We start from the raw sequence: 115000 nt of genomic DNA on the forward strand, positions 1-115000 counted from the left end.
AGCAGCAGCAGCAGCAGCGGCAGCAGCAGCAGCAGCGGCAGCAGCAGCAGCAGCAGCAGCAGCGGCAGCAGCAGCAGCAGCGGCAGCAGCAGCGGCAGCAGCAGCTTTGACTCAAAGTGCTGCATCCGTTTCCCTTTTCTCTCTTTATCTCCTTCTGAATCAGGTTATTTGTCCCGGTCCGCGCTGACCGGCCTTCAAGGTAGCACAAAACAAACTCATCGCTTGGCTGCAGATGATATTAAATCCCATTAAAAGATAAAAGAGAGGGCCATAAACACCCTTATGGAAGGAATTTGCATTGTGCAAATGATTGCGGCGTGTGCATTTTGCCAAAGACAAAGACGAGTTTGTGTATGAAAGCAAAAAGAAAGCAGAAAAACTTTCCTTCAAAGGGAGTCTGAGCCCAGACTCAGACTCAATGTAAATGAGCAGCGTTATCACTTCTCCTTTACTGTGCAGCCACCCCATTATTCCCCTCTCCTCCATTTATTTGACATTGTACCTCATTTTTCCATTTGCAAATTGGACGGGAACACAAAGTGAGGTGCAATATGAGGCTCTTTTTCTACTCCATGCAAAAAAAAAAAAAAAAAGAGGTAACGGGCCATTTCGCTCATCTGATTGTGCACAGTGTCATCTCGCCAACAAACGCAGTCAAAGCGAACCTATAATTCCCTGATATTCGACCAGCAACTCCCACGAGATGAGAGGTATAGATTGCAGATTTCACAGAGTAATTGCATGATATAACTGGATTGCTGTATCGCCAAATAAACAGAGCCGTAGCCTGAAACGACGCTATTGTCCTCAAGCAGAGGAGCGGTGGAGGAAGTGAGCGGCAGAGTGTCTTTGTTTGGCAGAGACCTCCTCGTTGTGCCATCTCCTGACATCCGGCCTGGAGAAAAAGCCCACGTGCACACAACCGAGGCACGTAATACTGATGCCTCAGCACCCTGAGCTGATTGGACAGCAGCTAAACACTCAGAACAAACTCGGTTTTTCAAACGACTGTCTTCAATGTGCAACCTCGACAAGTTCCTGCTCTCAGCCATCTGTTGCCGGCGGTGCCGCCTGATCCATCATCATCATCATCGTCATCGTCATCGCGGCCCCTCTAACAACACAACAATCCATCATCAAACACAAGCTTCCACGCACACTGGCAGCGTAATTATACACTGAGCTGGATTATAATACCAAAGAGTGGCTTCAAACAACAGGTCGAGCTCAATCACGACGTATCCAGACAAGACAGGTGCTGCGTTACGAGAGCCCATCAACATCAAACAGGGAAACACAAACATACCGGAGATGAGATTTCATATCGACATTGAAGCAGTGCGTCCGTCCGGTGCAAACACATTAGAGAGGAGAAGAAAGACGCCGTCATCCTGGATCCCACCACCGTCAAAGTCACCGCTTAGAACAACAACAACAACAACATTTCACCCTCCGCTCGCACTCACACTCCAGAACTCTCCCCACGGCTCCAGCGACCAGTGAGAGACTGGACATGGTCGGATTGAGGGGAGGGGCTTTGTGATCACAAAGTCAAAGGTTTCCTTCAGCTGCACTTCCATTTCCATGCCGAGCTGAAACACTCCAAACAAACCCACAACAAATCCATTTCATTTTCTATTTAAAAACCTTTCACAAAGTCAGTTGTTGCCCAAACACGTGTGGACACTAGGCCCCGCCCAGGCCCGTGACTGGCCACACACACACACACACACACACACACACACACACAGCTGCACGTCGTGAGCGTGGTGGTGGATCTACAGGAAGACGGAGAAGCTCCTGAGAGGGCTGCAATCAGCCGGGAGACCCTCTCAAGCTCAGTCACAAGAAGCAGTCGGCAATCAGAGCCCTACAGCGCCGATGTGACAATTAGCATTGAGAAGACACTCCAGCCGCACACTTGAGACGTTCCTCCTCTCACCCTGGAGCCCCTCGGCATCCTGTTCATTTTGTTTTCTCATGAGATAAATAAAAACTTCAGCCGTCTCGCACACACACACACACACAGAAACAGACACACACACACACACACACACTTGTAAGGAGCAGATGTGGAAATTGAGACTTGTTTCACTGATAAGCAGAGGCGGACTCGACTCTGAGTGTGTATTACGGCCGCTGATGTGGTTCCATTACTACAGCAGTGCACTCAAGAAGAGATTTGCCTTTAAAAACCAAACACTGGCCGCCAGGCTGAAGAGCTCATTCCACCCGTAATGTGTCAGCACCGCGGACAGCGGCGGCGAAGAAGAAGAAAATGCCCCCATTTTCTCAAAGTCAGGTGGCGGGACTCTAACGACCATAACTTTACATCCATCCATTGAGATATACTAAACAACCTCTCGTAGGCTTAATGTCATAGCAACACGGAAACTATTGCAAAGCAAATACATGTGCGTTAGATGATCTCTACTACAATCAATCGATCCAATCAGAGTGAGTCGCAGGCTGAGCATCAAAAACACCATAATATAGATGTAGGTATACTGTATATACACACATTATATATGTGTATATATATATATATACATATATATATATACAGAGAGAGAGAGAGAGAGAGAGAGAGAGATGTAGATGTCTATAAATAAGTGTTATTGTGTAGCTATACCTTGAATTATTCTAATTTAAATAGACCTAGATGTGGAGTAGTGGGCTGCTGCTGCTGCACCTGCTGCTCCTGCTACACCTGCTGCTGCTGCTGTCAACACACAACCGCAAGTACCTTTAAAAGTCTGACTTCTCTTCCTGCAGCGTTTCCAGTACCGACGTTTCCAACAGAGTTCAGAAATCTCCATTAGTGGCTGATGAAAAGGCTTCAAGACGACGTCTGTATGAAAAAGCTAGGAGGAAGTGGATGTGGGACAAAAGAAGAAGAAAAAGCAAAGGCTCCAGGACGATTGGCTCACGATGAATGTGGGTCGGCGGCTCTGACAGGAGGCGTCCTAATTAACGGCCAGCGTGGAATGGGAAGTGGAAGAGAAGACGGCACAGCGCTTGGACTGAACCTCTAGTTCCAGTGTGCTGAAGAACATCTCCTCCTCTTCTCTGCATGTCACCGTCAATCAGCCACACAACTGCCCACCACTTCCTCTTCCCACTATTAAGTATTAATCACAAGATAGGCAAAGACCTTCCTCAACAGGTGCTACATAAATGCAAGTCATTATTATTATTATTATTATTACTAATAATAATAAAGTTTTCTCACAGCATCTCACCACAACTCATCCATCAGGGTGCTTGTAGAAAAACCAGACATGTCGGAGGTTCTACAGCAAACTCTACGAACACACGTACGTTTATTCAACTGGTGAAACGTGCCTGGATTCTTGAGTGGCCTCCAGCTGAGGTGACATGAAGTGATTATTGTCAGGAAGACACAATGAAGATGTTCTGTGTCCCTGAAAAGCCACCACCGCATCGGTTCACCTCCCGTCAGTTTCATTTGGATACGTAAAGAGGATATTAAGGCACAAATGCAGAATGTTTGGCAAGATGGAGAAAGGAAATGATTTATGAAACTTAGTCGTTTTGTTTTTTTTAAAGAAAGCTGTATTAAATGGAAAAAGACTGTTGCAGAAATAATGCTGCTAGAATCATGAATGACTCAAAAATCTGATTTTCTCAGCCACAACCTTGAGTCGGTCAAAGACATCAAGTTTTTAAACTCTCATGCTTTCAGCTTTGTGAGAGCTTTTTTTTTTTGCCCGTTCGCGTGTCAAAGCTTCAGGTTGTGTGAGGAAAAAAGAGCTCATTTTCTTTTCACATTTTTGTTTCTGATTGACAAGCCGGCTGGGGAGAAGTTCCCCCGTGAGATCCTCCACCGAGGGCGCTGGAGCAGCTCTCACCCCTCTCTCTCTCTCTCTCTCTCACCCCTCTCTCTCTCACTCTCTCTCTCTCTCTCTCTCTCTCACCCCTCTCTCTCTCTCTCTCTCTCTCTCTCCTGCACCACCAGGAAATTAAATGCAAGATAAAACCGAGCTGCCGCGCAGGCCGGGGGCTCCATGAAAATGAGTGATAGGCTTTCATCAGCAGGAGAAACTCCCTCCTCCACTTGAAATGCTCAGTAAACCCTGAACCTTTTCCTTTTTTTGCCGTGCGAATGTGACACAGGGCGAAAGCGATCTGACGGCCGGCCTATCGGGAGAGAGCGAGCGATGGCTGGGGAGTCGGGGGGGGCGGGGGGGAGGGGCTCGCGGCGTCAAGATGGGATCATTATTATGGCGCCAGCCTGCGGCTACTCTGATGAATAAATCAGCGAGCGGCGCCGCGGCCCAGTGGGACTAATTAGTCCCCTGTTAACCCGGTTTAAAGTGGACTGGCACACTGGCGGGCCGCGCTCGACTCTGCCGCTTCACTGCGTCACAGGGAGATTTCCTCCCCACGCCAATCAGAGAGGGGACGGGAAATAAAGCCAGAACCTGCAAGGAGACGTCGCTCAGCACTGAGAACACGAAGGAAGAGAGACATGATGACACAGTGATGGTGGACTCACTGGGTGTGATGGTCTTTAGAGTCACTTCCTAGCCAGCTGACTGACTGACTGACTGACTGACTGACGGCCCGGATGAAACCATTGGCGAATTTGTACCTCAAGTAATTTACCACATGGTGGACAGTAGGAGACGGGGATGCTCAGGGTAAGAGTTGAAAAACAACTAATCAGCAGGCTCTCTGTAGCCTCGACTCAAAGCTAATTATGGGCTGTGATGGGATGTGTCAGTGGCAAGCACCACTGCATGGCCTCCACAGAGAGGAGTGGACCAGTGGAGGAGAGCCACTAGACCTCACCTCAAACCCACACATCCACCTGATGGCTGCTCTTCTGCTGGAGAGAACGGCTCTGGAGGTGGAGTGTCAGTGTCGCAGTGGACGGCCGCCGCCTGCAGGTGGCGCTCCTCAAGGTGAGACAGGGGCGGGAAGGGAAACAGCGGCTTGGCTCAAACAAAAGCGCCGCTGGAGAGATGGAGAAACGACGTGGGCTGGGAAAAAACACGACGGTTGGATTTGGAAATGATCCTGATTTTGAGAATTTCAACCCCCCCCCCCCCCTCGCCTGAACCGTGAGATAGACACGGGGATATAATATTTATTTCAAAAAACAAGTGTTGTTTATTCATAATACTGTGAAATTATGAGGCAAACATTGAATTAATGGAGGCAGATTGGGGGGGGGGGCTCCATGTTGGAGTGTTCCAGACCCTCTCGCTTAATGACCAAAAAGCCAACATTTTCTCAGGGTTTGTAATATCGCAGTTAACCGTGAACTCGGAAAATCTGCCTCTCCATCCGCCGATGGAACGTGGGCCGTGTCTTCGCGGGCTCTAGCAGAACCAGAGCCAGCAACACTTTGGCAGCAGGAAGATGAGGCTGAATGTTTGAGCGCAGCCTCTCCTCGGCGTCTCTTCCCGGTGACTTTGCAGCACTCTGCTCCTCCTAAAAGTTGCCGGCTCGCGCCGAGCTCCGGGACCGCCGGCTATAAATTGTCTCCTCATCACTTAACTTTCCATTAGTGCCATCCTTGACTCAGACAGGGCATAATTTATGACCCGGGGGACGAGTTACAACAGGTTCGCCCACGTCCATTAGTTCTCTTTCCAAAGATGGAAAATTGTCTATACATTATAATCAGGCGCATGCATCCGGCTCGCCGGGGGACGACTTAGACATTTTGTTTTTTTCCCAACGGCTTCTTTGAAGTTATATTAACATCTTAAGGGCGTTCTTTGTCCAAGCAGTGCGGCGATTACAAAAGGCGTTTTATTCGACCGGTTAATCAATTATTCCGGATCACCGCCGAGATTCTTCTTCTTCTTCTTTTTTGAATTGTCACTCTGCATCTGGTTGAGAAGCTCAGCGGCAATGAGCCGAGGGCGGTTGCCAGGTTTCAGTCCGCTACTCTCTATTGCTACTCTCTATTGTCTCTTGTTTGTGTGGGCTAACTCTACCATTTCAAACCTCCTCACCCCCCCCCCCCCTCCCCCCGCTTCAGCAGTTCTCAGGCCAACCCCTTTACTAAAACAACAACAATAACGCTCATGATAATAAACAGATGGTGTCTGGTTTGGCAATGCACCTGACGGCCAGACAGTCAAGTGCTGCGGGGATCGGCCAGGGTCCCCTCAGGTGCTGTCAGCCAGCGTCTCCGGCTGTGACAAACTCATTAAATAAAGCGGAAAGCGTTCTATGGTTACAGACAGTCTACACTTTGAGAAGTGCAGGGGAGAATCAGAAATGACATTTCCACTGGTGAATCTGCCCGCTGCCTGCTCGTCTCGCTGACCTGAAATAAATTGCCTACCAGAGGAGGGAAAATACATCATTACAGAGTTCGCTTCAAATAATATATGTTGGTTGCATCCAACTAGGGGCTATTTTCTCTGCCCGGGCCACTCTTCATACATCTGTGACTAACTCATTTAGACAAGACGTCTCCTGTCATGCATATTCACTGGGCATCAATCTCCACAATCCTCTCTAATGCTTCCCTCCCCCTTTTGCAGAGAGAGAGAGAGAGAGTGGGAGAGAGAGAGATGGAGAGGGAGAAACAGGGCTTTGTCAATACCGTGGAGATGAAGAAACCCAAAGAAAGTCGCAGTGGGAGGAGGAAAAGCTTCCTGTTTATGCTGCCATCCCCTCTTTGCCCTTTCCCTACCCCCGCCTGCCTTTTCACCCTCAATTGCATTTAACATTTTAAAAATTTGATGCGTCACTCAGGCAAAGTTTGGACTGCAGCAGAGTCCGTGATGAGTGAAAAAAGCTAAAAAAAAAAAAAAAAAAAAAAAAAAGGGCATAAATGCTGGAGCTCACGGTGACGAGTGTGGCTGCTGAGGTCAGTCCCACTGATCCCCCGCTGGATTCACACGCATCTTGTTGAGGGCGTCTGCAATCTGTATTCCAGCAGCGTAAGCACTTTAGCATCTCACAGAGTCTCACAGAGACCTTGGCACGGTGCACATTATTCTACAGCTGCAACAGCATGGTGGAAGCGCAGTGATTGAGTCAAAACAAGACAACAGTTTACCAGTTTTCAACAGTCGGCAGGAGTCTGGAGCTCCAGCTAACAATAAGCAGGGTGTGAGTGAACACGCAGCAGTCTAATGGCAGAGGAATGAACTGTGTGAGTGGATGCAGAGACGCTCTGTCGCTGGGGCACTAAAGCATTAGCATTTCATTCTTTTAAACACTAACGCAGACTTACGTGGACATGAGAGAGTTTAACAGCCAGACATTTTCCCATATGTGCTTTGCATCCACTCAATTGCCCCCATTATCTGCTGCGCGGCTAAACTACCAGAGTAAATGTTGCATTCAGCACTTATTCTGTTGGAAGTTCTCCACAGTTATTTCCTTCTCAGACTCCGCCGGTTCTGATGAACTTGCAAAAACGGATTGGTCCGACCTCTCGGCGGCTCACGCGGCAGTATTACCATATTAGACCAAACAGTCAATAATGGGAGGAAGATTAACCACAAAAAAAATAAGCATCCGGGATCCTGCATGGCCGTATTATACAAGTTCCACTGTTGCCATTGACACAACGACACGGGGAAAGCAGAGGATCCAGCAGCACAAGAGTGGATCCAAAGATGGAAGTCTGGAGGAGGGAAGGAGTCTCCCTGAGAAGGCATGCGGGTCGCTCACAGCCGAGCACCAGGGAACACAGAGTTTCACCACGACAGTCAGACAAACTTCCCCTGCTCTCTCACCACGTTGGCAGTGCAAATCAACGGCCTTACAGCCGAGAAGCTGAACATTCCCTCCCCCTGCTGGACAGTTGTGTTGGTTGTACCCTCTGTAACAGAACCTCCAGATGAAGACGCAGGCTTCCAGCCACCATTTATAGGACAACACGTTGAATGAATAGGAGCATCACTCACTAGACAGCTGAAACTATGTTTCTGTTGAGGCAACTGCACTGAGAATCACTCACTAGGGGGGGAAGAAAAAAAACTGTCAAATAATCCATGAAATGTTTAAATGTGTAAATGCATCAGTTGTATGCGCTCCTTTTGTTGCATACTGAATCACACGCGCTGTTGCGAAATCTGGGCAAACGTGCTGTGATTTTGCTCCCAGTGCAAACTGGGTAATCGCATCCCTTTCATGGCACACGCAAAAAAAGGGCTCCTTTGTCTTTATGTATTCTGAACATGACCTAGAAAAGCTCCAAAAAAAAACCAGGCCTGCGCTCAGCGTCATGACAGTTCCATTCTATCTGCGCTTGACAGACACTGACGACGGAATCTTCCTCTGCTGCCAGGTGAATGTGAAAGCGGTCCTTTGAGGCTCCACTCTCCTCTTACTTTCCTCCCTGCACCCTTCCTTTATTTATTTACTGACTCATTTAAATGAAAATTCCATATTTAATCACATAGCATTGCAAAATATCACATTTCAAAAAGCTTGAAAAGAAAAGAAAAGAAAACGCAACAAAGAAAACACATAAGAATGAGGCTGAGTCAGAAAAAAAGGAAACCAGGCCTGTGAGCCCTGGTAGGCTGCCGTCTGTTTAGAACACAGTACACAGTGCAGTACCAGAGTTGTGTTTAGAACACAGTACACAGTGCAGTACTACAGTACTAGAGTTGTGTTTAGAACACAGTACACAGTGCAGTACCAGAGTTGTGTTTAGAACACAGTGCAGAACTACAGTACTAGAGTTGTGTTTAGAACACAGTACACAGTGCAGTACCAGAGTTGTGTTTAGAACACAGTGCAGAACTACAGTACTAGAGTTGTGTTTAGAACACAGTACACAGTGCAGTACTAGAGTTGTGTTTAGAACACAGTACACAGTGCAGTACCAGAGTTGTGTTTAGAACACAGTGCAGAACTACAGTACCAGAGTTGTGTTTAGAACACAGTACACAGTGCAGTACCAGAGTTGTGTTTAGAACACAGTGCAGTACTACAGTACCAGAGTTGTGTTTAGAACACAGTACACAGTGCAGTACTACAGACATCTGCAACATGTCTCTTTGCTCCTCCTGCACATCACAGCTCCGTGTCTTGGGAGGCCACCCAGAAAAAGACCAAGGGGCTAAATGGGAATACACCTTCTGATGCGATGACTGCACACCAGTGAGTCGTGCCACTGACTGATGCCATCAACATGTTTGAGAAGCAGCAATTAAAAAGGCCACGTGCGGAAATATAAGCAACCCAATGTCATATTTTCACAGTGGATGACCTGGAAACACAGAGGAGGACACCCCCCCTCCCCCCCACCACCACCACCACCACCACAGAGGATAAGAGTGGAGAAGTGTTAATCCACTCATAAGACTGGATTATGTCTTTTTGAGCCGCATTCTAACAACAGCGTGAGTGCATGAAACACAGCGAGCGTGCGGAGCAGAAGGGTGGAGGCCGAGGAGCAGCAGCAGCAGCAGCACCAGCAGGAGCAGGAGCAGGAGGGTGGAGGCCGAGGAGCAGCAGCAGCAGCAGCAGAAGGGTGGAGGCCAAGGAGGAGCAGCAGCAGCAGCAGCAGCAGCAGGAGGGTGGAGGCCGAGGAGCAGCAGCAGCAGCAGCAGCAGCAGCACCAGCACCAGCAGAAGGGTGGAGGCCGAGGAGCAGCAGCAGCAGCAGCAGCAGCAGCACCAGCAGCAGCAGAAGGGTGGAGGCCGAGGAGCAGCAGCAGCAGCAGCAGCAGCAGCACCAGCAGCAGCAGCAGCACCAGCAGAAGGGTGGAGGCCGAGGAGCAGCAGCAGCAGCAGCAGCAGCAGCACCAGCAGCAGCAGCAGCAGGAGGGTGGAGGCCGAGGAGCAGCAGCAGCAGCACCACCAGCAGGAGCAGGAGCAGGAGGGTGGAGGCCGAGGAGCAGCAGCAGCAGCAGCAGAAGGGTGGAGGCCGAGGAGGAGCAGCAGCACCAGCACCAGCAGCAGCAGCAGCAGAAGGGTGGAGGCCGAGGAGCAGCAGCACCAGCACCAGCAGCAGCAGCAGCAGGAGGGTGGAGGCCGAGGAGGAGGAGCCACTGCTGTTGGTGTCAACACTGACTTCATCTCCATGGCACCAAACAGAACAAACACCTCCCACTTTTGTGCAACAGAGATACATGCAGTGTCAATGTGCACACTGGACCAAGCTGCAGACCAAAAATAATTTAAAAAAAAAAAAAAAGAAAAGAAAAATAAACTCCCACAGTTGCTTGACTGATGTTGACCACAACGATTGATTTCATAGAAAAGTGGACCACAGGAGGAGCTGGCAGGCCAGCGCAACGTGTGAATACTGGACAGCACACGGCAGTGGGCGGTCCGTGCCGTGCCGGGACGGGACGGTTCCGAGCCTCCACCTTGGCGAACGCGACTAACAACCTTGTCGGGCAAACTCCACCTGCCAGTGGAGTCTCAGCTCATCAGGCGGAGGCAGACGTACCTGCCGGTGTTCTAACAGCAGGGGGCAATTGTCACGGGACCGCCCCCCCCCCGCCCCCGACCCCCCGACAGCGGAGGCTCCGTGTGAACGACGGAGGAGGAGGTGGAGTAGCGGCCCGATCCCCAGAGACGCAGCACGTCTGCCACAAAGGCACGGAAAAAAGAAAAAAGTGTGCCGCGACGAGCGCTTCTCGCTCGGAAGTGCCGGTTCTTTTTTATGATCCTATCAATATTTAATGATATAAATGCTCTCAAAAGACTGGGCTGTCAGCCCCCAGAGGCTCAGTGGGATGTGCAGCCGTCTGACGCTTTCAAGGCGACGGAGCCAGAACACGGGGAAGCCGCCACCCATTTAGAACAATGTGACATTTAGGAGGGGAGGAGAAAAATAGCAGCGTGTTTTGATGCAGGTCAAATGGTGGCCCTGCCAGGAGAAAGCACACGCACGCACGCACGCGCACACACACACACACACACACACACACACACACACACACACACACACACACACACACACACACACACACACACACACACACACTAACTCAAAGGGGGTGAAATGAAAGCTTTTTTCTTTCACATGCTACATGCTAGCTGTGCTCCTGCTGTAGGTCCGGCTTCACAGCAACAGCTCCTCTCGCTGCCCGTGCTGCATTTCAAGCATCGTGGTGGGGAAGCACTCAGTGTTATCAGGGAGGCAGCAGCAGAGACTTGAGTACAGTCTGGTTTCCCTGGCAGTGCTGGGCACTCACTGGCCACCGAGAGCCCAGGTTTCTCCCAGCAGCCATCTCTGCAGCAGGTATCATGAGGCAGCAACACCCAAAAAGTGCGTGCAAGGAATAAAAAAAGAGATGCAGAACGCCACTCCCCCCCCGCCCCCCCGGCCCAACCTGCGTCTCATGCTTAATAGCTACGGAGGTCTTTGAAGGTTGCAGCTAATAGAAAAGTTTGAATCATTGCATCCTTGAGTCTGAGCGGCTATTAATCTTTCTTTGTCAAAGCTCCGTCCAGGAAGCACTCACAGGTTCACAAACGCACACTCACGTGTTTACCAGCCGGCTTTTCTTTTTTTTTTTTTTTTTTTGGGGGGGGGGTGTTGGGATGACTTTCCATTAAGTTTTATATTAATCCACTCAGCTTGTCTGTCCGCTGAGGCAGGTAGCCAATTTAGCAGTTGGTGCAGCAGAGCCAGCAGAGCAAATGTGCAGTTTTTGCATACGGTGTCTTTTTTTTTTTTTTTAAATGTGAGTGGTCTGAATTGCTTTTTCCGGTTGGAAAGCTCTCCAGACACTTCACTGTGTGTGTAGCAGCAGTTTTAAAAGAAAAAAATGCTTGACGTGGGCAGCTGCTATGGTTTAAAACCAGTCGCTGCACCAGCAGCACAAAGTTGGCAGACAACCGCTTCCAATCTGGCTTCTTCTTCTTCTACTACTTCTTCTTCTTCTACTTCTACTTCTTCTACTTCTTCTACTTCTACTACTTCTACTACTTCTTCTTCTACTACTTCTTCTTCTTCTACTTCTTCTTCTACTTCTTCTTCTACTACTTCTTCTTCTTCTACTTCTACTTCTTCTTCTTCTTCTTCTTCTACTTCTTCTACTTCTTCTACTTCTTCTTCTTCTACTACTTCTACTTCTTCTTCTTCCACTTCTTCTTCTTCTTCTTCCACTTCTTCTTCTACTTCTTCTTCTTCTACTTTCACCGTTGACTGTCTGGCCTGCTTGTGTTTCATTTTGCAAAACTTTTGCAGCTCTGTTTAGGGGAATAAAATCTGTGCCGTTCCCTCAAACACAGGAGTGTGTGTGCGAGTGACTGAGCCGGACAGATTTTATTAGGAGCCGGCCGCCTCTCGGAGACACAGCAGACAGCCCGCTCTAGAGTTTCTGTCCGGAAAGGGTGCGGAGGATAACAATTGGAAGGGGAGTCTGCACATTCCATTTAGCCAAGAAGCCATTGTTACCCCGCGCTCCCTCCGAAGTGGCTGATGTCATGAATGTGGGCGTGTCTCCCAGCGAGGGCGGTTCAAAGCAGGCGGCGGCTTGCAAGTCCTGTACAGTCGCCACACGCTCGTTTCCTCCCAGTCTGGCTTCCCTCATTACACAGTCAATCCACCACCCCACCAACTCCCCCCTAATCCCACACACACACACACACACACACACAGGGAAAAGTTGAGAAAGCATATGGAGTGGAAGTGAGGGAGAGGCAGAAATGCTCGGGCTGCTAATTGGATTGGAGCTGGCGGCCACAATGGGAGAGTCAAGCGGCAAATTCCCTCTGGCTGGGGTTTCACTTATTATTAAGCGTGGACACAGATGCAACTCAGCCACATCAAACACCTTTTTTTTTTTTAGCACTTGTTTAGTTTCCTTCATTGGACCATTGTTCCCCCCCCCCCAAGGGTTTAGCAGCAGCCAGTGAACTCCTGCTGGCTGCCTTCTTCTTCTTCTCCTCCTTCTTCTTGTAGATTGTAGATTTATACTCAGCATTGTAGATAAAGAGTCCCTGGCTTCCGTTGGCAGTGGACATTGCATAGAGCCTCAGAGAGTGGAGTGCAGTTATCCCATGGGGGATGCACAGCTGCTCCACTGACAGCATGTCTGTCACTATTGCTCACTATTTAGCCAGCACAAGCACAGCCAGCTGCAGTATGTTTCTTCCTTCCTTGATGATAATGTTCTAATATCTACATATAGACAGACAGACGGACCGATAGATGGATAGCTAGATAGACAGACAGACAGACATTCACACACAATTTCTGTCAAATGGAGGAAGCAAAGCAAGAAAAATAAGGACTTTCTCCCTCGCAGCTCAGACCCTGACCCTCTGTGCGGAGTTCACTGAGAGGCACAATGGTAAAGTACATTTTTCACAATACCAAGCATTTCCAAGCTCTCTATCTTCAATTTGTGGGCTGTGTGTCTGTAACGAGCCGGATGACTCACCTCTCGCATCAGGAAAGTTTTGCACCAGGACACCGAGAGAAGCCAAAGTGACGCAGGCGGCCGTCGGTCCCGCGGAGCTGCCCTGCAACAGCCAATAAAAAAACATTTATTGACACTTGTGGGAGTGGCCGAGTGGCTTCCTGCCCGCTTGCTGCACGCTTCTCAAAACGCCCCTGCCCTGCCATTACCGGGAAGTGTTTTGATTGTCAGGCACCGTGCCGCGTAATGAGGCGTCGGAGGGCCAGACGATTCATAATGCATCGCCGCAGCCTGCGCTGCGAGCACACCCCCCACTAAATCACAGCTATTAGCATGAATTATCAATAGGAAGGGGGCCGAGGGGACCAAGGGCAGCGAAGGATGTAACATACAGCGGGCTCACCGCCCCTCTGTCACTTAACAATGCGGCCCGGCGCTCTATGAGGAATGGCCTCCCGTTCCTGCGTCAGCCTCCCTTTATCTCCCTCGCAGAGGTTCGTTTGGGGCTGCTTGGAATATTTATGCAAGTTGCTCCCTGGTTGCAGGTCTGCTCCAGGGAATGTGCGGCGCTCCTTTGTACTCTTGTTGGGCCATTATTGTGCCGGAGGATTAGAGCCCAGGTATTAATTCTCGGTGGCATCTGCGCCGGCAAAATGTGATTCAAGTGTGTGTGTGTGTGTGTGTGTGTGTGTGTGTGTGCGGTGTGTGCGCACAGGGTAGCCGCTGAATAGCGAGAAGAAGAAAAAGAAAATAAATGGGAGGGAATAACGAGTTTTGCATGTTTAAAGGAGTAAGCAGAAGCAGAAGCCACCAGGAGAGGAGGAGTCAGGAGGAGAGGAGGCAGGAGGAGAGCAGGCAGGAGGAGAGGAGGCAGGAGAGGAGGCAGGAGGAGGCAGGAGGCAGCTGCAGGGACGCTGTCACACCCTCCAACTTCCTGGATCGGCATCTTTAGCCAAATTCAGCCACTTTTGCCAAGAGGTATTTACCCAAATCCTCTCCCAGTGATAACATTTCCAGGCTGCAGAGCCCTCCTCAGGGGGCCGTCTCAGATGGGACCGTCCCACCGTCCCACATCTTTGTGCCTATTGGCTGCTGGATGTGCGGTGCTGGCTGTGGCGGTCCTGACGGGATGCAAACACCTCGCTGTCAAGACTGCGTGTTTGGACCTGGAGTGTGAACGGTTGTTCAAAGCAGCGCTGGGGAAGCTGGACTTTAACATCCTCGTACGAAGGTGTAAATCAGCACCACGGCCAGTTCCAAACACAGCGCCTCAGTCTGGGAAACATCAGGCCATTGTCAACAAACCTGGTTGCCTCTTCCTCTTCCTCTTCCTCTGAGCTGCTTTGCTATTCTTCTGCTGTCTGTCGGGGCCACTTCTTCCCTTTCAGCTCTGGCTGGCCACTCCCTGCATTTCCGAGCTCCACAGCAGCTCCCGCTCTGCCGCCAACGTTATTTGTGATGCGGCAGCAGAACAACTCTGGGTTTATATGGAGCCAGACTCAGCAGGTGTTGGCTTTATAGTGCCAAGAGTCGACTCCACACTGCCACACTCCAATACATACATGGCTTTATTGTCAAGCTACCACTGTACACTCACGCCTCTGTTGAACTGAAAGAGTGCTCACAGCGGGAAAAAAACAAAAAGAAATGTTCTTTGGTTCTACGAAATTGGTTGCAGCTTTTTCACTGGAATTGCACCGACTGCTGTGTGATTATCATGCTCGTCTTTCTCCCGTCTATCATGTGATGATGAAAACTTTGCCAGCTTGTATTCCTTCGCGGGTCATCGGTTCCCACGCGCGACATCAAGCGAGAGCCGGCGAACCGTGGACGATCCTCCGTGTCGCCTTCAGTGCATTATTCACTGATCCATAAATACTGCATACCCTGCATATCTGCGCTCGGATGTATGATCAAAACACCGTCAGAGACGCTAAATATTAATGGGATCAGAGGCAGCGCTAGTCACACTTACTGCACTGATTTCCTCTCAGGTTCCAGCTCCATGTGAGCAGATCAGTGTTGTGAGGTCGCCGAGCGAGCGGAGCAGAGCGGAGCGGCACCGTGTAATTCTCCTACCTTGAAATGACGCTTGGAGTTTGCTGCTGCTGCTGCTGCGATCCAGAGATGTGCAACGGGTAGAATGTCAGCTGTGCCGGGGGGGGGGGGGGCGCAGCTTGGATGACATCCTCCCCATTACAAGTCAGTGAATCACAGTAATTAGTTTGAAAGTACTTCATCTAAAAAGGTAGAAAAAAAGCCGACTTGTCTGAAAGAACCCCAGCGGCTCCTGTTGCAATCCAGCCGTCAGTACGACAAGACCAGCTCTGTTTTTGGTTTGCTTTCATCTTCTTCTGTTTACTGTATCAAAGTATCTATAATATTGACCGACTGAGGTGCGGAGAAACCTCGGAAGCTGCACAGAAATCAGGATGCCGAAAAGGAAAGTTTCTAAAAGGGCTCCAGGTGAGGAGAGGCCCAGTGAGCGGTGAAGGTGTCTGGCCTGCAGGACGCTTGTTGTGTTTTCTCTGCTGCAAAGATTTGAATAAAGTGCTTGAGAAAGGGGGATGCCCTGCGCACATCCTGCTGCTGACTCACTGGATGGCAAAGCACCAGCAGCCGCAGTTCTACCAGGAGAGAGAGAGAGAAGGCAGAGAGGTGAACACACCAGGACACGCCCACTTTAAACTGGTGAATGATCCCTGGGTTCGGTGCCGCCTGCAGGATCACGCCTGCAAACTGAGCTCCACGTTTAGAGGCACAGCGTCTTTCTTTCCCAGTCTACCGCTGTGCTTCTGGGCCACAAGTTGGGCCAGGTCCAAAACTCTCTCCTTTCCACTCGGTTTGATCTTCTTCAGCGCCGCAAATAAAGAGACCAAGACGCTATGCTCTTAAATCCAATCAAAGCACTGAAGGAAACAAAAAACTAATCAAAATAAATAAATATCTCAACCGCCATTGCAGATATGAAAAATCCCAGTGAGCGTCTTCAAGGGCTGAGACGTCACTTCATGTTCCAGAGATGAATAGACAGAACAAATCACACAGGTGGAACAAACACTGCAGCACAAGCATCAGCTTGGAAAGTTCTGTTTCCAGGCAAACTGCAGAGGTCACTTTGGTGAGTGATTCAAGCCGCGGGCTTCAGATGCAGGACTGCCGTGCCGCTGCGTTGGTGAAACGACGGCGACGGTGGCCGAAGCTGCTGCAGGTTGGCGCCGCGGTCCAGCCGGCCAATCAGCAGTCAGCCGAGGAGCTTCTGGAAGGCCACATCCGACCGACGTCATTAGCGCCACTTCACGCCGCCGCCGCCTGAGCAATTATGTGAGAAATTGCATTTGGCCAACATGAAGTGATGCAGATGACCCATATTTATAATCACCCAGGCTTTTTTTCTCTTGTCTCAGCCCCCAGCACTCAAATCAATCTCTTTTTTTCTTGTTGTTGGAGCGAGCCGCTGACTTGATGGCTGATGAGAGCTCTTCAAAGCCCCCCCCCCCACACCCCCCCATCCCCCACCCCCCATCCCACCCCCAGGGTTCCGCACAGACTGCGAGCTGCCACGCTTCCCCATTAAAAATTATCTGATGGCATTCACAGCATCTGCCACGTTACCTGGGCACTAATCTGCCGGCTGATAAGGTGAAAGGGGGAGTGTCTTACAGGAGCAAAGCATGCTGGTCCACACCAGCGCACTCTCTGTTTAATCGCTCATCCCTTCTATCTCAACCGCCGCTCGCCTCGCCGCCAACACAGATCAGATATGTTTGCATAAACACCTTATCATTTAATTACAGCCCAGAGTTCTCCATGAGATGGAGCCTTTGTACGGAGCTCGGCAGCAGCGCAGCAACAGCGTAGCAGCAGCGTAGAAGCGTAGCAGTGTCGCAGCGTAGCAGCGCAGCAACAGTGTAGCAGCGTAGCAGCGCAGCAACAGTGTAGCAGCGTAGCAGCGTAGAAGCAGCATAGAAGCGTAGCAGTGTAGCAGCGCAGCAGCAGCGTAGCAGTGTAGCAGCGCAGCAGCAGCGTAGCAGTGTAGCAGTGTAGCAGCATAGCAGCGCAGCAGCGTGGCAGCGTGGCAGCAGCGTAGCAGCAGCGTGGTAGCGTAGCAGCGTGGCAGCAGCGTAGCAGCAGCGTGGCAGTGTGGTAGCGTAGCAGCAGCGTGGCAGCAGCGTGGCAGCAGCGTGGCAGCAGCGTGGCAGCGTAGCAACATAGCAGCGTAGCAGCAGCGTGGCAGCGTGGCAGCGTAGCAGCAGCGTGGCAGCGTGGCAGCGTAGCAGCAGCGTAGTAGCAGCGTGGCAGCGTAGCAGCGTCGTGGCAGCGTAGCAGCGTCGTGGCAGCGTAGCAGCGTCGTGGCAGCGTAGCAGCGCAGCGTAGCAGTGTAGCAGCGCAGCAGCGCAGCAACAGCGTAGCAGCAGCGTAGCAGCGTGGTAGCGTAGCAGCAGCTAAAAAGTGCAGCACAGCAAAGAGCAAAAGGGAGACGCACGTCGTGAAGAATTACTGACGGCGGCATAAATATTTACGCGGCGTTGTTTCCTCAACTGGAACTTCATTAATTGTTGCTGCAGACGCTCTCGTATCAACCGCATGACATCGTCCACTGGCGCCCGTCAAGCACGCTAATGGCGCCGCTGCTGCGACTGCGCCGTGCTCTCGGTATTTAGAGCCACTTTGGCCGCTTTGCCGCTGTCCTCTGCTAGTTGCTCATTTCCTCCACAAAACAAACTTCTTTACATCACTGATAAGTGTTGCAGATTACTTTACTAAATAACAGGGAAAGGGAAGAATGCAACAAGTGACAACTAAAAAGTAGCAGTTATAAAAAAAGAATTGTACAGACACTTTTTTCCTACTTCCTTCTGGCAACATTTTCCCTTTCAATCCCAACATGGAAGTCAGAGGGATGGATGGAGGCTTCTGCATAGTTCATGATGAAGATCCAGCTTTACTGAAGAACTAAATAAACATGACATTGGACCACAGCTGGTGGTTTGTGCTTGCAAAAACACCCTGTGAATATTTGATTTTTCTTTTGCGGCATCATTCCCTCCTGGAAGCAATAGAAGAACTGATGAGACAAATGCATCTTTTCAAATAAATATTTGTGTTTCCTCGAGTGGAGTGCGACCTCCTCGGTCACCCACCACTCTGCCCCTCTGTGTGTGTGTGTGTGTGTGTGTGTGTGTGTGCGAGAGGGCGGGGCCTCCAGGGCTGCGGGAGATATTGCCAGTGATTAAAATCTGTGCAGCAATTACATTCCCTTCAAAAAACAGATTTGGCAAAAAGCATTTACAGAGCGTCACTTCAGGAGAGGGGATTCATCTGTGACCCACGGCCAATTCTGGGGCTTGGAATCCATTTTTTTTTTTTTTTTTTATCCACTTGTGCGCGCGAGTACATAATTGCGTCTCAGGCTGCGAGCGCTGCCACAACACTGGAGAGTTCACGTCAGTTCTGGGCCTGAGGAGACTGAGGCCGCCGCTGCTGCTGCTGCCGCTGCTGCTGCTGTTGCTGCTTTTTCACACCAGACCTCGGCATCCTCCACATTCATTCCACACAGTCCACTGCAAACACACAGGAATGCGTCAACACACAGCGACGCTTCTGCATAGCACTGAATAAAAGAGGGGGGGTGAGGAGGGGGGGGGGGGTAGCGATGCTGCTTCAGCCCTTTCATGTCTGCAAGACTGCTCGCACTAATGCAAAAGTCACAATGTGATGAGCTCTATTCTCTGCAGTGCTGACGAGGTGTCTTTGAGCTGCTGCTGCTGCTGCTGCTGCTGCCGCTGCTGCTGCCGCTGCTGCTGCTGCCGCTGCTGCTGCCGCCGCTGCAGGGAAGAACTCATTTGTCACACGCGGGATCCAAAGCGTGAACATGCTCTGGAAATGCTGTGTTTTAATGTGCAGGACTGAAGGAAGAGTGCGGCCCATCGTGCCAGTGGAAGCCACGGCAGTGCTGATGGAAGCGGCTCCAATGGCACCACATCCATAGTGAAGGACACGCTGGGGCTGTGATGAAAGGGGGGGGGGGGGGGACCACTGCAGAATGTTTTTACATTTCCATTCTTCAGCTTTTCAGCCTCTGCACTCATTGTGGCGCCGGATCATGCAAAGCTCACTTTGTATGCGGCTGCAACCGGCTGAGACAAAATCAATTTGATAATGTACGCAAACGCGAGCCCACCGCAAAATGGGGGCCGCTGTCTCACGAGGGCCGAGGATTTCAATGCCGCCGCTCAGATTGAGACGGAGAGGAGAAGCTTGGTCAGCGGCGACACGCTGCTGAGATCTGCAACCTGAAGAGCGGCTCGCTGCTCCCAGACACGGCCTGACTGAAACAGAGTCTGAGCTGAACAACGCTGGGATCACCACTCAAACAAGGAGGACGGTCAAAGAATTATCTATCCAAATCTAAACACTCTCCAAAAGATGGCTGTGATGCAGCCCTCTGTCCCTCTGTCCCGCTGTAAACTACATCTCTCTTTGCTGAGTCTTCAACAGCAGTAGTTTGACGGTGCAGCTGAACAATGCTGAGGCCTGGCTTAGTGTTAGCCACCCCTGGGTTGGGTTAGCAGCTAACGCTGGTTCAGCGGCCACCTTGACAGGCTGACTGGCTTCGGACTGTCTAGAAAACCTGCAGTCTGCTTCTCCTTCATGGTCACACCGTGGCGGGGAACATGTGTTGCACTCATGAAAGGCAAGTGTCCCATATATTAACCGCTGTCGTCACACAACACGTGTCTTGGCGAAAAAGATTTTCTTACCTCAGTGGGACACTCGGCTTGTCTCTGTTTTCCACCGTTGTTTGAAGGTCGACTTGAAGTCTGCAGAGGGAGCAGCGAGTCTGTAATCACACGGTTCCTTCAAGACATCGTGCAAGAAGAAGAAGAAGAAGAAGAAGAAGAAGAAGAAGAAGAAGAAGAAGAAGTTAGGATTCTTCTGGACCTCAACTCATCAACACTTAATTAACATCGATGTTTCTCAATATGATCTATGAACTTTTCTAATTCAATGACAGTCAGCCCCCCTCATGACGTCATGACACTAAATAGGACACGTGACAAGTTATGAGGACTTTGCTTTCGCGCGTTTAGCATTTGTGAGCATTGTGGCAACAACTTGACACGATGCCACTGTGCACTGTGTGCACGAACGCGCACTTTGACGTCGGCGGAGAGTCACCTCGAACATCTTGCCAGGTGTTTGGATCGAACACGAGGCGCCGCTCCCCCGCAACTCCCTCTCCAGCAACGCTCCGGAGACACCTGAGCTCCATCTGCGCTCATCAGCGTCGGCGTGGAGTCGCGCTCGTGGCACCGCCTCCACTTGATGACACGCACCCACCTGCGGCTGTTCTCCGCCCTCTCCTCTCCACCCAGTCCGCCGCCACCCACCGGCAGCGGCGGCAGCTCGCTGACGTTCGCGCGCGCAAACTGCAGAGCGGCGGGCAAATGACGTCACGGCAATGTTTACGGCTGTGCTGCCTTTGGGGAACGTGGGACGTTTCCTCAACGTCGCCTTGTTATTGTTTCATTCACTGATATCATTTATTTCATACCCAAACGCATTTGAATGTATGTTTTTAATGTAGCTGGCGGGGGGGTGGCGGTTAACTGGCAGCCTCCTTCCAGTGACGCACTCAAACACACCCACCCCCACATTCAGGTACACACACACACACATACACACACACACACTTATATAGTCAAGCGCATGTACACTGTTGCATAGCTTATGGCCTTATTTATTCATGAGCATACTATTAATATTATTATTATTATTATTGTTATTACTATTATTATTATTATTACTGTTATTAATGTTGTTATTATTATCATTGCTATTATTGTTATTATCATTGTATGTATGTGCATGTATGTTTGTATACAGGTGTATATGCATATGTATGTATATATGCGTATGTGTATGAACATGTGTATATATATATATATATATATATATATATGTATATATGTAGATATATGTATATGAAGTACATGTATTTTTCTCTCTTTTTTCTTTTTTCTTTTCTTTTAATGCAAGTATTCCTCTTTTTCCTTCCACAGATGAATCAGTTCATTATGGGAACAGGCCCAGTATGCAGATGTACTGTCTGTTTTTGTTTTTTCCTACACAATAGTTGTATATTGTTGCCAGCTGCCTCTCTCTCTCTCTCTATCCCCTCACCTTTTCCCCCCTCACTCATTTCCCCTGTCTACTCCCCCCCCCCCCCCATGGCCAGAATGGCACCTTTTCATAAAAATGTCATAAAAGCACTCAAGAGGAAGCTCCTGGAGCGGCCCGAGTGGCTCACACTCCACACTCTTAACATCCACCTCTGAGAATAAAGTCTGTCGGCCATCATAGACATTGTAATGCAATGCCAATGGCAAGATGGATGGAGGTTTTTTCTTGACTGTAAAGACACATTCACACTCGCTCGCACGCATTGATTCTTTTCTGTGGCCGTGATACGATTGGACTCTTTATTTTTTGAGCGCTTTGGCGACACACAGTAACGTTCAAACACACTCAAGTGATTCAATTAGCGCGCACAGCTGTGTGTCAAGAGATTGTTGGCGCAGTGCGAGTGTGCGGCGCAGTGGTAGAGGACGCCGCGGCGGCCGAATGAAAGCACAGAACAAACAGCAGCAGATGTGAAGGAGAGACGGCGGCCACGCGCTCACTGTGCTGCTCAGACGGACGACCATCACTTTGTTTTGCATTGTTTTGTCTGCTTGTGTTTTTGTTGTGTGTGTGTGTGTGTGTGTGTGTGGGTCGCGCGAACGCAGCGACACCACCGGCGTGTCCGCTGAGGCTGGATATTGTTTCCCAGGCTGACCTTGTGTGACCTCCGCCATGAAATATTCAAGGCTGCGGCGGCGGTGACTGGCGCCTCAGACGCCTGGAGGCCTTGGTTTCCAGTGAGGCTGGAGACTCGTGCTGCGTCTCAATCCAGGGTCTGCACCCTTCAGACCGAGTGTCCTCCGTCTGAAGGAAGCGTCCTCCGAGGACCCGGCCTAGAAGGACCGACTAAACCCCGCCTCCCCGTAACCGCACGGGACGGTCTAGCCTTGGGCGTATTTCCTGGTTGCGTCACCGCCGTTCCCTCCTGCTGGCCAACCCCGGAAGTGACGTTTCTCATAGCATCATGCTAACCATTGGTTGGTTGGATGTTCTATAAATAAAAACCCGATGTTAAAACTTAAATTTACTAAAAATACATGGCGCTAATTTCAGCTGACTTCCCACGGTCCCATGATGCTTTGCAGCAGCACGCAAAGCATCATGGGATACATAAGTACGCGAAGGATAGTAGCGGTGCAGCCTTGGAATGGGCTAAAACGAGGGCGCATTCCCAGGGTGCATTTTGAGCGTCCTAAGCAGCCTTGGGAATTGGGAGGAGCCTTCGCGCAGTGCGATGACGCAACTTCCTTTCAGCGGCTGAGCAGGCGGATGGAGGGATAAAGGGTGGAGGTGTGTCGAACTCTCTCTTACTTCCCTCTCCATCACTTCGGGGGGGAAGCCATCATTTTAAAATGAATGTAAGGCTGACTGAGTTTCCAAAGTTCTTGCACGGATCCTTGTTTTCTACCCTCTGCAGGTGTTTTCATCCACACGCTCTGTGATTAATTACTTTGAAAAAGTCTTTCAGAAGTGCAGCGGGCGAAAATAAAACAGCCTGCCTGAAATCGACCGGACGCGTCACTGACGATCAAACTCCTGAAAAGAATAAAAAAGCAAACACTCCTCCGCTCGTCTGGCAGCCAAACCTTTACACACACACACACACACACACACACACACAGAGAAAGGAATAACAACCAGCGCAGATCAGCATTGAAGGCAGAGCTGCTGCCTCTTCCTTCCTCTTCCTCCCTGCTTCCTCATCTCGCTGCTGCACTCGGACCCTGAGGTCAGGGCAGGAGAGAGGGCGCGTGTCGCTCTAATCCTCCAATTAATTCTTAGTGGTGGAGGACCCCCGAGAGCGTCTTGACACTTCCATGACGAGGCAAAACAACACTGAAAAACAGTGTGAAGGTTAAGCAAGAGAGCTCCCTCCCTTCCTCCCTTTCTTTCTGTCTGTCTGTCTGTCTGTCTCGCGGCCGTTTCCAGCGAGGGCAAAGATTCCTGGCCGAAGCCGTTCAGTTTGCCTTCCTTGCTTCCCTCTCGTGGCGCCGGCTCCGCTTGTGGGGCCGAGAGGAAAGCGCAGTGGGAGCCCGTTTATTGACATTGAAGAAGTAACCGGCGCTGAATAGGCTCTCCGAGCAGGCGCAGGGTTCGCCTCCTCCCCATGGCAACCGCTCGTCAAGCGCTTTCCATTCACTTCCCCACACTTTTCAACTGGAATCACTTCTAATTGTCAAAAACTTTTGTTATTTTCTTTTACTATTGAGTCGCCTGCAGTTTGTGCAGAGGGCAGAGCTGTGTGTGTGTGTGTGTGTGTGTGTGTGTGTGTGTGTGTGCAACTGCCTTGCACCGTCATCCCCTCCCTCCACCCAACACACACACACACACACACACACACACCCACCACTGTGATTGTGTTGTATTTTGCTGCACCCCCCACCTCTCAGTCTCTGTAACTGTGCCACTGCAGTCGTTGCTGCTTCTTGCTCAACCATTCACTTCCTCCCCTCCTCCAGTTGCAACACATTTAATCTACTCATCAGTGGACTCTGCGCAATGAACTGCTGTTTCCTCACACCCAATCTATTCTGTGCACTGTTGAGGCAACGCTGTGCATCACTAATCACCAATCAATCCATCAATTGTGACTTGTGGAAATGTGAAAATGTTGATTTTAAGAGAGTACGACGGAGGTTTTCAGGCTGCGCTTTGGCCACTACACTCTGACATGAATGAGCTGCTCACAGAGTTCACTTTATTAGGCTTGAGGAAATGTTTGGCTTTGTTACAGAACCAGTGGGGTCGTGACCTTTTGTCATCTTGTTTACTGGACAAAATATTCATGCACGGAAACACAGCCCTCGTCCTTCGACCCCTCGAGAGCTTTTGTCACTTTGCCATATTTGTGTGTGTGTGTGTGTGTGTGAGAGAGTACGAACTCTGAAAGACAGCTGTGACAAAGCCACTCCAGTCCAACCAACATGAAGACGGTGTTGTGACTCATAACGACAGAGGGTTTGAAAAAGTGGGAACAGCAAACGCAGCAGCAGACAGAACAGAAAAATTCAAACAAAAACCACAACGTCCAGCAGCACTCGGTGCATTTTGTTTTTCACACGAACATTACTGTTCCATTAGCAGCGGCAGCGGATGAGGAGAAGGGAAATAAGAGCAAATGCACTCAGCAGGACCACGCGAGCATGAATCAGACTGAGTGATTCACTGCTGTGGAGAAGAGAGAACTATATTAAGAGCCTTGTGCTGCTGAGGCCTCAGCGCTAAACGGGTTGCTACAATGTACCAGATGAAGAGATAGACAGTATCTGAGCACTATCGTGTGGTGAATTCTTCAGGTGGCTTCGAGTGATGTAGATGTTGAAGGAGTCTTCGCTGACACCGACTTGGCTGTATAAAAACTGGTTTATTGCAAAGAAGTCAGGAATCAAACAGGCACCATGGAAGCCCGGGGATGTCTCTTGGCCAGATGTGAGCAACTCCAATGATCCTTTGTTCACATCACCTCTTATACCCCCAGCAACCAGGGAGGAAGATCCTAGGAGTGGGGGGAGAATGTATACATTCCCCAGTTGCACCCCCAACGTTCATCTGGTTATGATTTGATGGCAGTGAGCACTAACCAGGCCATATATGGAAACAAAGACTCCCTTAGTGAAGGAGTGCAGCAGGGTCACTGCTGAGTTCAGATGAGTTCATATACAAAGGTTCAGATACTACAATCGCACAAGAGGAAGTGTCGTCATGCCAATTCTGGTTGCACCTACGCCAAAATAAGTTCATTATTCACCCTCGCACCAGCACTGCTGAGTCACTTTCACACGTATGTATCACATGTATCATGTACATCTATCCACCATGACCACCAACTCATCTGATACATCATCTACTCACAGTGATTTCTCTCAGAGGATGAGCAAGTAACGTGACATCAGCATTGTAATTACCACCCAAAGGATATTGAAAATAATATTGGTCCTGTAAAACGTTTTTTTTTTCCACAGTATAAATAATAATTATCTTTATTATTCTGATGACCAGTTTAATAATACCACAGGTCAGAATATTTGAATATAGTGTGTGGTGTGCCACAGGGATCAGTTTTAGGACCGGTGTTATTTAATATATATATATATAAATGATATTTGCAATATATCCAAGCTAGTAAAATGTGTCCTTTTCGCACTAACATACTGGTCACGGGAGAAAATCTAGAGCAACTGCTTTCAATATTAACAAGAGAAACGAGTCAATTAAAAAAAATGGTTTGATAAAAACAAGATTTCAATTCATTTAAATAAAACTAAGTTTATGATATTTGGAAATGATAATAGAAAAGATCATTTTAAAGTACAGATAGAAGGCGTTAACTTAGAGAGAGTAAATGAAATAAAGTTTCTGGGGGTCATAATTGACCACAAACTCAGTCGGAAATCCCATATTAATCATGTTGAGTCTAAATGATCTGGATGCATTGCAGTCCTGTCCAAGGCTAAGTGCTTTTTCAATAATAAATCACTTCTTATTTTATATCACTCTTTATTACTACCACACCTAAACTGTTGCTCTGAAATAAGGGGAAATGCATACAAAGGCATGTTACAAGCGCTGTACATTCTGCAGAAGAGAGCCATCACAATCACCCACAATGCACACTGTCTAGAACACACTCATCCATTATTGATTCGCTCTAAAAGCCTCCGATTTTCTGATTTAGCTGAATATAAAACTGTACAAGTGATGTTTAAAGCAAGAAATAACACACTGCCTGACAATATTCAACAACAGAGATGACAGAGGGGGGTGGGGGGGGGGCAGTAGGCTTAGGGGTCAATTCAACTTAAAAGTCTGCAAAATCCGCACAACCAGAAAAAGTTTCTGCTTATCAATCAATGGAGTCAAATTATGGGATAGATTGGGCTTGGACATCAAAGAAAGCCCAAACTTAGCACTATTGAAGATAAAATAGAATTATTATTATTATTATCATAACTATAATCATTACTATCATTACTAACACTATTATCATTATTATTACTGCTGTTATTATTGTTATTATGATTATTACTATACAAGTATATGTATGTGTAAGTATTGAGACCTGCTGGAGTTGTTTTCTGTTGTTTTCTGTTGTCTATTTTCTGTTTTAAAAACTTGTGTTTATATTTGAGCCTAGGGGTTGGAATATAGAAGTCTTTACTGCTCCCTACCCCCATTCCAACATGAACATGAACGTGTATTTTCACTGGTGTTTGCTTACTTCTTCTTACCTTGCTGTTATATTTATATATATTTTTTTTTTATTATTTATTTTTCATTTTCTTTTGTGTATTTGGTTTTGTATCCTTTTTAATTCTCTTTCCTTTCTTTACATGTTCCAAATAAATCAAATCAAATCAAACCTTCCGGTTGATTTTATTTTTATGCGATCTTAAAAGTCACCGTGATTGCCACTGAAGGCCTGGGCGTACCCCAATGACCCTAAATCGATGACTGCGCCACATTTAAAGGAGACGGAGACGGCCGAGCCGACAAGTTAACTTGAGGCGGATTGTGAAGCGCCCAACAATCCAGAAAAAAAACAACCGCGGTACAGGAATATTACGAGCAACTTCCTCTTTGACGGCAACCGGCAGACGGCTGGAGAAGCGAGCGCTGTTCCCCTACGGGCTGTTGAGGGAGGTCTTGGTGGAGCCGGTGGCCCTGCTCTGGCTGACGGAGATGTGCTTCTTCAACGCCGGGAAGCGCTTGACCAGCATCTGTCGGAAGTAGTTCTGGAACTTCCTGCCCACAAAGGTGTAGAAGAGGGGGCAGATGCAGAAGTAGAGCGAGGCCAGGTTGCGGGTGACGTGGGCGGCGTAGCCCAGGCGCTCCTGCCCCTCGCAGCTGGAGTCGCTGCTATACAGCAGCTCCACCATGTTGTAGGGCATCCAGCAGAGGAAGAAGAGCAGCACGATGACAAAGATCAGCCGCATGGTCTTGAACTTGCTGGCCAACCTGGAAGACATGACGGTGATGCCGATCCGCACGTAGCAGTAGACGATGACCACCAGGGGGAAGAGCAGGAAGAGGAGGATCTGCACGTAGAACGTCACGCGCTGCAGGAGCTCCGGGTTCGGGACGCGATACGCCCGGGGGTTCTCGTCGCAGTAGGTCTTGTTGTCGTAGTGGGTGAAGGTGGAGTGGTTGAGCAGGGGGTTGATGCAGGCCAGGCAGGTGACCACCCACACCACCAGGCAGGAGAGGACGGCGTAGCGCCGGCTCCTCAGCCGCGTGGCGCTGAGCGAGTAGACCACGGCCAGGTGGCGGTCGAAGGTGAGCAGGGTGAGGAAGAGCACGGAGCTGTAGAGGCCCAGGTAGTAGAGGCAGCCGTAGATCATGCACATGGCCTCGCCTAGGACCCACTCGGAGCGCTGCAGGTAGAAGCCCTGCAGGGGGAGGCTGCTCATGAAGAGCAGGCAGGAGACCACCAGGTTGAGCAGCAGGATGTTGGTCACGGTGGTCAGCCTCTCGAACCTGAGGAGGTGAGGGGGGGCGGGGGGGGATTTTTATATTGGTGAAAGCTTCATGGACGCCCGATAAATGCGTGAATAAAAGTGTCCATCGCCATGTTTTCCTAAGGAAGCCTGGTGTGGACAAGCCAGTCCACCTGACACCTTGCCTTTTGGAGAGAGGGTGAATGCTTTCATGAGAAACCACAATGCAACGCTGTCTTACACAATCGAGCACAAAATGGGTGTTTAAAGAAGGAGGAAGTTTGCTCAGTGTGCCGGAGGCCCAAACTGGCACTGACTTTGTACTGAGCACTTCCTGTTTGATCTCTCACCGATAACTAAATATGAATTTATTTCAAGAGAATTTGCGTCACATGATGATCTCAATCCCTGCACTGATGATGTGACTGTCACAGTCATCTATCCTCTTGTGCATAAATCTAATATCAATAGGGTAAAACAATAATGATTCAATTCTTTGATATTTAATGGACTCATTTGTTTATTTCAAATGGCATTTGAATGTAAATGTACCTTCAAAGGTGGCATCGTTTATTGAAGTCTTTGAGGAAAAGGGCAAGTTTGTCTAATTGTTTGATTGATGATTACGTTTGTCCTCTAAGTCCTACGTAAGGAAGCTTGAATCCAACATCGTCCCGTGTTTTGGAATCTAAGGAAGCTTGAATCCAGAATGATAGCCAGTTGTTCTTCCTTTGAACGCTAATCAGGCACTGAGGCACTTTTGACAAAATAACTCAACATAGTTTTTACAGTGTGACAGTAAAGGCCTTTGTCTTTCGTATTCTCAGTCCCACAAACCCGTCGCCATAGCAACAGGTTTCCTTTTTTTTTTTTTTTTTTTTTTAAAAGTTCAATAAACATCATTAAAAGATTATTGTATTGATATCAAAGCTGAAAGATTTTTTTTATTTTTTTTCTAGCGAGAGTATAACCAGAATTCATGACTTTGGACTCATCACTGGATCACAAAATAAATACATGTTCATCAGCGTTACAATGGGCGAGAACTATGAGAGGAATAAGAAGCTGTCAGGGTTCACATTTTGTTCTGTTGGACTTTTCAATTTAGAAAAGGTAAAGTATGATTGTGATCAGAGAAAAAACTGTTTCCATCCGCTCATTTCTCACTTATGAACCATGGCAACAGGTGTTTTCCAAAGCAGACGCTGCCTCCTGATCAGCCAGCCCGCCAGCAGGTTGGCCACGGAAGCTGTTGCTGAGTTAAAAGGAGTCTTTTCAAAGTCCTGAAATCCTCCTCCTCACTCTGCCGTCCACTTAACTATTCCCACCTCAGGGTGTGTTTTGGTCTGGCGTGGCTTACTTGTAGATGATGAGCAGGACCAGCCCGTTGCCCAGAACACTGAAGAGGAACATGAAGTAGAAGAGGACGGCCAGCCGGGCACCAAAGAGGTTGTCATTTTTGGGGTCGCACGGCAGGACCGCTGTATAGTTGTAGTTGTAGTCATAGTTATACATCGTGGTGGTTTCCATTATTGAGGATTCGCAGAGAGGAAGGCAATCTGTCAGGAAACACAGAAAAAAGGAACAATTTCATTCAAATTCATGCAACAAAGTTGATGTGGGAGCCGAAGCTCTTTCCAAACCTGGAGTCTCCTGGAGAGCTTCAAAGTCCAGCTGAATCAGCACCTGACTGGAGGAGAGACTTCTGCCGCTGCTGCTGCTGCTGCTGCTGCTGCTGCTGCTGCTGCTGCTTCACAGGGCGCAGCTGTCTGAGTCACGGCGCTCACTCTGCAGCCAACCAGCCAACCAGCGCACCACAGCAGCGGAGGAGGAGCGGCTTGTAGAGGGGAGCACTGTCACAGCCGCTTCCTGTCCTCTTCTAAGGAAAAACCAAGTCACTCTGGTGCTGCCCACTGATGCAAGCTCACATGGTAACAGACTGTCTCATCTTCTGATGGAGGGGTGGAGCGCAGGTTGACCAGAGTGTTTGTCCAGAAGAGGGAGTGGATGGAGAGCTCAGGCCTTGCAATGGGACCAAGAGCTCCAGGTGACTCGGAGGCAGCGACACGCTTGGAATGCAAACACCAGCGTGCTTGTAGTGTGCAGTGTGTAGTGTGCAGTGTGTAGTGTGCAGTGTGCAGTGTGCAGTGTGTAGTGTGCAGTGTGCAGTGTGTAGTGTGCAGTGTTCTCAGCCAAGGAAATCCTCAGTTTGATGAGCTTGTGGTGATGAAACAGCATCTCCTGGTCATGTCTGTCATTATCATTATTATTATTATTATCATTATTATTATTATTATTATCATTATTATTATTATTATTATTATTATTATTATCATTATTATTATTATTATCATTATTATTATTATTATTATTATTATATTATTATTATTATTATTATAATTATTATTATTATTATTATCATTATTATTATTATTATTATTAGTGATGTTGCTCCCTCCATCTAGGATCCCAGGACACCGTCTTCATTCCTGTCTATAGGCACCACCACAATTGCATGCGTTACGTTTTATTTGCAAATCTGCTGAACACCTGCAACCAGACACAGAGGAGGAACGTGCAGGTCTTTCACTGTCACCTTTACCTGCAAAAATCAATCAATCCATGCATCAATCAAGCCCACAGTCTTTGCTAAGCACCATCAGTCTTGGCTGACTCCTCCTCGCTCCACGCTCTGCCTGCCAGCGCCGGTGTCGGCCTGAGACTCCTGTTGCTGCTCCGCCAGCCTTCAGGCCTCCTCCCAGTCACACTGGCTGAGATCAGTGGAGGCAGAAAGTAGGCAACACTGGGTCTTATATAGTGTAGGTTTATTTTTGTCAGCTAAAATAAAACCCAGTGTTACAATACACAGCATAATACATACACCTTTTCTCCAGCAATTATGAACCTTAAAAATAATAATTGTGTTTCTAAAGAGAGAGAGAGAGAGAGAGAGAGAGAGAGAGAGAGAGAGAGAGAGAGAGAGAGAGAGAGAGATGTTTAGGATTGAATTTTAAATTAGGCATCAAATTCAAAAGCTTTCAAGTCTTTGGAGCTTTGGTGTGATAGAGGCTCAAACCAAGCAGCCACTATGTTGAGTCTCCTTAGTGCTGCTGCTGGTGCTGCTGGCAGAATGGCTTGGTGGAATGTTTACAAGTTGTTTCACAGAAGAACTGGTACAAATGGCGGGTGAATGCATTACCAATCAAAATGTTTCCTGCATGAGCCTGGATACTTTTGCTCCGTTGTGGCGTCACTGGGAGCCATGAATAGAACTTGATTTGTTCCTTCCCCAGAAACTGGGATGGGAGCCATTTCGCCCGAAAGCACTGTGGGAAGAGGAGGGGAAGAGGAGGGGAAGAGGAGTGCAGGAGGGCGGCAGCGGCTAATGCGACGCCCTCTACAGGTGATGGTTTGCCAAACTCCTCCACTTGATAGCTGCTTCCCGCCCAGTGCTCCTCTGTGCGAACCCCTCTTTGCGCGGCGCTTGCGGTGCACTGGAGATTGTGCGGTGTGTTTGCAGCCGGCGCGAGCGCTGCAGTGAGCGCTCATGGGTGGCGCCGGGATTGATTGCTAGGGTACGGCTGCGTTTTGCAGCGTCTCAGACCTCGCTGCTGCTGCTGCTGCTGCTGCTGCTGCTGCTGCTCAGAATGATGTTGGCTCAGTGAAACACAACAAGCAAGCTTGCACGGCAAAGCTGCCTCTGACAACCGTGGGTTTGTGTTGGATTTGTGTTATGTTGTGTCACCGCAATCCGTCCAGTTTGAGAGGACTTTGCGCAATTTCACAAGAAGCGACAGGGTTGACACCCTGTTGCATCATCAGCGTGTGCTGATAAAAATGTGAGAACCGCACCCTTTTTCTCCGCCGTCTCTTTCTTTGACGGCTATTTTGTGAATAAGCCCTAAAATGGTCTTTGCAATTTGTGCTGATCCGCACCTTAGCCCAGTCTGCCGGGTCTGCCGAGTCGGCCTCGCTCCATTATACCGTGCCAAACACAAAACCGTCCATCCTCACATAACAGCCGGCTCAATCTCTCCCATTTACGTGATTTTTTTTTTTTTTTTTTTTTTTTTTGACGCCGCCGAGCACAATCGCTACCAACAGCGGCTCAAAATGAAAGTGGGACACCTCAGCGTGGAGCTGCGGTGTTTTTTATGTCGCCTTTGTGCCGTCAGTCAGAGGAGGAGGAGTGAGAAGCTGACGGCCGAGTCGCCGCTTACAATCCCCCCCCCCCCCCCCCGCCTGCTTTATTGACACCACGGCCACCACGGATGCGGCGCCTGCGTGGAGGCTGCAGGTGAGGTAAATAAAGGCTGGTGATTGGAGATGTTTATGGTAATCCTGAGATCAGCGCCGGATGAATCTGTATCACACTGCCAGACAAGCAAACGAGTGGCAACAGTCAACACGGAGCGCCGCCTGTCGCAGCGGCGGATTAGAGAGGCGACGCCGAGGCGTGAGAGAGAAATAATGTCTTTCAAGACAGGACACTGCGGAAATATACACACACACACACATATATATATATGTATATACGTACACAATATAAATACATATATGTATATATACATATATGTACAGTATACATAATCTGACACCTTGTATTTTTGCTAAATTATTCATACACTTTTGGCTGTTGTGTTTTGCTTCCTCCTTTGTGTGTTAGCCCCCCCCCCCCCCCCCCCCCGTCCCCACACACACACACACACACCAAATCTGTGCTCCATCACCACCAGCAGTATCATTTGAAGATACAATGGTTTGATGGAAATAATCTTCCTGCGTGATGGAAACATCATGTGGTGCAGCCTGGAGAGCACAGCGAGGCTCGTGATTGGTTGCCCGCTCGCTTGTTTCAGTCACTTTTTTTTTTTTTATCACTATCTGCATTGAATGAATCATTTACTGAATAATTTATTTAGAGACACACTGTTTTTTTGTTTTGTTTTTTTGCAGTCACCCACAGGGAGCCTGAAGTCTTGTTTAACTTTCATGAAATGCATGATTTCTTCTTTTTTTTTTTTTTTTATTGGTCAAAATATCTTCCACCATGTTGGAGAAATTTGAAGGTTTTGGCTTTGTTGTGAGCATCACTTTTTATCTCTAAAGCATTCAGTAAACGACCTGCAATGTAAAAAGTGACTTTGATGGAAGGAGGAGGAGATGGGGGAGGAGCAGAAGGAGGAAGAGCAGGAGGAGGAAGAGGAGGAAGAGGAGAAGGAGGAGGAGGAAGAGGAGAAGGAGGAGAAGGAGGAGGAGGAGGTAGCCTGTTTTGTGGAGTGTTTCTTGTGTGTCTTGCCCAGTGAGTCCCAGTGAGTTTCTGTGTGCAGTCAGTGTGCAGCAGGTGTGCTTGCTTGGTGGCTCCTGCACGGTGACCAGGCTCCTTGCAGGTATTCCCAGCTGGGAACTGATCCCACCAGGCCTTCTGTCTTCTGCTTCCTGTGCAGCTGTTTCTTCCAACACCCTTTGTCATGATGAGCAGTCAAAGCCTGCACGCCGCCGCCGCCGCTGCCGCCGCCACCGCGTCCCTCAACACACCTCGGTCACACGCTGGGTCCTTTGCTGTACCGCTCCCTCTGCTGGTACGTCTGGTAGCACATGGAGGCGTCGCAGGTGCCCGCTGGCCCCGGACTACCCCGTTTGCCGTGGTCTCCCGGGGGTCCGGGCTTCCCGGGGATCCCCTGGCTGCCCGGGTGGCCAAGCCCATCGAATCCTCGGGGTCCCTGGATCCCTGCGACGCAGGAAAGGTCACAGGAAAAGGGCGAGAAAAAAAGCAAAAGTAGTTTTGAATCAGGGGGAGAGAGAGAGAGACAGAGAGAGAGAGGGAGAGAGAGAGCTGCAGTTCCTCTAAGTTGCTTGCTGCCTTAAACAAAGCCAGACAAACTCTCCAAGAGTGTGTGTTGTTGTAGTTGTTGCTGCGATTCAGTGTTGTACACACCTGGCAGTCCCGGCGCTCCAGGTGCTCCCTGGGAACCTTCTCCTTTGCTGCCTCTCAGCCCCCTCGGTCCCAGCTCACCTGCGGGTGAAAGGGTTTTTGTGGTGAAATCATTTTTAAGCCTAATTAGGACTCCAGCTGCTCCTCCAGCTCAGCCACAGCTTCCTGTCCCCAACACACCACCACCACCAGCAGGGCGGCGACTCTTCCAGAGGCCGAGTCCTGAGACACGACACCTGAGTGATGGATGTCCCTCCCACGACCCCCTGGTGGCAGCGGTGCCTCTCCTTGGATCCCACCTGGGCTGTTCAGGTGTCTCACCTCCTCCTGAATGTCCGTGCAGGTTCTCAGTCACCCGGCTCATCTTAAAGTGGAAGAGTTGAGTGCAAATCCAGTCGCCCTGACTCAACCCTTCCTCTCCTCCTCAGCTCTCCACCCGCTCTCACCCCTCACTCCCCTTCCCCTCCTTCCTTCCTTCCAGTCCAGCAACTGCCAAGATCGGACGTTTCCTTTGCTATCTTGCACAGCAGGTGGTCGTGTGGGCGGAGTCAGGGTGGGTGGGGGGCGGAGCCCAGCGAAGCCTTGGTTGTGTTCAGCTCGGCGGCCGTCCTCCGCTCTTGTTAAACGGTCTTGTGTGTTTTTTCCAGGGCGACGGCGAACGTCAAGCATCCAATTTGTCAGCCGTTGATTTTAATGGCTGATGAAAGCGGCAGTAAATTTGGCGGCGTCCCTCGTCCTGCCACTCCCCTCTGATTTACTGTCTTGTTTTTGTCGGAGACCCACTGGCTGCACGGCTCTGGCTTCAGCGAAGCGGTGGAGCTCGTCTGAGGCCCGACGGAGTCGAGCGCCTGGAGCGGAGATCAGCAGACGCAGGCGCTCATCACTTTACCTTTGACGCCTTCAGGGCCGCGCATCCCAGGAGGCCCGGGGTAACCCGGCGCTCCGCTCCTGCCGGGGTAGCCTGGAGTTCCCACTGTGCCTTTGGGTCCCGGCGCTCCCGGCTCCCCCGGGGGTCCCTTCACACCTGGACAGGGTTCACACCTGGCAGGGGGCGCGAGCGTCTGAAGCAGCGCCGGGAGTTGATCTGCAGGGGGCGGAGCCAGAGGACGCTGGGTCATCTGATTGGATGGAGGACTGGAGGAGGACCAGAGGAGCTCAGGTACTCACTGCGCAGAACGTCGGTGCAGAGTTTGAGGAGGTGCTGGTCGGAGGGAGACTTGCCCTGCAACACAACATCACGCCTTTCATTTCTTCAGCCGAGTCGGACCGCAAAGAACATTTCACATTTTCTCTCGGCGCTCTTCTTCTCACGGGTTTTCCCGGATATCCCGGCTGTCCCGGTTGTCCCGGCAGCCCGTCCTGTCCCGAGAATCCCCGCGGACCCACGACTCCCACTTGGCCCACGTCTCCTTTCCGCCCGTCAGACCCGCGGGGCCCCATCTCCCCACTCACTCCTTTCTGAAGAAGCAGGAAGCAGCGATGGAAATGGGAGAGTTTTCCAGAGAAGACGGCTTCACGACAGGAAGTGACAGCGAGGTTGAAACAGTGGCCAGACAAACCGAGCGGCGCCGCGAGGTTCGACCGCTGCCGCAGCCTTCAAACTGGGCAAAGGTGACGAGTTCAACGAGTGCGAGTGCAGTCAAACCATAACAAGTTGCAAAAAAATAACAGTAATAAAATAAGTCATTACGTCTAGAATTTTGGCAGCGTCGCGGCGGACCAACTCTCTCTTGTTATCTTCACAGATTGCCATTCTGTCGACGCCACAGACGGCGTGTTGAGCGGAAGTGCACATCTCTCCACAGGAGAGAGGGAGGGCTTTGTGATGTATATTCCAGGCCCGGGGGGGGCAGACTCCCCCAGGCCTGGGGGTATTGGCTCTGCAGCCTCCTATAGAAGCCAGGCAGGGCTTGACGGGCTTCACACGTCGGCGCCGGGCTAAGACAGAATGGATTATATCTAATACTGCAGGGTCTAATTCGACAAACCTCTCCTTTTCTTCCCTGGGGTCCCGCTTCGCCCTGTCGGAAGGGGAGGAGGAGAAGAAGAAAGAGCAAGAGGCAGGAATTACAGGGAGGTGGGGTTGGGGAGGAGAGGGGGGAGGAGGGGAGGAGGGAGGAGAGAGGGGGAGGAGGAGATGGTTAGAAAGTTGTGCTTTTACGAATCAAAGGCTGAGCTGCGTCGGAGGAGCTGCTCCGGCGGCGCCTCCTGTCAGAACCTCGGGCTTACACAACATTTTAGATTGCTTATTGTAATTCCTCCTCCAAAGCCTTTAATTCCCCCCCGCCGTCTCCGCCGCCGCCGAGCTGTAATGCCACCAAAAGCACATCTGTGGATCTCTGTGCGCTTAGAATAAAAACAGGCGCCCAGCGGGAGGTGGCAACGCCATCTACGCTCTTGTTTTTTTTTTTTTTGCCGGCTGTAAAATTAACAACATATATCTGCGGCCGCTGTTTTCTTTTTTCGGCCCGACGCCGCTTCCTCTTTTTCCTCCCGCAGTTCCGTTTTCCTGGAGAGCGGCGGCGGCCGCGGTCACGCTAGCGAGGAGGCGAGGAGAGAAAGTGCTCCCCCAGGAGGACGTCTGAGGAAACAAACACCATCCTGTGACCGCTTTGTTCAAAGAGTTGCAAAGCCAAAAGCAGCCTCGGGGGGGGGGGGGGAAATCACTGCTGCTTCTTTCTGCTGCCAGTTGCGTTGTTTCCCTCTGTGTGTGTGTGTGTGTGTGTGTCCTGCAGAGTGCAGGAGTTGCTGCTCGCTCGCTCGCTCTCTCTCTCTCTGGCATGGCCGCCTGTCAATCTGTTGCCTGTTTACTCGTTTGTCAGTGCAGCATCAAATCTCTGGGGGGGTGGGGGGGGGTCTGCTCTGCCTCCATCCATCCTCTCATCAGCGCTGTGTGTGTGTGTGTGTGTGTGTGTGTGTGTGTGTTCGACCCCCAGTGTTCTCTGCAAAGCAGGATGTTTTCTGTTGCTCGCTCTGACCCTCTAACCCTAACCCAACCTTCTCTCTGCTGTTCTTCAGATGGAAGATTCTTTGCAAAGATTTGCCAGCGCGGCCACAAACTGTGAATAACGCTGAAGAAACTTTATTTCTCTTTGTTTGAATGAAACGTGCTGCCGTTTGAAGGTCACATCTTGACAGCAGACTGCCTAAACAGTGAAGCTGTGAAGCTGATCGACCTTCCCGGCCGGCTGCCTTTGATCAATGATTAAAATGTGGCTTTGAATTTGGCCAATCAGTCTGTTGGTGTCTGTCTCGGTCATGCAGACAGTGCAGGTTATACACACACACACACACACACACACACACACACACAGGCACACACACTGGTCTATAGAGTGTCTCATGGTGCATCCAGTTCCAGTTTTCCTTCTCAGCCATGTGCAGTGCTGTTGGAGTGAGGAGGCTTTTCTTTCCTGCCGTGGAGTCACAAAACAGATCAGCAAGTGCGTCTGAAGACAAGCGTGTCCTCTTCTCGCGAGCAGCGGCGGCGGCACGCTTGTGATTCACCACGGATGAATTTAGCCTTGAGAGTTTGTCACGTCACGTCCACCACGGAGGAGTCGCTCTCGGAATACAGAGCGGCGAGCAGCGCCGAGCAGCGGCGAGCAGCGGCGCACAAAAGCTGTTCTAAACGCTGCTGCGCCAAAGCAACATGACAAGTGTGTTGGTGTGATGGAGCGTAGGCAGGCAGGCAGGCACACACACACACACACACACACACACACACACACACACACACACACACACACACACACACACACACACACCGAGTCATTGTGGAAAGCCGTGAAGGGGAAGCAAAGATCGATGGGTTGGAAAATCGATGCGGGCAGATCGATTCTTAAACGCTCACCATCTGCTTGTTCCATTAAAAAGACTATGAGCCGAGCGTGTGTGTGTGTGTGTGTGTGTGTGTCGTGGCTGGGTGGGGGGAGGGAGGGGGGGGGGACTCTGCTGCAGAACTTGTAGTGTGTTTCTTCATCAGGGAATATCGGCATTAAGATGATCCTGGTGTGTGTGTGTGTGTGTGTGTGTGGGGGGGGGGGGGGGGGGTTGTTGCAAACCAGCGCTGTTGTGTTGTGTAGTTTTTTTTGCAACCTTCTTCCAAGGACGAGTCCTCTCGAGTGCTGACCTGTATCTAAGCCCCACTGCTGAGTTCTTAACGTGGCCCAGCAGCAGCTCCAGGTCCACCTGGCCACAGGTGTGTGTGTGTGTGTGTGTGTCTGTGTGTGTGTGTGTGTGTGCAACAATCCTTGGTTGTGTTTCCCCCTCTAATTTCTGTATTACGGCCTCTGTTATTTTTCTCCCATGGTTCTTGTAGTGCATTCAATGTCCTGCTAAATGCTGCCACTTGAATCCTCCAAGGCTTCTGATGAGAACATAACTCCTTAATAGAGGTGTTTTATTTTGAAAGAAGAAACCAACGACAAGACAGAAAGTCTGTTCATGCTCATTTCTGATCGGAGAAACACCCAGCAACACAAACTTCAGACGGAGGAAAAATACACTTTGAGAATAAATGAGCCTCTAGTATATCAGATATGAGTTGCCCTCCCTCTGCCCCACCCCCACTGCACCCCCAGCACACTGCTACACTGCCACCTAGTGGCGGCAGAGCGGCCCTGCACTCACCGTGGGGCCGGGGGTCCCTGGCTCTCCGTCTCTGCCCTGCTCCCCCTGCAAACACACACACACACACACACACCATCGTTAGCTGGACGCTGTGTTTACATACCTGCTGCCCGCCATTCTTCTGCTGTGTGTGTGTGTGTGCACCGTGCTTTGTGCTGCTGCTGCTGCTGCTGCTGCGTGTGTCTGCTCTGGTGTGTGAGTGAGTCCAGAAAAGGTCATGATCACCACCAGCAACCAATGAGAGAAGCCCAGTGGACCAGGGGATAGGAGCTGGCTGCCCGCTGACCTTTTTAACAAACCTGACTTCCTGTCCCGCCGCTAGTGCAGCAGCAGCAGCAGTAACAGCAGCGGCTCCTGCGGCCCCTCCCCCTCCCTCCCCCTCCTGCACCACTTTCCATTCCAGCGTAATGTAACAGGGAGGCGAGGGATCAGAGCGCTCGTCACGTGCTTTGATGGCTGCGCTGTGTGACTGATGATGCGCTCGCCAAGGCAGTGAAAAGCAACAAAAAGAGAAGCGCTGTCCAGGTGCTTAATGGTGGCGGAGCAGCAGCAGCCATTCAAGGAGCCTCAGCGGGTGCAAGAAGACTCTGATAAGCCTGCTGCTTTCCTCAAGGATCTTTTCTACTGGGACACTCTGTGTGTGTGTGTGTGTGTGTGTGTGTGTGTGTGTGCGTAAGAGAATAAAAGTGTTGCAATTCGTGTCAAAATCAATTGGCTAGATATAGAGCAGGCGTGGACAAACTATGGCCCGGGGGCCATGTGCGGCCCATTAAACTTTTTAATCCGGCCCCTTAATCCAAACTTGAAGAAATGATATCAACAGTCAGTCAGTCAGTCAGTCAGTCAGTCATCTCCTCCATGTTTGCAGTCTTATCAGAGGCATTTCAAGAAAGAGCTAAACACCGTGGTGGTCCAGGGGTGGTTCTGGATGGTTCTGGATGGTTCTAGGTGGTTCTAGGTGGTACTGGATGGTTCTAAGAGCTAAACACCCTGGTGGTTCTGGATGGTTCTGGATGGTTCTGGGTGGTTCTTGGTGGTTCTGGCTGGTTCTAAGAGCTAAACCCCCTGGTGGGGCTACAAAGACACTGATTGGGTTGCAACTTTGCTTGATTTTCCATTGACGTTCCAGCATCATGTTCTTCATATGCCAGGATAGATTGTCTCCTCCCATGAGGTGGCTCACCAGAACACTCCACCCATCTGCTGCTGCTCCGCTACCCCCCTCAGGCACCCTGTAGACCCACTGTGGCCCCCACTGTCTCGACATTGCAGAGGAATAGTGAGGAGCGGTACCATACCTTGGATCCTTTGTGTCCCGTGTCTCCGCTCTCCCCCTGCCGACGGGGGAAAACGGGCCAACATTAGAAACTTTGTCTTGACTTTCAGCCGTGTTTGTTTTGTTGTCGACGCCGCCGCGCCCGGATATCAAAATGCCGTTTTTTGATGCGCGGAACCTGGAAAAACAAAAAGCGCTGCGCGCTGACTAGACGGATCCACATCAGAGGTGCGGCGGCGCTCTGCCAGTGTGAAGGACGACCATTAAAAGTGACGGATAAACATAAATAATACAGCCGGCGGCGAGCGCTGGCGTCGAGCCGCTCCGCCGCGCTCCGCGGAAAAGGAAGCGGCGGGCCGACAGCCGAGGAGGCCGTCAATCATTCATGAGGCCACACAGGATCTTCATGAACAGCCACGCACAGTCAGCCCCTGCGTGTGTGTGTGTGTGTGTGTGTGTGTGTTGGCCCCGCCGCTGACCTTGTGACCTTTGTACCCCGGCAGCCCCATGATGCCCGGCGGTCCTGGGACACCCGGATCTCCTGCGGGACCCTGAGGAAGAGACAAAAGACAACGAGCAGCTTGTGAGAATGAAAGGAGGGGAAAGTGTCGGGGGGGGATCTTCCAAACAGCAGCAACTTCAGCACTTCCAGCTGGAGACGTGTCCCAGGTCCCCGACCCGACCTGAAAAATAATAAGTAAGAAAAAACCCTTTGTGTTCCCAGTTCCCAGCAATTATAAACAGCGCCGGGTACAGGAAGATACTTGAAGGCTGATTGATTCCTTCCTTCATTAAGTGGTGGCGCTCAGCCTCTCTTTCCCTCCTTCTTCTTCAAACCATGCTGTTTGACATTTCTACGGCTAATTGCTGGGAAACAGGGACCCACTTAAAAAAGCAAGTGGGCGTTGAACGAGTGGCTGTCACTCATCCGCCGCAGCCAGACTGCAGGCCAAGGAGCACCTGCCTGATGGGAAGAAGATGATGATGATGATGATGATGATGATGATGATTGCACTTCTAGTTCCTGCACTAATCCCAGTGCAGGTGAATCTTCCTGTGGCCTTGAGTCTGGTCCAGTCTGGCTGCGGGTCGGCAGCTTCTGCACACTGCACCCATGTTGCATTGGAATGATTGGCTGCAGCAGAACAAGCAATGGCTCATTTCATTTGGACAAGCAGGGCTTTTATTATTTCAGGATAGGTGACAGAAGCATGACGAAGGGCTTTGTACAGTTGGAGCCGCTGCTTCCTTCCTCCCTTCCCGCCGGTCCTGCTCCTTCAGCTCTTCTTCCGCAGGCCCGACGAGCGCCTGTGCTGCGTGGCCCTGGGAGCGACAGGAAGAGGGCGCTGTTCCGTCTTCCTCTCCTTGCCGTGAGCTTGGTACTGGTCCAGCAGCTCCGTGTAGCCCCTCTGCAGCTGGCCGTGCTCCAGCACCAGCGTCCAAAGCTGGTCCTGGGAGCGACTCTGGTCCAGCTTGAGGGTCTCCAGCCGCCGGGTCTCCTCGCCGATCCAGCGGTTGGTCTCCCTCAGCTGCTCCACCAGCTCCTGGCACATACTGTCCATCTGGCCGCCCATGGTGCTCTCGCGCTGGCTGCACAGCGTCAGCTGCTCCTGCTTCTGCTCCTCCTCCTGCAGGCGACGGTCCAGGTAGTGGACCTGCTCCTGGAGGATCCTCCTCTCCTGGTCCTCGGCCGTCAGCTCGGCCGTCAGCTTCCTGGCCCTCTGCCGCTGCGAGGCCGCGCTCACCTCCGCCGCCTGCACCTGAGCGCTCAGCGCCGCCACCTGCAGGCGCAGCGCCTCGTTGGCCTTCCTGCGGCGGCCGAAGATCACGTGGGCGGTCCGGTCTAGGGCGGCCAGGCCTGCGCAAGCCGCTGCGAGCATGGTCTCGCTGTCACATCTCGTCGCCAAAGGTTCTCCACCAGCAGCAGCAGCAGCAGCAGCAGCAGCAGCAGCAGCAGCAGACTCAGGAGGAACAGAAACAACAAACCCAAAGAAAGCTCGACAGTAATGGTGCAGGCGGTATCCTCTCTGCTCCAGCAATATTGTGCTCTCCTGGTGTGGAGGCATCGTGACTTATTCATGGCTTTAAAGGATTAAAGACACTTGCTGCTTTGATGACATCAAGGGGGGCGTGACGCCTGGCCACACCCCGTTCCCAGAGTGGACTTTGTGTAGTCTTCATGAGGTCGGTGCGGTACGCCGGCTGAAGCTGCTGCTGTAGCATTCTATTCTTCTGAGGAAGCCCAGAGTGCTTGAGAGTCCTTGGGAACTGGTTTGTGGACTATTGAAGCGGTCTCTGACCCTGGACAGCGACCACATCTTTGATTTGCTGTTCCAAGTCGTCTCTTGACAGGTGAACGTGCACGACGCTTCCCTGGCGTGTTGCGCGCACTCCGCCTTTGGAACTTGAAATATTTTGCCGTCCACTCTGGGTTGAAAGGCAACATTCATCACAGCTGGAAGGTAATTTGGTAGTTTCTATGGTGTGGTGTGAGGTGAAAGTAGGGATTTAAAAATCAAAGCAAGGAGTCAGGAAGAGACGGAGGCTGGTCACTGCTTTTCAGACTGCACTCACCTGTTGGCCTAGTGGCCCGCCAGAACCAGGGATACCCGGGCCTCCACGAACCCCCTACATGAGAACACACACACACACACCAAGCATTATTTGATAGCAGTTCTTGTCTTCAAGCTCAAGCCCAGACCCAGTGAGTAGTGTTGCAGCTCTCAGGTGGACGAGGTGGTTCTTCTAGGAGGGTTGGGGTTCGTTTCCCGACGAGGAAAATAAATGACAGCATTCCAGCCATTAATCATCACCCTCTCAGCCGCTACTCCTCTCTGTCCTGCAGGGGAGTGACAGCGCTGCACGGTGAGGAGGAACGACCTCACAGCGTCACACGGCAGGCACCGTGGCCACGTTGGGGGATTTTTGGAAGAGGAGCAGAGAATTGGTGGGCAAAGCAAAGTCAGGTGGTCCTCAGGTGCTTTCGGTCCTGAGATTGCAGCTATGAGCCCCGCTGATGGACGTCTGCCCTCCACACTCGTCTAAACCTCACCGCAAATTTAAACAAGTGTGCAGAATGTCTTCTAAACTCTCCCAGGGAGATTTCCATCAAGGCTCTATTTTTCCTTTCAACTTAGCAAAGGAGAAAAGCTCTCGCCCGGCAAATATATTTATTCCATGGTAAAAGCCAGCGTGTCTCTGAGTACTTTAGTGCTTTTCTCTGAGCCGCTGTGAAGTAAGAAAATAGATATTGCTTTGGAAGGACTGTTATTTTTTTCATTTGGTGTCATTTAGCTCTGCAGTTTGCAGGTCTGACACACACGCTAGAAGACAAAGTTCCTTTCACACACGTCTGTTCCAAATAAGGCCAAAATACCAGCCTCTCTTGTATGAGTGGGTGGGCGGAGCTGGGGGTGGGGGTGGGGGGCGGGGGGGGGGTGCTTCCAAACTAACTGAGACGAGAACAGGACAGGGGGCAGCGGCGTGAGAGCAGGACCAGAATAGCAGCGCGGCTGAGGAGGGAGCAGCAGCCTATTAGCATCACAGCTAATTAGAACGTTGGACTGCAGACCTTGGGACCATCCCGACCAGGCTCTCCGGGTGGCCCCGCGGGCCCTTGGATTCCCTGGACAGAGAGAGAGAGAGAGAGAGAGAGAGAGAGATGAAAGTGCGCTTTGAGCTGAATGGGACAGAGCGCATGACGGCTTAGTCAGGAGGCACTGAGGGGGAAATGAGATGGCTCTGGTCCACACACACACACACACACACACACACACACACACACACACACACACACACACACACACACACACACACACACACACACACACACTCTGCAGATTTAGCAGCCCCAAACCGACATCCATCCATTTCAGGAAGTAATCAGGTCATTGACTGTGGGGCGGAGGTGCGTGTGCTGATCAGTCTAACGAAGGTAGCGTTAGCCTGACGAGTGAGATGATGAAGATGTAGTTGGCTGGCACGCTCAGGAGGCAGGAGGAGAGCCACCAACGGACTGAGGAAACGTGGCGGTGCGTCTACTGACCCTGGTCCTGTCTCTGGGTTTTGGGACTCTTGTCAGTGAGTTTTGCATTCTTTATGATGCATGTACGGCTCGTTGATTCCAGTGTGAAGAGCAAGGACAGCCTGAAGGCTGTGAACATTGAAAAGTGAAGTCGGGATGCCTTCCAGCGTTTATCCGCTGTGTGGGAAGCTGCTGTTCACAGGTTTGAAATGGTGGAGGATGTAAATGCCTGAACATTTCCAGGTTGTTGTTGTTTTTTTTTTTTTGCAGTTCCTTTCATACCACTGTGTACACAGTGACGAGCACCAGGAGACAAAAAGCTTTTTCCAAGCCAATCAAACAGGCGGCGTTGATTTGGACGAAAGGGCGCTTCAGCGGCCCGCTTTCTTGTGGGTCAAACACACTTGACCTCTGCCTGTGTCTTGTTTGTCACTGTTGCATCGTCTGCAGTTGCGTAGCTAGAATGGCTCGTCCGGCCCCTCTGAGTTCTAGCTGTGTGTTTGTTTGTGTGTGTCAGACGAATCAGAGCGTGTGCAGCAGGAATGGGAAGAGGGGGATTAAGACTATGGGATGGGAGATTGCTGTTGCACAGAGGTGACCTCGGCACGCTCGGATTTCAAACGACAAACACAATCAATCAACTTTGACTCGTGAAGCGCTGGCGACCGCCAGAGGCGTCTCACAGCGCTCTGCAAAATCACACAGCGAGAAATCTGTCATCTGTTTGGTCGTCTCCACTTTCCCTGCAGTACTGCTTTTACATGCAGTACTGCTTTTTGTCCTCCAGAGAGCAGCACAGCTGCACACTCGCCGCCCATTCGTCACGGTGGCAGAGCGGACGCTTGCAAGCGGCCTCTGGGATCTGGTCCTTGGCCTCGGCCGTCTGGGCCTCAGTGGACCGGGTGAACGGCCGGGGCCGAGCGCTGGCGCCGGGCTCGGGGCGTTCATTTGTGGGAAGGTTCTAATGAGAAACAAGTCGTCTGACACCGCTGGAGCTACAACACTGCCTGTCCGGTCCAGAATTTCACATTCAGCCTCCAGGTTCCTTGGGCACCGAGTGTTTATCCTCACCTGTGTTTTGGGGGTCCCAGGTGCTCCAGGTGGTCCAGGCAAACCAGCGTCTCCCTGCAAAATAATGTGAAAGAACTTAAAGAGTTTTACAAAGAAACACAGAGCTGAGTGGAAATGACTGAGTAAAGTCAGGTCACGCTGACGCTACCTTGGCTCCTGCTGGCCCGGCAGCACCAGGAGGTCCCTGCACTCCCTGTGGACGACAGCAGCAAGAGGCTGCGTCAATCATCTGGCCAGGATTGGGAAAGGACTCTGGAACGTGCGAGTCGCCACCCACACGGAGCGGCGGCGCTCACTGATGAGCCAGAGATGAACTGAGCCGCTGATCAAAGAGCAATCCGTCGCCCGCGTTTCCACGTCGGGGAAAACGTCTTTGGGAGAAGCGCTGAGCTCAGCAGCAGGCAGCAGGGCGGCGTTCCATGAAGATTGTAGGACTCGCACTATGCCTCTGCGCTTTCTAGTCGCGCTTCGTATTCCGTGTGTTGATCCGAGTGATTAGAAGGATGAAAAAAAGCCTCCGCTGGAGCGCTGGAGGCTCCCCGGCTCTCGGCAAACACTAATGGATGGTGCCAAGTGATCAAAGTGCTCCAGAAGCACTGAACCTGCACCCATTCCTGCACAGATACCACTCTGTGTGTGTGTGTGTGTGTGTGTGTGATAAAAGTAAACTAAGTGCAATCCTGAGGCTTTAACTAAGTCTGACGGATCCTGGTAGCAGCAGCAGCAGGTGTTCGACACGGTGGCTCGACTTTGATAACAACACTGTAGTTTGGTGTTTTTCTCTCTCTCTCTCTCTCACTCGCTCTCTCTCTCACTCCCTGAGCAAACCTGAAAATAATCCTCAATGTCAGAGTTTTTTTCAATGTCAGAGCGGCAAACAGACAACTCTTGCATCTCAGTTTTGACCATGAAAGCAGAACCAATGGGGTAGCGCGCGTGCATGTTTGTGTGTGTGTGTGTGTGTTTGTGTGTGTGTGTGTGTGTGTGTGTGTGTGTGTGTGTGTGTTTTCAACAGTTAGCACGAGTGCCCAGTGTGTCTTGAGGAGCAGAGGCGGCCGTCTGGAAATTAGCACCGGCGGCGGCTGTGTAATTAGCACCGACTGGAAAAACAAGCTGCCAGCTCTGCTGCTGCTGCTGCTGCTGCTGCTGCTGCTGCTGGGTGTGTATGTACACGTGTATGTGTACAGTTAATGAACAGCTTTTTATGTGCCGCGCTTGCCCCAGCGATGCGCGGGTGTGTGTGCTGGTGGGATGTAGCAGTGATGTGTTGAGCGGCTGGAGGGGATGTAAAAAGCTTAATGTGTGATTTCTGCGGCGCATCAACAGGAAAAATGCGGTAAAATCTTCCGTCTCCTCATCAAGACGCTACTTCATCGTGCCGCCTGCCAGGGGAGGAGCAGCCATCGGATCCGACCTGCTTTTTATCCACCCGACACTGCCAGAACTTCTCCGTTGCTTACCGTGTGCTCGTCAGGAGCAACTCGTCTGCTCTCTCATTGGCTGAACCGGCACAATCGGGGGGCGAGGGGGCTCAATCCCATTGGCCGCCTCTCCGGCCGGTCCTTGGCAGCCACTCACAGGGCGGTGGGGGTTTGGTTGGTGTTGGCGTGACAGCTGTCACCACATGGACACGTGACTGCAGTTCTGCTGTGGTACCGGACACTCAGCCTTGCTTGGTGCTGGTCTTTGACTGCCCTGGTGTGTGTTATTGCGTCGCGTCTTTTGACTTTGCATGCACGATGGTGGTGAGTGGAGCTGCTGCTGCTGCTGCTGCTGCTGCTGCTGCTGCTGCTGCTGCTGCTGCTTCGCTCTCTGTGTGCTGCTACTTTGTATATCTGTGTGTGCTGCTGCTGCTGCTGCTGGAAGTTTTAATTTCCCAGAGGGAGTCACCCCAAGGGGATCAATGAAGTCTATCTATCTGTCTGTCTGTCTGTCTGTCTGTCTATCTTCCCCTTCTGAAACAGTCGCCAGCATTGAGCTGAGCTTGGCTGACTTTACTGCTGTTGTGTGCCTGCAGACGGCAGCAGCGACACGATGGTCACGCTCCCGCTCGCAGTCACAACAGACGCTGTGGAGTTGAACTCACCGCGGCACCCGGAGGTCCAGCAGCACCTGTCGGAGCCGTGTCTCCCTTCTCCCCCTGGAAACCACAACACAAGGCAGCACATCAGCACATGTGTCAAACCATCGGCCAACACAATGTCTCGCATCTTTTATGAATCCCGTCTGAGCGGCCCAGACGCCGGCGCTGTGGTAAAACACACACACACAAAAAAAAAATGTGCAAACAAACACATTTAAAGCCGCAACACAACACGCAAATAAAGTTTTAAGCAGTTTCCACCGAAGGCACCAAGGCAACTCACGACTTTGACTGGCGTAAAACTTTAATGGCGTTTGCTGAAGAGCGCAAAAAGAAGCCGCGTGTGATCCGGTTCCAGCCGGCACGGCTGCGGCAGAGCCACGCTGGCGGCGAGCAGGGCGAGTAAAAAAACAGCAGCAAGTCTGCAGCCAGTGGGACCGGCGTGTGGATCGGGACCGCCGACGTGTTGGCGCGACACACAGCAGGCTTCAGCTAGAGGGCGCCGAGGACGGTAGAGCGGCTTCAAAGATGGAATTCAGGTCAGCAGAGTGTCGCCCCACTGACCCTCCTGGGAGAGATCCAGTCATCTGGGAACCATGGGCATCAGAACCACTGGGCCCGAGTCAACTTTTTCACAATCTTCACATCGTGAAAAAAAACAAACAAACACAGGAGCCAATCTGTCCTGGGGGAGGGGGGGGGGGGGGGCAGAAATGAAAGGTGGGCAGGTTGAAGCCGAGAGGGCGGAGCAGCCGGGAAGATGGTGGTGTTCTGTGGTGCAGTGAGGAGGTTCAGGGTTCCACACTGCAGCTCTGCAGAACCAAGCAGAGCCGGCGGTCCAGTTCAGGGACACCAGTCAATAAGCGACGTGTTTGCTTTTCCTCTGAAGACACACACACACACACACACACACACACACGCACACGCACACACGCGCGCTGGAAAGCAGCAGACCTCATAATTACACAGGCGGGACGCCCACCGCGGCCCAATAAACCACACGATGACAATAATAAATCTCTGGTTGTCTAGCAGAAGAGAAAGAAGACAAACGAGCGGGACGGGCCGAACATCAGCATCAGCAGTAATCCAGCACCACGCAGGGTTAAAGACTTCACAGCCAGACGACGCTCATCCTAAATAAACTGTGGCCAGAGGAAGGGGATGGGGGGATGGAGGGGATGGACGGGATGGAGGGATGGAGGGATGGAGGGGATGGAGGGATGGAGGGATGGAGGGGATGGAGGGATGGAGGGGATGGGGGATGAGGGGATGAGGGGATGGAGGGATGGGGGATGAGGGGATGGAGGGGATGGAGGGATGAGGGGATGGAGGGGATGGAGGGATGGAGGGGATGGGGGATGAGGGGATGGAGGGGATGGAGGGATGGGGGATGAGGGGATGGAGGGGATGGAGGGATGGGGGATGAGGGGATGAGGGGATGGAGGGGATGGAGGGATGGGGGATGAGGGGATGGAGGGGATGGAGGGATGGAGGGATGGAGGGATGGGGGATGAGGGGATGGAGGGGATGGAGGGATGAGGGGATGGAGGGGATGGAGGGATGGAGGGGATGGGGGATGAGGGGATGGAGGGGATGGAGGGATGGGGGATGAGGGGATGGAGGGGATGGAGGGATGGGGGATGAGGGGATGAGGGGATGGAGGGGATGGAGGGATGGGGGATGAGGGGATGGAGGGGATGGAGGGATGGAGGGGATGGAGGGATGGGGGATGAGGGGATGGAGGGGATGGGGGGCAAAGACAGACGAGTGCAGCGGTGTCGTTTGAAAGGCAGATCCTGCACAGCGTCGGAGGGAATAATAGAGCCACAATGCAGAGAGATTGACTCCGTTTGAAGAGGAGCAAGAGAAACACATCTGACACTTGGTGGCAGGAGAGGCTTTTCAGGAAGAGCTTCCACAGGCGGGAGTGCCGCCCCGTCAGACAGAACAGACGCACAGACTGAGGACTTTTCTCTTGGAAAACAGACGACAAACTATTCAGAATGACTGCAAAGAGAATGGCCTGCTTTCGCCAGGCTGCTCCACAGGAGTCTAGGATGGAAAGTGGAGATCTCGCAAACAGGTCGAGCATTTGACCTTTGACCCGATGCTCTCCCTGACGCCGGCTGGGACGGGCCAAGCGACGGGAGTCCAGTGTCGGTGCAGGCCCGTCGGGCTGCTCCCCTGCATGTCATTACGACCAATTGAAGCGGTTCTTGGTGCGTTGACTGGTCTCACTGGTCCCACAGAGATGGTGCAGGCTGCAGCAGGCCTGGGCCGTGGCTCTGCAGGGGCGAGGGTCACTGCGTGAGAACAGACGCGCCTCATTGCCCCCCCCCAGTCAGCAGCTCGGCGAGGAGAAGCGCGGCTCTAATGTGGCAGTGTAATCACTGGCATTAATCACCTCATTAAGTGGCCTAATGTGCGATGTTACGGCTGTTAGAGAGCAGCATTTATTGTTCTGCTCTTTCTGCTCTTTGGCAGCTGCTGCAGGTCCTTTCTCCTCCAGGTGTCTGCGTTTACTCACTGCCCGGACGACGTCTGCAAGACACCGTTCCTACACTTTTCAACACAATCTTCTATTGGTCGAGTTTTCTTTCATAGTTTTACTGTAAACCTGCTTTCCAAACTAACAATACGGAAAGTGCCTGAGTCACTAAAAGACCAATCGCAGTGTGGTTCTGGAAGGAGTCTATAAATCACATTACATTGAAATTGTAATCATGTTTTTGTCAATGACAGAACATTGAAGATGATGCATTCCCCTCCAGTTTCCAACCGTTCCTTTCTGTGCGGCCCACGGTGAAGGCGCCGTTTATTAGTCTGCGTTCCAGATTGGGGGGCTCCACCTCACCCTGCTGGCCACCGGGGGAGTTCTGTGCATCTGCACTCGTGGTGGGCAACTAATGACACGGAGCCGCCGCCGCCGGCAGGATGGAGCGGCGGCGCCGTTCAGCGAGGCCTCTGAACCGGCAGCTAAATTACAAGCACGCAGGGTTAAAAATAAAGCCCCGCCGCTCCCTCCAGTGCCAGCGGGGGAGACAATCCCACCTATGTTTTCTTTAGGCGGCCCCTCTTCAGCACCTTGTTGGGTTTGACGAGCCCCCCCCCCCACCAAGCTCTTCTAATTTGTCAAATCTTTACAGCTTCCAGCTTTGGAAACATAAATCTGTCCAAACAGGTAAAAGTTGCACCACTGCTAATGACAGGGCAGCAGGAGGGGCGCGCAAACCTCACACAGCTGTGACTCCCCCAGCCGGAATTTTTTGGGTGGAGGGAAGCCTGATAATAAGAGAGCCTCCACCTGCGCTGCCCACAAAAGCGGTTGATTTTAATTCCCAACACTTGGGAGCCGGTGGGAAGAAGCGAGAGGAGAAGCGGCCGATTTGTCCTTTAACGTTAAACGTGTACGTGCGTGTAGTGAGTGATGGAAGAGGCTGCCGAGGGGCGGAGCCTGGCACTGGACGGCTGACTGCAGGCCTCATTAACAGCCAATGGGGGGCCGTCACGGATGGACGGACACAAATTGTTTACGGTCGACGGAGGATGTTTGCGACCACACTGGGAGCCCGCTTGTTGCCGCACGCATCACATCTGGCATTCCTTGTGTGTGTGTGTGTGTGTGTGTGTGTGTGTGTGTGTGTGAGAGAGTGTAGTGCAGTCACTGACGCGCCGCAGCGAGGGACGCACCGTCTTCCATCAGACGTGCCGTCGCCACCGTCGACGCAGCTTCAGCCTCTCGTGCGTAAAACGGCCCCGCGACATGAGCGGCGCCGCGGCCCGCAGAATTCAAACACCTCCTCACCTCATTGGCAATCCCCTCCACTTCCCAGGGAAACTATAGGCCGGCGGCGCTGCAGCGGTTCTATACCTCCACCAGCTCGTCGGGGTTGCGAGATGAGAACGGCGCCGTCTTGTCCTGCCTCCAAATGCAGCCTTGAAAAACATCACTTTAACCTTTAATACGAGTTCTCGCCAAACACAAAACTCCACTTTGTATTTTTCCAAATGCACTCGAAGAGAGACGGCACCGGTCTCCTCCAGTCCTCGGGCCGCAGCTGAATGCCAGCCGTGCTTCTGCTCACAATCAGCATATTTATGAGTCTCCAAAACAAATCAACTTGTCAGGCCAGAAAACAAATGCGGCAGGTAAATCTAAAACATCCCGGGGAAATTTAATTCACAGCAAAGCGCAGAATGTTGGCCAGCCAGAATAAAAACCTCGATATCATCTCAGCGTCCCGCCGAGCAAACGGAAACAACAACTTTGTTCAAAACAAGGTTTTTGAAAACAAGCTGGCAGAGAAGGAGCTTTTCTGTCTGTTTGTTTTAAGGAGGTGCTTGACACGCAGCATTACATGTGACAAACAAATTAGCCTGGACAGTCAAAGGTCGGTGTGTGTCGCTGCTTGGAAGGCTTTCCAGTTAGTGGTTAACATGCTCAGTGTTCCCTGAAGTTGCAGGAAGGAATTCCGAGTGTTGGCCTCGGGTGCACACTCGCTGCTCGCAGGAATGTGCGACAAGGTGAAGCCAGATGGGGATTTTTTTTTTTTTTTTTTTTTTTTTCTTCAGTTTGGTTCAGGGATCAGTCAGCAAAACTTGACAGAGTGGAAGTCAGTTCAGCAGCAGATTCAGTCAAGGGATGAAAGTAACGTCTGTTCTGCTGCAAAGTTTGCAAGAGAAAATACTTTTACGTTTGTCATCGCAAGGTGTTTTGTGCCTGCGGGTGTAAACTCTCTCCAGAGCTCTCATCACAAACACACACACACACACACACACACACACAGAGCTACAACAGATGATTGAGTCAGAGGTGCAGCAGCGGCTCTGATATGTTGCACGCTGACACTCCCTGCCTGAGCTCTGAGCTACAGGCTGCAGTCTTCCCTCAGCAACACACACATCCACAACTGCTGCTGCCCATCACAACCCGCCGCCGCCGCCCTCCTCCACCACCACCACCACCACCACCACCGCCCTCCTCCACCACTTTGGCGTGGACGACTTCCAGATTCTGGGCCTGGGAAAGGCATGGTGTTATGATAACAGGAAGGGTCCTAAATGGCTGCGCAGAGCAAAAAAGACTTCAGAAGCGGGGAGTAAAAATAGCCGGTGGGCGTGGCTTTAAATACCTGCAGATGTGAGCACGGTGCTTCAGTCAGCGACCGGCTGGGACCGAGTGAGGGTCCCGACGAGGCCGACAGTGTAAACGCTGGGCAGAGTTTCCGCTCCTGCTCCAGGAAACTGTACTTGCATTGACTTTTGAGTTAAACTAGGAACACTAATGCTCCCAAATTAACCCATTTCAGATCTTGGTGCGTCAGCGTGGGTGATTAATGCCACAGGAAGGTGTGTAGGTCTAAGAAAGCAGAATATTTAGCCCTGTGTTTGCAGTGAAAACACTTTCTTTCAGTTTTAGCCTCCTGTTAGAGGGGCTCTGAGAGGGCGGAGCCACTGTCTGCCTAGGGGTGTATGTGAGAATGGCACCGACCTTCACTCCGATTGGTCCAGCCGGTCCACCGCTGCCTGGTACTCCCGGGTCCCCCTGTCGTGAGAATAAAGCTCTCAGTGAGGCACAGTGAGGCGACAGCAGCCAAACTCAACAGTTTAGTGTGACGGTGTGGTGTTCTGGAGCCGAGGCCTCCGCACCGCAGCTAGCGGTCAGCATCATCATTGGCCTGTGTGCAGTTGGAAGCGCTGGGCTTTGGTGCAGCCGCCAAGGCTTCTGTTTTCCTCCACTGACACTTTGAACTGAAGCTTCTTCTGTTCTGTCACTGCCAGTGAAGCCTGTTTTCTTTCATGTGGATGTCAAAGAGAACTTGATCTTACCATCGGCCCGGCTTCTCCCGGTGACCCTGGCTGACCTTTTTCACCAGGTAGACCCTGCATCAAAGACATTCAGGGCCTTTTAGTGTATGTATATATATATATATTTAAAATGAATAAATGTAATGGTCATCAGGCTCCACTAGATGGAGCCAAATCCTCCGTGTCCAGTGAGGTGAGGGCACCATGTCAACTGTTGATTCCCACTCTGCGGACCCACAACTAACTACACAACATGCTTTCAGTGGGAAGTATTTTTACGTGACAGACGGATTCTTCAGTCACCCCCAAATATTAAAGGTCTATAGTACAGAGAAACACTGATTAGAATGCATTGAAAGGCAAAAATGATACTGGAACAAAGGTTATGAGTCCACCTTCTGTCCTGGTGGCCCTGCTTCACCCGCTGTCCCTGGTTGCCCTCGGTCTCCCTGGTCGTACCAGAGGAACAGTGTTCCATCAGTGACGGCAGAAGATCAGAACTGCTGCACAAACATCTGCAGACACTCACCACCATCCCCTTCTGTCCTGGCTGTCCCCTCACTCCTGCTGGTCCAGGCTCACCCTTGGCAGCAGAGAAAAGACAACAAACAAACTCAGCTCACCATCCATTTTTATAAATGATTCATTTTTGGAAAGATCATTTTCCTCCTGCCTTTCTCCCCGGGGATCCAGCCGGCCCTGGTTCACCCGCTCTGCCGTCTTTACCCTGAGAGAGGGTGAGAGTCCTTTCAGGGTCCCACAGATGAGCACACAAGACAGTCGCTGAAGGTTGAAGAAGAATCTCTGCACTTACAGGCTTCCCATCAGGTCCAGGAGGCCCCGCCCTCCCCTTCTCCCCTCGGAAACCCTGCAGCGCAACAGGCATCACGCATCAGGCCGTGACAAGCTGTGTGTGTGTGTGTGTGTGTCTGTGTGTGTGTGCGTTCGTCACCATTGGTCCTGGCAGTCCGCGCTGGCCCGGTGGTCCCACCACACAGTCGCCAGTGCACTCGTCCTCCGTGGCCACTCGATCTGGGGGACACTGAGGAATCACCGCGCAAACAGAGGAGTAAAACACTGGGAGCAGTTACTCCTCCTGGCCAGCAGGGGTCGCACATGCACCTACCCTTTCATCGTGCTGTGAGGAGACAAGGGGAAGAGAAAAATAATGAATGCATTTTGTCTCTGCAGTGCGTGTGTGTGTGTGTGTGTGCAGTGTGTGTGCAGTGTATGCAGAGTGTGTGTCTCACCACGGAGTAGATCTCACACGCCGTCTCTCTCTCGCTCTGATGAGGGTCGCAGTAGAGACGCAGCTTCTGAAGCTCCACCTGAACGGTTGTTGGAACAACGGGGAAGACAGCCGGGGGGGAGGGGGGGGGACAATACTTAGTGTCAGCAGCCATTGAAGGAGGGATGAAAGGGAGGTCTCTGTGCTCGATGTTCTGCAGCCCACCGCCACGCTGCTGTCGGATCGGACCCTCTTGGCCAGCTGCGTCTTCCCGTTGATGTAAATGGGTTGTGCCGGTTCCAGCGGCACCTGGCGGATCTCCCGATCGTCCAGGAAGCCGGTGACCATCAGCGGCCTCACCAGGAGCTTGAGCTGGTGCCACTTCCCGTCGTACAGCGCCTGACAGAGCGCACAAAGGAGGAAAAAATGTTTTTCTTGAAAGTACGCGTTGGCGTGTCTGCTTCTGCAAGGCCAGAGCCAGGATCTATTAACTTGTTAAGTTGTCCGGTGGTTTTTGGGCACTTTCATGTATGAATGCTGTGTGTTTTTCAACCCATCAAAATTTTGCACATCTTTGCATTTCAAGTCACGCAAAAACGGTCCTGAGCGACGAGCATGAAAGAGCGAGAAACTTTGTTTTCCACTTCGGGTGCTTTTTTTGAGCAGATGTCAAAGCAAACGCGTGGAGAGACAGAGCCGCTATTGTGCCGTCGGGAACGCAGCCAATCGCAGGCGTTTACCTCGTCCCGCAGCAACTAAAATCAAACGGCCGCTAAGGCAAATTGAAGATAATTACTACGGCGCCGTCCAACACTTGGACCCTGAAGTCCTGGAGGTGTGCGATGGCAGGAAGTGGCGGGTGAACAAAACCAAGCATCCAACTGAACGTGCTGCCATGGAAACTGAAGCATGCACTCTGAGTTACTGTGTCTCCACTAGGGGATGCTGTCGAGGTCAATGCTCTCTGAGACTCCAGCAGACGCAGCAGGTCTGGAGAAACATCGACGGCCTTTGGAAGGTGAAAAACAACCAGCAAACACTCGTCTTCCTTCTGCGAGTCAAACAGGAAGCTGGTGCTCAACGCTGCTCTCAGGAAAGCCCCGAACCTGAAAGCCGCTCTTAAAGACGGCGCTCTGCTCCTTTACTGCCACGCCAGTGGCGGCGAAGGCCACAGTCTTGTCCTTCCCGTTGAGGGTCACAGCGGCCTGGATCTTCTTGTCCATGGACAGCACCCTCCACAGGTCAAAGGTCAGCTTACTGGAAGGCCCTTTCAGTCTCAGCGTAGCTACAAACACGTACGAGGGGGGCAGGCCTTCTGGGAAAATGTCCCTGTTAAAGGGAAGATCAACAGTAAGAGTTTTAAAATCAATCAGTACATTGGTCAGAGGTGGTGAGAAAATCCACCCGGCGAGCCTCCACCTGGTGTTCTCGGTGATGTCGGCGGAGGCGGTCAGAGCGTAGGCGGCCTCGGACACCAGAGAACCGGAGATCTTCTTGGCCTTGGTCGGAACCTTCATGCCCACCATCAGCTCGAAGCCCTTCTCATCGCGGGAGGCCACCGGGATGCGTGTGGGACACACAGACTCTGGACAGAGACAGGGTTCCCCTCACTCATCATTTAGTCGCCGCCGCAACGACATGAGAAGAGAAGGAGCAGCGAGAAGGCGGCGGGTGAAACTGGATTCTCGCCGTCTACCTTCACAGAGCTTTTGCTCCATGGAGTCCCGTATGCGGTGGATGGTGGTGTAGTCCTGAGCGTACAGGACGTAGGTGGACGAGGGCCTGTTGGCGATGGACACCAGCTCCGAGGTGGCGATCTCGCTGCCCACGCCCACGGCAAACACCGTGACGCCCTGAGCTCGCGCCTCCACGCTGGCATCCACCTGACGGTGCCGAGGGAGGGGGAGAGGAAACAACAATGCCACCCGGGCTTCCACTCAAACATCTGTCACGCCAACGCGACCTGCAGCGGCTCTCCCGCCACGCGTCCGCTGCAGCTCACCGCTCCACCACTGACATTTACCACATCGTCCTGCGACTTGCCGTCCGTCACCACCACGGCGATGCGGTTCTTGACCCGGCCGCCCCTCTGCGACGAGGGGAAGACGTGGTCCACGGCGAACTTGATGGCCCTGCCCGTCTGCCGAACGGATGACAAGTCGGCAGTCACGAGTCTGCGCGTTGTTCTCTCAAAACAAGACTGCAGGAACTCGCCTGGGTGTTGCCGCCCATGTACTTGACGCTGCGGATGGCCTGCAGGAGCTCCGACACGCTCTGGTGTTTCCCCAGAGGGATCTCCAGCCGGGGGGTGTCGCTGTACTGGACCACGCCCACCTGCAGGAGGAGGAGGAGGGGTTGCAAACACGCTGTGAGGCAGAGTCAGCGGCAGCTTCCACCATCAATATTTGATCATATTTGTAAAAATCCCATGATGCAGTACTTCAGCCCCCCGCCCCCCGGCCTCGCAGGTCACAGGTCGGCCCACGCGTCACTAGTCAGCGAAGGCCGGGGGACAGTTAGAGGCCACACAGGGGGCGCCCCCTGCAGGATGGCGCCCTCCTCTGGTCACCTGTGTGTACTGGGAGCTGATGTCGAACTGGCTGGTGATGTTGATGAGCCACTGCTTGGCCGTGTCGAAGTCGGAGAAGCCCACGCTCCACGAGCCGTCCACGATGTACACCAGGTCGTTGACCGCCGTGCTGCAGCCTGCGCGCACACACACGCACACACACACACACACACACACACACACGGATGGACCTACTTTCTAACCTGAGTGAGACTGGCTGGCTGGCCTCCTCGCTGCCTACCTGCCCGGACGTCCTCCTCTTCCTCCTCGAGCTCCTCCTCCTGCTCCTCCCCTGCGGCCTCCAGCGAGGTCACTAGCAGCAGCAGCAGCAGCGCTGCTCTCCACACGGACCACAGTGTCATGGTGTCACAGTCTGAGGACCAGACCAGGGCCAGTGTCAGTCTGCACTGATCAATCATAAGTTTCAGTAACAACTCTTCCCGTCGGCTCCTCTGGTGATGCAACCTCTTCTTTCTCCCCTCTTATTTCTTTTGCACCTGCATTTTGTCGCCATATTAACAAACATCTCCATCCTCCATCCTCCCGCTCCTCCTCCTCCTCCTCCTCCTCCTCCCGACCAAATTCCACTCGGAGTCTTTGACGACTGGCCGGGCCACATGTACTCTGGTCTTGTCCCTGCATCCCAAGTCTGCAGCTCAAACATGGTTCCTCCCACCGCAAAGGCAGAGCCGCAGAAAATAACAGCGTCAGCCCCTGCCAGGCTGCGATGGGAAAACAGAAATATAAAGAGGGCTTTAAAGACAGAGGGGGAGGATCAGACGGCTGCGAGGGAGAACAGCAGAGACCGCAACTCTGTCCCCTCCCAGCTCCCGTAACTCTCTCTCCTTCCCCCTCCCTCCCTCCCACCCTCCTTCACAGCATGTTCTCGCACTGCCACTGGTCCACTTTGTCACTGGCTTGAGCCCGGTGACGTTGACGGGACTTTCAATTCAAAACATCCACGCCGGGGACCGTCTGTAGGTTGAAGTTGAACTTTTCTTCATGAAATCCCCAAGGGATGCTGCACTGCAATTCCAGATGGAAGCTAATAATGACATGTTGATTAGCGTTATCTCCCCCTCATGTTATAGTCACATTAAAATAAAATATATGTTTCTGTAATTATTAAATGACGGCTCAAGCAATTATTAAAACTATCATTATTTTAAGGCTTCTCCTGAAGTCTTTTCCTTTTTGTAAAAGCTGCATTCTACTGTCACATATATACATATTTATACATATATACATATATACACATAATAGTATACGTGTCCAGGCTGTACAGAGAGATCTCATTCCCGCTGGGGGTCGGGGGGGCGTTCCAAACAGTTGAGCGTTTCTAAAAACTGTACTGCGGCAGTCCTCCACACCTCTTTTCCCGACGGCCTCCCCCCTTTTTCATGACATCAACACGCACTGGTGCGCACGGGTCGGCGGCCGGTGAACCTGAATTCCTCCAGCGCTCCATCTGCATGTGTCCCAGCACAAGTGCAGGGGCAGAGGCCACATCAAGTGGCTCCGCCGGCCTCGGCCTGCATGCCGCCTCATTCCTCGCGCACAGACGTCGGGATTGTTCAGCAGGCCGCTGCCACGTGCAGGCCCGCCGCTGCTATTTTTATTCCCAGCCTGCTCGCACTGACCACCGGTGGCTAATGATATTATTTGGCCAATGGTGTAAGTTTAGAATGCGGGTTTTTGGTTGGATTCTATGAAGTCGATGCGGGATTCGGACTTCAGAGAGTCAGGAGAATTTACACTTTTTCTCTGTGTTATTTTTTTCATTCTTGGCCAAAATTCATGGAGCGTGCACGACTGTTTGTCATAGCTCTCCAGGAAAAAAAAAATCTTATTTAGCCCACTGTTTACAGCCTGCTCCCTCATTTGACTTCCTGGTCAAACTGATGCTTTGCCCTCCACGTGTTCGGATGGACGCAAATAAAAGAACCAACTTGGAAGAGCCGTCGGCGAGACATCCGTGCCAACTGTGACATCAGAAAGGGTCAGACGCTGAACGTCTCCAGAACTCAATCAGTCCAAATAGTAAAGTGAAGTTTTTTTTTTCACAGATATTTCCAACAGAGCACAGACAGCTTGGAGAGACTGAATGCACTTTGAGTTTGGCCCCCCACGGTGTTTTATTCAATACATGCAAACACACAGCGATCCCACAAAAAAACACCAGACTTCAAAAGCACTGAAGTAAGAACAGAATATAATAGAGTTTGCTTTGAAAAACATGACAGACACAGCAGCCGGCCCTCATGCTCAAAGACCGGGACATTTATTCTCTCCGTGAGAGAAAATCACTGTCATCTCTTTTGTGAGTGTGTGAGTGTGTGAGAGTGTGAGAGAGAGAGCATGGCATTTACTTGCACAAATAAATTTCATTCAAACTGAAAATAACTCCCCAGCCTGTGCAGCTGTCAAGGCTCCCACTTGCAGTGCAGTAAATTGACGACTCGGACTGCAGCACTATACTTTTCTGACATTCACCAATAAAAAATCTCTTCTCATGACGAAGCGACGCATCCTCCACAAAAACCAAGACGGCAACCAAAGACCCCTCCGCCGTCGCCCCGACCATCCTGGGAGCCCTCTCCTAGTCAGCCGGACCCCGACCCAGGGGGTCATCTTCAGGGAGAAGGCTGAGAGGAGCGGCGGAGGAAGAGGAGTGTGTTCCTCTGAGACACGGGGCCTCTCTGACCCGTAATCACAGAGGTGCATGTCAGCATGAGCGCAGCTCCAGCTGTATTTTTAGCTTTTCTTCCCACTGTCCTCATGGTTTGTCTCTTGCGGGCAAACAGACCTCATTCCACACTGGTGTCACCCACATTCCTCAAAGCCCGTACGTGCAACTCAAAAGCAGTGAAGGCACCTTGGAGCCGAAGCGTCGGGCGTCGCTTTGCAAATTTCCCCCCCTTTCTGCAGCGCTTTGCTTGGCTTTGATCAGCGAGGTGCGACTTACCTGGCAAGCGCAGCTCTCAGGTGTGTCCCAGCGCAGTCAGCCCGAGAAAACCCCTCCTCGTAGCTGCCCGCGTGCCGCTGGCAGGAGACCCTGGCCTCGCTCCTCCAGGCTGATGGAAGTGGAAGTGGTCCTTCAGCAGCCAGGCGGAGAAGACTGACTCTCTGGGTGACAGCCCCACCCTCCCTCTGCATGGCAGGGGAGAAAGTGAGTGGGAGTGGCAGGGAGTGAGAGCCGGTGGTGAGTGCAGCGGGGTGACACAGGAACACACTGCTCTTTTTACTTTCTTTGCTTGAGTCCCTTTAAATTCTTCAATTCTACCGATTTTCAGAGGACTTTTTCATCCCAGCATGCCCATGCATCAGGCAGATAGATTGGCACCATGTTTAGCCTCGTTGTCAAGTGAACCTTGGTACGTTCAGGGAACAACTCTCTTCCTCTCTCCAATGTTTATTTCCAGCTAAAGAAGGAATGTCAGGTTGTAAACCTTCAAATGGAAACAAAAATGTACAGTCAACGGAATAAATATTTTAGGTAATCAAACCGCTTTTATAGCTTAATTTGAACTTGAATAGTATGAACCTTCAACAGTCACTTCAACGTGAAAGAAATGTTTAGCAGCAGCACTTGGAACAAGACTTGAAACCAAATCAAGCAAACCAAGCAGGACACTCATTCCTGCTCTCGATATACTGAGCTACAATTTTCATCATTTCATCTTCAGCTGAACCGCGTCCTACTCTGCTGCCTGCTGCAGTCACACTGAGGTGCAGAGTGATGCTGCTGAAGAACTGCAGCCAGGTGCTGTCACTCAGGTAATCTGCTGCAGGGAGTGAGGGAGCGCTCTCGAGCGCAGTGCTCCACTCAGCCTTCAGGGGGCGACATTGCTTTGGGCTGGCAGACATGTTTTGAGGCCTTTGGCTTTGGAGCTGACGCTCATTAATGCTCACACACACACACACACACACACATACAGGGTCATAGCTTCATCAACGCCTGTGAGGGCCCACAAACCTGGAAGATCCACCAGTCAGTCCCCTTTGTGACATCACAACTCACATTAGGAAGCATGGCACCAGTGTAGTTGACACAGCGCCCTCTGCTGGCTTGATAGGAGGGTACGTGCAAAAAAAAAAAAAAAAACTCTCACTCTCTCTAACCCTAAGAGCATGGTATGTTGCTGTAGCATAAACTGAACTGTCTCTGCGGTCTTACAGCCAAGAGCTAATTACAGGTCAGAGCAATGAAACATCTGTTGCACAGGTTGGAGCCCTGAGGCCCATGCGTATTCATTTCCCCTCTGACAAAGACAGGATTACTTTATATTTCATGTATAACACTAAATATAACATGTCTTCTATTATCCCAGTCCATCTAATAAATGTATAGTTTACTTACTTACTTACTTACTTACTTATTGATTTATACACTCAGAAAAGTCACATTGCTGTAAATTCATTTTTTATATGTACAGGTACTAACCAGAAAATGAGAATATCCTGAAAAGGTTGCTGTATTTCTGCAACTCAACGTATAAGGTGAATTTGACGTATTATATGAAGGAATAATATGCAAATCAATATATTTCAAGTTTTTATTTTTTTGGATTTTGCTGATCAGGTCTTGCAGCTAAAAAACAAACAAAAAAACCCTCAAATTTTATAATAATTTTCTTAGTTTTTTGGGTTTGTGGTTTTAATAAGGTGAAAATCTTAATCAGCAAAGTTACAACAAGGAACTGCTTGAGATGTCAATTTGCGTGTAATGGCTCAATACAATTTGTTGGCTTCATCTTTTATGTTAAATTGCCCAAATAAAACAACTTTTACTTGATGTGCTAATTTTTCGGGTAGTACCTGTAGTTCTCCCTTTTGTCCAACGGAGGGCAGTATTTGTTTGATTGAAAAAAGGAGAGAGGGACTCAAAGTCCATCCGCTGAAGTGTCGCCAGGTGGCAGCAGCGTGCAGGGTGTATGTTGCTCCCCCTGTGGGAACAGCAGGGGAAGAAGAATGTTGAGTAGGACTGGAGCTTCACAGCGATCTCCGTGTCAGACGGTTAGCTAACAGCGAAAATATTGTTGTAAAACCAGAGCTCTCGCCATTTTAGAACATTTTAAAGGGGTTTATGCCCACAGCGATGTACAGTTTATCGACATTTCTACTTTAGAGCCTCTCTCGCCGCGCTGAGAATGCTGAAAATGAAGCTACCGCTGCGAACGGTTGAGGAAGGAGGCGACGAGACGGCGGAGGACGACTCCTCGGATCGGCCGCAGCACCGCCGCCGCTGTCCCGGGGCTGCGCCGCCCTTCTCGGGGTCGGACGGGCTGGACGAGTCGCCCAGGCCGTACATGCATCCGACCCAGATGAACAAGGAGGCCGTGTTCGAGTGGTTCGGCCTCTTCCTGAACCCGGCTAAGCGGATCGAGTTCATGTGCGGGCTGTTACATATGTGCCAACCTCTGGAACTCCGCTTCCTGGGCTCCTACCTGGAGGACATCGCTCGGAGGGATTACCAAGTTCTGAGGGACTTCGAGTTCAGGGCAAACAGCCCCAACGACTTGGGATTGTTGACGGATGTGATCCACCCGGTGGTCATGTCCAAACTCCTGGTCTACCTGTCCCTCCTCGGCTCCGACAGCAGGGAATGTGCCGGGATACTCTTTCGGATACTGAGCCACGTTGACCCGGCGTTGTTCTACAAGAACTACGAGTACTCCCTTCCTCCTTACAGGGACGGGCAGCACCAGCAGCAGCACCACCACCACCACCATCCACCGCCGAGCCAAGACGGGGGTGTTTACGGGCGCCCGGAGCAGCAGGGCTGCGGTGAGCCGCCGGCGGGAGCCCTGGAGCAGCTGGCGCTGCTGTTCACCATGGCCTCCCTGCACCCAGCCTTCCACTTTCACCAGCGGGAGAAGCTCCGGGGACAGCTGGACAAGATGGAGCTGACCATGGAGGAGGAGAGGCGCCAGAGCCAGGCGAGGATCAACGCCCAAGCACCGGTACTGAGCTGCTGGCGCACTAGCATCACACATGCTAAGATAGCTTAGCTTCACACTGGTTCCGCTTAGATCCACTTCAGTCATTAATCCCACACTGAATAGCCAGTCGTCTAAATAATATGAATCACCATTGCTGAACAATGTTTGAGTGTTAGTCGACCAGCGTCTCGTGGTGTTGTCTTCTATTTCAAGCTGAGGCCAATGGGCTGCTAAGGCTAACTGAGATGCTACCTAGCATGGGCACAGGCTGATTTTTAGGGAATTTGCACCGACTTCCTTTTTGTGAAGATATAAATAAGTCACGCAGCCTGTTTGAGTGATATATTCACACGTACACGAGGAGTAAATGTTCTGCGTAGGGGCCGTAAATAACACTTGTTACGCTTGTGTTATTGGCTGAAGTTGACGTAACGACGGGTTGTGTTTACTCCTGCGTGACACACATAGTGTTGATTTACCAGCTGAACACAGGTTCGAGTGTTGCCGTGCAGCCCATCTCTTGTAAGCCTTCAACATTTACTTTGCATTGATGTTTGAACGGGAATCAAAGTGTGACTCTTACTAATGGGGTTTGACACTTTCGTTTGGTTGAAATCAGGCTCGACTATGTCCATGTATCAGAGATTGACTCTGAGTCATTGGGTCTCATGATCTTGAGTCTGTTGAACAACAGCACTAGGAGGAAGTTGACTGACTTGAATAGAAAAGTACAGCGTCTGTCATGGAAGCAAGTGTTGTGACAGTGTGTGCGTGGGTGTTGTCGCCGTGTCCATCTGCTCAGAGTAACAGTGCTGTTGGTTCTGATATTGTCGATCTGTGTTTGGTTTCTATTTCACCTGAAGCTGCTCGCTCTGATCACACCAAGCAGCAGCTGACTGTGCTGCTTCCAGCTCAACTAACCCTTTAGGCAGACAGTCATATTTCTAGTAGGTTGCTGGTCAACTATTGCTGGTGGTTCACTGTTACTGCCAGTTGGAAAAGTTGAATGACAGCTGCGTGTCCAGGCTATTACGGGGTCTGTTTCACAAACAAATTCCCCTGGAATGTTAAAGCAGTGCTTTCACATGGATCACTGACTGAGATCAGGGAGGAAGAGAAATATTGGATAAACCGTCCCAATCATGCAAGCAACTGCAGGCTTTCCTCTGTATTACAGAGTGAAGTCAACACGTTCCTGACGGAAATCAGGCTTCATTGACTCGGATTGCGTTATTTCCTCCCTCTGGTTGACTCAATCAAACTCATTTACACACAGTTACTGTTCCAGATTGATGGTCTGTCTCACCTCGGGTGGGAGCGGGGGGCTAGGGGTTGGGGGGGAGTGGGGGGGGGGGATTTCCCCAGGAAACTGTTCCAACGAGGAAGTGAGGAATATTGACATTATTGTTTAGTCACGTCTGTGTTTCCTCTGGGAGGAAAGCAGTGGCTTCTATCTGCTCTGGAGATGCTTTGAATGTCGATGGATGGGTGTGTGACCCCCCCCCCCCCCGGGCAGCTCTCAGCTCTGGCTGCTGTCTGTTCTGGATGAGCCCCTGAGGTTGACGTCGCTGTGAGGCAGGGCCTGGCCCGCTTAATAAAATCCTGCACGCCATTTTTAGCCTGATGAGGGAGGAGCCGCCAACACACAGGCCTCAGTGCTGCTGCTGCTTCCTCCTCCTCCTGACATCATCATCATCATCATCAATGTTTTACTTCTGGCTGATCCAAATGCTTCCAACACTTTGTCACCGTGGTGTTTGTGTTCTCCAGGACCTGATGGCTCAGAAGGTGGACTACCTTCCTTCTCCAGCAGGGTTGGCAGAGTGCCCCCCCTCCCATCCTCCGTGTCAGAGTCGACGCTCTGGCCGGCGGCCGGCGCAGAGAGAAGGTGATTAGAAACCTCGAGGAGAAGAAGTCACAGTCATGTCGGGTTTCTCACTTTTCCCGCTTTCCTTCCAGCCGTACACATCGAGGGAATCGTGCTCAGGGGCGTCACTCGCAGCAGAACTGACAAGGAGTACAACTTTCAGGTAGGAAACAGCAGTGGAGCTCCACTGTCACCCTCTGGTCACCCTAACCCTAACCCTGGTTTATGAGCAGTGGGTGGTTGTCTAAGCCCCCTGTGTGGATGTGAAATGCTGTGTGGTGTGTTGCAGGTGTCGTGGTCTGACTCCTCCTCCAGCAGTGTGACCAGAACCCACCTGGAGCTGGAGAACTTCCTGCTGAAGGTGAGGCCGCTGTCCACCTGAGCTGTCTGTTGTGAGTTTGTTGACCTTCTCTCCCTCAGCCAGACACACACACGTCAGACTGAGGAACACTTTTGTCTGGTGTGTGTGTGTGTGTGTGTGTGTGTGTGTGTGTGTGTGTGTGTGTGTGTGTGTGTGTGTGTGTGTGCGGTGGCGTGTCCTGGGTTATTGAAGCCAGGATGGCTGTTTCCAGGGAGGAGCTTGTCTTTTAATAACCTTTGGAGACATGGTGCATGATGACATCATGTGACCGATCCACCACAGCAGGTCATTGGCCTAGAGAGACACTGGACACCTGGATGGTGTGGCGTAGTGGCTGGAGGAGGACAGTACTTTCCTCAGGCATTGTGTTGAGTGTCGTGCGTGGTGAAGATGGAGCCGAGGGCTCCAGCGGCCTTCAGACTCAACCTCCTGTCTCCGTCTGTGTCCCCTCCCCGCAGCTTCCCAAGGAGCAGTGCACCGAGTCTTTTGAGAAGAGCATCCTGCGGCTGCTGAGGCAGGGAGAGCAGACTGAGAGCAGGGACGTGGAGAAGAACCTCAGGTACGATGGACACCGGGTCGTGGAGACGGTGCTGTGGAGAAGAATCTCTGAGAATAAAGCTGATGGATGTGTTGACGAGTCAAGTGGTGCAAAGTCTCTGCTGCTAGTTTATGTTCATCATCCTAAACACAATGCTATCACACACACACACACACACACACACACACACACACACACACACACACCATTGTGCCCGTCAGATTCATTTTGTGTGAAGTGAAACTGATCTGCCTGTTCCTCTGAAGCCCAACCCAGAGCTCCTCCCCCTCCCCCTCCCCCTCCTCCTCCTCCACCCCCACCTCCTCCCTCATGGGTGGAGTCATTGCTCTCTGACGTGTTTTTGAATGCACCAGAGGTTTGTGTTGCTGTGGTGTGTCGCTGGCGTTGCTGCAGCACAACAACAGATGGTTGCAGAAAACATCTGGAGTGCAACTACTCTGTCAGCAGTATTTTAGCAGGATTCTTCAGTGATAGAAAGACTGCACTGCAAGGCTCCTTACGAGAGCAGCTTCAGATCCTCTTGTCATGACATCATCAGTGTTGGGTGTAAGTGTAGCAGCAGCAGTCAGTGGTGTCGGTCTCAGTCCTGCTTCCCTCTGTGCTGTGCCTGCAGGGAGCGCTTCCTGTCTGCTCCTCCTGTCTTCAGACAGACCAGGAGGGTCTGCAGCTTCTTCTGCCGGGACTCCACCCTCTCTCCCAAAGCCTCCGCTGCTGGAAGATGTGAGTGCAGATGACTTTCACATCAGTCTGCTGGTATTGCTGCTGGCGTGCTTCACAGTGACCATGCCCTCCCCCTCTCACCCTCTCCCCCTCTCTCCCCCTCTCTCCCTGTGACTGCAGGCAGCTGCCAGGCTGGGAAGGCCTACCAGGGAGGCTGCTCTGACGCCTCCAGCCAGGAGGAAGGTGAGCAGGAAACAACAGCCACTTCCTGTCCTGGCCACGCCCCTGCCGGCAGTGGCGCACGCTAACAGGCTGACTCAGGAGTGTGGGGGGGGTCAGAGTTTAGCTCTTAGAACCATCCAGAACCACCCCTGGACCACCAGGGTGTTTAGCTCTTTATTGAAATGACTGTGAAAACACTGCAAACATGGAGGAGATGCAGCTGTTTGATGACTGACTGACTGACTGTTAATATCATTTCTTGTAGTTCGGCTTCAGGGCCGGATTAAAAAGCATAACGGGCCTCATATGGCCCCTGGCCGTAGTTTGGCCCACGGCTGGGCCTCCTGCATTTTATTTTTGGAGCTCGTTTGGTGCAAGCTGGAAAGGCTCATGTGTCACGGCTATAGTTGCCCTTTAACGTGCAGTGACCTGAGGTGACCTCAGGGTGGCAGTGAGTGCAGCTCTCTGCTGCCTCTCCCTCACATCACAGTCTGAACAACACAACATGAATCAATAAGAGTCTGTCTGATTGTTTTAGTCACTCCCAACGGCTGCGTGTGTTGTCGCTCCTCTCCTCAGATGTGGAGTGTTACCTTCAGGGACACAAGAAGAAGTCCAGCGTGGCCAAGAGTCCTGGTTCAGGGTGAGTTCTGAGGCCCGTGTGTGTCAACAGCCTGAGCACTGGCACAACATCAACGAGCTGCCTGTACTGCTCCGTCTTCATCTTCACATGCTTGTGTGTGTGTGTGTGTGTGTGTGTGTGTGTGCTTGCAGCAGCGGCCTGCCTGCTGCCCAGAGCTGCCAGGGTGGAGACGGGCGGAGGGGCGCGGGTCACACTGCCCAACTCAACGGTCCATCAGAGAGGAGGAGGAGCTGCACAGCGGAGCAGGTGGGTCACCACCTCCACCTCCACCTCCACCTCCAGCTCCAGCTGCTGCTGCTCAGCTCTGTGAACCTGTGGACTGACTGAGTGACTGTGCGTCTTCCTCCCAGCAGGCCGACGCTGACAAGAGAAGCCACCTGCTCAGCAAGAGCAGGAGCAGAGGCCTGACTGCAGAGCGGTGAGCAGCACAGAGCCCCTAGTGGTGCTTAGTGGTGGTGATAGTGGTGGTGGTGGTGGTGGTGGTGGTGGTGGTGGTGTGTGTGACTGGGCTGTGACTCCATGCCAACCACTCTGTGTCTCTCCAGGGGGAAGGCTAAAGGGAAGGGCGCCGCCCTGGTGGCCAACGGCAGGTTGGCGGCAGCTCGACTGCCTTGCAGGAAAGGTGAGTGAGGAGTGAGTGAGGGAGTGAGTGAGTGAGGGAGTGAGTGAGGAATGAGGAGTGAGTGAGGGAGTGAGTGAGGAATGAGGAATGAGGAGTGAGGGAGTGAGGAGTGAGGGAGTGAGTGAGTGAGTGAGGAGTGGTCAGCCCTCACCTCTTGTGTTTCCACCGGGCTGTGCAGATGGTTCTGGTCCAGACACTTATGGCGACACATCGTCTGAGAGCTACAGCTCTCCGTCCAGCCCGCAGCACCGCGGCGGCCCAGAGAGCATCGACAGCGACGACAACGACCGCGACAACAAAGGTACGAACACAGCCAGGCGGCCACCTGCAGGATGCTGCCCCCCCCACTCCCCACTCACTCCCTGCGTCTCCCCCCCCCCCCCCAGACTCTCCAGACTCCGACAGCCACTCGGACCAGGACGGAGGACTGGACGTGTTCTACTGCAGCAGCTCCGCCCCCCAGGACACCAACCCCCCCCAGGAGTTCCCCCTCCCGCCCCCCTTCGTGCACTCTCTGCCCTACGTGCTTCCCAATGGGGGGGGCGACGCCCCCCTCCCTGACGCCAAGATGGTGCCGCCGCCCCTCGGGCCTCCTGGGGTTCTGGCAGTGGAGCCGGAGAAGAGGGAGGCGCTGCCCACCTTTGGCATCCCGCCGCTGGGCCCCCCCCACCCTGCGGGGGGCTCGGCCCTGCAGCCGGTGGTGCAGCGCTTCAAGACGGCGCTGCCGTACAGCGGTTCTGACGCCGGTCCAGGCGGTCCCTGCGGTCCCGCAGCCTTGCACCAGGCTCCCGTCAGAGGCCTCCTGTCCCCCGGCCCCTCCCACACCCTCCCCCCCGCCCTGCCCTCCCCCTACACAGCAGTGCCTGCAGCCTCCACGGCCTCCACCACCGCTGCCTCTCCGTCTCCTGCTCACACCCCCCAGGCAGCTGTGGCCCCTGGCCCCGCCCACATCCCTGGCCCCGCCCCCAGCCCCACCCCGGCGCTCACCCACAGCGACTCCACGTCGTACAGCAGCAGCGGCGCCTCCAGCCACCCGGGCAGCCTGCAGCAGCAGCAGCAGCAGCAGCAGCAGCTGATTGGCTGCGGCGCCTGCGGCTGTCACAACAACTGTGGTGGCCGGGTCAGCAGCAGCGGCGGCAGCAGCAGCAGCAGCGTCTCTGGCTGTCAGACGCCGCTGTACTTCACTGCCCACCAGATGGCAGCAGCGAGGCAGATATTTGGCGCGCCCCCCCTCTTCTCGCTGTGCAGCAACACGTACCTCACGCAGGCGGCGCCGCACCAGGCCAACGGCGGCGCCGCCCTCTCGCCCTTCTTCCCCGCCGCCCCCCCTCCCCCCTACGGCCCCCCCCTGCACTCCCACGCCGACGTGTCCTCGCACCTGCTGAGCAGCCAGGCCGCCGCCGCCGCCGTGGCCGCGGGCTACAACCTCCAGCAGCAGATGGCGCCGTCCTACTGCCAGCGGGTCTACCAGCAGCATCTGTTCCCACTGGGCGTGCTCCCCGCCGCCGCCGCCGCCACGCTGGCCTCCGCCAACAAGAAGAACAGCAACCTGTCGTGCTACAACTGCGGCGTGACGGGTCACTACGCTCAGGACTGCAACCAGCCCTCCATCGACTCCACACACACAGGTGCAGTGCAGCACACACACACACTGCTGGACTGGTGGGGCCACAGTGGGTTGTACAGTGTGCCAGGGGAGTGGGGGGGGGGGGGGGTTAGCGGAGCAGCAGCAGCAGTGTTTCGGTGAACCACCATCCTCAAGTGCAGCGGGCCGGATTAAAAAGCTTAACGGGCTGTTTTTGGCCCCCGGGCCGTAGCTTGTCCAGCCCCGGTGTCGCCGCTGCTGTGTCTCCCTGCATGAGGTCCTAGTGAGCAGGAGCATCCAGGCCTCGGCATGATCTTCTACATCAATGATCACACCAAGCAGGCTGGAGGTGTGGATCTGATCTGATGGTTGATTGGTTGATGATGTCATCATGTCATGATGTCATCATCTCCTCTCAGTGCTCCACCAGGCTGGAGGTGTGGATTTGATCTGATGGTTGATTGGTTGATGATGTCATCATGTCATGATGTCATCATCTCCTCTCAGTGCTCCACCAGGCTGGAGGTGTGGATTTGATTGGACGGTTGATTGGTTGATGATGTCATCATGTCATCATGTCATCATCTCCTCTCAGTGCTCCACCAGGCTGGAGGTGTTTGACTGTTGCCTCTGTTTGTGTGGGACCGGCAGTCGTGATGAATGATTGAAGGTCCACGGTGGACACTGCTGACAACTCTGTGCTCGTCTGATAATGTCTTGTTCTGATTGCTCCTTGTGCCACAGGTGGATTCCGCCTCAAGTTCGCTGCCTCCCACCAATCAGAATCAGCCGACAACGCCGACTGAACAAAGAGGATCGTGTGTGTGTGTGTGTGTGTGTGTGTGTGTGTGTGTGTGTGTGTGTGTGTGTGTGTGTGTGTGTGTGTGTGTGTGTGTCAGAGAGGTAGAGAACTCGGTGGGCCGAGTGTTTGTGGCTGAGAGAAGCCTGTAACCGTGGCCACGCCTCCCCTCAGCTCCACCCACTTCATGTTTTTGCACTGAGGCCATCACTCCTCCATCAGTGCTTTGAGTTGCACACTTGAGGGCAGCGTGGCACCAGGATGAGCCGCGGCAGTGTCTATTACGGCTGTGGCTGGAGAGCAGCGAGCACCACGGTCCCAACGTCTTCATGCTGCTTCTGACTTCACGTCACTTTTCAGCGGCTGTGCTAATCACAGGAAGTTGTTTCTATATTAACATGCTTCAGACTTTATGAAGGGAAAGCAGAGTTGAGCAGGGTGTCCAGAGTGTCAGGAGGGCGGCGAGTCGACTGTTGGGTGAAGCTTCTTCCTCAGACACCACTGCTGCGCTGCAGGAACTCAAAGTGTTTTTCTAGTTTGCTGTTTCTGTGTTTTGAATGTACTGTAAAGGAAGGTTTGGAGCCCCTGCTGTTCACCCTCTTCCACTCGACCGCACCTTCAGCAGGAAGGTGTTTGCTGCTTTTTAACGCTTTTAGTTCTCCCACTGTGTAAGTGGTACACAGTGGAAAGACACTCTCGCTAGCGAGGCACTAACTCGAGTCAACAGCAAGTTGCTTCTAGATGTACTTCAGTATTTCAGAGTGGAGCCAATTTTATCAAGATTGACAGACGGCTTGTTTTGTATCCCCACCCACCCACCCACCCACGCCACTGTGGGGCGCTGTGGTACCTGGCGGAGCGTCCTCGCTGGACATCAGCCTGTCTGCGGCTGGCCTGCGAATGGCGTGGAGGCCACCACAATATGCAACGTGCTATCCAACCTTTGTAAAGACGCCATGCGTCTCTCTGCCTCTCTGTCTAACTCTATTTGGTTTATCCTATTTATACAAGTTTGATTCAGGACAAGGCTTCCTGTGGCGTGTTCACAACGGTTCACTTGTCATGTGAATTAAAGAAACTATGCCAATTCATCCCACACCTCTGTCTTCTGTCTTTGTGGGCTGGATGGAGGTCAGTTGAGCTGCAGGGGTTTCATTGAACACTTGAGTCCAGGTCAAACATACACATCCAAGTCAACCTGGAACAACGACTCCTCTTCATCACGGCCGTGACGAGTCGCCGCCGTCCGTCTTCAAGCACAGCGGTGAAGATGTCCGCTGAGGATCCGGTCCTATCGGCCTCTGTAGGAACCTTAGCGCCCCATGGTGGACAACGAGGAGAAGACGAGTCATTTTCACACCAATTTCAACACACACACACAAAGTTTATTGTAAGGAGAATGGTTGAGAGTTTATAAGTTTTACTTCTTCTCACTCCTTTTCAAATATATTATTTTATGTTTTTTGTTTTGTTTCATTAACTTTTTTTTTTTTTTGTATATATTCAAAATAAACAGAATCAGCCGATCAAATGAAATCAATGGTGATGATCTAAAGAGAGAAAAGCTTTGCGGGATGGAGCAGCAACATTTCAAGACGTGAACTGATGAACATTTACAAAGTCACTGCGAGAAGACAGTCGCTCAATTAAAAAGGCAAACGGTGGCATTAATGTGACGGTGAACTCACATGACACGAGCGCCCTCTGGCGGATGAGCTGCAGAATTCTAGAAAAGCAGAACAAAATGACGGGAATAAGAAGACGTTGACGTCTTTCTCTGCAGCGATTCCCTCACTGTGGTGAGAACTGCTGCACGGGCTCGACACAATCACACTGCACCAGGAGATCACTGCTCAGACGAGAAGAGGTGGCCGAGGGGTTGAGAGCTGGGCTGCCAGACCGCCAGCTCACCGCTTCAAATCCCCGAGCAGCCGGTGCCTCTTTTGTGGCCGTTGGCCAAAGCAGAAGGATAAAAGCACCAAGAAACGCGCGCCAGACTCAAGTCAGACGGCGCAGAGGATGAGAGAGCGGCTCTGGATCACAAAGTTGCTGGTTCAAGTCTCACGTCAGGCAGTGAGTCACTTTTAAGTGCAACAGGCAGAAGAGAGAAGGATGAAGGCGCCAGGAGAAGCTGAGCAGGCACCTGAAGAGCAGCTCAGCGGCTGAGACACGGGGCTCTCCACGCCAGGGTCGCTGGTTCAAGTCTTACCACCGGCACCAGTTGTTTTTCAAGCAACTTACAAAAACAAGATAAAATGTTTTCACTTCACTTTACTAAACTTAAAATAGCTGTGTGGTGGCCAAAAAGAAAGATAAATAAATGTGCAGGACGTCATCTCTACTGAGCGTTTAGCTCAACCTTTAAACATTTGGCTGCGGACCCAAAGATCGGCAGTTCAAATCCAGCCTCCGGCAGTGCTTTTTGTTTTTGCTCTACTGTCCCAACAAAGGTGAAGGCGTCCTGAGAACGACTCCTCCTGTGAGCTCTGATGGCCTAATGGTTAGTCCGCTAATATGGACCTGCGGACCAGCCCGGAACAGCCTGAACCTGGTTCGACTCCAGGACCAAGAGCAGATGAAACACGGACCTGAATAACTGGCCATGGGGCGGGGCCAGAGAGCGAGACCACCCGGGACCTTGAAACTGGCCAAGGGGCGGGGCCAGAGAGCGAGACCACCCGGGACCATGATACTGGCCAAAGGGGCGGGGCCAGAGAGCGAGAACACCCGGGACCATGATACTGGCCAAAGGGGCGGGGCCAGAGAGCAAGACCACCTGGGACGAAACGGCACATCCAGCACGGACCTGGAAGTGATGGTGACAGTGGCCAGCAGAGGGCGCTGCAGGCAGGCCTGCAGGGAGACGATGCTGCAGTGGAAGAGGAATACAGGAGAAAAAAAAAGCGAGAATTTTTTTTGCGCGCCCCGCCCATTTAGCCCCGCCCACATATTAGCATAACCGTGCAGAATTATTCCAGGGGCAATAGCCACGCCCACTTTTGCCACTATACCATGGTGCATATGCAGAATTAGCATAAATTAGCATATATTTGCATGAAATGGGGCGGGGTCAGGAACACATCGACGCCTTCTTGGAAAGTGGGCGTGGTCTTGGTAGACACGCCCGAAAATATGCAAAATCGTGGCCAACATGGGCGTGGCCAGGAAAATACTACTTTTCTATTGGACAGAAGAGGGAACAGAGAGTTCAGGACACCATGGACATTGTGCAAAAGATTTATTGCAGTTCAAACAGCAAATTAACCTCCAGAAAACTCTTCAGGGACTCCAAACTTGTGTCTTTTGCACCCTTGGTGGCAGAGAACAATCGATCAAACCACTGAGAAGCTGGTCAGAACCTGGAACTCTAGCACCCCTAGTGGTTGAGACCGCTGGTTCACACCATGGGGCACTGAGAAGCTGGTCAGAACCTGGAACTCTAGCACCCCTAGTGGTAGAGACCATGAGGATCTGTGGCACAGCTCACTAGTCCCTACCACTAGGGGTGCTAAAGAGAGATTCTGACCAGCTCCTCAGAGCCCCATGGTGTGAACCAGCGGTCTCAACCACTAGGGGTGCTAATGTTCCAGGTTCTGACCAGCTTCTCAGTGGAAGGACCAACACCAACCCCTCTCTGATCCAGCATGACCTGGAAAAAAAGAAGAGAAAACACACATTAGTCAAAATAGCACCACTAGGGGCGCTAAAGATACAGGTTCTGACCAGCTTCACACCAACCAGGACCAAAAGCTCACTTGGGACAAATTCATGCCCTCGACCACTAGGGGCACAAAAGACACAGAATGTCACTTGCACTTTGCACAGGCTGGGATTAAACACTCACTGCCACAGAGTTGTGGTCTCTGCCACTAGGGGTGCTACAGTCAGACCAGGTTCAGACCAACAGTGGTTGGAACCCAATACTGCTGGGAAAGGACCAGCGGTCTCTACCACTAGGGGCACTGAAGAGACAGCTTCTGACCAATTTCCCAATGGCTGGGACCAAAAGCTCACTGGCACAGCGTTGTGGTCTCTGCCACTAGGGGTGCTAAAGATACAGGTTCTGACCAGCTTCACACCAACCAGGACCAAAAGCTCACTTGGGACAAATTAATGCTCTCGACCACTAGGGGCACAAAAGACACAGAATCCCAGCCAGTGCAAAGCAAGTGTGCTTTGCACTGGCTGGGATTAAACACTCACTGCCACAGAGTTGCGGTCTCTGCCACTAGGGGTGCTAAAGGCTCTGACCAGCTTGTCAATTCTCCCTGGTACAGATACATTGTGTCAACCACTAGAGGGACTAAAACACAGGTTCAGAACAACTATGTAGCAGTTGGGAAGAACGGTTCTCTGGCAATGATCAACAGTTAAAGGTCCAGTGTGTAAATGTTTGATGGGAGCCAGCCTGACAGCGCATTGCCATTTATTAAAGCAGCCTGGTACTGAAGGAAGCCTGACTGACTGGGACCTAAACATGAAGCCAACCAGGAGCAAAATTGGGATCGGCAATCAATCACTTAAAAATCAGGATCGGATCAGGACCAAAAAAAAAAAATGTGATCGGGACATCCCTACTCTAGAGTAATGGGCACAATAGGCCAAATACACTTTTTTTTTAAATGAAGTAATTAGCAAATACAGTAACAATGCATATACAATGAAATACGTGTCCAAACTACAAGTGATAAAAGCTACTTCAACAGGTTGGATTACATTTGGTCAGCACAAATCTATTGAGAGATATTGGTAGGAGAAAGCACTCCAGGCTGAGTGCAGGCTGATGGTCTCTACCACTAGGGGCACTAAAGGTTCATGTCAGCATCTCAGTACCACTAGGGGCGCTATAAATACAGATTCAGACCAGCTTTGCAACGATTGGAAGCATCAGCTCCCTGGTACTGATACCACTAGGGGGTTCTAAAGATGCAGGTTCTGGTAAGCATCTCAATGTTCCCTCACACAAATCAGCGGTCACAACCACTAGGGGGTGTAAACAATACAAGTTAAACTCAGCTTTCCAGTGGTTGGAACCAACTGCTGCTGGGAAAGGACCAGCGGTCTCTACCACTAGGGGCACTGAAGAGACAGCTTCTGGCCAATTTCCCAATGGCTGGGACCAGAAGCTCACTGGCAGATTGATGGCCTCTACCACTAGGGGCGCTACAGAGACAGGTAGATGGCAGCTTTTCGGTGCTCCCCGACACACAAACCCCACCGGTCAGAGACAGTCAAACATTTCTGGCTTCTGGCACCGTCACTCACTGGTTGTCTTCATTTGCAACACCACGTGACATGCTCAGCCACTGGCACCCTCCACCATGACTCGGCAGCAGAGGAGACAGAGGAGATAAAAGCCATCAAAGAAACTACCAAAACAATCTCAACTACAAGGCTTCTAAAGCTACTCGGACATGATAAAACATGAACAACAAGTGTTTGTCCACCAGGCTGTCCTTCAGGGGAGTTCTGCTGGAGCTCACACGGCTCAGGAGTCAGTATTTATGACAGCAATCATTTGATTTTCTGTGCATATAAATGACTGATTATGCTTTGACCGGCTTCCTGGTTACTGCAGGACATTTAAATCGCTACGGCTTTAAACGGGGGGGATCCCAAATACTGCAGCAGAGGCACAAAACAAATCCAAATGATTAACTTGATTATTGTTCGTAGGACAAACTCAGAAAGCGATCCTCTAATAATCCTACTGTGGACGCCATCTAGTGGCTGAACGGAACTATGCACTTGCAGCTGGTAGCTTCCTGTGGGTGACAGCACTAATGTCACCTGCGCTTACAGGCCGATGCGATAATAACGAATAAAACGAATCGCGACTGCAGGCGTAGTCCAAGAGCTTTGTTCTCCCACTGTTCGTGTATATCAACACCACGTATCAACACGTGTCTCCATAAAAGACGTCAACACAACAACTCGCACACTTTTCCTGCTGATTTCGCCTCAATAAAGCCACATTTGTCACATTCAACGGGCCAAACTCTCGTGTCAAGAACCGAACTGCGCTTCTGGAACAGCAAAGAGTTTCGGATCCAATACAAGTGTACACGCTGAATGGTGTTCTGTTCGCGAGCCTCGTGAATCAAGGTAATGCGGGACAGCTGGTGTTCTTTACCTGCTCTTCGATCCCACTGGCAGCAAAGTTCCTCAAGTCCACCGCTTCCGGAACCACCACCGCACTTGTCACTGCTCCCGGTGTTCCGTATTGCAACTTTACAACGACACTGTGAACATCCATTGACCGCTTCTTCTGCTTCGGCTTCGGCTGTTTTGTTTCTTCCGGGATCCTTCAGTCACCGCCTTATGACGCGTTTCCGTAGGCAGGGTTGCCGCCTTTATGTCTTCTGCCATCGACCGCTAGGGGCGCTAAAACACACATACACGATCAAACCCTAATAGGTCGGCGTTGTAGTCATATGCACACACACACACACACACACACACACACACACACACACACACACACACACACACACACACACACACACACACACACACATTTTAAACGGAGTTTTGCTTTAACTCTGCATTGTTTGGTCAAATAATTCTGATTTGTCGGTCGGTGTATCTTTTGTTGCAGAGCCACACTGAAAGACAAACCATTCACAACCATGCGCCCACCAAAGACAAACAAATGCATTTCTTAAAAAAAAAACAACAACAATATTTCAAAATGTCTGAACTTTATTTAACAAAGGAACAATATTTATAAACATTTCCCCTTGGATTTTATTCTGCTATCCTCTGCTTTGTCTTTATCATCAATATTTGCATTAGAAAAACGTACAAAAAGTAGAAAAAGGTGAGAGGAAACAGTCGCTTGACAAATGATAAATTACATTCTCAAATTCAATGGTCTGGTTCCACGTTATGTGCTGTGACAGTATAAATAATATGGAGTTTAAATTAAATAGCCTGTTTGAGCTGCTAAGAGGTGGACGAGAACACAAAACGGGACAACGGGAGTGTTGAACCAAAACATTGCATTAAAAATCAAGTACAGTGCATTAGGAACGCAAATTAAAAACAAAAATAAAAGCTGGCAACACAGACGGCCCCACTGTTTCACCACCGGATGAAACTTTCTGCTCAGAAAACCACTGGAAATGATTTCAACTCCGACAAATCCGCGACAAGCTGTGCAATAACGGCGCCAGGAGTTGGTGCCTCCGTCGCTGAGGAACCTTCAATTCCTCCACTCAAAGATCTGGTCCAACATTTGCCACGTCAGAATGGACACACTCGTTAGCAGCTCCTCAGCAGCTCCTCGAAGCTCCTCAGCAGCTCCTCGCTCTCAGTCCATTGGATGAAATACAACAACAAAAGCCTTTGTGTTTGTCTTGAGCAACACCTGGCTGGGTGGAGGCCTGTCCACTGTAGGTTGAAGTTGCTGGGTGGAGGATTTTCGCCTTGACTAACCACCTTCAGTTGGAGCTCCTGGGGACTACAGAGCATCGCCAGGCTCCGTGCTTCCTTATGTGCCGCCAGGTTGGGGGACAGGGGGAACATTTTGTTGAGTTGTTTCACCAGCAAAGGGAAACTTTGCAGAGAAAAGTGGGCCGTGGCGACAGCAGCAGCTGACAAGCCCACAAAAAAGACAAACAGAAATTGCAGGACGTAGCACCGAAGATGAGCGGAGCACGAGCTCCTTCTTTCCTCCAGCTCTGACGGGTGTGGGAGGGGGACCTCCTCTTCAGTGGAGGGGTCGTGCCAGCAGGGGGCAGCGTTCAAGCATTCTTGTGCGTCTCTATGCAGAGGACGATGAAGTGGTTGGAGCAGCTCCTGGTCTTCTGCTCCAGCAGTCGGCCGCCGCGCAGGTCCGACGACTGGCCCGTCACTGACACGTGGTCCGCCTGCCACTTCTCACAGTGCTTGTCCACCAGCCAGTGCCCCCTGCTGGTGGAGCCGTGCCAGATGCTCTTCTGGGGCCTGACGGATGGAAGTCGAGCAGACGGTGACGGTGAGAGGAGACAAGAAGAACCGGTAGAGGTCCAGGCCGCGGGGCTCCACTCACCAGAAGGGGTCGGCCAGCACGTCCCGGCCGTCGAAGGAGTAGATGGGAATTCTGGGATCCATCTTGCCTCCGTCGCCGCCGAAAATGGAGCGCCAGTTGCGGAACATCACGTCTCCCTTGAAGAGGAGAGCGACGGCGTGAGAGGAGTGCAAAAACCTTCCTTCAATCATTCATTCATTCATTCATTCATTCATTCATTCCGGCAGAAGTCGTTCACACAGCAGATGCTCTCTGCTGTTGCTTCCTTCCCACCATCTGGTGACAACCAACAGCGGCTCCTCTGGCTGCGGCCGACTCGGCCGGAGACTCACCCTCAGGTTGGTGACGGGCAGGGTGTCCCGGTGCCGGTGGTGCACCAGGTTGACCAGGTCGCGGCTGTGGGAGGAGATGAAGGCTCGGTAGTGGAAGGGCAGACCCATGGCCTTGGCCTGCTCGTAGCACATGTGGTCGGCCACGTTCACGCCCATCATCAGACCCGTGTGCGGCTGGTTCAGCGCCACCAGGTTGAGCTGAAAATACACAATATTAACACGGAATGACTGAGGACGGTGCAGCGTGACGGCGGTGCCTGACTCTCACCCTGTCGCTGACCGAGCGGATCCTCTCCACCGTCCTGCCGCGGATCTGATATGCAACTTGGGGCTGGACAGAAGATTTGGAAGGGACAAAGAAGGCGTCAACAGCGGGACACTCGACCAGGGTGTTTCCTACAGGCAGCAGCAGTCAGGAAGTACCTCGTCTTGTGGGATGATGTTGCTGGAGAAGTGGAGCAGGCTGCCGAGCTGCAGGTGGTGAGAACACAAAGCAGGACTTCACTCGTCGTGTTCCAGTTCAAGCCCAACACTGACAGAGGTTTGTTCTTCCCCAAGGCTTACCTGGATCTCCTTCCATCCCTGGAGAACCTTGAGGAAGAGGCTTCCTGTCGCCGACACGTACATCAAGGTTCCCTCCGCGTCGCCCTGCGTGTGCTGCATCATGGCGTCACGCGTGGCAAACGTCTTCAGCTGAGAGAGCCAGAGAGAAGAAGATGAACCGGGTCGCATCTCAAACATCCTGCTCTGCTGCACAGTCAGAAATATGCTCATTGGACGCATGTTTAAATGCTGGACTTACAGATGGAGGTTGAGCTGAAGTTCCAGGAGGTCCAGGGGGTCCAGGAGGGCCGGCGACGGACAGAAATCCTGAGAAGAAGCAGGAAGGATGAAGGACAACAACGGCCAAACTACCGACTGAGGGAAACAATCAACCAAGATCGTACCTGAGCCGAATCCTGAGGACGAGGCTGGAGCTCCTGGAGGCCCCGGGGGTCCTGGAGGACCAACCGCTCCTTGTCTCCCATAGCCTGGGAAGCCTGGTGAACCTGGCTCTCCAGCAGGGCCTGGAGGACCCACCACCGACTCGCCTTTCGGGCCCTGGAGAGCAAAACAAAAGCAAACGCTGTGACGCGATGTCAGTTCCAAGACGACACAGCTGCAGTACTGACACTCACCACAGGGCCGGGCCGACCAGGGACACCAGGGGGTCCTTCAAACCCGGCATCCCCCTTCTCTCCCTTCTCTCCAGAGACACCCTTCTCACCTCTCGCTCCCTGAGCGCGCACACACACACACACACACACAGACAGCAGAGAGGAGGTGAGGTGAGGTGAGGTGAGGTGAGGGTCAGGGCTGTGCTGCTGTGACTGTCAGTGAACTCACCCAGCCTGCAGTGGACAGCAGTTGGCCTACAGTGGAAGCAACAAGAGAAGAAAGGTTGAGATTCACGAGTGAGCTGTGAACTGAGTTATTGGTCACTGGATGGTTTTACTGAGTTATTGGTCACTGGATGGTTTTAAAGAGAGGCACTGTGAGGAACTGACTTGATTGCCCAGGCGTGCCAGGAGTGCCGCGCTCTCCCTTCTCTCCTTTAGATCCAGCTTGACAGCCACCTGAGACACACAGGTCACACTCACTCACTCACACTGCACAGGTGTTTGACCTCCACACACTTGTGAAAGGGTGAGACCACCTACCGTAGCCAAAGGTTCCGTCAGGGTTCAGCTGCAACAAGACAGGAAGTTCACCGACACGTTCACATTAAAAGAAAGGAACACGTTCTCGCTTACATGTCAATATCAAATACCTGATAGTTATAAATATTTTGGTGGACTTCAAAATATCTACAACTATATTCCATTAATGACACTGCTGTGAAATATTAACATGGCAACCAATCAGAGGGGTTTCTGGCTGTTGTTGCTGGTCTGATTGGATGAAAAGTCCCCTCGTCAGACCATCTTTCATGCCATGCACGCTGCTGTCAGTGAAATTAACAGAACAAAACCACACAGCTAATACAGCTAACATGCAAAGGTGACGAGCGTTAGCTTCGTGAGTGCGGCGCTACCTCCGTGTGCTGGCAGCGAACCTTCATCTTCCCTTCATGGACCTGCAGGAAGCAGGTTTTTCTGGGACCCATGGTGGTACAGTTCTGAGTGACGTCAGAGTGTGTTAGCCAGCGCCACACACACACACACACACACACACACACACACACACACACACACACACACACACACACACATCGGGCAACATGCAGCACATCACAAGGCAAATGAAAGTGCAGACATGCCGAGGAGACAGAGTGAGGAGTGAGAACCCTGCAACTGCAAGTGTTACTGGATGGGAACATGACATGCAACATGACAGTGGCATCAGTGTGCTCTGGTGTGGAGCACTGAGCAGCACTGAGTGAGCAGACTCTCCAGCTGTTGCTGTTCAGCAGCTTCAAGACTTACAGGCTTCTTGCAGTGCGGCCGGCGAGGGATGGGGAAGACCGTCTGCAGAAGCACAGGAGGACAGTCAGCCACACACACACACACACACACACGCCCAGAGTCAAGTGTCTGTGTGTGTGTGTGTGTGTGTTCTCACTCCTTTGGGACAGTTGTACTCCCCTGGGCGCCCTGGCGGTCCTGGAGGTCCAGGGAGACCCTGACAAAGAGCAGCAAAGACTGTTAGAAACAGACGACACTCCTGAGTATACAATAGAAAGAAATCTAACTCACCAGCTGGCCAACAGAGTCGCCCTTTTCTCCTTTTGGTCCCAGCAGGCCCGCACGGCCCTAAACACACACACACACACACACACACACACACAGGCGCTGAGTTATCACCTGAGTGTGTGGGGACTATGAAGTCCAGCTGAGGGCGCCGTGCTTACAGCTCGTCCAGGTAAACCCAGCTCTCCTTTAGGTCCCGCGGGTCCCACCGGCCCCTGTAAGAAGGAAAATGACAGCAACAGTTTCCAGCGGTGTCATCATCCAGAACAAGCTCAACACTGCTGTTGCTCACACACTGCTGTCACTCACTGGAGGTCCAGCTGGTCCGGGGAGGCCGTGGTCACCCTGGGAACAGACACAGGAAGGACGACGGTGAGATGCTCATTTTGGGAAAGAGAGCAGAATGTGTCCATGAAAAGTGAGAAGACAGCAGTAATGATCACCTTGACACCGCTGGGTCCTGCTGGACCCGCCAGGGAGGACAGCGCCGATCCATCCGCTCCGATCACCATCCCCGGCTCACCCTTCTCACCCTGCACGGAAACAAACACAATCCAGCACGCATGAAGACTCAGAATGACATGTGGGACTGAAGGTTGACTGAAGGTTGACTGGAGGTCTTCTGTCAGCGTCAGGACTGACATTAGACACACAATCACTGAGTGTTTAGCTCGACTCTTTCCAGAGACAGTCTAGAGTTCAGCAACATGACTTCATACAGAGAGAGACGCCTCCAGCCTTGGAAGGAAGAAAGAAGTAGATGCTTGATTGGAAACATGACTCACTTTGGGTCCAGCAGGTCCTGGTGAGCCCGGGTCGCCCTTTGGACCCTGTCAGGAAACAACAAGAAGGTTCACAACTGCTCCCAGTTCCATGCAGCAGTGAAATCCACACTGCCGGTGCCACGAGGAGTCCACTCCTTCATGTCGCTGCTATGGCAGCAGCAGTCTTTAGTCATGTGATACTCACAGCGACTCCCTGAGCGTCAAAGATCCCTGAGACATTGAACTCGGCGTCTGTCTCGTTGAGCAGCAGGAGCTGCAGCAACAGAAGCAGAGGCAGGATGAGCAGAGCGTTGCTGTTGTTGTTATTATTATTTTTTATTATTCTTTCTGCAGCTGAAACCACAACTTCCGACTTACATCCTGAAGGGAGAGGATTTGTCCGGGAGGTCCGGGAGGTCCTGGAGGGCCAGGCAGACTGAGCCCGTCCCGGCCTGCTTCCCCCTGGCCAGATTAAAGCAGGTTGGACACAACCAAGGTTAACCAGCTAACTTGACAATTGAAGGGACAAAATGAAATGTGTGTAAAGTGGCGCCACCTTCTGTCCAGGATCCCCACTGCTCCCCTTTGGACCCTGCAGATAACACAAGGTCCTCCTGGTGAGATGTTCACTTGCAGGCATGTCTCCACATATTTAGTGCTGCTGATGTCTACTGACCTCTTCCCCTTTGGGCCCATCGAGTCCTGGAAGCCCTGCTGGTCCTGCGGGACCTTGTCCTCCCTGACAGGAACCACAGAGGAGCACTCTTGATTCAAACCTTCTCCCAAACAGAAGAGCTGAGGACAACTGTTTGATGAGGACTCTGCTCAGCACTCACCTTCTCACCAGGAGCTCCCGGCCGGCCGCGGACGCCTTCTTTGCCCTGCAAGAAAGTAAAAGAGGGAGAGCTTTCAGGTTTTCTGTAGGCTCTTCATTCAGGATGAACTGACTGGAAGATGAACTTTAGAGATAATTCATCAAATCCCTCAGCTCAGATAAGAACTCATTTCAGACTTTTTGTTTCACCTTAGTTCCACGTGGTCCTGGAGGACCCTGCAAAGCACACAAATAGACGCACATTAAGAAAAACAGCGGTTGATAAAGGCAGAAAGAATGAAAGACAGAAGATGTGAAGTGTGGAAGGGCAGAGAGGCATCACTGACTCTGGAGAGTCCAGCTCCAAATCCATCCAGCCCCCCGGAGCCTTCCAAGTCCTACAACAACCATCATACCAGTATGAACTCATGGCAGCCACACACTGACTTGTCTAAATCTACACCACAGGCTGCATTGCATTGTACAGTTGGATATTCAATCATTCCAACAACTTTCTTCCTGGAAGTGATAACAGGCGGAGACGTCAGCAGAACTTCACCTCAAAGTCCAGGACCCGGCTCCTTCCGTCAGGTCCTGGGGGTCCAGGAGGACCAGGCGGGCCGCTCTGTCCTGGCGGCCCCTGGGGGCCCTCTGAGCCCTGCAGACCTGGCAACCCTGCTGCACCCTCGTCTCCCTGCAAGACACGAGACGTCACCTCAGCAAGCTGGTCAGGAGGTGGTGAAGGTGAAGATGTTGGATCAGAGGGGGTCCTACCTTCGGTCCGGGAGGGCCGCTGACGCCAGACTCCCCCTGGTGGACACAACAACATCAGGTCAACTGCAGCAATGAACCCAGAGCGCCGTTTTAAGCCTTTGTGTTGTTGGCACACTGAGGTTGAGGCGGTAATGGAAGGCAAAAGCATGCAGTGAGTGGTGGTGTCATTGTTCAGCCTCACCTTGTCTCCTCTGTCTCCTGGGACACCAGGCTCTCCATCCTTCCCACCAGCCCCCTGCAAGAGGCCAAGCAGGAGCAGTTAGGTTTCACACCAAGATGAAGAACTACTGGGAATCCAAATTCAACTGCTCTGGAAGCAATGACACATTCATATGAGATGGGCAAAGTCCAAACTGGTCCATTCACACTGTTAGTCAAAGCGTTTGGTGCAGTGAAAAAAAGACACATTTCCCCCAAACTGGTGCTGCAGCTCAGACCATGTTGACCTGCTTGCTCCAGGTGAGCTCTGAGCCACATTCAAGCAGCAGTGAGTCAGCAGGCAGCGCAGGAACATGGACCTGTTCTCAAAGAGAGTTTGGGGAAAATTCTGTCTTTTGGGCCTCTTGAATTCAAGAGGACCAGATGTTAATACCTGCCCGAGCCCTGAACCAGACCCAGAACCAGAACCAGACTCTGAGCCAGAGCCAGAGCCTGAACCAGAGCCACTAAACCACTCTGCAATCACCTGCAAACAGAAGCTGGGTCAGGAATGTGGGAACAACCAAGCCCTGCGCTGTTAATACTCAAAGAGCTGGAAGAGCAACACTGAGTTGCAGAAGATCAGCAGGTGGCTCCAGGATGAACTTACAGGTGGGCCGGGGGGGCCGCGCTCTCCATCCCTGCCATCTCTCCCAGGAGCACCGGGCGGTCCAGGGATGACGTCTTCAGACGCAGCTCCTGGGGGCCCCGGCAGTCCAGCGGGTCCACGAGGACCCGGCGGCCCCTGGAGAGAAAGAAAGCAGACGGGGGAGGTCAACAGGACGCTGAGCTTGGAGGAAGAAGAGAAGGTGATGCTGGTGAAGATCCAGCAGCAGCTCACTCACCCTTAAAACCTCATCGTCACTGTCAAAGTCCTCGAATCCTGATCCCTCCTGAGGAAACACATTGGAGCAGCTGCCTGTCACAATCACTTCACTTCTAGACCACACTGGGGCGCTACACAGACAGCTCCTGTCTTCTTTTGGTATTATTATACTGTATATACTAATTTCCCACAGTATCCCCTCTCTGGATTGCATTGTGCGTTGACATGTGGTGTGTGACCAAGTCAGAAAACAGGCACTGAGAATCAACTCAGCTCCCAGTAAAACAAAATAAAACAACAGCAGCGGACTCGGAAAAGACAGAGAAGCAATGAAAGCTGCTGCACCGACTCACCATGAACATGGAGGACTTGCCCAGTCGGCCTGGAGGTCCAGGAAGGCCTGGAGGGCCCGGCAGTCCAACACCTGGGTCCCCCTGTCAATCACAGGATGGTGGGGCGTTTATTTCTGTCTTCTGCGATTTAACACTGACATTCTTCAACCTCCTACCTTTTCTCCCTGGGGACCAGGCTCTCCTGGTAGTCCCGGGAAGCCTTGGGGCCCAGAAGGTCCCTTGGAAAGAGAACGACAGCTGCTTAACATCAGATTACATATAAAGAAAAAGACCAGTGTCCCTGTATTGGAGTGTCACTGAGGGACCTGAGACTGTGGAGAGAGCGCTCACCTGGAGACCAGCGTCACCTTTACTGCCCTGGAGACAAGGCAAGAAGAAGAAGGAGGAGGAGGAAGGAGGAGGGGGAAGAGGAAGGAGGAGGGGGAAGAGGAGGAGGAAGAGGAGGAGGATGAGGAGGAAGAGGACGAGAGGATCATCTCACGTGTGGCCAGAACAACAGAAAATCCTCCAGAATTAAAGTGAAACTCACAGGCTGTCCGTCGTTTCCTGGAGGCCCTGCCTCCCCTCCATTCCCACTTCCTGTTCCTGGGGGTCCGGGAGGTCCTGGGAGACCAGGCTCACCTGGGTCCCCCTTCTGTCCCAGAGCCAGCTGCAGGGATCACACGGAGGAAGGTGGAAATGATTGAAAATGTGAACTTGAATTCTCCACATTCCAGCGTTGAGGAAATGACGACTTACACCGTGTGAAGCAGACGCTGGTGTGTCTGTGTGCACAGACTTGACTGGAAGGAAAACACAACAGGAACACGTTGTCAGCAAAAGGCATCATGAGATAATGTTACTAATAGAAGCATAGAACTAATAGAAAGTGCAGAGGGGCAAGCGTTCAATGCAAAGGCAGTGGCAGATGCAGAAACAGACTTTCTGGACAGCCGCCTGCAGCACCATCTGCTGGCGGAACTGGAGAATGCATCTCCAGAGAAGCTTCCAGCTGGTACCCGCCTTCAAACTGACCTTTGACCACAGCAGTCTCCACGCCACGTCCAGAGCTCTCATCTTCCTCTTCACCGCCATCATAGTCATCGTCACCAGGCGGCGACTCTGTGGGCGGGGCTTGGACCGGGCTGTAGGTGGGGTCGTGCTCTGAGAAGGGCTGAAGACGAGAGGCAAAGACTCAGTCAGGAAGTGGAATGTGTGTGTGTGTGTGTGTGTGCACGTGTGTGTGTGTGTGCACGTGTGTGTGTGTGTGTGTGTGTGTAGAATAAAGGCAGACAGACTGGTGTCAAGTAAATGCTGCAAAGTAAATCACAACTCTGCTTTATCAGCTCGTGTTTTCAGCATAAATATTTAACAACCACACAGGAAAATATGCAGATAAGCAAAGTCGAGCCTGTGCAAATATTATTCCCTCCTCGACGTTTGACTCTGGCTTGGAAAGTTGGACGGAGCGTCTGCACTGTCTCCCTCCGCTGCGAGCACACAGCTGCTCGTGTTTGCCGCAGATGGCAGGAAATGTTTTCTCTGCAGTCAGAGAGCGACGCTCCTCGCGCTGCACTGCAGTGATGCACGGGCGGCCATACACTGCTTCAGCCAGCCTCCTCTCCACTCTCACCTCCAGAGAACATGCTTGGAGATCTAACGGCCCAACGTCCTGCTCAGGTCTCACAGAAGAACCGGAAAGTTGCAAGAAAATAAATGTCTTTTTTCTTTGCTTGTTTTTTTTGGGGGGGTTGCAATGATTTGGGATGAGAGTAGCAGGACACAATCTAACCTGTGGTGTGCAGGCACTGAGACACTTCAGGGTGCAACTCGTGCGTTGACCTCCCCAACAGACCAAAGAGAAAAGTGGATTCCCATAAATTCTCTGGAACTTTTTATGTGCGTCTGTTATTGGGAACTTTATCAGGAATGAGGAATTTATTGAAGAAGCCAAACTCTTCCAGTGAAACACAGTTACTGATCAGAGTTGCTGTCTCCACTTTGAGCATGCACTCAAACAACATCATCAGTCCCATTATTCTGCACCACAGTCCTTCACAGAAAGCCATCTAGTTTGGATTCTCCTGGATGGCCGGACCCACTGGGAAGCAGAACCATTGGGAGGCTGGAAGACGGAGGAATGTACCTGCTGCTCCAGAACTCAAAAGATTGTTTTGTGCTCAAAGAACCATTTCTGGGTTGGTTCCTCGGTTGCTTGAGTATTTATTATTTTCACACTGCGTGTCTTATTAAACTAACCCAGCTGTCTGAAAACGCACTGAAACTGTCTCCTCCAGCTCTGCACAGAGCACAGAGGAGGCGAGCAGCGCCACCTATCACCCTGCTGCAGTCTCCTCCAGCTCTGTCCTGCGAGCTCGGCTCTCCTGCGGCTGCTGCTGTGTTTTCCCTCTGTCACGCAGCACAGAGGAGGCGAGCAGCGCCACCTATCACCCTGCTGCAGTCTCCTCCAGGCCTGCTGGCATTAAAGCCCCAGTCCAGCCACACTGAACAGGAGGAGCTCAGCAGACAGCCTGCTCTCTGTGTGTGTGTGTGTGTGTGTGTGTGTGTGTGTGTGTGTGTGTGTGTGTGTGAGTGTTTGCATGGTACACACCACTGTATACTCGCGCTCCTCCACGACCTTCTTCACTTCGTCCCATCCCTCCATGTCCTCGTAAGTGTCGTCGCCACTTCCGTATCCTGAGGCCTGGACAGGGAGGAAAGTCAGTGCAGTTATCTGAGAGATCAGTCGCTCCTTTCCCCTGCTGAAGAGCTTCAAGGAGGCAACAACAGCACTCAGACTTGATCCTGTCTCCAACCCCGGCCACATAAATGAAACACAAGCCAAGTTCTGACAACTGTACTTGATGATCTCCTGCAGAAATCAACTTGGTGTGTAAAATGCTGAGGGTTCGCTGACGTCTGAAACATCAGGTGTAGTGCACCGTCTCCACCACTAGAGGGCAGACTACTTCCATGTATTTTGGGGGCAGCTCGGCGCTGCGTCCCAGAGGGCAGTGTTGGCGTGGCGTGTGCCGGTTCACACTCACATAGGGGTCGTCCTCCTCACACTGGTCGTCTGGGGCCGTGGGATCCGACCTGAGCAGCAGCTGCTGGATGGAGCCCTGGACAGAGAGGAGGAGGAGGGTGAGGCATGATGAAGTTTCTCACATCTCAACCACAAGTCCCTCTGTCTCCAAGCACAGCAACAACTGTGTGTTTTGTTTTTTGTTTTGTTTTGTTTTTTGCAGCAGCAGCAGCAACATCAAACTATGTCCTGTGGCCGTTTCATGAGGGCGGTTGGTGGATGACAAGGGGCTTTCTGGTGATGCACAGCAGGTGGCAGTGAGTCAAGGTCGCACGCAAAACACACAAAACAAAGGCAACTGCTCGTGCAATAAACAACACATCTGAGAAGAACACACAAAAAGAAAAGCCAGCCAACGCCACCAGAACCACGCCCCACTTTGTCCCCTAAGCATTTCAGTGTGTGAGTTCCCCAGCGGAGCCCGGCCACAACAATGGGGACGAAGGCTTCGGCCGCTCCACTCGCTCATTATGCGGCCGTGAACGCTTGAAATGAGGGGATTTTCCCAAGTGTGCAGGAGGCAACAACGTCAAACATGACATGGAGCTGAAGAGGGAGGCCAGACTCCTCTACTGCACGGTGGCCACCTCCCACAAAGAAGGTGTCTCTGTTGTATCGGAATGCCTCGGGACACACTTCTGGTTGAATGGCTTTGATAAGACTGCAGACACACTTTGCCTTCTCCACCCCTGCTGCATCAGTGTGTGGGACGTCCTGCCCCGTCAGCACCCCCGCAGGCCCACGGCTGCAGCCAGTGCAGTCACTGAGCAGCTTTTAATAGACGCTCTGCATTAAACACTGATCCGACCCAAAGGCTTGATTGTGCTCGTTCTAATGAAGCGCCGGTGTTTTGCACTCCTACTCGTCCTGGACTGCGGGTCCAAAGCTGTGAATCTCACGCGTGGCTCGGGCTTCATGAGGTCCCGCAGGACAAAGCAGCACTTGGCCGCCGCTCACTCCTCGTAAAAGAGTTGCCAAAAAACCCCAACTTTGTTCCAGCTGCTGACGTCAGGGTGGAGGTTTTAATGCCGAGTCGATGACAGATGTGCACGGTGACAAATGACACACACGGGGGGGTCGCTGTTGACTCACCACAAACCTGGGCAGGCCCGAGCCCCCGGCGTTCCCCACGAAGACTCCGGAGCTGGTGTTGAAGGTCAGGGGGGCGTGGCTCCTGTTGAAGGCCACCCGGTGGTGTTCCTCACAGTCCATGTACAAGCGCACCTGTGAGCGGCGACATCACACAACGTTGCAGCCACAACTACGCTGCTGAACAAACCGTGTTGCGGCGGTGAGTGCGTGCAGGACGGCGGCCACCTCGGATCCCTGCATCGTCAGCGTGAACCTGGCCCATCTGCCCGTCAGCTCGCCCAGTTTGAAGGAAGCCGCCTCCTGGGTGGTGTTGTGGAGGTTGTCGGTGTAGTAGAGGACGACCCTCTGAGAACTGTCCTCCACCTCGGACAGCTCCAGGCCCAAGATCACGACCTTCCCCCCCACGAGAGAAAAGAAGGTGGAGACGGCGAGCTCGGTCAGTCAGAGGTGGTGCAGCAGCTTCTCATCGCAACTCACCCGCTTCTCTACCTACCTTCTGCAAATCGTCTGTGATGGCGAAGAGCGCGCCGCCGCGCCGCGTGGTGGGCTTGGCGGTGACCACGATGGCAAAGTCATAGTAGAAGGGGTCGGGGATGTGAGACTTGGTGAGGCGGCCCACCACGGCGTCGGGGCCGAAGCTGTAGGCCGGGTAGTTGGCGAAGCCCGTGACGAAGGAGACGGAGGGCGGGAGAGGGACGCCGATCAGCTCCGTCAGGTCCAGGTCTCCCTGAGATCCTCGGCCTGCCGACAAACACATGCGGGTCATCGTTCTGGTTCCAGGTCTGACGGCGTGAGACACGGTGCGTCTGTCTCACGCCAACCATGAGCCATCAGAACACAGCTGAGTGGGAGGTTGCAATGTGACCACGCTGTTCCTCTTTTCTTTTGTCTTTTCAAGTCACAACTTTAGTCTTTAGTCAGACGGACGTGGCCACCAGCTGCTGTGCTGCCCTGCGGGCCAGGCGACCAGTCATAAAGCGGCCACGCGTGCAGAGTCGGTAGCTGCAGCAGGATCTGACGGACATCTGGAGCTGACAGCAGATACAATCACCATGAGTGATGTGTGATGGCATATTTCTGATGTTTACATTACAGCCTGCTGCTGGAGACTCTTCTCAGGAGACTCTTATGTCATCACCTGCTGGTGAGATTACACAGTGAGGAAACCTTCGGATTTCAAATATATAGACGTTACATTTTTTTTATTTTTTTCATATAAGCCTCCTGAGAGCTTCGTCACGTGTCAGTGCTAATGGCTAGATGGTATCGAAGCTTCGTAAGGAAGTCTCGTCGGAAGAGACGGAGGGACCGAGTGGCCCACTGAAGGCTCCACTGCAAGCGTGTCTTCAACGGGATTTTCCGAGACTTTCTTAAAATCTACGTCACTTCCTTACGAACACATGATACCGTCTAGCCCAGACCGACGTCAGTCTACTTACTCTTCGCTAATTGGACACAAACAAATCAGCAGTTTATTATCATTATTATATTTTATATCTAATTATCTTTATTGAATTAGATCGGTTTCCGGATGCTCTGCTAAATGAGTGTGCTAGCACCACCGGGCTCTCGCTGCTTCCTGTCGGACCGTCTGACCTTTCAGAATCACGTACGGGAAAGGTTTGATTCCGTCAGTGAGGCTAACAAACGCCCGTGCTGTTTTCTCACCTTCCTAACGCTCAACGACAAAATTCTGATCCGCATTTTTCAACTGAGAGCTGTTTTGCTTGGTCAGCAATGGATGGAATTCTTCTTCTCTTTCTGTAGCTATAACGCCCTCTACTGCTTGAGGGTGTGAATTACACCCTTGTCGGCATAGTAGGTCTTAGAGTCTTCTTCTTTTTAAAGTATATATTTATTATTATTATTATTAATTATAATAATAATAATAATAATAATAATACATTTTATTTTCTTTTATTTTAAGCTAAACATAATAAAACCGTGAAGTTGTTGTCACGGAACGTATGAGCTAGTACACACGCACACACACACACACACACACACACACACACACACACACACACATGGTCCTCCTTAGTCAGAGCACCCCGGGAACAATCGTCTGTTCATGTGCAGTCTATAGGCAGCAGGGTGTATAGGCTGCGCATCTGGAAGCCGTTAGCTTAGACTAATAGACGCACGCTGCGCAGTGGCAGCTCCTGCAAATCAGGCGTACCACGTGCCGTGTGTGTGTGTGTGTGTGTGTGTGTGTGTATGTGTGTGTGTGTGTGTAACAGTGGCAAAAAGTGAGGAGAAAGGGAAGCAGGCCGAGTTTAAGGATGCAAATATTAGAACTTCCACAAGTGCAGTGTGTGTGTGTGGCCAGGAAGGCTGCCAGGGTGCTCTAATTGGATAGAAACCCCACCACTCAGACTGTGGCAATCAGAGAATAACAATGATGCTGTGCTTCTCACTTCTCACTGTCCTGCTGTACAACAGCAGCCAAACACTGGAGTAAAACTATCCTTCTTCTTTTCTCCTTGCAGTTGCTTCATCTTTTTTTTTTTTTTTTTTTTTTTTTTGCTCCATTTCGATGTTTCTGTGAAATCTAAAAAAGCAAGAACAAGACCTGGGAAGTCAAAACACTCTTTGACCTATTTCTGGAATTACAAACTGTTTGACTGGCAGGACGGTACTCTAGTTGAGTGTATACGTCTTGTTGTTTTTTTTCTCTCTAAACCAATGGCAACACAGCGGATTCAGCGCCACGTCTGTGTCTTGTGGTGAGACGGCCAAGAGTTCCCGGGCCAGAAATCTGCCTCTGATATCAGCGCAGATGTTCCTGGGCCGCGGGGTCGGGGAAACTCTGGAGCTGAGCTGATCACCGTGGACACATTGACACACATTCAGCAGAGTTCTCATGCTGTAAGAAGAACCCCGCGAGAGGCCCTCTGACTCAGCGGCTGGCCAGCGAGCCCTGCGTCGCCCCTGCATTTGTAAAGCAAACAGCTGATGGAGATCAGGACACTTGGCCGCGGCGCAGACAAAAAAATGAATTTCCTCATCTTCACAGTGATGAAAGTGGGGCAGCGGAGAGTGCGGCTCGGCCAAGTGAGAGGCGGCTGTGAGAAGCCAAAGAGTAAAAATCGGGTCAGGGTGGGACTTTTTCTCAGAGTGATCAGGCTGTTGTGCATCGGAGCTCCACCACCTGGACCGGAAGGAGGGAGAGCAGCAGAGAGGACGAAGGCCGTGACTGCAAACATCTCCTCCAGCCGGTGACGCTCCCCAGGAACGACTTCAAAGTCCAGTTACAGGACTGAGCCACTCGCCGAACGGTGGCCGGTTTCACTCAGCTCAGGTTGACACCCTTTGCGTGGAGAGAGGCGAGTCCTGACGTGTTGGACCAGCGCCTCAGAAGAATACATGGCTTGACACGGTGACAACACATCTGATAAGAAGATTGAGCTTGCAGTAAATCAAGAGGAGCAGGATGATCTTCACGGAACCGCAAAGTCAACTTTGAGAATATGTTGCATGTCTGGAGTCACAGTGCTTCCCTGATGCTGTGTGACATCATCTCAAAGGCAAAGCCGGTTACACCCTTGAATAGAATCATTTCTCCCTTGAGAAATGTTTCCTGCGTGAATTGTGAATGTGTGAGACTTTGGACAGAGCGGCTTCTCTCTCTCTCTTCATTTAGTGAGTGAGAAATGCAGTGAGCCATGGGTTTTTCCCAGTGTCTGCACCCAGTGGTGTTGCTCGGGGTGCGATGGCACTGACTGTATGTGTGTGTGTGTGTGTCTGTCTATTTACAGGGTACATGGTGTTTGCACACCGGATGCCTTTGGGAGGAAGAAATCAAAACTTTCAAATGGGTCAGCCTGCTGTGGGCGTGTGTGTTCTGTGCTGTGCCAAGGTGTTGGATTTAATAGCAGCACAGTGCAGGACCAAAATGGTTTGCTGGCACATCAGCCAGAAATGTCAGCGCTGTTCATCACGGCTCAGAGCCATACAAGGTTGTGAATATAAGCAAAATAACCCAGGGTCCATCCACCCTGAACCAGTAGATGCGCCCACCAGCCGGCAACAGCAGAAATGTGATCATTTATTGGTTGATTGGTTTTGGAACGCATGCTTTGCAGTGAACGGCTCGGACACACAAAGCCGCACAGGGCGCCTGTTGAAGTGGCGCCAGGTCACGCGTGTGGGATCAAATAGGTTGAAACAGACAGCCGAGTGACGTCAGCGACGAAGGTGAAGCGGCTGCCAGGACCACACAGCCCGGCGAGTCCGACTCCAGCAGGTGAGGCTCTGGAGGGGCCTCCCACCCGGCACAAAGCCGCGCTGTCAGCGCCGGGCTAAAGTGGCGTGTCAGCGCCGCCATTAAAGGAAAAGAGGAGCAAAATTTGGGCTTTTAAGCGCCGGTGCTGGGATCAAAGCCTCCCGACGCTGAGCTCATTAGCTCAGGCTGCAGAGGATGATGTCACACAGGATGACTGAACCAGTCTGAACGAGTGTTGAAGAGTCACAGCGCTGACCATACATATTCTAATATCTTTATCATTCAAATGTGTGTGGTGAAGTGGCCCTGATCAGTAAATTATATCCAGAAAACAGCACATTTAGCCCGGTGTTTACAGCCTCCTCCAGCAGAGCGGGAGCAGAGAGTTTGTCTCTTTCCTGGGGCGGCTGAAGATGAACCGACTCATTCTAAGAGTCAGAAAATGTGCAGGCATGAAAAGGATGCAGCTGCGATGTTTTTCCTCATCTCCAATGACCTGTTTTTTTTTTTTCTTTCTGTTTGTTCTAGAGAGTAAACACACTGGCAGTGAGCGGTGTTGCAGCTCCGATTGGTTACTGTGCCAGAGGGCAGCCAGCAGGCACGCTGCCACCTTGGGGAAAAACGCAAACAAAACTGGCTCTGTCCACCTTGGAAGCCTCAGCTTCCAGATGCAACGTGGGTCCCAGCCATCGCAGAACATTTTATGGACATGAGTACGTTTAACAATGTGCATTACATTCTGTGACTCACACACTGAGCAGGTCCGAGTATTAGAGAACGGCACGCGATGGCAGCGGTGCAGTGAGACATGCCATCTGAACACCATCCAGCAGAGAACCTTGTCTTGCCATTATTTTCATTGGACCGTCCAGAATTCTGCTAATATTTCTGTGCATCCTCGAGCCTAAACCAGCAATCTGAAGTTTTCCCCCTCCATGTAAGGTTATTTGTTTATGTATGTCCTGGGCAGCACGCTCACACTGGACTCATTCATCTGCCCGGAAATGCAAATATACTTCAGGGACGGCCGAGCGAGGCTTCAAGGCCCGGCTGCGTTACCTGCTCCAGCTTTAATGTACAGCAGAAGCACAGAGGAGGTCTGTTCTGGGCCGTCTGACCTTCCTGCAGGAAGGTCACATCATTCAAGGAGACGTGGCTTTTATCTCCAGACCATACTTTCTGGCACCTCTGGAGAACCTTTGCTGACCTTTTGACGGTCCAGCTGATGCAGCAAGGCAGAAGGAGCTGAGAGGTCAAACATGCAACAGGGTTCCACCGCCGGCTCGTTAAGCGGCGGGATGCTTTTTCCGCCATAAAGCCAACAGCACGAGGCCGTCCACTACCAGCCCCGGAACAGCGCTGCTGATTATCCCCTTAAAACGGTCAGAACCTTCACGGCCACTTGAACTTCCTGCGCTGAGAGAAAGCAGACGGTTCTGTCCGACGCTGCCGCCGCCTCCTCCGTTCACTCTCGCACTTTGATGAAGAACTTCTCCCCTTTTACGTCAAATCAACATTGTGCAGGGAAAGAAAAAAAACTGTGCCCGACTGAGTCGGATCTGTGCCAACAGCCAATCACTGTGGAGCGGACCGGCCATGAAGGAAGCTAGCAGGGGAGTTTCACTCTCACCTCAACTGCTTCAAATTACAGCCTTTGTGTCAACAAATTAGCTTCATCGAAACTGCTGCTGCAGTGTTTTCCATGCACGACCAGCCGGCGCTGTGCTGCTCCTGCCTTCGTCCTCAGTGGTTGGTTGTGTAGCTGCTGCTGCTGCTGCTGCTGCTGCTGCTGCTGCTGCTGCTGCTGCTGCTGCTTCACAATCCACTGGCCGCTGCAGCATCAACACCAATCATGTCCGAGCGCTGCGTGCATGGCGGCTAATCAGCGAGTGGTGACACGTTACGCTCTTGGCTGTCATGCAAAGTCTGGGCCGGACCGACGCCGGCCAAACGTCCTCAGCCACCACCACCCCAGCCCCTGCTGCTTTATTCCAGGCAACACAAGCAATCCGTTCCAGGGTGGGGACAAAGAAATGAGTGGGAGATTAAAAAAAAAAAAAAATGCAATTAGAGCTTGGTTTAGAAAAAGAAAAAGAAAATGTTTTGAGGGAAATTCCACGGTGGCCCGACTGGTACAAATAACATGACTGTGCTGGGAGGAAATGATAAGCTGCTGTTGCTGCACGGACTGGGAGTCAAATCAGCCGAGTCACGCCTGAAGTATTCAGGAAACTTACTGAAAAAAGACTGCACAACAAGTGAAGAGTGTGAGGGAACGGCATGGCGGGATTTCATATTTATGACCTGCCACTTATGATCTCATCAATTACTCAAAGTGCCCGAGATGTTGTCACCACATATCTGGCAGCTGCAGTCAAGGCAGTCTGGCCTCAGCATCGGTGCACCAGTGATGGTTTCAATGGGAAACAAGAGAAAAGTGTACAACAAAAAGAAACTTCTGGGTCCTTTCCTTCCATGAAGTTCAGTGAGGAACAATCATCTTGTTCTTCTCCTCCTTCCAAAAGCCCCTCATACGGCACATATATATAAATCTGCACACACACAACAGCAGCCTTGTGTGACAGGTAGCATGAGGTCTGGCGTGCGGGGTGAAAAAAAAAAAAAGGAAAAAGAAAAAAAACTAGAAGTCAGGCAGAGCAGGAACCGAGAGCATTCTTGCTTCTCATCCAACATTCATGTCGGGGGGGTGAGTGTCTCACTCAGGGTGAGCAGCCTCTTCTTTGCCGGTGGTCTCACACACTCACACACTCACACACTCGTGTTCCATCTGCCGCACATCTCAGCACATCCCTGCTTTTTCTTGCAAAGAAGGAAGCACATTGACTGTAAGATGTGAGGCGTCCCCTCCGCCGTCTCCTCGGCTCTCAGGATCTGCCCCCGCCAGTGTCCGAGCTGCGATGGGGTCTCGGAAGAAAACAAAAAAGAAAAGCAGGAGCCGGGCGGAGGCACGGAGCAAAGTCTTAACGACAGCGTGGCTGTGGGTTTAACTGGAGGTCAGAGGTCAGAGTGTGACTCCGGCAGACCGTGGAGGACAAGCACATAATGACTTCCTAACGACAACATTGCAGCATCAAGGAGGAGCAGGAGGGGGTCACAGCAGGTCAGGCCAGAATAAGCATCAGTCTGCTGTCCTGATTTATCCCCCCCGAGGCTTTTCTTCTTCTTCATCCTCCTCTTCCTCACCCTCCCACAAACACAGAAACACACTTTATGACTTCTTACTGTCTCTTTCAGTCTTTCAGAAAACAATTCAGCGTCCTCCAAAGACAACAGATCACATTTTCAGCCTGCTGGATCACGTGCTGATCCATCTCGCCGTCCTCCAGAGCCAATCAGATTCCCTCAGTATGATGCAACCAGGAAGCAACAGCTGCTTGCCACCTTTTCTTCCAGCGTCTTGAGAAATGTGCCATTTAGGAAACTGTCCTGTCCAGTGTTTAATGAAAGTCTGCTGCTGTGAATCCAGCGTGCAGTGTGCCCATATAAAGCAGCGGCGCCCAGCGGCGCACTCACTGATAAGGACTCGCTCTCTTCCCTCCCGGCTCCGGGAGTGGGAGCTCTGCGGCTGCAGCGAGGCACAGGCCAAATATCTCAGGTCCGTCAGGTCAGAGGAGCTGTTTGACGTAAGAGTATCTCTGCAGTCTGTCTGTCTGCCACACACACACACACACACACACACACACCTAAGACATTGTGGCTGCAGCCTGTTGGGGGCCACGAAAAGTTGAAAAAGAGAACTCTGTGGAAAGTGACGGAGAGCACGAGCCTTCCTGTTTGGCTGACAGAGAAGAGAAACACGTCTCTCAGCAGCGGCTCACAGGCTCCCTGGAGCCCACGGTTAATAAAGCTCCCCGAGGCAACCTCAACTTTAAAGTGACATCGGGGGCAGGGGAACACGCTGGTCTGATTAGAGAAGCCAAAAACAGCCTCGACGTTTGTTTTCCACAAGAGCCCTCGTGTCAAGTTTCTGCAGGGCTTTGCTGATTCAAGAAAACATCCAATCCAGAAAGAAAGAAAGAAAGAAAGAAAGAAAGAGAAAGGAGTGAGACTGAGCTTTCATGCGTGGTGCTGGTTCAAACAATACATCATAACAAGCGGAGCAGCAAGGGCAAACTAAAGCGTGGCTCTTTCCTGGATACTGCTGAGGCCCTTCTCATCACTCTGGAGCTTTACAGAGCTTTCCAGAGGTTTCCAGAGGTTTCTCCACAGTGAATTGTGCAAAGGTTGTTCTGGAGGGAAGAAGGAAATAACGTGCTAACCTCTGAGTATCGCTTCAACTGGCCCGCCGTGCGCGGCGGCGCTACATAAATCACTCTGGGAGCAAAAGTCAGCTCTGCCGAGGGGCTCCACTCTCGGGTTAATTAGAGAACGCAGAGAGGCAGGTGGTGGAGGCGGCCGTCCTCAGGGGTCAGAGGTCGTGCGGCTCTGTGTAAGCGGCACGTTGTTTGGGCCGACCCCAAGCTGTGTTTAAGCAGCTGAATAAATTGTGCGCTGACCAAAGTGTCGGAGGAGTGAAGAAAAAAAAAAGCACAAGGCTGCGCCTGTTTGTGGCTGCTGGCTGCCACTGATCAGCTCCTGCTGCTCCACGCTTGGAAAGCCTCGTGTCTCTCGTTCCGACGCTGTTAACAGGAGGAAGATCGATGGAGGAGAGACGGGAGAGGATCGATCAGCAGAGAGCAGGCAAAGCCAGGAGAGGATTAACCAGGAAAAGTTTTCCCCTCTCTCCGCACAAACATTTGAGACATTTTGCAGCAGGATTGTGTGCAAGGAGAGTGGGTGGGGAAAGCAGATGATAGAGAAAAATGCCGGTTCCACCAGGCTGGTGAGGACAAATAAGACGCAGAGGAGCCGAGAAGAAAAAAACGCTGTGACAAACATGCTTAAGTGGAGCCGAGGCAGCGACATCTGCAGCGACAGATTCTGCTCTGGCCTCTTCATCGTCATCCCAAACCCAACAAACAAGCAAAAGAATCCTTCTCCCCACAGAGGCAGAGGAGCAGCAGAGCCCAGTGAAACCTGGCTGCAGTTCCAGGAGTCTGGTGCCCTCACTGACTTCACTGGTGTGTTCAAATGCTCTCTGGAGGACTCCCATCCACGGCGAGGAGGGAAGAGCCCAGTCTGCTTTCACCACGTCTGAAAAGGAAGATCCACCTTTCGTCACGCCAACATACAGCGAGTGGCTGACGAGAAGCGCCGGCGCTGCAGCCGACCCGCCGACTGACCCACCGACACGCCAGCAGCCTGAGGATGAGTCGCTCAATTAGCTGCCAAATTGGCTCAAAATGCATTCTGGGAAGGAAGCGACCCCGATCTTTGACCCCTCCCCCGTGTCAGCCACAGCAACCAAGGAGCCCTCAGCAGCTGTTAGCATCATTTGTCAGGCCAAACGCAGGTCAAGCTCATTGTCTTGTTATTCTGACTGGGGAATCCCAGCGGAGCTGCGGGTGTCAAGTGGCTCTGCTAGTGTGGACTCAACAACAGAAGACGCTTCGTGGAAGATAAATCAGTGTGGATGCAGGCTGTCTAAGAGCCGACTGTGGCGGAGCTCCAGTGGGCTGCGTGTCTGCAGGCTGCAAGAGTTGCTGCACGGGTGCAAAGCTCTGCGGACGGCGAGGTTGACCTCCACCTCTCTGGAGGAGATCGCACGTCGCCGCCAGACCTCATAAAAGTCCTCGACAAGTAGACGCTGGCACCCTGACCGGCCTCTCTCAGGTGGGCCTGATCCAGGCAGCAGCAGCAGCACCAGCAGCAGCAGCAGCAGCAGCAGCACCAGCAGCAGCAGCAGCAGCAGCAGCAGCAGCAGCAGCAGCAACACATCCATCAGCCTTTCCCACTTGGGCTTTTTCATTTTGGATGCATGATTTCAATCTTTGACATTTTGATGGCAGTTTTTGCCTGTTTTTATCATTGAAAACTGTATTAAAAACTTTATATGTACTTACACGTCCTCAGAGACGACACACATTTTTCTGTTTACTGCTGTTTTGAAGTGAGGGTCTGCGTGCCAGACGCATCTCTAACCGCGACCATTTTCCATTTGAAAAAAACAAAGCAAACTTGCTTCCTCGCTTTACAAGTTTCACTCGTTTCATACAGACAACGCAACGCAACACCGAGCCCCATACACAGCTGGACCGGCTGATTGCTTCAAAGTGAAGGCCAAAAGAATTTCCATCCGGTGCAAAGTGTTTGTTCTGCCCGTTTATTGTGAAACTAGAACTGATCCATTTTCCACTGGCATCAGACCCACGTTGCCCCGTGTGAGGCAGGGCCGTGACTCAGGGCTCCAGGAGAGACATGGTGAGAAGCTGCTGGGACAGCAATAAAAATAAAGAGGGCTCTATTAGAAGAGCAGGAGGTGGGATTGTCTTTACTCCCTGAGATAAAGACAAGACTTTCCAACGGCCTAAAAGATGAGACTCAGCTTTTTATGGTCAAGATTCTGGAAACACATGTGAGCGCTGAGAAACACTGACAAAGAGAATGTTAGATAATATGGAGCCATGGCGTGGAACAACTCTTCTGGTGCTAAACTGCTGCTGAATGAACCCTCAGACCGAGAAGAGCTTTTTGTTTTTCTTTCTACTCCGGTCCAAAGACGGTGCTGAAAGCTTTCAGGGGCCCCAAAGCTCTCAGGCTGGTGTTTGCTGAAGGATGACAGCATTGTTCACTGCAGGACTCCTAAAAGAAGAACTTCCTTCAGTCAGAACCTATTTAAACTCTGGGGTCCAACAGCTACAGCGTGATGTCAAGGTCTTTACTTTCTGAAACTAGAGAAGCTCCAAAGTTGAAGAAGAAGAAGAAGAAGAAGAAGAAGAAGAAGAAGAAGAAGAAGAAGAAGAAGAAGAAGAAGAAGAAGAAGAAGGAGAAGAAGAAGAAGAAGAACAGGACCGTCTGTGTTTTCACTCTACTAATTTTACGACACGATCGTTTGCAATGAGAGATAAATCTGTGTGAATGATGATGTCAGTATTTGTTTGCTAATAAAAACCACTAATTAAAATAATCAGACTCATGTGTCTCTTAATGGCTTTGCAATGTTCTGGATTTGGCAAAGTTGAGATCCGGAGCTGCAGAAGAGCCTGACTCACTCCCTCGGGGGAACTCCTTCCACCAAATTCAAGAGCTGGTTCTGCTACAGGCCATCCAGTGTGTTCATGACGACGTCACGATCTTGGATGAATGTGTTCCATATGCCGGCCCGGGCCGTGTGATGTCAATCTATTAGATCTACGGGACGCGCGACCACTTCAGAACCACACGAGCGACTCCGCGTCTGACTTCATCCCTGCGACCGTGCACGACGTGAAGTCACTCTGCTGTCAAGCAGGATCATTGGCTGTGTGACCACAACAACAACAACAACAACAACAACAACAACAACAACAACAACAACAACAACACAGCTGGAAGTGCTGTTTGTGTGGCTTCTATCTTCCAAACTGGATAAAGCTGAAACCACCACCAGTCCCACTGATAGTTGAGAAATATATTGCACGTTGTCAAGGTGCAGAATGGTCTCGGAAACTCTGGAAGTTTAGAATTTACTGCAAAGCCAGAGGAGCTTTTTATCTTCAGGGTTGGGGGCTGCAGTGGCGGTCGGCTCGATAGCTGCTGAGAGACCACCGACACACACAGCTGCCCACAAAGCCAAGGCACGGAAAATCTCTCTCTGATATTCTTGCTTATTTTTTCCTGCAATCATTTTTCACAACCAAACACACACACACACACACGAGCACAAGCAACAGTCAGTTCTGTCAGATTGGCCAAGCCAGATGAGCTAATTCTACAATATCTGAGGAAAACACTGGAAAGAATTGGACTCCAGTGTGTGGAGGGTAAATGAAGGGCCGAGGAACCAAGGCGGGAGGCCGGAAGACGTCGCTAGTTGACCTTTACTTGCTGGTGATTGTGAAATAGGAAGGGAGGCTGAGAGAAAACACCATTCATTAGATTCACCGTGTGATTTTCAACAACAGTCTGCACAAAAACAACACAGCTGCCGACCAGACGAGCGCTCGCTGCCAATCAGCCGGAAGTGCAGCCGCTGATCCCGCCCCCCCTCCCACCGGGGAAACAATCCGCGTCTTTGCTGCCGACGGCGCTGGAGTCAACAGTGTCCTGGAGTCAACAGTGTGGTCCACCTGCTGCTGCTGCAGCGGCAGGGGTCCCCCCCTCTGGGACAGCAGGGCTCACACACAACGCTGAGGTCAAACAACAGAAGAAGACAAAGCCCTGTTTTGAAGTCTGCCGCCGACCACAAGCCCTCCATCCATCAGCCACACTGACGGGAGGCCACAGAGACCCCGTTAGAGGTTCAAGGCTGCGACCTCCTGCCGACTGCCGGACTCCAGACTCAGGGTGGCCGGATGTCTTCTGCCGGCCCGTCCTCACAGCCGGAACACACAACCTGCTTGTTTCAGCGCCAGACACTGACAGACACTTTCCAGACCGAGAGAGAAATTCCGTGTTGTCACTTCAGTGGCGGTGCAGCCAGGTGGTCGACCGCGCCCAGAAACACAAACACACTCGTGGATGAAATAAAAGCATGGCGTCAATCGAACTCGTGACCCTTCTGCCTCTCATCCCTTCCGACGGCGTGGAGACGCTGTTTCCAGCGGCGTCACTGGAGGAAATGTCCTCACAGCTCGCAGGAAGTTTCCATCAGCCGCTCCGTGACGTCAGGCCCAAGCCTTCTGCAGCCAGAACTGCAAGCCTTTCATCAGGCTGCTGCCGCTGAGGAGCCTTTCGAGGGGGAACCGGAGACATCAAACAGTCCCGCTTGATGCAAAAGCCACTTTGCCCCGAGATCCGCTCTGACAGGCTGCTGATGTTTGGAGATGGGAATCCACACACACACAAGGAGGAGGAAAATAGAAACAGGCAACGATTCCAATCAATGTTGCAACGTTGCTTGATTTTACAGGCAGGAAGGTTCAAAAGAGCAACGAGAGAAGGAAACAACAACTCATCACACTGCAGTGCTCACAGCTCTTGGAGGGGAGCAGACCTTTGATTTTCAGATCTCCAGAATAAAAGACACACAAACTACAAACCATCGCAGCTCCACAAGGAACTCTGCTGGATTCTGCAGGATGGATGGATGGATAGATGGATGGATGGATGGATAGATGGATGATTAGATAGATGGATGGATAGATGGATGGATGGATGGATGGATGGATGATTAGATAGATGGATGGATGGATGGATGGATAGATGGATGGATGGATGGATGGATGGATGATTAGATAGATGGATGGATGGATGGATGGATAGATGGATGGATGGATGGATAGATGGATGATTAGATAGATGGATGGATAGATGGATGGATGGATGGATGGATGGATGATTAGATAGATGGATGGATGGATGGATGGATAGATGGATGGATGGATGGATGGATGGATGATTAGATAGATGGATGGATAGATGGATGGATGGATGGATGGATGGATGATTAGATAGATGGATGGATGGATGGATGGATAGATGGATGGATGGATGGATGGATAGATGGATGATTAGATAGATGGATGAATAGATGGATGGATGGATGGATGGATGGATGATTAGATAGATGGATGGATGGATGGATGGATAGATGGATGGATGGATGGATGGATGGATAGATGGATGAATAGATGAATGGATGATTAGATAGATGGATGAATAGATGGATGGATGGATGGATGATTAGATAGATGGATGGATGGATGGATGGATAGATGGATGGATGGATGGATGGATGGATAGATGGATGAATAGATGAATGGATGATTAGATAGATGGATGGATGATGGATGGATGGATGGATGGATGAATAGATGGATGGATAGATGGATGATTAGATAGATGGATGGATAGATGGATGAATAAATGGATGGATGGATGGATGGATAGATGGATGGATGGATGGATGGATAGATGGATGGATAGATGGATGGATAGATGGATGGATAAATGGATGGATGGATGGATGGATAGATAGATGAATAGATGGACGGATAGATGGAGGGATAGATGGATGGATAGATGGATGGATGGATAGATGGGACATTTGGGCAATTTGGAAGAGAACAACATTCACATTGGCCATGAGAAGATGTGAAAATGTAGCAGAACTCTTTAATGGTCCCACAGAGGAACCGCCATGCACTTCACACATCCTGTGTTTTCCTTCCACTTCACGCTTTGAGACAAACAAGTTTGTTTGTTATTTTGGTCTCCAGCAAAGTCGTCTGCAAGCAATTTTGCGGTTCCTCTTTCCCCGCGGTGTCTCTGCTCCAGGCTCTGCTCACCATGATGATGGAGGCCGTGTGGAGCAGCAAACATCTGGCTCCTCAAGCCAACATGCAGATCATCACACGTGCAGGTCACGCCGGCCGTCCTGTTCCATTCCTCATAAAGCCCCGCGCTTCATGTTTGCCAGCGACGCGCTGAATATAAACAGCCTTGTGTTTTAGGAACATCTGGATGTTTTTCTCCCCTGGTGCTTAATGGTCCTCAGCGATCGGCTCTCCTCTTTTTATTAATCGCTGACAGCGATTAACAAAAACATCCAGAAACTTTTGTGGAATTCTAAAAATATGTCTTTAAACATTTTAGGGTCCAATATTAAGCAATTCAATCAGTCAAGTCTCTGCTTTGTTCCGGCAGAGCAGCTTCACCATCAGGCCTCCAGTGGCCACTGGCCAGGGGGCAGAATCAGCGAGGTGTCAGTGCCCCTCCTGACATCACAAAGGTTCTGTTGAGTTTGGTTTGGACTCATCGCTGCTGATCTGCAGGTTTAGAGCTTAAAAACCTCAGGGCCATAAATCCACCAGCTGGCTGGCGGCGTCCAGGCCCAGTTCAAATCCAAAGACCAAGAGTCTTTCCAATCACTGGGCTGCATCAGCTCAGCACCGTCACCAAGGCAGCGCCGGCTGGATGGAGCTTTTATCAGCCACTCTGGACTACTTGTGGACCACTGTGAGACATCAGCCTGAAGTCTGACTGACTTCCTGCCTTTGGCTGCGGACCAGCGTTGATGTCAGACAGGTTGATGGACAGACCACCACCGGTGGTGCAGTCTAGTTTATTCTAGTGGCTACACTCTAGCACACTTAGAAATAAAAAGTAAAGTCTGAAAAACTGCAAAAACTGATGCAGACAAAGAATTCAAATGTTGTCAAGCGGCACGAAAGCAACGTCTGATTCTCTCCGACAGATCACAACATAAAACATCATTTTAATGACTTTGTTAAATGGGAAAGTGAACGCTGTTTCAAAAAGCCAGAATGATCCGTATCTTTGTGCATTTTTTTAGTGGTTTTACGGTAATTCGGGACCTTTTCTATTGGTGATATGGAGTATAGCTGCGTATCACATAGACTACACCACTGACCACCACTGGGTGTTTGTCAGAGGGAGAAGAAGTAGAAGAAGAAAGAGCAAACACACTTGGTCAGACCTCCGCAGATCAAACGCACAAGCAGAATAACGAGTTCTGCCTTTGATGGAGGAAGCAGCCTGGGTTTGCCACCAGAGCTGCTCTCTGCTCCTCAAGTCAGCTCAGACACACAGATCACTGCGAGATCAGCGTCTCCCACCTGAGGAGTCTAAACTCCGAGATCAGCGTCTCCCACCTGAGAGTCTGAACTCCGAGATCAGCGTCTCCCACCTGAGGAGTCTGAACTCTGAGATCAGCGTCTCCCACCTGAGGAGTCTGAACTCCGAGATCATCGTCTCCCACCTGAGGAGTCTGAAGTCTCGCTGTCATTCACAAAGGTCGCCACCACCTCCGCTGGACTCCACCTTCATCCTCCTCCTCCTCCTCCCGCCCTCGCCATGGTTAACCTCGTCACCGTGCTCAGGCTAACACCACCCAATTCATTAGCGCTAATGGCTAGTGGGCGCCGAGCAGCGTCCACGTCTCCTGGGCCAGATAGTTAGGAACATTATCGCTGGGGAATAATTGCCATGTGCTGTGCAGATGGACTTCATGGTTGTTGTGTGTTCTTCTTCTTGCCGACGCAGTTTAGCGACACCATTAGCACTTGAGTGTGTGTGAGTGTGTGTGTGTGTGTGTGCGGCTGAAAGTGGTTGTTGAGCACGACACTCATTAGAGGCAATCAAAGCTGGCGTCAGTCCAGAGTCTGCTGTGCAGTGGAAGGCCTCTCCCGCTGTTTACTGGCTGACGTAAAAAAAAAAAAAAGCACGCGCACACATCACTTCACTCAGTAGCCCACTGCAGGCACTGCAGGCACTGCAGGCACACGCTTCAACTGCACGGAGCTGCACGTCAGAAACACAGAGACACTTGGGGGGCGTTGTGTGTCGGTTAAGCAGCCACCGCAGTGGGACCACAGCGAGCGAGCAGGAAGACTCCTTGCAGACAGCGCAGTGTTTTCTAACATGCCTTCTCTTTTTCAATGCAGAACCCAACTCAGTTTTCAACGCATTTTTCCACTTTTTCATTTTTCGGTTTTTAAAATCAAAACATGTGTCCTCCCAAAGCGCGCGTCTGCAAACTTCTGAGAACTTTCAAATTCGTAAAACGTATCGTCATTGCTGCGTCCTTGGAGCAGAAAGCCCCACCCCCACCCCCCCCCCCCCCCCACACCCCCCACACACATACACACCCCACACACACACACACAAATGTGTATCCATATCTCGGCCAAGGACGTTGACTTCCCATCACTGCTCCCTCCCTCCCTCCCTTCACTTCCTGTCTCAGCCAGCAGGTGGCGCCGTCACCGCTTGGCAGCTCAAAAGGTGCCAAGCGGTTCTGGACGGAGGCTGCTTTCTATTGTGCACACTGACTTTTTATGGTCTGGCTGATGTACTGGCTCAGGCAGAAGACCGCCGCTGTTCTTCCATCCGCTGGGTTTTGGTTCTGCGGGATCAGCTTGAAAGCATCAGTGCACGTGGTTGCCAGTACTTGCACAGCTGACAGGAGCAGCGCGCACTATTTCATACAGTGCAATAAATAAATAAAAAAGATTAGCAAAGGTGCAAAAAAACAAAAAGAAAAGAAAATATGTGTGTGTCCAGGCAACAGCTCTGTTTTCCAGAATATTTACAACAAGCAGCCTGGAAACATTTACTGTCCCTGCTGCTCTCTCTCTCTCTCTCCCTCTCTCCCTCTCTCCCTCTCTCTCTCTCTCCCTCTGTGGAAAGTGAGGCAGCCACTACACACCCACTCTCACTTGCACACTTCCCCTCCTGCTTTAGAAAATGAATCATGACAGGATTATAGTTATGGCAGAAGCACAGAGACTGGCGGCGGCGGAGCCACGACGAGCTCTGCAGAAACTGAACCGTCAAATCGCACTTTGAGAAAAGTTCAAAAGTTCTCCATCATCCTCTTAACTCCGCCCAGCCAGCGACGCACATCCACGGCGGCCAAGTGCTGCCCAACGTGCCGTCATCCAGCACCCATTAGGAGATGGTCTGCGGTTAAAGTCCACCAGTACAGCTCCACCACCACCTTTCTTTGCCAGCGTGCTGCTTCCCTCAAAATGTCAGAGACGATTTGGCCAAGAAGAGGATGAAATTACTGCAGCGGCTTCTAACAGTGCTGCTTTTGTCACACCAACATCATAGGTCAAGATATCCACGTGCACACACACACACACACACACACACACACACACACACACACACACACACACAATGCAAATGCGAATGGCAGTCAGGATTCCAGCAGAGTGACGCTGCAGCTGTGATGACACGGAGCCTCTCATGGCCTGGAAGAAAACTTAATGAACTCAGGCACCTGGAGTGTTCCCAATGACCTTCAGCACCACACACACACACACACACACACACACACACACACACACACACACACGCGGGCGCACACATGTACGTACAGATGCTCCAGAGGCATCATCTGCACAGTCTGCCATCAACCTGCAAGATAAGCAGTTATGCAATGGAGGGTCATAAAAGTAGCTTTCCCAGTTGAAAGTGGGACCAAAACAACAACAACAACAACAACAACAAAAGGTCACCAGAGGTCCATTCTCTGCGGCTCCATTCCAGTTCTGAGCTGTGATAATAGTCTGCAGTGGTCTCAGAGCCCAGAATCAAGTTGCAGGATAATTGAAAGCGTCTAAGAAGCCAGCAGGTAATCTCCAGCGGGACCCCCGGCTAACTCTTCTACTAAACAGTGGCAGCCAAGAGGTTTTCCAGTGGGAGTTTGAATAACAGCCAGAATCCTCTCAGTCTAGTTCCTCTTTAAACGGCGAGTGATGCTGAACTTTACTGAGCAACTGAAGAGTCCCACAGTCAGCAAGCAAACTGCGAGTGGTCAGTGAACAAGCAGGGAAGCAGAGGCAGGGGTTAGGGACGTCTCAGTAGCTGAATGCAACACTGGGAGATATATAGACTTAAACTGGCTTTGTGCAGTGAATTGATCTGCTGGAGCAACTTCACTGACCCGACACCACAGGTCCAAACATTCTTCTCTTAAAGAAAGAACTCTGGAAGACTTTGCAGCAGAATCTCCCTCAGCAGACGCTGTGAAGAGTTGTGAAGGGGAGAGCGAGCGAGCGAGCGAGCGACGTACCGTCCAGCTGCTGATAGGCTGAGCCGTGACCACAGCAGAACACCGCCAGGAGTAATCCAAAGAGCCGGGCAGGAATCCTGCAGGAAAGACACAGTGGGGGGATGGGAGGGTGAGAAAAAGAGGAAGAGGAGCGGAGGAGAGTGAAAGGAGGGAAACACTGTGCTTCATTTACCGGGGAGTCATCTTGAGCTGGGATCCACAGGGACGTCGTCCTGCTGCTGTGAGAGGGAGAGAGATGGAGCCCACTCTGGCTTTCTGAGCAGCTCCCAGCCCAGAGCCTCTCTCTGACTCTCCTCCTCCTCCTCCTCCTCCTCCTCCTCCTCCTCCTCCTCCTGCTACTCCTCCTCCTCTCACTCTCTCTGCCTGCCGCTCAAACAAAGGCAGCCTCAGTGCGTCCGACTGCAGGGGCCCTGGCAGAGCTGAAACTCGACTCCTCCTGTCTCTCCACGGACCGCCGCTCTCTAATCCTACCCTCCCTTCAGACATCGCAACTCCAAACACAAATTAACACACTCTGGTCAAGTCCTGCTGCTGCTGCTGCTGCTGCTGCTGCTGCTGCTGCTGCTGCTGCTGCTGCTGCTCCTCCACGCCGAGGCGGCTTCCCTCACATTCTGCCCCGGAGCCTTTTTAAAGCTCTTTTCTGTGACCTTAACCTGTTGCATGCACGAGGAGGAGGAGGAGGAGGAGCAGGGGGAGGAGCCTCCTCAGGGCTGCAGCATCAGAATATCCAAAGCATCTAGAGGAACATTCAAGACAAGGTGCCACAACTGCTCCAAGGTGAAATACCTCAAATAAATAAAAGCTCAAGCATGACGACAGATCTGGTGGCTGAGAGCCGAGGGTCCAGTTGTCTGATGACTGTTGGGTCCCGGCAGTGGCTTCCTCTGACCTGAACTGCTCACCCAGATCATCTCCGGGGCTCCGGAGACATTCCAGACCATATTGGAAATCTTATCCCACTCCTGTGTGCACCATTCCCGGGTCTCCCTGTCGAGCAGAATTCCTGCAGGGCAGTGAAATTCTGGGACGCAGCGGGCCAGCGCGCTTCAATCTGGCCTGGGATTGGATGACGGCGAATTTCAAATTGAATTTGCCTTCTTGTGTGCAGAGGTGGACAGAAGTGGACAACGTCTTGGACACGCAAAGAGACGAAGAAGAATCAGAAGGTTGAAACTAAGTGAGAAGGTTTCAGTGGGCCGACTGCAGCGCACAGAGGAGCCGCAGAGGCAAAAAGACCTTGGAAAAACTCTTCCACTTCCAATGTCACTCAATGAATTTTTCAGATGAGACATTACAAAAAAGAAATGTTGTTTACGTGAGTGGAGAACAGCAGCCTCATCACTGTCTGCGCTTGGTGCCATCATTAAAATACCAGCGAGCAGGGAAGCCCTGGCAGTGCAGGAGAAGCTGATAAGCCCGTGTTCAGACTGACGGCTCAGACTGATAACCAGGCTGTGAGCGGCGCTGTTTGAGCAGCGGCGCCCCTGACCATCGCCATCCACCACGGGCCGCATTCCAACCTGTTGTCTCCAGCGGCTGGTGGCTCTGTTAATGTGTGAGCCGCTCCGGGCCTGGACGGCTGTTATTTTCCACGCTTCAGCAACCAACAGGAAGTGGCTGTGGGCCTCCCAGAGTTCAGCTTCGTCACCTCTGGCACCGGCTGCAGGTGTCTCTGACTCAGGGCCGGGCCGCCGGGCCACCGGACGAGCCCTGCGTTGGGCACCAGAGGTGCTTGAAGCGCACAGACGGGAAGCAAACACGCGGTGGGTTTGACGTCAAGAGTTTGTCAGCGCCTTCGTGTGGCAGCTTGTTAAAGTGCGGTGCTGTCGGCCGCTGAGTGTCAGCGGTTCTGCAGGACAAACTGGCTGGGTCCCGGTCACTGCAAGACCGCTCTGGTGCAGTGAAGAAGAAATGTCGGCGTCTTCCACTGATAAGTGGCAATCAGTGGGACTTTAACCTTTGACCTATGGCTGCCAAAGTTGAAAAAAAAACACTTCTGTTGGTTGCACTTGCAACTGTCCAGCTCCACTTTGGAGAGCAGAGCCTCCTGGAGGCGCTTGTGGGCCGAGAGCTGCCGAGCAGACTGAGAGTTTGACTGAAACAGCTTCCTGAGTGGAACTCTGGCCCACCGCCTCCAGTCTCCCACTGGAAGACCGTCACTCCGGAGAGGTCAGAGTTCATCCACTTTTTCACTTGATGGTTCTCTTCACACGCTGCCTGTGAGTGACACCAGGACTGTTTGGTCTGCAGCATCACAGTTCAAAGGTCACGCTTCATCTCAGAGGGCGGGATGATGATGATGATGATGGTGATGATGATGATTGCAACATGTGCTCCTGTGTGTGTGTGTGTGTGTGTGTGTCTCGCAGGAATAATCTTCAGGTGGTCCCCCCTCCCCCACCCCCTCCACCACCCCCTCCTCCCCCCCGAAAGCTGAAATCCAAACAGGGTGTGAACCAAAGTGGGAGCCCTGCTACTGAAAACAAGCTGCTGGTTGACCTCAGGCTGAGAGTGATTGACAGCGACTCCAGGCGGGAGGTCAAGCCGCTGCCGAAGGAGAGTGAAATGGGTTTAGCTAAAAGGATTTGGACCCTCTGCAGCCCACTGAATGAAAAATAAATCCTGCATTAGCGTCTGCAAAAGGACCACTGAAGAGTTGGAAGAAGGAGAAGAAAAGGGTTTTTCCACATTTTAATGGCAAATGAGCTTTCGGTCCAGCCGGACAAAGGGACATGCAGCCTGGAGTTGGACTGGAGAGCCGGTCTGGAGAGCAGCTGTCTTCAGCAGTGCAAGCAGTGCAACACGCTTGTGTTGCTTTCACTAGTGGAACTATTTTGGAGGAGCGGCGGCTCCAGTCTCAGCAGTGCACTGTGGGAATTCCACAGTCAGGGTCTTTTTCACTGATTTTCCTCCTGACTGGATTTCCTGATCTCAGTGGAACACAAGACTTTTGTTTCCATGGGATATTTATGCACAAGCACCCCAGGACACGAAGAAGCTTCTGTCCTATGGAGGTCATGGAAAAGAGGATTTGCTACACACTGTGTAGCGAGGAACATGCAGAGTGCACTTTGTTCAGGTCGTCACAGGAATCTGGCCGCCGTGTGTGTGTTTTAGCCGCAGAGCTGCTTCTCCATCAAACCTGAAGACACATGTGACCTCTGCTGACTCCGCCCCCTTCCTGATAAGCGCTGTGCAAACACGCTGTTTGATCCCATGTTCAACAAGAACCTTTGCAACCAGCTGGAGAGCAGAACCAAAACTAAGGCCCCAGGATGAGCTCTCCCTCACCTCTACCTCCTCCTACTGCACCTCCTCCTCCTCCTCCTCCTCCTCCACCTCCTCCCCTACCTCCACTACCGCTATCCCCTCCTCCTCTTCCTTCCACTACCTCCACCTCCTCTATCCCCTCGTCCTGCTCTCCTCTTCCACCTCTCCCTCACCTCCACCTCCTCCTCTACCTCCACCTGCTCCTCCTCCTCTATCCCCTCCTCCTGCTCTCCTCTTCCACCTCTCCCTCACCTCCACCTCCTCATACTCCTCCTCCTCCTCCTCCTCCTCCTCCTCCTCCTGCTTAACCGCAGTCATCTTTTAATCAAAGTGTATATTTAGAATTCCCTGCAGGGCTTTTGATCCTCCTTGTTGCTGCTGCTCCCCAAACAAGGCCATTAGCCCAGGAACAAACTTCAACAGTCAGTCCGTGGCACACACGCTCCTTCCCCAGCTGCAGCCGCTGGGCGTCAGCGATGGCAGCGCCGCACCCTGGCGTCCTCCAGCCAGAGACACGGTGGAGCTGAGCAGAGATAAAGCAGCCGCAGGTTCCAGACACGTGGCTGAGAGGAGGAAGCCTGGGGTGACACCGCTGGACCTGCTCCTGCTGCTGCTGCTCATCCAAGAGTCTGCAAACTGCATCTAAATCACACTAATCCCCCAGCCTGCACACACACACACACACACACACACACACACACACACACACACAGGAGCGTGTCTGCCTCTTGCTCTTGTTGTTCCACTGGGATCTGGGACGTCAAAGGTTCAGATGCGTGGGCTGATCAGCGTTTCTCTCCTCACCGTCTTCACCGTCTTCACTTCTCCAGACGCCAGGTCCACATAATTGATATCAAATTTCTGTTTCCGCCCACAAACTCCTTCTTTTCAGACTTTTTCAAAGGTTGGAGAGGCTGCGTTTTTCATTTGGAGACGTATCTCTCATGATTTGGCCTCTTCAATCACAAATGATCACTATCAATTCATGAGAATAATTCCCTTCATTAGAACGGTTGATGAAGGTTGAGGATGTAACTTTAGACTGCATGCACTCCCATGCACATCTTCTCCTTAAAAAAAAACCCTCCATGTGTCCTGGACACCAAACGCAGTGACAGGAAATCTGCGTTTGGACGTCGCCATAAACATCTGAAGCATCTGCTTCATCTGGAGGCGTTGACGTGCTCCTCAGCTCCCTCCAGGAAGTGACGGCAGGGACCCTCGTCAGCCTTCTTCTCAATCTTGCAATGCCTTGAGAAATTGTTGATTGGATCAAAGTGCAGCCGCAGCGTGGACTCCTGCTAGCCAGCAGTGAAGGCGGCTTCCGAACAACCGGGAGAAACCTCTTCTATTCTGAACCGGTTGAATTCTTTGGGCCGACAGAGGAAGAAGAGGAAGAAGAGGAAGAAGAGGAAGAAAAGGAAAAAGTCTTGTCTCTTCTCTCTGGTTCCAATTATTGCAAGGACAGCGAGGAGAGCGTCTCACAGTCTTGTGGAACGTTTTCTTACGATCTTCAAATTCCTCGGGAACGTCTTGCAGCTCGTTCCCTTTTACAGTCGCACACACACACACACACACACACACACACACACACACACACACACACTGTGTGATGACCGTGGAGAAGTACAGCCGCCACTCAAATCGCACCTCTCTGAAGATCAAAGCTTCCACGGACCTCCTGGTCCCCACACACCTGCGCGCCCCACGATGACACGTCGACAAAAAATAAGAATGAACACAAAACAGAGAGGCGTCTGCTGTCACCGCTGCTTCACATCCTCTCATTGCCACTTCAAGGCCGTGGCCGGGCGCCACATGTGCGACCGGGAGGAAACACGTTTCAGCGAGTGTCACAGCACTCTCAACAGCTCTTCATGTTATTCCTCACAGCAGATAGAAAATAAAGAGGTTTTCAGAGAGGAGGATCAGACAAAGGCAAGAGGTCAGAGGTCAGGGATGTCATCGGTGCAGCTGGGAGTGAAGAGCTGGAGATAAAGCACCGTACAGTCCAATATTTACAGCTAATAAATCAACTGGCCTGAAGAAAAACAGTAAAAAGCTCAGCTAGATATCAAGATATGGAGCTTCTTCCTCGATCCTTTATTCACGTCGACAGGTTTGATGGAGACCATCAAAGACGAGATGATCCCATGTGACTCATAAGAGTGAAATACTGGCAATTAGTCAGGACAAAGAGTCACATGTGAGCCACCTGCTGCCAGGATTTATTGAGAACAGAGTTTCCAGCTCGCTGCTCGTGGCCGCCGATAAAAAATCTGGCAGTGGGAAAAAAAATCAATAAAGAAGCAGAAATTTGAGGAGGGATCCAGCGGCACCAGTCTGAGCCCATCACCACATCAGCGGCAGGCAGGACTTCCATTGCCTCCATCTCTCCTTGTTCCAGTAGCAACTGGAAGAGGAACACAAGGTTCCATCCTCACACACACACACACACACACACACACACACACACTGGGACGTTTGTTCTCCGGGAGCGACTTCTTCTTCTTCCCCTCGTCAATACATCACAGCCACACTCTCTCTTTCCAACACATCACACACACACACACACACACACACACACTGACAATGGCTCACAGAGGCGACATGATGCAGGATGTGGAAATAATTTGCACTCCTGCTGCAATCCTTCCACTTGGTCATCTGCTCCGATGTGTCAACATGCAGTTGCCGTCACCGACAGCGGAGCATCAGCTTCCTCAAAGTTCATCCCAGTTCAGCCATTCCTGATGAATTCTGATTGATTAAAAAAACAATACAAAGCAAGTGGATTAAAGGGTTCTGATGGAGGCACCTGCAGCAGGTGGTTCTCTGATTCACGCTGGCGTGATGGAGAGGGACGAGGAAGGAGTCCGAATGTTCTGTCAACCAGCAGACCGGACCGGGTCGCTGCCCAGTGCTGCTGCCGAGCTCAGGGAAACACGGGGCAGCGGCGCTGAGCCTGAATCACTGCAGCGCTCCCATCAATCCAATCCTTCCCGACCACTGGGAATGATTCCTGCTCTGCCGTGACCCCCGCTGACCTTCATCCAGGCGGCGTCGACCTCAGGCACCAGCAAACTGCGGCCCGGGGGCCATATCTGGCCCACCCCACTGGAAGAAATGATATTAACAGTCAGTCAGCCATCAAACAGCTGCATCTCATCCATGTTTGCAGTGCTTCCAGAGTCATTTCAATAAAGAGATAAACACCCCTGGTGGTTCTGGGTGGTTCTGGGTGGTTCTAGGTGGTTCTAAGAGCTAAACACCCTGGTGGGGCTTCAAAGACACTGACTTGTTTGCAACTTTGCTTTGCGTCATTTTCCATTGACATTACAGCAACACGTTTCCTCCAGGATATCCCAGGATAGATTGTTTCCTCCTATGAGGTGGCTCACCACAACACTCCATCCATCTGCTGCTGCTCCGCTACCCCCCCTCTGGCACACTGTAGAACCCACTGTGCCCCCCCCCCCCCGCCCAGCCCTGCTCTACCTTCATCCTGCTGTCCTCACCACTGGCTGGTTTTTCTTCTGTGTGTTTGGTTGCCAGGCTTGGATGCAGCTGGTGGAATACTTTCCAAACCAAACCATCCCACGGTGCCATTTTTGCCAGATATTCAGTCAATGTGTTTTCCACTCTAGTGGGCTTCAGGTGGACTCGGAGAGCAACAGGAAGTGCTCCTCCTCCGTTCTGGCACAGCTCAAGATCCACGCCTGCGGCTCTGTGTCTGCTGTTGTCGGCCCTGAAATTGAGGAGAGTTCTAGGGTTGCCAGGTCTGGATCTGGACCTGCACAGCCTCCCTTGCAGACTGTGGAAGGACAAGCAGCTCACGTGGGCTTCATTGGTGAACGGCCATCAACTCAAGCTAACGAGAGAGAAGCACAATGGCTCAGTCCTGGCTTACATTAGGCTGCTTTCATGGTTGTGGCCAGCGTGAGGCAACAGTCGAGCGGATGTTTGGTGGCTCAAAGGCCTCTGGACCCCCTGCTGGCTTTACTGCCACCTGCAACCTCTGCAGGTGTTGGAAGTGTTTCTGCAGAGCCCGACTTTCTTCATGTTCACGCTGTCGGCCTTTGTTCAGGGACTTTGCTCAGGACTGCTTGGGCTGGGGGGGCTGG

The 115000-nt window shown here is 51.8% G+C and overlaps 4 protein-coding genes and 1 long non-coding RNA gene across 12 annotated transcripts in view; 1 reads left to right on the forward strand and 4 right to left on the reverse strand.

Moving 5' to 3' along the window:
- LOC142879694 (uncharacterized) overlaps positions 1-20193 on the reverse strand; it is a 53924-nt gene extending 33731 nt beyond the window's left edge. Inside the window, exons 1-2 of the long non-coding RNA XR_012925336.1 lie at positions 20095-20193; positions 13352-13433 (exon numbers count right to left, since the gene is read on the reverse strand). This is a non-coding gene — a long non-coding RNA (uncharacterized LOC142879694). The remainder of the gene's footprint in view (positions 1-13351; positions 13434-20094) is intronic.
- A 6680-nt stretch (positions 20194-26873) lies between these two features.
- Positions 26874-29759, reverse strand: LOC142879693 (C-C chemokine receptor type 3-like). The gene is made up of 3 exons (XM_076013095.1): positions 29595-29759; positions 29312-29510; positions 26874-27991 (listed from the first exon to the last, which is right to left on the reverse strand). The coding sequence occupies exons 2-3, from the start codon at positions 29479-29481 to the stop codon at positions 27139-27141; spliced, it is 1023 nt and encodes a 340-aa protein (XP_075869210.1). The 5' UTR covers positions 29482-29510; positions 29595-29759; the 3' UTR covers positions 26874-27138.
- Positions 29760-32663: 2904 nt separating this feature from the next.
- On the reverse strand, positions 32664-57101 carry LOC142879698 (uncharacterized). Its single transcript, XM_076013107.1, has 31 exons — positions 56822-57101; positions 56581-56717; positions 56226-56345; positions 56035-56151; positions 55708-55894; positions 55431-55596; positions 55118-55340; positions 54237-54410; positions 54034-54111; positions 53910-53921; positions 53736-53825; positions 53598-53651; positions 53457-53510; positions 53313-53366; positions 53179-53232; positions 52805-52858; positions 52467-52520; positions 46976-47029; positions 45038-45082; positions 44890-44943; positions 43366-43419; positions 42369-42422; positions 40274-40345; positions 39817-39852; positions 38519-38563; positions 35875-35907; positions 35198-35344; positions 35054-35108; positions 34776-34970; positions 33890-33967; positions 32664-33682 (listed from the first exon to the last, which is right to left on the reverse strand). The coding sequence occupies exons 1-31, from the start codon at positions 56997-56999 to the stop codon at positions 33495-33497; spliced, it is 2916 nt and encodes a 971-aa protein (XP_075869222.1). The 5' UTR covers positions 57000-57101; the 3' UTR covers positions 32664-33494.
- Positions 57102-61523: 4422 nt separating this feature from the next.
- zcchc2 (zinc finger, CCHC domain containing 2) lies at positions 61524-70931 on the forward strand. Of its 4 annotated transcripts, none has more exons than XM_076013106.1 (14): positions 61524-62543; positions 64293-64410; positions 64482-64552; positions 64679-64750; positions 65209-65309; positions 65923-66029; positions 66150-66212; positions 66771-66834; positions 66969-67080; positions 67188-67252; positions 67380-67456; positions 67635-67757; positions 67843-69084; positions 69786-70931. In XM_076013106.1, exons 1-14 carry the CDS (start codon positions 61731-61733, stop codon positions 69845-69847), a joined length of 3090 nt encoding a protein of 1029 aa, XP_075869221.1. In that variant the 5' UTR covers positions 61524-61730; the 3' UTR covers positions 69848-70931. The 4 variants fall into 4 exon arrangements, with proteins under 4 accessions (XP_075869221.1, XP_075869218.1, XP_075869219.1 ...); XM_076013103.1 differs by having other exon boundaries at positions 61525-62543; positions 66966-67080; positions 67185-67252; XM_076013104.1 differs by having other exon boundaries at positions 61525-62543; positions 66966-67080.
- A 5593-nt stretch (positions 70932-76524) lies between these two features.
- Positions 76525-108203, reverse strand: LOC142879696 (uncharacterized). Of its 5 annotated transcripts, XM_076013097.1 has the most exons (46): positions 107779-108203; positions 107607-107683; positions 89291-89538; positions 89023-89190; positions 88798-88929; positions 87668-87742; positions 87232-87324; positions 85656-85794; positions 85380-85423; positions 85171-85290; positions 84972-84998; positions 84797-84859; positions 84642-84722; positions 84308-84355; positions 84073-84207; positions 83857-83949; positions 83446-83499; positions 83265-83300; positions 83050-83184; positions 82838-82888; positions 82701-82727; positions 82513-82557; positions 82353-82415; positions 82233-82268; positions 82055-82138; positions 81882-81950; positions 81698-81742; positions 81356-81445; positions 81222-81257; positions 81074-81127; positions 80919-80975; positions 80785-80844; positions 80649-80690; positions 80258-80341; positions 79884-79911; positions 79731-79799; positions 79570-79595; positions 79362-79460; positions 79131-79284; positions 78986-79053; positions 78748-78876; positions 78607-78654; positions 78452-78514; positions 78184-78381; positions 77873-77988; positions 76525-77787 (listed from the first exon to the last, which is right to left on the reverse strand). In XM_076013097.1, exons 1-46 carry the CDS (start codon positions 108090-108092, stop codon positions 77586-77588), a joined length of 4125 nt encoding a protein of 1374 aa, XP_075869212.1. In that variant the 5' UTR covers positions 108093-108203; the 3' UTR covers positions 76525-77585. The 5 variants fall into 5 exon arrangements, with proteins under 5 accessions (XP_075869212.1, XP_075869214.1, XP_075869213.1 ...); XM_076013099.1 differs by lacking the exon at positions 83857-83949; XM_076013098.1 differs by lacking the exon at positions 80258-80341.
- Between the last annotated feature and the right edge of the window lie 6797 nt (positions 108204-115000).

This window comes from Nelusetta ayraudi, unplaced genomic scaffold (assembly GCF_046127955.1).
Source record: "Nelusetta ayraudi isolate G7.1 ecotype Tasmania unplaced genomic scaffold, CSIRO-AGI_Nayr_v1 ptg000141l, whole genome shotgun sequence".
NCBI lineage: Eukaryota > Metazoa > Chordata > Actinopteri > Tetraodontiformes > Monacanthidae > Nelusetta > Nelusetta ayraudi.

Excerpts from the sequence above, each read along its gene's own strand:
- LOC142879693 (XM_076013095.1), bottom strand. The coding sequence starts at position 29,481 with ATGGAAACCACCACGATGTATAACTATGACTACAACTACAACTATACA. Across the intron at positions 27,992-29,311 it reads GTCCTGCTCATCATCTACAA|GTTCGAGAGGCTGACCACCG; the intron begins GTAAGCCACGCC and ends TCACCTCCTCAG.
- LOC142879698 (XM_076013107.1), bottom strand. The coding sequence starts at position 56,999 with ATGATTGATCAGTGCAGACTGACACTGGCCCTGGTCTGGTCCTCAGAC. Across the intron at positions 54,411-55,117 it reads TCTTTAAGAGCGGCTTTCAG|GCGCTGTACGACGGGAAGTG; the intron begins GTTCGGGGCTTT and ends GCGCTCTGTCAG. Across the intron at positions 47,030-52,466 it reads CTGGACCAATCGGAGTGAAG|GGGGAGAAGGGAGACACGGC; the intron begins GTCGGTGCCATT and ends TGTGGTTTCCAG.
- zcchc2 (XM_076013103.1), top strand. The coding sequence starts at position 61,731 with ATGCTGAAAATGAAGCTACCGCTGCGAACGGTTGAGGAAGGAGGCGAC. Across the intron at positions 64,411-64,481 it reads GCGGCCGGCGCAGAGAGAAG|CCGTACACATCGAGGGAATC; the intron begins GTGATTAGAAAC and ends CTTTCCTTCCAG. Across the intron at positions 66,030-66,149 it reads AGCCTCCGCTGCTGGAAGAT|GCAGCTGCCAGGCTGGGAAG; the intron begins GTGAGTGCAGAT and ends CTGTGACTGCAG.
- LOC142879696 (XM_076013097.1), bottom strand. The coding sequence starts at position 108,092 with ATGTCTGAAGGGAGGGTAGGATTAGAGAGCGGCGGTCCGTGGAGAGAC. Across the intron at positions 82,269-82,352 it reads ATGGGCCCAAAGGGGAAGAG|GGTCCAAAGGGGAGCAGTGG; the intron begins GTCAGTAGACAT and ends TGTTATCTGCAG. Across the intron at positions 77,788-77,872 it reads GTGCTGGCCGACCCCTTCTG|GCCCCAGAAGAGCATCTGGC; the intron begins GTGAGTGGAGCC and ends TCCATCCGTCAG.